We start from the raw sequence: 144,179 nt of genomic DNA on the forward strand, positions 1-144,179 counted from the left end.
TTTTTTTGAAGGGGGGAGGTAACACAGGTTCCTTGCCTGGGGTGACAAAAAGGCTAGTAACAGCCCTGTTTCTTGGGAAGAGGTTTCTGCAGCAGCGGGACATTGTGTTCATACGACTACAGTGATTCCTTCAGCTACTGAGTGGTAATAACAGAAAGGGCATTAGTCATTGCCTTCTGCGCATGCGCAGATCTCCTGCACCAACCGCGGGAGGGCGGCGTGGGAATCAGACAAGCTTATGCTACTGGAGGAAGCCGTGGGTGAGTATAAAATCTTCCTTATTTCACAGCTCTGGTTTCCTTTAAGGGTCCCCCAAACTTCCTTAGTAGTTAGTGTATTGAAATATGCGCAAATATGGATTTTTTCTTCATATCAAAAATATTGGAAAGCATAAGATTTTTGCAGAAATTAGAATATCTGTAAATATATACGAGCATGAGAAAGCACATTTTTTTCAAATGCACTGAGGTCTATCAGCATGAGAAAACAAATTTTGCCAAATGTATTACAGGGAACCTTAAAGAGGAACGTCAGCCTAAACAAACATACTGTCATTAAGTTACATTAGTTATGTTAATTAAAATAGATAGGTAATATAATCTCTTACCCACTATGTTTTAACCTCCTGAGCGGTATGGACAAGCTCAGCTCGTCCATCACCGCCGGAGGCTGCCGCTCAGGCCCTGCTGGGCCGATTTGCTTCAAATAAAAAGCAGCACACGCAGCCGGCACTTTGCCAGCCGCGTGTGCTGCCTGATCGCCGCCGCTCTGCGGCGATCCGCCGCAAGCAGCGGCGAAAGAGGGTCCCCCCAGCCGCCCGAGCCCTGCGCAGCCGGACCAATCAGTTCCGGCCAGCGCTAAGGGCTGGATCGGAGGCGGCTGACGTCAGGACGTCGGCTGACGTCCATGACGTCACTCCGCTCGTCGCCATGGCGACGAAGAAAGCCAAACAAGGAAGGCTGCTCATTGCGGCCTTCCTTGTTTGTTCTGGGCGCCGGAGGCGATCGGAAGAACGCCTCCGGAGCGCCCTCTAGTCGGCTTTCATGCAGCCAACTTTCAGTTGGCTGCATGAAATAGTTTTTTTTTAATTGACAAAAAACCCTCCCGCAGCCTCCCTGGCGATCTCAATAGAACGCCGGGGAGGTTAAAATAACAGGCAAATGTTTGATTTCATGAGGGCAGCCATCTTTTTGGTTGAAAGGAGGTGACAGGGAGCATGAGACACAGTTCCAACTGTCCTGTGTGCTGATCACCCCTCCCAGTTGCTAGGCAACGTGAACAACAACATAGGAAATCCCATTATGCTTTGCACAGCATCAGGGAAAAAAAGCCCGGGAAGTTTTCTTTGATGGGTGGAGCTTAGCTAAAAATGCAGCTAAAAATGATGTTTTGGTAAAAAAAACAAAGTTCTGATGCTGTGAAACTGTTAAAGTGAATGGGAACTGCATTTTAAAGAAAATGAAGCAAATACTTACCTAAGGAGAGGGAAGGCTCTGGGTCGTATAGAGCCTTCCGCCTGCTCTCTTGGTGCTCTCTATCCTGTGTTGGCTCCCCCCCATTTCAATCCCCCACCAAAAGGGTATTTGGAAGTCTTCGGGAGCCGTGTCCTCCCAAAGATGTGCGGCTCCATACTGCACAGGTGTGAGCGTGCGAGAGAGCGTGCGAGAGAGCGTGCTTGCGCAGGCGCATTACAGGGCCTCCCTTCTTCAGGAGCACTCAGGCTCCCTGAAGACTTCTGAAGCCTCCTTCGGCCTGGTAAAGCAGTATTTGACTAATTTAATCAAATACTGCTACAGGGCGAGCCAGCACCGGAACGACGGGACCAGGAGAGGAGCCAGAAGGCTCTATACTATAAACACCAACCACCGGGCCGCGATCCACTGCCCGTCCGTTGGCAGTCTCCTACCGGGCCGCGGCGTGTCTGGCCTCTCGCCCCTCCCCCCGCGCCCACCGCTCCTGTTACCTTATGAGCGGCGGCCGCTTCCTTCCTTATAGTCCCCCAGGTGCCGCTCTCCTCTTATCGGCAGCATCTTACAGCAGCGCGTATTGCGACTGCTGTAAGGAAGGGAAGGAAGCGCATCAGCGGCTTCCTGTAGCGGCGATATGCATCGCCGTTACCATGGGAACCGCTGACGCGCTTCCTTCCCTCCTTACAGCAGTCACAATACGCGCTGCTGTAAGATGCTGCCGATAAGAGGAGAGCGGCGCATGGGGGACTATAAGGAAGGAAGCGGCCGCCGCTCATAAGGTAACAGGCGCGCGGCCATTTGGGGAGAGGGGCACTACCTACACACCCACCCATACTAGGGCGCTACACTGGGCACTCACCTAGCTATACTGGGGCGCCATACTGGGGAACTATACTAGCCATACTGGGGCGCTATACTGGGGCAAAATACTAGCTATACTGGGGCACTATACTGGCTGCACTGGGCACTATACTAGCTATACTGGGGCACTATACTGGCTGTACTGGGCACTGTACTAGCTATACTGGGGCACTATACTGGCTGCACTGGGCACTGTACTAGCTATACTGGGGCACTATACTGGCTGTACTGGGCACTGTACTAGCTATACTGGGGCACTATACTGGCTGTACTGGGCACTATACTGGCTGTACTGGGGCACTATACTGGGCACCATACTCGCTGTACTGGGCACTATACTAGCTATACTGGGGCACTATACTGGCTGTACTGGGCACTATACTAGCTATACTGGCTGTACTGGGCACTATACTAGCTATACTGGGGCACCATACTGGCTGTACTGGGCACTATACTAACTATACTGGGCACTATACTAGCTATACTGGGGCACTATACTAGCTATACTGGGGCACTATACTGGCTACACGGGGCACTATACTGGCTATACTGGGGCACTATACTAGCTATACTGGGGCACTATACTAGCTATACTGGGGCACTATACTGGCTACACGGGGCACTATACTGGCTATACTGGGGCACTATACTGGCTATACTGGGGCACTATACTGGCTATACTGGAGCACTATACTGGCTATACTGGGGCACTATACTGGCTATACTGGGGCATTTATACTAGCCATACTGGGGCAACTAAACTCCCTATCTCCCTATACTGGGGCAACAACCCCCCCCCCCCCAACCCACTGCATATGACACTGTCCACTAGGTCGCGCATCGCCGACGACCCCACCCACCCTCTGAGGCAGCCCCTCTCTGCCAATCCCTCCATTGGCTACCAGTTGCCCAAAGGATCCAGTTTAAACTTCTCACACTTGCATACAAAGCTCTATACAAGCTATCGCCTCCATACATTTCCTCTTTAATCCCCAGATACCTCCCCGCCCGGACCCTCCGTTCCTCACAGGAGACCCTTTTGTCCTCCAGCCTAGTCACCCAGTCTCACTCTCGCATCCAAGACTTCTCACGGGCTGTCCCTCTCCTTTGGAACTCTCTCCCTCAGCCGGTTCGTCATGCCTCAAGTCTGGAAACCTTCAAACGTACTCTGAAAACACACCTGTTCAGACAAGCCTATAATTTGCTATAGGCAGCACTGAAGGCACACTGGCTCACCCACTACTCCTTGTGTTTCCTTCCCTTTTGTTTCCTCCCCACTACCCTCTAGATTGTAAGCCCGCAAGGGCAGGGACCTCCTCCTAGTGTTTCTCATACCGCTGTAATTTTAACATATGTACACGTACCAACCACATATCAACTATGTATGTATCTGTATTTACTCTATTCAATGTCATGACGGTACAGTGTCTTGTATTTCTTATGTATATTTGTTCCCCATTATTTGTTTGTACTATGTACAGCGCTACGGAAGATGTTGGCGCTATATAAATAAAAAATAATAATAATAATAATAATAATATTTATGTTTTATCTTTAAAAAAAAAAAAAAAAACCCAGATACTTACCTTGGTAGGGGGAAGTCTCTGGATCCAAATGAGGCTTCCCTCGTGTCCCTCCCGTAGCTCGATCCAGCACCCCCGAACAACCAATAACAGTGGCCTGCCTGCGCACTAGCACCTTGTGCCTGCGCAGTAGAGCGGACCTAGTCGGGCTCGGCCATTTTCACCTGAACCTGAGCAAAAAACCCCAAGTGTGCCTGTGCAGGCAGGTCACTTATTATTTATGTCCAAGCGTCAAGCTGCTACTTTGCACGCGCGCAGAGCCGACAAGATCTTGTCACTGGACTATCGGGGCTCCCACCGCTGGAACAGGGCTGGCCAAGGGAAGCCCCTTTATGATCCTAAGGCTTCCCCTTCCAAGGCAAGTGGCACCTTTTTTTACTTCAAGGTCACTTTAAAATAATTTTTCATATTTTTATTATTTGTGAAAAATAGACTTCAACAAGCTCCAGAGAAAAAGGTCTGGCCACACTGGTTATCAGCTCAGAGATTTAAAGTGTAACTACTCACAATTATCAGATTGATATCTTCAGTTATCAGTGAATGGAAAGTATGTCTTATTCTTGGAGGCTGTCTGCTTTGTATGTATGTAGATGCTAGTATATTGTGTGAATGTTTATAGAGTCTCTTGTGGAACGTATTCACAGGGTTTAACTCAGAATTCAATTTCATTCCAATCAATAGCCCACACCCTCTTTCCTAAGAGAAATATTTACGTATTCTCAAATAGACTATCAGGGATGTCTGTGTGGCTGATATTGTGGTGAAACCCCTCCCACCGTGTGGTGTCATTGCCATGGACATGACATGTCATGTATAATATAAATAATACTATATTTCTTAAAGTTCCTCTTTGAAGGAGTTTTGTGGGGGTGTGCTGAGGGTAAAAACAGACACTTACCTGGGGCTTCTATCAGCCCCTGTAGCAGTAATGTCCCACGCCGTCCTCCTCCAATCTGCCGTTCTCCGCTGCCGGCTCCAGTCTAGCGCGGCATGGTTTCCAACTGCAGCTGCGCGGCCCTGCTCACTCCCGCTCGCGTCATTGGAAGCAACCTTCGTACTGCCCCTGCGCAGTAAGCTTCGGATGGCGCGATCGGGAGCACACATTATTCAGCTGTGTCAGATGAATAATTGCCCGGTGCCGGCAGCGGGGAACATGACTGCTACAGGGGGCTGATAGAAGCCCCAGATAAGTGTCTGTTTTTACCCTCAGAACACCCTCACAGAACACCTTTAAGTCTTGTACACAAATAGAAGCACTGTTTTTTGGAGGGATCAGGAATCAATCCCTCGGGCCGAGTTTTATACAGACACATTGCAAGCCTGCAGACTAGCAATGCATTCTGCTGCTATGGAGGTGAGAGGAGGGCCAACAGTGTGGCATGTGATGGGGAGCATGGAGCGGGTGGAATGAGTGGGACAACAAAGCCCTCGGCCTGTACTTGCCTGAGACAGTCTGGCAGCCATAGCTCTTGCTGATGCCGCAGTACTCATGCTAGATTCTTCAGGGAGGTGGCTGAGAACCATCTTGCTGTAAATAAGGCTTTAAGATCCGTTTCCACCAGCGTGGTTTCCACGCCAAATTCGCAGAATTTCCCCGCAGGCAAATTGTGCAAATCGAGCAGTGAAACTTTGCCATAGGAAACAACGGTACCGCCGACCGAATCGCATGCTCTAGCGATTCGGCCAACATTTGCCATACCTTTCCATGTGGGTGGCTGCAAATTCCATAGCCATGCATGGCTGATGGGATTCGTCTGCGTTCCCACAGACCAGTGAGGCTGCGTTTCCACTAGCCGCCACACGCGGCTGTGAGACGTGCAGCGGAACTTCCTGGTCTGCGGGTAAAATACGAATCCCAGAAGCCGAGCCATACATGGCTATGGGATTCACTGCCTCCAGCACGGACGGGGATGGCAATGTTGGCACCACCGGCCGAAACGCTTGCCCTAGCGATTCGGCCGGTGGCACCATTATTTCATATGGCAGTTTCCCCATGCGATTTGCCTGTGGGAAAACTCTGCGAATTTGGCCTGGTTTCTGCGCTTGTGGAAATGGGCCTGAAGTGCCGCTGTGCTTTCTCGCAGCCGCGCACGGCACAAAAAGGAAACGGGCCCTCTTCCTCATTGCACAGCACAAATCAAGATGCCTGACCCTGATATGCACTCAATACTACATTAAACTCTGCTGGCCTGCAAGGAATGATGAAAAGCAAACACAAAATGAGGGTTTACTATATGCATATGTGAACGGACGCCCCTCTGCATGCCATTCCACACTCCCTGCTGTGAACTGCAGGCATGTCTAGAGTTGTTACCAACCAGACCATTAGAATCTTGCTATCTCCCTATATGTTAACAATTGGGCTGATATTTTACGTCCTGCGTATTTGCCTTATGGAATGGGCCTTTTGAAATTACTTAACTGTGGTGGTCATTTGTGATCCCTGATGTGAAGTGATCTATGTATTTATGGATGGGTTATACAGAAGTTTACATGGTTAAGATACTGATACCAGACGAAACATGTTAGGGACACCTCGCATGGCTTGGCATGGCAGTGGTGTTGTGATCTGCATGCCCCGTTTGCACGCACGCCTCCTCTGGCCTATCTCTATTTGACCACCATCTCCTTATGATCACCATTGGTTATCACTCCCGACTGGATTAGTACGTCCTTGCTCTGGAATTTATCCAACTGTGGCACACAGGATTAGCCACAGTTATCAGAGCTTCATATCCACACTACAGCTACACAAGCTGTTTGGACATTTGTTGCTTGACTTCCAACAATACATTACTGACTCTTTGACCCTTCTGGCAATCACCAGGGATCTGGTACTGTATGCACTTGTCTGTCATATTGACTGCTTTCTGCTGCTTGCTAAGAATTGTTGGCTGGACTAACTTAAGTAAACAAATCTGCACACAGTGGGATTGATTCATTAAGCTGTGCTGAGGAGTGTGTGCTATGCGCATGCTATGCACAGTAGTGCAGCGCATTGTGCGCTGCTAACTTGCTTGCGCTCCTTGCTTATAACAGCCATTTCACTGAACCCACCCTGAGCCTTGGCGAGTCCTGTGGCTTTACTGTACATGATCCCCGCACTTTGATTGGCCCAATAGGCTACCTGTCACTTGATAGCCTGTCACTGCTAGATAACAGGGGTTTGCCTTCTATTTACTTTTTAGGCTGTATTCCACAAGCTAGTCAACTGCCTCATTTCCATAGATAACAGCTCTAGTTTTTGTTTTTTTTTACACTTACAGTGCCAGAAAGTAGAAATGTACCTCAGACATCTTCATAGTAGGACCAGTACCTTCATTTACCTGACACAAGTCGGGAAGACGATGGGTGGCACCTTTAGACCTTTTTTCATTGTCTGGTTGACCCACACGCCCATTTTGAAACCGGGGTTCCCTATGCATAGGCCCCGTATGTGAGTGTTTGTTTTTAATCTATTTTATCTTACTTTAAATTAGTGATTGTCACATCACTGTTTTGAAGAATAAAGCAGTCTGCACTTAGCTCTGCCTTTGTTGTATTTTATACATTGTTTTTTACCACCTGCTGAATTGAACACTTTCATAATGTGGGTTTTTAGTAACTAGTAAGCCTCATTTCTTATATTGGTGATGATGAACATGTCAGCTTTGGACATCTGACATCATTCTTAATCCTTTTAATGATTGTGGAGACCAGCACTGTTTTACCTTTGACACTATGGCCTTGATTCATAAAGTATTACCGCATGAGGTAATGCAGAAAACAGCTGACTACTGAGCACTTGTCAATTCATAAAGGTTGTTACCGCATGGAAAGCTGAAATTACCAAGCATTGCAGTAAATTACGAACTTGTGCGGAAAATACCTCGACACATGTCAGAAAATGTCAATTCATAAAGACTAGAACATGCGGTAAAGCCCAGAAACATTACCGGCAGCTCTAGTCTGTCAGAAACAGTGTGGAGACTGTGCAAAGCCATGACTCACAGAAGCAGAGAGGGATTACCTATGACTGACAGGAGCAGAGAGCAAATAGAAACAGCCTCCGTTTCCTGCAAGTCCCGCTGATAGGATGTTGATAGGATGTGATGCATTCTCGGGAGGGTCAAGCTTTTCTACCCCTCAGGCAGTGGAGGAGAGAGAACGGAACAAAAGAGGTTTCCCTGTAGCCCTTCAGACGTTTAACCCTTTAGGTTCCTGTTTGAAGATGCTGAGAAGCTAGTGGGGAAATCACCTAATGTGATTTAATTTAATTTATTGTTTCTTAAAGTTCACGTAAGTTGTGGCAATAAAATAAAATGTTCAGAAAGACTAATGGACAGATTCACAGGGAGCAAAGGCAGTATAACAGTATAACAAGCATGTACATTCCAAAGGGATGTCAGGGATGCCTCTTACTATTGTAATACCCTCACTGCATGGAACAGCTTGTAACAAAACAAGACTCCACACTGCTCTGCTGTTACCAGACAGGTTTTTGTCAATTGAAGCCAGTAAATGTCCGACCTTCTACCGCACCCGTGAACATTTTTATGAATTAGCAAGCAAAAGTCTAAATTTTTTTACCGCACAGCCTTTTATGAATCGAGGCTTATATATATTTATATTTACCTTATCATGCCACATGTCAGTTCAGGTGCAATTAAAGCCTAATTCTCTATGATATGTACAAAATAAGATTAAATCCCATTCATAGCTTTCTGCATTCTCCCTGTTTTAGGAAGACAGCTTATTTCAGTATACATTTCTCGGAAGCATGCATTCTAAACAAGACACATGAGAGAAAATATAATTAAAATATATTTGGAAGGATAACCTGTACAACGTATAATTATGATAGATAAGTATGTAAAAATGCATTTGCAAGTTTCGTTGACATTGATCTTTACTGATCTAAAGAAAAATAATCTCAAATTTACTTTTTCATGCCCTAGAAGGCATTTCCTCGCTTGCATTATGAGGTCCTCAAAGGGTCATAAGCACGCCAGTGTTTAGGATGGACTGAGAAATTGGGAAATGTGTTCTACTTGATGAACCACACCTTTCCTCATTTAGTCCCATCAATTAATTTAAGCTGTGCCAAAAATGTGTGAGGACCTTAGCCCCTGCGGACTGGAGTTATAACAAGAATCCACTGCATCCTGAAAGCAATACTTAACTCACATTGTGTAAGGCTCATTCAGATTACTGAACAGGCAGAGCAAAAACCCACATGACTACGGTGAGTAAATGTAGGGTCCTAACAGAGGAACTAAAAGAGTGTAGGTACATTACCACTTTCTGTACTTTTTTTTCATTTTTGAAATTGGTGATAGTCACACTGTTTAATTCATATTGCCAACTGTCCATCCAAGAAGATTGCAATCTAATGATCCTCCCATAGTCTAATATCTCAACGATAGTCTAGGGCAGGCATCGGCAAACTTGTCTCTCCAGCTGTTGAGGAACTACAAGTTCCACAATGCATTGCAGGAGTCTGGCAGCCACAGTCATGACTCATGAAGGCAAATGCATTGTTGGATTTGTAGTTCCTTAACAGCTGGAGGGCCAAGTTTGCCCATGCCTGGTCTAGGGTCAATTTGGGGGGATACCAATTAAACTACCACTATGTTTCAAGGATTTGGGAGGAGAGCCCAGTGGAGTCTATAGAAACATGGGCTGAATTTACAAATGTTGTGCATTTAATCTTATGTCTAGGTATTGAACCTCACACTCTAGTACTGGTAAGAGTGCAAGCTACTTACCGACCTGTTATGTTACCATGTGCATCTGTCTTTTAAAGAATACATTGGTTTCATACATAAATACTAAATGTTAATAGAGAAAAGTGTTACCAGTACCATCATAGTGTGTGTAAGCTTGGGTCTCATATTCAGTTCAGTGTAGTTGCAGTGACAACACTTTATACTAATGCTTTTCTAATTCGATAACCATTGCAATGAATTCTAAGATGCCACCATATACTAACAATATATAATCCCACCATATACAAATGATCTCCCAGGACGTGTTCACCAGTCAACTATAGAGTTTATTGACTTATTATAATATTATGTACCATGTATTATCAAATAATTTTCAATTACCCCAGTGACGTGTGCCTTTTTATTTCAAGCAACTTGTAATATAGAAACATTGGTCTAGTAGACAGTTCAGAGTTTTGTACAAGACTGGGGACACTGCATTTTATTTAAAAATTCTTCTCTGTTTTTCAGCTCGATCCATATGCCAGCCTGTGGGCGAAGAATCAGTTCTCCGACGAGATCCAGCTCTTCACGTTTCTGACTTGTGTGAATCCAGAAATGACGAAGAATGGTCGCTAAAACTACTTTTTCTTCCATTAGTGCAAAACGTTGCCCTAAAATAATCAATAGTAATGTTAGAAATACTTTTACAACATGCAGTTGAAGTACAGTATGAAATTACTGTGAGTACTAAAACAGTTCTTCCACGGTACTCCACACATCACGGGGCTGGGGATCACATGATCCCCAGCATAAATGATGCCACAGTTTTGACCCAGATTTATCTAGTTGGGTGGCTATGGTCAACAGTCCTCATTTGAGTCAAATCAGGTCATAGTTTGAGTTATGAATAAGTTATAGATTTAGCAGTAAATCTATTGCACTCAAATGCACACATTTGGAGATGTTTTAATAGATGCAGCTGTCTTAGCTTTAACTAAAGAAAAGTTCTTGTGTGTATATGCATGTTACTTCAATCACACAACTGCCACATCACTAAACATTTAACGAACCTTTCTATAGTCTGGTATGCCTATAGTTAAAATTGTCAATTCTACCCACCTAAGAGCAGACAATTTGTCATTAAGCCAGAACAGCTGTGAAAGATCTTTTAAGATCTCAGAATTCTAATTAGCTGTATGTTAAATCACAATATAATATATGGCCATTTTGAAAAATTCCTAGAATTAATGGATGCTTAGCTCATCAATTTTCAAAGCGTTCTTCTTTGTGCCCACTCCATTGTCTTGTAAACCTTCCCTGAAGCTACTTAGACAGGTTAGTGAGCAGTGCGCAGGCTCTTCCGGGTGACCCGTGTTCTGATCGAGAGCCTGTGGCCGGGAGCACTCTGCACACATGCACTATGTAGTAGTGATGTAGTGTGCATGTGCAGAGCGCTCTCCGCCACGGGCGTGTTACCAAGGAACCGCATTGCTGGGCAGCGACAGAGTCTACAGTTGATTATGATCCACCTAACTTGTACTTGTGCACCTGTAAAAGGTGCACAAGTACACAAATATTAATTTACACCCTAGAAGGGCTCAAAGCCCAAATGCATAGTATATCCTGGGCATATATGTAATTATTTATTGTGTAGGACACTGTTAATATATATTTTCTTTATTAAGAACATATTAACCACTTCTGTGCCAGGGGGTATTTTTCTGATCGGTGCTGCGTGGGCTCTCCAGCCCGCAGCACCGATCAGATAGCAGCCAGGGCAATCAGACTTCCCCCCTTTTTTCCCCACTAGGGGGATGTCCTGCTGGGGGGGGTCTGATCGCCGCCGGCTGCTTGCGCTTGCGGGGGGCTCTTCAAAGCCCCCCTCCGCAGCGCTTCCTGGCCTCCTTCCCCTTCCCTCCCTCTCCCTCCCCCTGTGAGCGGCGCAGGACGGATTTCCGTCCTGCACCTGATGGGATAGGCTTTAGCCTATCAGATGCCGCCGATCTCCTCTATGGCAGCAGCGCCGTATATATTCAAACACCGGGGAAGATCTTCCCCGTGTGTTTACATTTACCCTGCGAGCCGCGATCGGCGGCTCGCAGGGTGTTCACGGAGACACCCTCCATGAACTGACATGGAATGGCCGATCCCATGGAATCCACTTCAGGATTCAGGGGTGTAATTAAGCGTACGCAGAATCCTGAAGTGGTTAAATATTACAAATTAATTGGAAAGGATATTCCTTATCATCGTTGGATTGATTAAAACGTCCAGCCTTTATTGTAACATTTGTGGACAATCAGCAATAAAAGCTCATGCGTATTGGACCGGACATGACTCCTACCTGCAAAGTCCTTAAGGAACCCTGGGGCTCTAGGAACCCTGGTTGAGAAAGGCTGATCTAGATAAATATTAGCGCTAGGAGTAGACATTCCAGTTCAAAGCAATGAGACAACTGTGAATCATCTGAAAGTTTTCACCCCAAATTGTATAATTCATTTTCCTGTACCACCGGACAGTGGCATAGCAATAGGGGGTGCAGAGGTAGTGACCGATGCGGTCACTACCTCTGCACCCCCTATTGCTATGCATCAGCACTGGACCAGTGGTGTAGCTAAGAGGCCGGTGCAAGTTTAGCATTGGGGCCCCCCAAGCATGCTGTAGATAACAATTGATACAACATACCAAAACCAATCAAGGACAACCACAGTGTCAGAGGTGCAAGAAGGGGATGTAAACTGTGTGTTAATGATCACTGCTATTCAAAGCAACTATAGAAGTGAATATTATCAGCACTGGACCAATAAAAAGGTAATTCTGTGTTTGAGGGGTGAGGCCCTTAGGGCCCTTGAGCGAGAGGGGCCCTAAGGGCCTCACCCCTCAAACACAGAATTACCTTTTTATTGGTCCAGTGCTGATAATATTCACTTCTATAGTTGCTTTGAATAGCAGTGATCATTAACACACAGTTTACATCCCCTTCTTGCACCTCTGACACTGTGGTTGTCCTTGATTGGTTTTGGTATGTTGTATCAATTGTTATCTACAGCATGCTTGGGGGGCCCCAATGCTAAACTTGCACCGGCCTCTTAGCTACACCACTGCCACCAGACTTTTCAGCCATGTAAATCATTCTCTGTGCATGAGATGCAATATCTTCATATGCTTTATTTTTGTACCAGCACGGTGGCATAGTGGTTAGCGCTCTTGCCTTGCAGCGCTGGGCCCCCGGTACAAATCCCAACCAGGTCAACATCTGCAAGGAGTTGGTTGCAAGGACTTTGGTTTCCTCCCACATCCCAAAAAACATACAGATAAGTTAATTGGCTTCCCCCTAAAAATTGGCCCTAGACTACGATACATACACTACACCAGGGGTCCCTAAACGTTTTGGGTTGAGGGCCAGGTCAACATACGTCAGACTGCTGGGGGGCCGGAGTATACATAAAATGATGTAAAAGTGTATGCGGGCCAGACAGTGAAGCATACCCAGGTGACAACTTGCAGTCCAATTGGTCAGCAGTGTCACCTGATGTGGAGTTTGATTGGAAAACAGCGAATGACTGCTTTCTGGCTTCCATGTGGATGGGTGGTGCCGGCACTGCTATTCTATATGCGGACCATCAATATTTAAAGATGTAGCTGACCGCATCTATAAGTAATACATTTTGTGTGTGTGGGGCCGGTAAAAAAGCCTCAGGGGGCCGCATTCGGCCCGCGGGCCTTAGTTTGAGGACCACTGCACTACACAATACATACATAGACATATGACTATGGCAGGGATTAGATTGTGAGGGACAGTTAGTGACTACACTATATGTATATACTTTGTACAGTGCTGCGGAAGATGGCGCTATATACATACTAAATAATAATAATAACAGTCACCCACCTATACAGTTTCGTAGCCCTGCAGAAAAGGGGACATACGCATAAGGATTGCGGCCACTTGTATTTTCTGGAAAAAATCTCTGTGGCCTAAATTCTTCTGGTTCAGGGAAACATGTAGGATCCCGATGTAAAGAATATGGAATAATTAACACATTCACCCCTTTAGGAATGTGGAAACCTCCTAGAAAAAAAAAGCGATACAAAGATAAAAGTATGTTTATAAGAAAACCTAAAGCAAACATGTATTTTACATGACTCCCTTTGGAAAATGCTGTTTGTCTGAAAGTTGTGGTGAACCTCTGTTTTTCTTGCTTTGTAAATTACTGACCCAGAACAAGTATGCAGATATGTTCAGGCTGAACACTTGTTCTGGGTGGCTGACTCAAAAGCTACTAAAGCTGAAGGATCAGCATTTCAGCTAGCCAACTAGTATTTGTTATATGGTAGTACAGATAGTTGCCCCATTTTCCTTTGCGTTCAGTAACTTTTAATACTATTTCAATCATTTTTCTAGGTAAACATTTATACAGTTTTATGCTATGTGTGTGTACTGAGGTTGTTTTTTTTTCTATTTGCCCCATGAGTCGTAAAGTGTACCTGATGTGACGTGATGAAATAGACATATGTATATGCGATGCCAGGCATAGAAATAACTAGCTTGTGTTCCTTTTTTCTTTTTCTGCCTGAAAGAGTTAAGCATTCAGGTATGAAGGTGACAGTTTCTACCCATTCAGGGCCTAGTTGGACTATAACAACAAATTACAGCCTTGAAACAACTTCAGAGTACAGGGGAGAGATTAAAAAAATAAAAGTTCAATAGTTCATTTATTTTAGCTCTGGAACACCGAAAGACTGTAAAAAACTGTAATTTTGCTGAAACATTAATACATTAAACCTACTTTTAGAGCTTTTAAACAGAAACTGAAACCATGGGATTCTAAAAAAAAGTCATTTTTAGAAGAAGAAGGATAGATATAAGTGTTTATCTCATTACTGCATACTCACTAAGCAAAAAGTTGGAAAATCATGCAGGCCCGGGCCGAGGTAGAGGAGAGAGAGGCTCCAGCCTCATAGCGCAGTGTAGGAGGAGGCGCACCACTCACTCAGCTATCATTCCCCTATTGCGTTTGAAGCAAAGAGAAATAAGAAAAGGGGATACATGGCAGTACTGCAAGCCAGATAACTAGAGATTAAGGTGTTGGGGGCCTTGGGGCACCTCTTAGTCTAATGGCAATCATTGTGTGACGGCTGGGGTGGGAGGGATGGAGAGGCACACTTTGGTGTCTCAGCCGAGTGCTGGAGGACCTTGTCCCGCCTCTGAAATCAAACAAGATACTTTGCAAAATATAGGCATTAAACTTTTAGAAACTTACTGATGGATGTGTCTTCACAAATGGTGCGAGCAAAGAATGGGACAGATGGAAAGATGCGAAGGGCTTCTTTTATTACAGCCTCCAAATATCTTAGATGTTTTAAGTCCTCCATTGTGACATAACGGCCAGATTCACCTGAGGACATAAAATATTTAGTAGTGAATTATATACCCTATGCTCAAAGCATCTACTTTCCTGTTCCATATACGTATACCCTTTCTTTGGAAACCGTCTGAACCCCTTAGCATAGTGTGGTCCTCTCTGCTGCAAAACAGCACATTACTTTTATATCTATTGTTTAAAGTGGACTTGAAGATGAAATTAAAAAAAAAGTTTCACCTGCCTGGGGCTTCTGCCAGCCCCCTGAAGCCGTCCTGTGCCCGCGCCGATTCCAAACCATCTGCTGTTCCCCCGCCAAGGCTCACTTTCGTCCACGACGACTTGTAAGTTCACATTCATTGTGCCTGCGCAGCCCTGATCGCGTGCATCCATGTACATGCTTCCGTGGCCAGGAGTGTCCTGTGTGAAAATCTCTACTGCGGCTGTGCAAGACTCTTCTGGCGATGGGAGCGCAAACGAGAACGACGACTTCCCAAAGTGAAAGTGAGCCACGGTGGGGAACGGAGGATCATTTGGTAACTTTGCGGGCACAGGTCGGCTGCAGGGGGCTGGCAGAAGCCCAAAGTAAGTAAACATTTTTTTTATTTCATCTTCAGGTCCGCTTTACAGGAATTCTGTTCTGTGTTTGTATCTGTCTTATTAATCAGTGTAAAAATGGTAAGTAAAGTAAAAACATATATTTTAAGCATTGTCTTTATAATCCGCAACCCATGTTTTCCATACTAGTAGCTGGTTCACAAACAATAGAGCAATAAATAAATCATAGAATTCAAATATGTCATAAAAAGGCCCTCAGTAGATAATTGTGCAGAAGCAATGACATATTTCTGTGCGTATGATAGATTATCCCGTATAGTGCATTAATCAAGGTCCCCCTAAGGACAGTTGGTGATCAGGTTCAGGGCTCAGTTAAGTTAACGTGTACCTCTGCTGTGAATTCCAAAGTGAAAAAAAAAGAGCCAGAATGGCACTTACTATGACTGCCACCCTTCTTTTTTTTACTGACTACTTCAACAAACACTAACACTGGTCCGCATGACAGCTGGGGGCCCCAGTCTCTCTCACTGGCTGGGGCCCCCAAACCACCATGCGATACCTAGAGGGAAGTGCGGGCAGGCCCCGGACCTCTCACCTCCAGGGAACTCACCCCCACTGCCTCTAAACTGAATGCTAACTGCAACAAACACAATTGCTAACTCCCAGCTAGAGTAATTTCCTGCCTTTATCTGGTCAGCAGACGCCAGTCAGCCCTATGCCTGCTGTACCAAATCTAGCAGGAATTGCATAAATTAGCATTCAGGTGGGAGGCTCCAGTTGGACGCAATTGTAGCAATCCCCGCATTCTCAGATCCACAGGTTCTAATAATCTAGTCATACCCAGAGTCCACTTGGAAACTTTTGGTCACAGAGCCTTCTGTCATGCTGCCCCTACGTTTTGGAACTCCTTACCTCAACAGATCAGGACAGCCCCATCCCTGGATGTGTTTAAATCCAGACTGAAAACCCACCTGTTCAGTCTGGCATTTGCAGAAATATAACTTTTGTTGTGTGAATACTTCATCCTACTAATTACTGAATCTGAGAGAGCCTAAGCGCTTTGAGTCCTATGGGAGAAAAGCGCTATAGAAATGTTATTGTATTGTATTGTATTGTATAGTCATTAGAACAATTGTGCAGAGAGTAAAACGCTGTTTTCTCTTCCTGCCCTTAGTTGCCAGTCTATCAGAACGGGGCCTCCTGTTGCTTCTGGGCCCCCTGCGGCTGCATCCCTTGCAGGGTCTATTGTTACGCCCTTGGTGGCAGCTAAGGAATGCAACATACTGTGGCTGGCACTGCACTACTTCTATCTTCATCTGTCCTCTCTGTGATAGGCTAGTTTAATGGCACAGGTACAAGCAGAGTACCTCTCAGGCCACACTATGAGGGGTACTTCCACTCACAGAGGACACAAACTATTAGCAGGCTCTGCAAAAGCGGCCTAAACTAGCCTAAAAAGCACAAACCTCCCCCGTGCCACATTAAATACTCACCGCTCCTCCAGTGACATGGGGTCACGTGACACGCCCGGAGCCATGCACTGACGACAGATAGCTGCAAGGAGCTACAGGACATTGGAGGAGCGGTGAGTATTTTAAGGCTGACAACCCCCCCCCCCCCCCAACCACCCAAAACAGTCCCCATTATCCCCTCATCCCCTCAGTCCTGGATAATGGGGACTTTGCTGTAAATGGTTTCATCCTGATTTAAAACTTCTTGCTTTTATTGATGGCTAACAAGGTACAATACTCTACTGCTACTACTATGTTTTAATATAACAATCAAAAATAGAATGATATGAAAGCCAAAAGCAACTCACATATTTACCATGATATATACTGAATGTAATGTATGCAGAGAAAGAGCAGTGGTAGTAGAAGGAAACCATTCCATTAAGACATACCAAATACATCATCTAACTCCTTATGAACTCTTCTCTGTACTTCTGGATGGGACCCCAGTAAGTATAAGGACCAATTCATAGCGGCAGCAGTTGTGTCATGACCCTGGTAATTAGATGTAATGGTTATTATCTATTGTACAGGCAGAATAAAGATCTAGCCAAATGAGGAAAACACTTAAATGACAGTAAAAAGAGAAAAACCTACAGTATAATGGTGTAGTTTGTCCAGTACTGTAAGGGCAATCAAATCAGTTTAAAGAGAAACCGTAACCAAGAATTGAACTGCATCCCAATCAGTTGCTGATACCCCCTTTCCCATGAGGAATCTATTCCTTTTCTCAAACGGATCATCAGGGGGCTCTGTATGGATGATTTTGTGGTGAGGTACTGACATCACACTGTGAGAGCCTTGTTGCATTGTGGGAAATAACAGCTGTTTACAACTGCCAAAAAAGCAAGCAGCATTACTTGGGATGGCAAAGATTTAAGCTGGATTGGATCTTCTTTGGAATCACACACGGCTGAACACTGCACACCTTCCTTGGAATTGACCTGAGACCTTAAAGACTTTCTGCCTCTTTGTGCCCGCCCTCTCCCATCCTGTGAGTAACTTTCATCGATTATCTACAGCATCTATGCTCAATAGACTATATTTTTCTACATATACTATATATTATATCTTCAAATTCCTAAACAAAGAACTGTGTTTTCAAATCCATGCTGTCCATCCATACATATCTGTGTAAGGACAATTCAGTCTATACAGGCCCTTTGATCTCTGCAGGACACCAGCCACAGCTGAGAAAGTTCACACATTGACTCTAAATAGGGCCTTTCTCAGCAGGAGCCCTGACCTGTCTCTTGTACAGAGGAATCCTATTCATTCAAAGGACCCAAAATACAGAGGAATCCTATTCATCACCTCTCTGGCAAAAACTACAGCTCATCAGAAATTATGGATCACTTTGGATGGCTGAGATTTAAACTGGATTAAAATTGGACTTGGACTGAAAATGCCTAGCCTGCTAGAAGCTGACCTCAAACTTTGAAATTCTTCAACTTTCTTCAACCCTCAGCTCCTGATCCGTCTTACAGCTTGCAAAAGACCCCTTCCCTTTGATCTCAGCAGGATGTCTATCAGCTGTCCAAATGTCACCATTAAAATACTCAGCTGAGATGCTTATCTTTATTACAACCTCTGTTCCCAAGAAACTCAAACCCAAGATTCTACTTTGATTACCCCTCTAAAATCCCTTGGGATTCTTAAGAAAACAAGGATTAGCTTTGTGCTTCAAATCCAGTTTGAATATTAAACCCCTTGCTGTAGCCCCCACCCACTCTTTTGAATGTCTGGCAGCCGAACTCTCAGCTGAGAAAAAAATAAACATACTGCTTTTCTACCGACCCCCTAATGGTGGCTCAGCTTTTCTCAAGGAAATAGCAGAACTTGTATCTTGCATAACACTGAAACACCCTAGGTGGATAATTCTGGGAGACTTTAACGCATGGGTCGATACACACTCTTCCCAATTTAGAACTGAGCTACTTCTCTCCATGAATGAACTGGGCTTCTCTCAAGCCATCAACCTCCCTACCCACAAAAAAGGACACACTCTGGACCTCATTTTCCATTCAGAACTCCTATTATCCAATGTGGAAATTGATCCAGTAGTTTGGTCAGACCACCACACTGTCCACTTCTCCTTTACAGCACCGGCTACAAAACACCAAGTGAAAGAACTAATAAAATATCGTTCCTTGAAAGGTTTGACACCCCAACACCTTCAGAACAGCCTCAATCTAGGCGGACTGACAGATCACAACTTAGGCCTTGAATCCATGGTCCTTAAATATAACCACGATGTTTCAGCCGCTTTTGACGCCATAGCTCCATTAAAGATAAAACGTTCCGCACCATTACATCACGCTCGCTGGTTTGACAACTCTATAAAGGAACTAAAGAAACAGGGACGCAGACTGGAACGAAGGTGGCGCAAACACCAGTCCCCTGATGACAAACTTTCCCTAACTGCTCACCTCAAAAAATATCAAATTAGCAAAAAGAAGTCCTTATTCCTGTCTCACGAAATTGAAAATGCAGCCAACAGACCTGCCAACTATTCCACACGGTTGACAGTCTCTGCAATCCATCTTGCAGGAAATCCAGCATCAGACCTTCACAGGAACTGTGCGAGAAATTTGCCCACTTCTTCTCAGACAAAGTCTCCTCCATACGATCTGCCATTCAATTCACAGCCCAAGAAACCCATGCAGAGCCATATAACAGGTGCAAAAATAGCCTAAGTAATCACTGAAAAAGACATCTTGGACATCCTCTCAAACCTTTGCCAGACTACCTGCGATCTGGACCCTGGCCCCACTAAGTTCATGTTGAAATGCCCTGAACTTTTTACACCGGCATTCCACAAAATAGTCAACGGTTCCTTACAAGAAGGGTGGTTTCCCTCTACTCTGAAAGAAGCAATCGTCAGGCCGCTACTCAAGAAACCATCCTTAGACCCAGATGCTCTAAACAGCTACAGACCTGTTTCTAACCTCCCCTTTCTGGGAAAAGTTATTGAAAAGGCTGTCTACCTCCAACTTGAAGACAGGCTCTCCAGAAACAACATCCTTGACCCTCTTCAATCTGGCTTCAGGAAATATCATAGCTGTGAAACAACCCTCACCCAGATTTGCAATGATCTGCTCATTGCAAGAGACAAGGGTCAATGTTCCATCCTGATTTTGCTCGACCTCTCAGCGGCTTTTGACACAGTCGATCATGGAATCTTGCTTAACAGGCTACAAGAGTACTGTGGCATAGATGGCATTGTTCTCCAGTGGTTCAACTCCTTCCTGGCTGGCAGAACACAAAGGGTAGCCTTAGGGCCCTTCCTCTCCAACCCTGTACCACTAAAATACGGTGTACCTCAGGGCGCAATATTATCCCCTTTACTTTTCACCATATACACGCTGCCACTTGGAAAAATCATACAAAAACATGGCCTGACATATCATTGCTATGCTGATGACACCCAGCTATATTTGTCATTCAAACCTGGCATCGCAGACCCTACTCCACAAATAAACACATGCTTAGCTGAGCTACAGGAGTGGATAAATATGAATTGGCTAAAACTTAATGCTGACAAAACTGAGGTACTTGTTATCGAGGGCCAGGGCTCAACAGCAAAGCAGCCCCAGTCTCAACCAACACCGCTAAGGATAGGGAGCTCAGATCTGAAAAACTCAGACTGTGTGCGCAGCCTGGGAGTACTGATTGATAGGAAATTAAGCTTCAGGAATCAAATCTCAGCTGTTGTGAAACATTCCTTCTTTCATCTAAGGAATATTGCAAAGATTAAACACCTAATTCCTTCAGAGGATCTTCCAACCCTAGTTCATGCCTTCGTCACATCAAGGTTAGACTACTGCAACACCCTCTACACAGGCCTGCATAAGAAAGACTTACGCCGCCTGCAATTAGTACAGAATACCGCTGCAAGACTGTTAACGAGCCAACCCCGCCATTGCCACATAACACCAACCCTGAGCTCACTCCACTGGCTACCGATAAAATGGAGAATTCTGTTTAAGATTGGCTTACTGACATTCAGATCCTTGCACAATCTGGGACCTGGATACCTGAAGGACTTGTTGCAACTGCATCACACCCCCCACAATCTTAGATCGAAAGGACGCAACACCATGGTCACCCCCAGAGTCCACCTCAAAACCTTTGGAGAGAGAGCCTTTTGTCATGCTGCCCCTACACTTTGGAACTCCCCGCCACACCCAATCAGGACATCTCCATCCCTGGAAGCATTTAAAGGGACACTTAAGTCAAACAAAAAAAATGAGTTTTACTCACCTGGGGCATCCAATAGCCCCCTGCAGCTGTCCGGTGCCTTCGCCGTCTCCCTCCGATCCCCCTGGCCCCACCGGCAGCCACTTCCTGTTTCGGTGACAGGAGCTGACAGGATGGGGACGCGAGTGATTCTTCGCGTTCCTGGCCACAATAGCGCCATCTATGCTGCTATAGCATATATCATATACCATATAGCAGCATAGAGGGTGCTAATGTGTCTGGGAACGTGAAGAATCACTCGCGTCCCCAGCCTGTCAGCTCCTGTCACCAAAACAGGAAGTGGCTGCCGGCGGGGCCAGGAGGATTAGAGGGAGACGGCGAGGGCACCGGACAGCTGCAGGGGGCTATTGGAAGCCCCAGGTAAGTAAAACTCATTTTTTTTGTTTGAGTTAAGTGTCCCTTTAAGTCTAAACTGAAAACCTACCTCTTTAGTCTGGCATTCATGAACATCTGACTATCTCCTCTGTAACGCAACCCAGCCTGCAACCCTGTATTAATCTGAGACACAACTATGCGCTTTGAGTCCTATGGGAGAAAAGCGCTTTACAAATGTTATTGTATTGTATTAGTGTATTGTATTATCTCCTTCCAGTGACATCGCCTGCCAGCAGTAACAATGTCACCATGTGATAAATGTCTGAATGTAAATCAGGGAGAGGACAGATTTTACAATGAGCAAACACTGACTAAATCATTAATACATAATTATTGTAAAAATTAAGCACTTTTTTATTACATTATTTTCACTGGAGTTCCTCTTTAAGTGAATACTCACAATGTTGAGCTGTCCGAGACACAACCAACCAGGAGGCGGATGAGGATCATAAATCTATCTACAATCATGTACTGGTGGTCGTCGCACTCCAGGGTAAGAAATCTGTTGGCTCAGCAGAGCACCTCCAGGATAGAGGAGGCATGTAACCACCCCTCCTCCATTTGTAAATATATTTTTTTATTATAACATAGGTGCCTCCTACTTTGCAGTTCTATTTTGAAAAATTATTATTATAAAGAGACAGCCTGCCTCTACCTACCGTATATTTTAAGGTGAGAGGGATATAGAGGCTGACATATTTATTTCCGTTTAAATAATGCACATTGCCTGGCTATCCTACATATCCTCTGCCTCTAATACTATTAGCCATAGCCCCTGAACAAGCCTGCAGATCAGATATCTATGACAAATCAGAAAATTCTGCAGTATTGTTTAAAATGAAATAAATATGGCAGCCTCCGTTGGTCTCACACCTCGGGCTCCTTTTAAGAAAATGTGAACAGTCAAAATGAGCTTAAGACTCAAGTGAAATCAATGAGCAAGACAATTATAATTAATGGACATCGACTATATTAGTGCAATATCCAAACTACCATTTAAACTAACACCGATCATTCCCTTATGTGAGACAATTAAGCATTATCAATTATATTAAAAAAAAATGTATGTGGCCACATTTGGTATAAAAAAGGAGCATGCCTATTTTGAATATATAAAGGGGTTAAACCCAGTGTTTCACACACATATATTTGATGGCTGCAAATGAAAAGCTATATCGTCTACTGAGAAAGAAATCCATATTTGAGTAGTATCAACAGGTGGCAGGAGACAAAGTATGAAGTGTCAGTTTACATGTTGTAGAGAAGATGACCCATGACATTGCATCAATCAAATGTGGCAGCAGAAACCCAGTAAGGGTCCACTAGGTCCCTGACATTGTGGTTGCCCGACTGAGTTCTATAGTGCTGGGGCATAATAATCACATAAACGTTCAATGACCAGCATCCAAGCTGAGAACAATAACCCAGATGGAAATCTCTGGCTGCTTGCAAACCAGTCCAGTATCATCAGTTGTGGTCCAAAATGTCAAATGATGGAATTGTAGCTCTATAAGAGCATATGAAGTGAGGTTAGGTAATAACCATTCCAATAAAAAGTGGCCCAATATGCAGAAGCTGGCATAGATAGCATAATAATGTAAGTAGCATAGAGTCACCAATTGGATCATAAAATCCAACATTGCATATCATACATTTAAAAAAAATCTCCTCTCCCAAATATATAATAATCCAATCTGCTTCCACTCAAGTAATGCTATCTGTGTAAAAAATCTACATTTCTAAAATATAAAAAAAAAAAACAATATTTGAACCTATCACATTGTTTGTGTGTGTGTGTTTATAGATAAAGGCAGTTGTGCTGTATGATTTTTTTTTCACATCTGCCAGTTGTAAAGATGATGACCTGCAGACTGACTGGAGCAAACAACCGGAAAGGAATTAAACAGTGAATATCAATCATTTCTTGATCTATCTTCTAATTTTTAACTTTTCACTTTGCAATGTATTGATTTATTTGTTTGCCCCTACTACTATCTTTTGGTAAATCAAAGCATAGTTCAGCACTTTCACATAATCTGGTGAGCAACCTTTTAACACTTTTGGACTTATTTACACAATGATAGATCACCACTTTATAACTTGCAGCACTTTGCAAAACCAAAAATTTGGCATATAAAAGGACTTACGAGCCCTACAGTAGCGTGAATTGGGGAGGGAGGCCCTAGATCTGCACAGCAGCGGAAACCTTCAGCGGCCATTTTTGTGGAAGCAGGAGAGCCCGACCTAGTATGTGGGGTCGGGAGCCAGCCCGGGGGGGAATTAAGCAGCGGGGCCCCGGCGGAACTGCACGAAAGGTGCGGATAGCGTCCTCTGTGCCTTCAAAAATCATGCAGGTATAGAACTTTTTTTTTTTAAATTTGGGCCCGTAAGTCCTTTAACAAAAGACGTTTTTTCTTTCTTTGGAATATTTAACGTCACGTTTAGTACACTTACCTCAAACATAAAAGTGTCCACTTCTTCTCGTATATCTGTGTAGCTCAGCTTGTTGCCAGCATCATCTGTAGCATTCAGAAGCATGTCCAAAAATGCACTTCTCTTCTTTTTCTTGCTGGCGTCTTCTCTCACTCCATGGACCTCTAGTTCTTTAGCTCTTTCCCTAATGACCTTACAAAAATATTAAGCAAGCTCATTATCATTTGATACTTACATAAAATGTCAAACTCAACTACATTTGCAGAGTTACATACGAAGGGATATTGTAAAGTTTTAATTATCTCCCCTGGAAGATATCATGGTCTATTAATGACATTTTGTCAATGTCATCATTGGTTCCTAAGTGCATAATGTTGAGAAAATCAAAAATCAATCAGCTTATTGTAACCTTTATTTCTTTTACAGATTGTGCCAGAAGTGACTAACGTGTGAGACGGAAAAGATTGAGGCTTGCATATGAAGGATAATAGTGTCCAGCAGATTTATGATGGGATGATGGAAATGATTGCCCATCTTATTACACTGATGTGGAAAAGCAATTTCCAAAGTGGTCACATGTTCCTCACAGATGAGCCAAGACCTGGGAGACCATCAGTGACAAACAATGCAGCCACAGTGAAGAATGTGGAGTGTTTGGAGTGCCTCATTCTTTTCCGTCTCACACTTTAGTCTCTTCTGGTACAATCTGTAAAAGAAGTAAAGGATACAATGAGCTGATTTTCTCAAAATCATTCGCTTAAAGCGGATCCGGGATGAAAAACTAAGTATAACAAGTAACTTGTCTATATATCTTATCTAAAGTTTAGATAGTTTACACAGCAAATCTAACTGCAAACAGCTTCAACAGAATATGATTATTTCTTCCTGTGATACAATGACAGCAGCCATGTTTGTAAACATTACACACAGGTAAAGCAGATAGCATCTCCAGCTCTCTGCCTGTGACAAATTCACTCTTGTCAGAATCCGCTCTGCTGCCCTTGATTCCTTGGATTGTGTTGTTTCCTATGCAGCTTGCATAGTTCAGTCTAAGGAAAAGAGGTCTTTCTGTCAGTTTGCAAGGCTGACTGATTTGCATCCACTTGTCATGCAAATTGCTTGTCTGCTTCCTTTGAAGGTTTCTAGTATAAATGTCATTTCCTCCCAGAATTCCTGGCTCGACATAGTTCCTCAGTAGGGAAACTTTCCTTAGAGCCTCAGCATCTTGTTACTATATTCTAGTGTAGTTAATTCTTGGGGAGTGCTCTTTGCATTCCTATTTAGTGCAGTCAGGTTGTGTATATTTGTACTGCCTATTCTATCTTGTCTTGTTTGTGTGATTGTACTGTCACCAGCGGTGGCTGACAGTGAATCGTTCTGTCCTGTTCTTAGATCGCATTCGCCCTAGTGTTAGAGGCGGTGGATCTTTCTTGTCTGAACCTTGGAGTATAACCTTAGCTGCGGTTGCTACTGGTTACTCCTTCTGTCTGTCTTGTCTGGAACGAACGCTTGCTGTTGTCTCGTGTGAGGCAACCGATTAGCAAGCGTTCACGTTATCTGTTTGTTTTCATTCTCCGTGTTCATATGTTAGTCAGGGTTGGTATGTTTTGCCACTGTTGCGCTTAACGTGCAGTGGCCGTACCGTTAACGTGCTTGTCTCTGTTGCGCATATCGTGCGGGGACCGCGTTTAGCTAGTTCATTTGTTATTTTCCTTGGCGTTCGGGTTGTGGTTATTTGCTGTGCCTTCCTTACTCAGTTCACGCTCTGTCTTTTCTCTATCTTGTGTTGCTGATAGCAATCGCCTCTCTTGCGATTAGCTTTCTTACTCTGGTCTGTTCTGATGTGATATGTCTACCGACGCTGGGTGGCGACTAGCTTGGTAGACATTCACATAGTCTGTCTCTGTTCTTGCTTTCTTCTGAGGTGCTACTTTGTTGCCCAGTCTTGCTTAATCGTACAATTTCAATCTGGCATCTGTGGCTGTACAGAGGACTTATCCCTCTGTACTCCACAGCTCCATCTGCTGGTTGGAATTCTCCTCTACAGATCTATACTGGGTACTTTGCTTCTGTGACTGTGGCGATTTCCTTCTGCTTCAGCGCATGCGGTGTGCGCTGACTGGAAATCGCCCGCAGATCGTTACAACTCTGCTCTCCTTCTTCCTCCTCCCCTCTGCCTCTGAAATCTCTGGCTAGTAACCTCCTCCTTCTTCTTCCCAGACTGATCTCCCATAAGCCCTTGCTACAGTGCCAAGGCTCTCTGAAAAAGCTGTGGGCGAGGCTTGTTTAGTTTATAGGGAGTATTAAAACAAAACAAGCATTTGGCTTGAGGAATGCCCTATAAACTATATGAAAGGAACACCATTATGCAACGAGTAAAAGTTAACTTGTCCAGAGACGCTAGAGGGCACCGCTCAGGCCCGCTGGGCCGATTTTGATAATTTTTTTTTTCAAACACGCAGCTAGCACTTTGCTAGCTGCGTGCTTGCCCCGATCGCCGCCACTCGCCGCTGATTCGCCGCTACCCGACACGAAAGAGGGCCCCCCCCGCACACCCCATGCACAGCCTGGCCAATCGCCGCCAGGCTGCGCTTTGGGGTGCATCGGGAGTCCCAGTGGCGTCACGATGTCGATGACGTCACTCCATTCATCGCCATGGCGAAGGGGGAAGCCCTAGAGGAAATCCCGCTCAGAACGGGATTTCCTTATGGGCGTGATCGCCGGCGGCGATCAGAAGGGTGGGAGGGAGAGAGGAGGAAGGGGAGAATCATGTAGCTAGCGCTAGGCTAGCTAAATGAAAGGGACAAAAAATCGGGGGAATGAAAACCCATGCGGCCGTGGGAATTGAAACGCCCAGCAGGTTAAAGTGTACCTGAGATGGGGCCACAAAATTATACACATACCTTGGGCTTCCTCCAGATCCCTCAGGCCTGATCACTCCCTCAGTAGACTCCTCCTTTGCCTGCAACTGGCCCTAGGAGGGGCTCGTCAGCGCATATGCAGTCTGGCCAGGCGCGCTCCCCCTTCTTGCTCCCATTTGCAGTAGTACTGTGCAGGCGCACAACGCTCCCAACAACGTGAACATGGCAGAAGCACACACTCGGCAGGCTGCGCATGTGCAGTTGGCCCTGAACTGGAGGACATTCAAGAACCAATTGTGAATAAACGGGAAGTCGAAGGAGGACGGCGTGGGAGCGATCAGGCCAAAGGGGTCTGGAGGAAGCCTCAGGTATGTATATTTTGGGGGGGAGGGGGTTGTATTTTTGCCATCTCAGGTTCCCTTTAACCGCTTACGCCCTCAGTCATTTTCACTTTATGCATCCGAGCAATGTTCACCTCCCATTCATTAGCCTATAACTTTATCACTACTTATCACAATGAACTGATCTATATCTTGTTTTTTCCGCCACCAATTAGGCTTTCTTTGGGGGGTACATTTTGCTAAGAGCTACCTTACTGTAAATGCATTTTAACAGTAAGAATAAGAAAAAAACAGAAAAAATTCATTATTTCTCAGTTTTCGGCCATTATAGTTTTAAAATAATACATGCCTCCATAATTAAAACCCACGTATTGTATTTGCCCATTTGTCCCGGTTATTTCACTGTTTAAATTATGGCCCTATCACAATGTATGGCAACAATATTTTATTTGGAAATAAAAGAGCATTTTTTCCGTTTTGCATCCATCACCATTTACAAGCTTATGAAAAAAAATAAATATATATATATATATATATATATATATATATTTATATATATATATATATATATATATATATATAAACATTTTATGTGGTTATTTTTGGGAGGGTGGGATGTAAATAGTGTTTGAGTTGGGGAAATATATGTGTGTTGTAATTTTTTTTTACTTTTAGATGTAGTTTTAGTTTTTGGCCACAAGAGGGCAACCTTGAGTTTGTATACATGACTTCATAGGATGTCGCTTTTTCTGCGGGGGAGAGGAATCAGTGATCGGGCACCATGGCCCAATTCATTGATTCCTGGGCTAACGAATTCACGGGCGGGGGTGCGCGTGCACGCGTGCGATCGGCCGCGGGACCGCGCATGTCCTCCTTGACGTTTTTATACGTCAAGGAGGACAAAGTGGTTAAGGACCAATGATGACACTAACAAAATGTCATCATATACCATAATAACTTCCAAGTGATAATTAAAACTTTACAATACTCCCTTGCCTTTCACCATCTCCAACACTCACAAATAAATCAGCCAATTAGGCCCAAACCGAAATAAAAAATGTTTTTAAATTCCACACAGTATCTTAATTTCCATTCTTTTCTTTATTTTATGTGTGAGTGCATATCATCACCTTTCATAACCTCCATGTGGAAACTGTAACTTGAATAACATAACTACATGCCTGTCACTTTCTCCATGTAGTTTTATTTTTAGACTGTCAGTACATATTTTGTGCTAAAAGCAGAATAACGTTAATTGCATCCATACTATATAACATTTTTAAAATGTAACTAATAGTTGCTATAATTACTGTCTATTACATGCATGTTCAGATAATACTACATTAATTGTCTTCACACCTCTATTCAGTAAAAGCCGGTAGACCCAGCGAAACATGTCAGGGCTCCTGGCGTGTTGCTAGCACGGTCCCTGCCTTGCGACCCCCCGCCTGCATGCCCTCCACCTTTACTCCCTGCCGGCCTGGTTAGTCTCTAGCTCCTGGGTGCCTACCGGATCAACAGCATAACCTGCAGCATCCATGTCAGGTAGATCACTGCAAACAACAGCAAACTGCATGGGTCATCTTCACAGCAATGCTCAGCAGCACATGTGCATGGACATATTGATACTGGATCTCTGGACACTCCCCAAGCTGTGAGCTTTGACCAAGGGGTTAAGAGACCTGAAAACATATCAGCTAGGAGCTTACCGGACTCCATCCAAGCTGCATCTGGATTGGGTACAGTATGTCTTTACTCTGTGCTCATATCATATATGCCTATATGCTTTTGTTGCAAACCCTTTCCTCAAACTGACCTGAGCTTTGCTTGCTAATTGCAATAATTGAACTGCTTTCTTCTGCGTGCTGCTTCATTTGGATTCTCCGTGCTTATTTGGAACACTGACTGTTTGCTATTTGGCATAGCTGTTTGGAGGACACTGTGTATAGGAGCATTCCCAGGCCCACGCTATGGCAGTTTTTGGGATCCCTGATCACATTAGGTGATCCTAGGTAGTGGTATGTTTGTATGGTTGGATGTATGCGGAGTGAGGTCCCTTGGCAGTCTGTATCGGTGCTTTGTTAAACCTGCTTAATTATGATTTTAATAAATTTTGTATTTTTTCACTTCATTTAGTTTGTTTTGATTTATGACTTATGCTCCCCAAACCCCCTTTTTCCGGAAGCGGGAAAAAAGGGCGCAGGCAGCTAGTGGACAAAAAGGGCGCCGCCATTCACTCTCATAATAAATGACGTTTAATGGGCGCCGAGCAGGAAAAAAGGGCGCCGGAGATAAATAACGTTTACAAACGGCGCCCGGAGATTTTTAATGATTTATAACTGTGCTTGTGGTGATTTACGTTTATAAAATGCACCCGTGCCGAATAACGTTTATAAAAATACTAAACATATTTATCTTATTTAACTAATTAAAACATTATTTAAAGTTTTATCCCTTACTGTTTGTAAAACATTATTATTCACAAAATAAAGCGATCAGTACGTAACGTAAATTGCAATATATTTTTTGCAGCCACAATTAGTAAAACATTATTATCCACATAATAAAGTGATCAGTAAGGGGGGTGGTTAGGGTTAGGCACCACCAGGGGGGTCTTAGGGTTAGGCACCACCAGGGGGGTCTTAGGTTTAGGCACCACCAGCGGGATCTTAGGTTTAGGCACCACCAGAGGGGTCTTAGGTTTAGGCACCACCAGGGGGGTCTTAGGTTTAGGCACCACCAGGGGGGTCTTAGGGTTAGGCACCACCTGGGGGGTCTTAGGTTTAGGCACCACCAGGGGGGTCTTAGGTTTAGGCACCACCAGGGGGGTCTTAGGTTTAGGCACCACCAGGGGGGCTTAGGTTTAGGCACCACCAGGGGGGTCTTAGGTTTAGGCACCACCAGGGGGGTCTAGGGGTTAGGAATAGGTACAGGGAGGGTTCTGTGTGAGAGTAGGCTTAGGTATAGTTTTAGTAAAATTTTAGTAATACTTACTAATGTTTTACAACACTTATTGCGAACGTAGTTATATTTATATCATCGTTATAAAGAATATTTTCAGATTTTATTATAAGAACAAACCATAAATGAAGGTTATTCACAATAATATACAATTATAACAATTAAACATATATTATCGTTTTTTTAATAAACGTAATTATAAGTTTCACTTTTGAAACAGGGAAGATTAACGTTTTCACAATTGCCGATTTCATAAACATTATTTAATGATTTATAATTTTGTAAAACATTATTTGTAAACGTAATATAGCACACTATTTTTATAAACGCAATTAATGATTAATTATTAATTAGCGTTTACACCCCGCGCCCTTTTTGTCCCGGCGCCCTTTTTGTACGTACGCCTTTTTCCTTTACCTTTATGTTTTCATCAATGCATTTGTATATTACAATGTATTATATGAACAAATTATAAAATGAGGTCTACATCCAATAATTGTCCTTATCGCAATGTGTAGTGTCACCACCCCCGGTGTCATTGTGCCACTGGTCTATAAGTTAACAAACATATGTACAAAATACGAATCTGCGCAATGTAGGTCAACCAGTGGCGGATAATCTGAGGCCTACTTTTACAAGAGCAGACAACAAGAGGTCCTCCATTATGACAAATATATGGCAAGTTTGTAATATGAAAATAACAAACTTTGTAATTTGTATGTTGCATGTGTCAACTGTTTTTATCCATTAGTATCTCTTATGATCTTTATCGCCAATAGAAATTGTTCAAATTTAGTTTTTTTAAGGTTTTTTTCCCATTAAACGCAGCTAGAGGTGTGTGTGCACGCGTTGCGGCGTGTGGACGTGTACGTGTAGTGGGCGTGCGCATGCACGCAGACCGTGCGGGCGATGTTGCGGGGGGTTGGTGGAGGCGACGGGGTTATGAGGGGCGAAGCGGCCAAGGCCTAGCGCCTGCTATTGTAATGGGCCTAAGGTCTAGTTGCCAGCTAATTTACATGCATCCCAAAGGAAATACAAAAAAAAAGAATTCAGAGAAGTGGTATTAAACTCAGCTAAGGGCAAGAGTCCTGGGACAAATGACTACACTATAGAATTGTATCAAGAATTTATGGATGATCTTGCATTTCTGCATCATGGTAAATGCATCGAATCAACAGGAGGTATTCTCTAAATTTAAACATTTTAAATCAAAGTAGTCATTACAGTAATACCCAAAGAAGGAAAAGCCCATCAGGACCATTCCAGTTACTAGTGCCCAACTTCAAAAATTAATACAGATGTAAAATTGTATTCTAAGGTATTAGCTACAAGACCGGGGAAACTGACAGATCAGGTACTGGGGAAAAAATAAACCTGTTTTCATAAGGACAGACATATTCAGAAGAATATACATTCGGTGGTCACTTTATATATAACTGTAATTTCAGGAAGAGGGTTTATTTGATTCAGTTTAGGAAAACAATTTTTAAACAAGAAAAAGGGAATATATTCTAATCAGCCAGCCTGTGTAAAAATAAACGACCATACAACAAAAGATTTTGGAATGAACAACGGCGTAAAACAGGGCTGCCCACTCTCACCAGTACTATATAAATGTCTGTATAGAATTGCTAATAAAAAGTATCCAAGACAATAAAGATATTGAGGGCCTGAACATAGGAAATATATACATCAAAACTTTGGCCTATGCAGATGACAACATTATCTTTAGATTGTAAGCTCGCAAGGGCAGGGTCATCTTCCTAATGTTTACTGTTTTTGTTGCAATATTTGTGCTGCTTGAGAATCTGCTGTATATTTTTTGGTTGCACCTATGTTCCCTATGTTGTCTTACTTTGTTTTGTAAAGTGCTGCGGAATATGTTGGCGATATATAAATAAATATTATTAATAATAATAATTATCTTATTCTTGGCTGAAGGAGTGGGCTAGGACATGGCGCAGAGTAGCACATAAATTAATTTCCAGGGCTAAAATAGTGTGTGGATTGGTAGTACCGCACGTTACCCGCTACTATGAAAGTATTCACCTTACCAGAATAGTTAAATGGCGTCTCAATGACCACAGCAAAATTTGGCCTGGTATCTTTAGCCTCTTGTTCTGTTTTCATGGCATATGGGCAACATACGAAGGCTCTATCGATCAATCTCTCTCTAATAACCCTCTAATAATGTAATCACTTTCCTATGCAAAAGGGCATCTATGAAGCCTGGTTTTACCAAGTTGGGTACCACTTCCAACTGAGTTTGAAAAAAGAGATATGCTGACAACTGAATAATAATAATTCTCTATAATAAAACCCCTGTGTCTCTACGTCCCATGTGTGTGTGTGTGTCCCTGCGTTTGCGCTACAGCGCATGTGCCGCAGGGACACCCTTTTGACAGAGAGCAGGACTGGCCAGGGGGACACCAGGCAGGCGCGGGCCTGCGCGTGAGCGTGCGTGCGACGGGCGTGCGCGTGGAGTTTACTGTGCACGGTGGCGGTCACAGGGGTGGGAGGGGGGAAGGGTAGAGGAGAGGGGAGGGAGGGGGCATTCCAACACAGACCTAGAGCCTGTTTTGAAAACGGGCTTATGTCTACTAGTAGTAATAATAAAGGGGCAGATATATCAAAACCACTGCAAGGAATATTAACCACTTAAGCCCACAAGGTTGAAATTCTTTTACATCCGAGCAACTTTCACCTCCCATTCATTTGCCAATAACTTTATCACTACTCATCACAATGAATTGATCTATATCTTGTTTTTTCCGTCACCAATTAGGCTTTCTGTGGGTGGTACATTTTGCTAAGAACCACTTTACTGTAAATGCATTTTAACAGGAAGAATAAGAAAAAAACTGAAAAAAATCATTATTTCTCAGTTTTCAGCCATTATAGTTTTAAAATAATACATGCCTCCATAATTAAAACTCACGTATTGTATTTGCCCATATGCCCCGGGTATTACACCGTTAAAATTATGTCCCTATCACAATGTATGGCGACAATATTTTATTTGGAAATAAAGGTGCATTTTTTCAATTTGCGTCCATCACTATTTAGAAGCCCATAATTTATTAAATCATATTGATGTACTCCTTTGACATGCATATTTAAAAAGTTCAGACCCTTAGGTAACTATTTATGTTTTTTTTTTTTATTTTATTATTGTAATTTTTTTTTTTTAATTTAAACTTGTATGTGGGTATTTTTTGGTGTGGGAGGTAAACAGGGTTTTTTTTTTATGTATTTAAATGTGTTTATTTAATACTGTGCGTTTTTGGTGTAATTTGCTATTTGGCCACAAGATGGCCACAATCAAAAAGTCCTGGGAGCGATCGATCTCGCTCCCAGGCAGAAGAAAGGAGACCAGAGCTCAGAAAAGCCGCAGCACCTGAAGAGACGCTGTCAGCTTTTCTCCGGGGGGCTCCGATCAGCGAAAGGGATTTATAATCCCTTTCACTGATCGGTGGGCTAGCGGCCAGCAGTGGGGGCGCGCACGGGGGGGGGGGGGGGCGCGGGAGCGCGCGCGACCAGCGGGAGTGCGCACAGCCTAACTGGATGAAAATTTTCGTCCAGTTAGGCTTAAGTGGTTAATGCAAAACTGAAGCTATAGTCCAATAAGTATTCTGATTGGTTGCTTAGGGTAACTAATGCACTTTTGCATCTTCAGTAAAACCTCCGTAAACCAGAATTCTCAAGCAATCAGAAAAACAATTATGGCATTGCAAGATGCAAAATCTACTTTTACACTTCTTTATACAGTAAAAAAAAAACCTCTGTTACATTAAGTTAAGGCTGGCCTTTGTCCACATTTGTTTTTAATTATTGTATTTCAACATTAATACAGAGTTCATGGTAAGTATACCGTACATTGTGGAGCATAATACTGTTTATTAGCTAGGCTTATACGTATCCAGTGTCAGCCAATCCCCACTAATGCCGGATAATGGGGGGTTTTACTGTATCTTGCACCAGTTCAGCTTCAATTTTCCTTGCACTGGCTTTGAAAAATCAACCTTATTGATCTTAGTTACCACGAAAAATGGCCATATCCTGTAACTTGCTTACAGTTGTATAAAATGTAGAAATATATGAATACTTATTATCACAGTCCATGTAAATATTTCTCCTTTAGCTACATTTCCCCCACAGCACAAAGAAATGACAGACATTCCCAGTGGGAAGAGTGGATACTTTATCATCCTAAATACAGGAAGACCCTGGGTAATACAAACTGCTTTCACTATTTCATTCACAGGGTCCAAAAACGTCCCGATTGCTAGAATGCATTCATATATCTAAATGTCATTCTATCTACAATGTTATTTATGTCTTTTAGGAATACTCCGTGATGTTTAATTGGATTCGCTGGTTCATTGAATAGGAACAATAATGTTGATTTTTATTATTTTTCGACCTGGCACGCTTTTTTTTTCCACTTTAGCGTGGAACTAAACTCAGAACTTCCTCTTTGCTTCCACAGCATGATAACCTTTAAGTGAAAACAAATCTTCATTACAGTTTATGTAAATACTAAGAAAAAAACCCTGAAGGGTTAACTTCCTGCACAATCCTGGGAGCACAGGACAGGTGTATGCAAAGGGCAAAGCATATTAATAATCAGGCTGTTTTACTGGTTTTATTTTGCTGCCTGATGGCTCTTTCACATTGGAGCTCGTTTTGCTGCATTTTAACGCAAAGTCAGTACTTTGCGTTAACCACTGTAAAATGAAAGTCCATTGACTTTCATTTTAGATTTCACATCCGATGCTGCGTTTAGGTGCGTTGCGGTCCAATGCACCCGGGAGCTTTTAATAGTCCGGAGCCAGCATTTTCCCGTCAGGTGAATTATAACTACAGCCGCTAATCAGCGTCGCACCCCAACATCTCGACAACACGCCACAGGCCATTCAACAAGTGCAGGAGATCGGCTCCTGCACGTGTTTCCTGATTTGAAAGAAGCCTGAAATAGTTAATTTTCTGGCATTGAAGTGACAACTTCTGTCTTGTCGATACCTTGTCAGGAAGATAGTAATCCTCACTGATAAGCAGATTACAGCTAAAAAAGTTTTCCTGACAGAATGCAACTTCTGAGTGCAAGGAGAGATAGGAAAAGGTCAACAGTTCATGTATTTTCCCTCAGGGACACGTAATAGGCGGCCACTGAGCATAGACAACAGAGCATTCAATTTACTTTGTAAATGTTAAAATATAAAATAAAACCATGGCATATCTAAAAAAAAAAGGTCATTTTTAGGAGTAGGATAAATACAGTTGTTTATCTCATCAGTTTAATTTCACCTTGGGTTCACTTTAAACAATGTTTGCCATATTCACTTTTTACTACCTGGCTGGCTGAGTTTCCTGTGATAATCTCAGATAGTGCTTGGCTGTACTGAACAGCAGTCTGTGAGATGTCCCAACTTCTCTCTTATCCCAGCATAAACTACATGAGGTAGTCAGGGAGGAGGTATGAGGAGGAGGGGCACCAGGCAGTCTTTTTTCTGTAGACACAAAGCTGCACCTGTCCTCAGTAGAGGCGGACCGAACTGTTCGCCGGCAAACGGTTCCAGGCGAACCTCGGGTGGTTCGCCTTCGCCGGCGAAGGCGAACTTTCCCGGAAGTTCAATTCGCCCCATAATGCTCTATGAGGGTAAACTTTGACCCTCTGCATCACAGTCAGCAGGCACATTGTAGCCAATCCGGCTATACCAAGCCCTGGAGCCCCCCCCCCCCTTATATAAGGCAGGCTCCGGCGGCCATTAGCCTCACTCGTGTGCCTGCTAGAGACAGACTAGGGACAGCTGCTGCAGACTTGTTCTCCTAGGGACAGATTAGTCAGGCTCTTGCCTTCTTAGCTTGCTCCTAGCTGAATCTTATTGCTATAATAGCGCCCCAGAACAGCTCTTTTCAGCGCTAATCCTGCTTGTGTGATCATTTTTTTTCCTGTGTTTGAAACTGACACTTGTGTTGCTTAGACAGCATTGCTAATTCATACTGTGTGTCCCACTGCTAGCAGCCCACCAGCAGCAGCAGCACATTCAGTGACTACCTGTGTGTGTGAGACACTTGTGTTGCTTAGACAGCATTGCTAATTCATAATGTGTGTGTCCCACTGCCAGCAGCCCACCAGCAGCAGCAGCACATTCAGTGACTACCTGTGTGTGTGAGACACTTGTGTTGCTTAGACAGCATTGCTAATGCATACTGTGTGTCCCACTGCCAGCAGCCCACCAGCAGCAGCACATTCAGTGACTACCTGTGTGTGTGAGACACTTGTGTTGCTTAGACAGCATTGCTAATTCATACTGTGTGTGTCCCAATGCCAGCAGCCCAGCAGCAGCCTGTGTGTGTGACAGGGAGCTGCACATTGTACTACCCAGTACTGCATTTACCTACTACTAGTACCTGTTGTGTTTAGTTAACCCAACTCATCACTGCATACACCTACGTTTGTGTTGAGTGAACCCAGCTCGCTGCACATAACTACCTTTTGTGTTCAGTGAACTCACCGCACTGCATATCTACCTTTTGTGTTGAGTGAACTCACCTTACTGCATATATAACTACCTTTTGTGTTCAGTGAACTCACCTCACTGCATATCTACCTTTTGTGTTCAGTGAACTCACCTTACTGCATATATAACTACCTTTTGTGTTCAGTGAACTCACCTCACTGTATATACCTAGCTTCCCCCCGAGATGGACAAAATGGACAAACCAGGTAGAGGAAGAGGTAGAGGCAGACCCAGATGAAGGCCACCTGGCACTGGCAGGTCTGTGCAAGGTGGTGTTGCTGTGATTTCGTGCGGACCTGGCCCAAAGTACAGTGCTCAGAAGAAGGCACATGCCATCACTTCCCAAAATTGTGAGGAGAGCAGACTTGACCTCCATAACAGATTCTCGCCGGAGACCAACCTGGTGAATCGCAGTGAAGGCACCATCAGACTTGCCCTCCATAACGGATTCCCGTTAAAGGACTTAAAGTTGATTCATTACAATTAGGGCCTCAAAAGTCCTCCTGAGTCCTGTATTGTTATTTTTGGTCACTACCTCGGGGCGGCCATGCCTGCCTGCTGCCCTCCTTGGATGTGTAGTGGTAGCAGTTGCTCAGGCTCCACACCGGATTCCATCCCTCATTCCCCGGCCATTACCCGGGGTCTCAAATGGCAGACTTGCCCGCCTCCATATGATTCTCGTGAAAGGAATGTGGTGTCATCTTTGTCCGTCATAACTGGTTCTCGTTAAAGGATTTAAAGTACATTCATTTCAAATACAGCAAGCCCTCGATAGTCCTCCTGTATTGATATTTTTGGTCACTACCTCGGGGCAGCCATGCCTGCTGCCCTCCTTGGATGTGTAGTGGTAGCCGTTGCTCAGGCTCCACACCGGATTCCATCCCTCATTCCCCGGCCATTACCCGGAGTCACAATGGCAGACTTGCCCGCCTCCATATGATTCTCGTGAAATTAGATCTTTTGGACTGCCAACCATATAATAATTGCCTGCCATAACTGGTTCTCGTTAAAGGATTTAAAGTTAATTCATTTCAAATACACAGCAGGGCCTCGAAAGTCCTCCTCCTGTATTGTTATTTTTGGTCACTACCTCGGGGCGGGCGTGCATGCCTGCCTGCTGCCCTCCTTGGATGTGTAGTGGTAGCCGTTTCTCAGGCTCCACACCGGATTCAAACCCTCATTCCCCGGCCATTACCCGCAGTCACAATGGCAGACTTGCCCACCTCCATAGGATTCTCATTGTAGCGGTACTGAACAAGTACACAGCAAGTAGAAAATGTAATTTAAAAACAAAACGTACGCTTTTTAACAATGCCTTGGAAAGTTGATAAGGCAGTCACACATTACCTGACATCACTGAGTGAGGAAGAGCAATCTCGCCATGTTGCGCACAATGCGCAGTAGTCCAGCATGGCCGTCACTACACAAACAGCTGGCTTGCGGTGCGTTACACAGTGAGTTTGGTGTGTCAGTGTGAAGCAGTACTCTAATTACACTACCTGATTGATGTATACACATGCAAGATGTTTTAAAGCATGTTAGTCCTGCAATTTAGCATTCAATGTGATTTCTGCCCTTAAAACGCTGCTTTGCGTTCAATCCAGATTTTTCCCTGGGACTTTTGGCATGTATCCCACTCTGCAATGCCCCCCTCCAGGTGTTAGACCACTTGAAACATCTTTTCCATCACTTTTGTGGCCAGCATAATTTTTTCTAGTTTTAAAGTTCGCCTCCCCATTGAAGTTTATGGCGGTTCGCAAACTTTTTCGCGAACCGAACCTCCTGCGGAACTTTGCGAACCCGTTTCGTAAACCTAAAATCGGAGGTTCGGCCCATCACTAGTCCTCAGGTGGGAGCAGAAAGAAAGAATGGGTGTGGTGAAGTGATGGCTGTGTACTAGTGAAGAAACTACCACTATGTTGACATCTCTAATTGTGCACATGTGTCATGTGACTGACTTTGGAAATGCTGCATCAAATATTAAAACTATATTAGCAATGACATTGATAGCATCTTCAATTCATCTTTACAAACAATGAAGAGTCCGAGAGGATGGCCTAGGAGTTTAAGTTAAAGGGGAACTTCAGCCTAAACAAACATACTGTCATTAAGTTACATTAGTTATGTTAATTAGAATAGATAGGTAATATAATTTTTTACCCACCCTGTTTTAAAAGAACAGGCAAATGTTTGTGATTCATGGGGGCTGCCATCTTTGTCATGGGGCTGCCATCTTTTTGGTTGAAAGGAGGTGACAGGGAGCAGGAGACACAGTTCCAGCTATCCTGTGTCCTGATTACCCCTCCCAGCTGCACATGCTAGGCTTCAAATGTCAAATTCAAAATGTAAAAAAAAAAAAATGCACCAAAACAGCAGAACGAGAGCAACAACATCAGAAATCCCATCATGCTTTGCACAGCATCAGAGGAAAAAAGCCCGGGCAGTTTTCTTCTGTGCAGCTAAAAATGAGGCTTGGATAAGAGAAACAAAGTTCTGATGCTGTGAAACTGTTAAAGAAACACTAGGCCTTTTCAGTGCTGCTGAGTTGATTTTTAGTCCGGAGGTTCACTTTAATAAAGCAATGTTTTCCAGGCAGAACTCAGACATTCTATTGAATTTAAAGGTACAATTTTTTTAATCTATGGCTACTATTAGAGCAAGCCTGATCTCATACTTAGGGCTTGATTCACAAAAGAGTGCTAACTGTTAGCAGGGCCGTTTTCGTGCGAATTTTCGCATTGTGCGCAATCGCGAATTTTCGCGCGAATCAATATAAATTTTCGTGCAAAATCGCGTTTGCGCGCAAAAACGATATTGATTCGCGCGAAAATACGCAAAATGCAAAAATCTGCGCGAAAACGGCCGTGCTAACAGTTAGCACTCTTTTGTGAATCAAGCCCTTACAGTATGCAATGTGCAACCTGGGCCAATAGCTACATCTCTATAAAAAATGGTATACACTGGCTAGGAAACTCTGCATAGCTACACAGTCAGATAAACATATTAAACCAAGTGCAAACAACTTTGGAAGGAGAGCAAAGGCTAAAGTTTCCTCCTCCTCAGTAGTTTTTACTTTGGCTCCTGTTAAAAAGGGCACAAGATAAAGCCAATATTCAATTTATTATCTATTAAAATGGGCGCCAGAATATGTAACCTCTATTTGTACATCATCTAGCAAAATGGACACCAGAAAAAGTGATAAAATATTGGTTAACTTACTGACATTGTACTACCTAATTCATATACAGTAATATTTGCCAATATTTGACTGATATGTAGCCTCTCCCTACTCTCACTTACCGAAGCCTCACAGAGCAGTATTTGAGCGATGGTTCGAATACCTCTAACCGGGGCTGACGACGCTGGAGCGAGGGGACAATGAGAGGAACACGAAGGCTCTATAGGACCCAGAGCCATTTCTCTACATAGGTGAGTATCTGTTTTCTATTTGAAATCCATTTCAGACTTGCTTGAAGAAAAAGTTTGAAAAGGATTTATACACAAATATGGAGTGCGCCTCACAAATATGTATGTCAAGGAGTGTGTAAGAGGATGTTTTTATAAACATGGGTACTTGGGAAAAAACACAATTCATGGAGGAGTATGATGTAGTAATGTTGAGAAACACTGTTGTATACCACCTCTAGTCACTCAATGTGTTAGCATATACACATCAGAATAAGGTAAGAAAATGTGAATTGGTTAAAAGCCTTGCATTGTACAGAGCTAACCTGAACAGGATTGCATCTACCTCACTTTGACTTTACACAAAATAAACAAAAGCTTATGTGAAACTAACTTACAGCATCAGTAAACGAGTGAAGGATATGCAGGTTCTTATTGTGTTCTTTCCCCTCTCTGAGATTGGAGTACAGGAAGTCTGGCCATAGCCACGGCGCCCTCTGTCGGCGATGAATAATATCACTCATTCTGAAATGGGATTGGTATTTTGTTATTACACAAATTAAGTGAATTTCTGAACAGTGTAAACATTTTTGGTTCAGGTTACTAGCACCCAACCAAGAGATAAGTACACATTTAAAACAGATTAAATACTCACAAACAGGGGTGGTAATCTTTGCTATCACTGGTCCTCAACGTACAATGCCATTTTCCATCAGTTTGAAGGGTCAAATCGATTATTTTTAACAGGTCCGATCTGATTTTCGATCGTTTTTCTGATTGATTTTCTGATCACTTCTGTTCAAAGTCGATCAGAAAAACAATTGTAAATCATTTTTCTAAGGGTTTTCTTTGTTTTCAAATGCATTTCCTGAACGGCATTTTAACTGCCAAAATAGTAAGATACCAGCCGGCCGCCCTACTCACTTGTACACTATTTTTTCAGTTAGATTTAACAACTGCCTTTCAGGAAATGCTTTTGAAAACCAAGACACTGGGAAATACCCATGTGGAGATAGACTACTCCAAAACCTGTCAATTCTGTCAAGTTTTAACTGCTTAGTTTTTTTCGCGAGAGTGGTCCTTTAATCATAGAGGAGGATGAGGTTACAGGGAGGTGAAAGCACAATATCAGTTTAATTACCCATATTCTACTATAAGGGATAGTAGTATATCGATACAGTTACCAATATTATACTACCGTCATTTCCTCATACCCATTTTACCAAGCACAGTAACCCCGAATGGTAAGGCCGTATATTATTTCAATGTCAATCGCTACATTACAATAATGGCTATATCCAGCCCCGAAATCAGAGCCGGGACAAGGTCCTCCAGCACCCAAGGCTGAGACACCAAAATGCGCCCCTCCATCCCTCCCACCCCAGCCGTCACACCCGGATTGCTATTAGACTAAGAGGTGCCGCAGCCCAGCCCCCCCACTCCTCCAACATCTTAATCTCTAGTTATCTGGCTTGCAGTCACTGTCGTGTATCCCCTTTTCTTATTCTTTTCCAAACACAATAGGGGAATGAAAGCTGAGTTGTGCGCCCCCTCCTACACTGTGGCTGAGGCTGGAGCCTCTCTTGCCTCTGCCTCGGCTCTGCCCCAAATTACCGTTCAATATTTTTACAAGTACGCATCTAGGGGTCTGCCATTCTCCTTTACCTGCCTGGGGGTGGCTACTTGATCCATCTTTCATGGCCTGATAGTAATAAGTCCCCCTTATGTATTGTATTCTACTTTCCTTTTTGGGCACAGAGATGTGGGTAACACACAGTACAGCAAAGTCTTTAGTATCTGGCACTGACTGATGCCAGTTGCATGTGCTTGCCGGTTGCTTAAAGAAAACCTGAACTGAAAATAAAAAGTCAAAATAACCATACACAAGTCATACTTACCTCCAGTGTAGTCTACTCCTCAATCTTTCTCCTCTCCTGCGTCCTATTTGTCCACTGTGATCAAGGGAATTCTCCGTCCTCCATTTTGAAAATGGCCATCACCCCATAACAGCTTCCTGGTCAGCACACAGTTAAACTGTAACATCGCCCACTTGAGCCATAGGGAAACATGGACACATCAGCTCTCCTCTCAGCTGTAACTGACAGCAACTGATATATAACTGACAGCAACTGATATATTTCAGTTCTGACAAAATATTGTCAGAACTGGAAGGGATCACTGTAAGAAGAAAATGGTGAGCTTCTGAGAGGAACTGATGGCAAGGTAACTATGTACTGTTCATTTGAAGTTACCTCATGTGTTTATTTTAAATAATTTTACTCAGTACAGGTTCTCTTTAAGGTTAAAATAATCACCTCCAGTAACGTCCTGTAGCTCCTAGCAGGCTCCTGGCAGCTTTCTGGTTTCATCTGTATAGAGCTTCTGGCGTGTCACCTGACCCGTTTCGTGTCACCTGACACATTGGGAGACGTGCATGGACGTCGGAAAACCGCTAGGAGCTACAGGACGACACTGGAGGCTTGGTGAGTATTTTGTGGCCAGCAACCCTCTCACACACACACAGTCAACATTATCTCCTCAGGCATGCCGGTTAGTTGAGACTTCCGGTTTCAAGAGTTCTGGATAACGGGTACTTTGCTGTATACGTATAGCTGCAACTCTTAACATGCACAGCCAGCTTCTGGTGTAAGTGCAGAGATTTAATTATGAAGTGGTAGCAGTAGTATTAGTAATCATAATAACAACAACAAACAACAACTATATCAAGCCTTACTTATAGATTGCTTGTATATATTCTGAAGTGCTGTTATTTTGTGCATGGATCTTCCTCCCCATGGCAGTCTCTGTAGAGCAAATAAAACAGGAAACCAGAAACCAGCACTTAAAATTGATATATAATTGTTTGAGTCCAAAAAGGCTTTCTAGAAATAATGGTCATGTAAGATAGTACAATACAGGTAAATTGTACAAAATCACTTATAACAGCTGAGTACTACTAATAAGCACATATTTCAGTTATACAACCCCAAACAAAACCGATTAGGTTTCTATATTAGGGGTATGATCTTCATCTGATGATGTCATCAGCATTAGTATTAGGAAATGAACAGTGAATTTATTCTATTTTTCCATTGTAAGGATGGCCCACATGACAATTGCAAAGCTTTACTTGGATAATTACTTAATAACCAAATGATTTGAATAATTATGCTGGATCATCATATTCATTATGAACTCATTAGGTCTCTTTTGTTAATGAAATACACCACTATCCGTTAGCTTTTCCACATGCATTGTAGTCCTGTTGCGCTTTATATAGGTCACACTGGGAACTGATACAAACCATTTAAAGGTTTGGTGTTTTTGTTCTTTTTTAATAGCATTTCAGAACAAACATTAAATATAATGATGATTGAGAGGGCAGTGTGTTCATCTAATTGACTGGAATGACCTCAGCATAGCCATATTTAGCATTTTACATATGAACATCCATAAAATACAGTTCCTGCTCTAATGGGTCTGGTAGTATAAGATCCACACAAACTATAAATGGTATGCAGCCATAGGCCCATTTGACTATAACTGTCCATGATCTAGTGCAGTGCTTCTCAACATTTTATTGGTATGTACCCCTTTTAAAACCCTGTACTCGCCAAGTACCCCCTAGCATAGTAAACATTATCACACGTGCCCCTTGACAAATCTATATTTAATCCTGGTACATAATTATTGGTTCTAAACAATTTCCAAGCTTTTAATTAGCTAAAACACTAATTTGGTATTGTTTAAATACGATTTATCATTTTCTAAAACTCTAAATTTGTTATTCTTGGTTAAGTATATTAAGCCTGAGTACCCCCTGGAACCATCAGATGTACCCCCTGGGGTACGCGTACCACACGTTGAGAACCTAGGATCTAGTGGACAGCTACAGAATCCGGGAACATCCCGTTGCTTTTTACCTAACAAGTACTAAAGCTACAATCCAGCTTTTTTCCAGTTAGTTTTACAAAGTGTGCTTAAGATCTACCCAAAGTGATGGCCCTGCCTTCAATGTTTGTACCTCCCTTCCAGGGAAACGAGAGGAAAACCTGAAGATACTATAAAGAACTTCAGAGGAATTTTATTGTATATAACTTAATGAATAAAACTGATTATTTTTACAATATGAATTTATATTAGGTGCCTGGAGTCCTGTGCCATCCTCACCTGGCCACTCCGTTCTCTCTGAAATCCTCTTGGTAATTGGGTCTGTTGGTACCAGAGACCAGTGTCTTCAGCACATGTGCAGCTCGGCCACGTGCAAGTCCCCGTCCCGCTCCAGGACCCAGGTGCCCTCTGCACCTGCTCAGGTGCAGAATGCTCCAGGCTGTGGGGATGCAACAGGGGGAGAGCGCGCAGATGGGCCACACATGTGCAAGAGAGCACGGCCGGCCTTATTACCATGAGGTTTTCTGAGAGAATGGAAGTTGCCAGGGAGGACATCAAGGAACTCCAAGCACCTCATGGGGCTGGAGGAAGCCCCAAGTAAGTATAAATTGGCCCACGCAAGCTATTTTAGGTTTCGTTAAAGGTGGCCTTACACTGGTCGTCGATATGGCCAACAGCTAATAGATCCCTCTTCGATCATTATCCCCTCAGAGAGGGGTCTATCTGCTTAAATCCCACTACACATAGATTTTCAATCGATTTCAGCATGAAATCTTTGAAAATCTGTTCCTGCCAACAGGGTCTCCTAGTCATCCGCATCTCATTTGTTCACCGTGGACCCAGTTTCTACTCTACCCAACGGCTGATCCTTCACTTCCTGTGTCCCCCAGGTGCTCCTTTACTCCCAAGATCGGGGCGCGTGTGTGACGAAATGCAGATGGACATGGAAGTAAAGAGAAGAAGACGCAGCCATCGGGGAGAGTAGAGAAGTGAGAGTAGCTTCATTGGCCATCAAATCAAATGCAGCTACCACATATGGGGCCATATGCAATTCACTTTTTCACCTGAGCTTTCTCCTAGGAGATAATTTTTCATTTTCTATTTAAAATAATTTTCCAGCACTTTGCAACTGAAAAAGTACTAAAAGGTTGGTGAAAATGTATTATCAAAATTATTTTGAGCATTTTCTTGCTTGCTGATAGTTTTAAATGTAGTTAATTGACAATTTTGAAAATATCACCTAGAAGAAAAAGCAGGCGAAAAAATAAATTGCATAAGGGCCATGATGTTACTTGGGGGGATAGTCTGGCTAAAAGCTGACCAAACACGCATTATTTTTTTTCTGGCAGATTAGATCACCGTGATCAAATCTACCATTTATCTGTTATGCAATGAGCCACATAGAGTATTATTTCAATTGATTTGTAGCACAAATTGATCAAAATTACAATCGATTGGTACATTTGGGATGATAGGGCGCTGCAGGGGAGCAATGAAAGATCGATGGGCATAGGGGTGCCTTGAAAAACGTTCACAATCGCCAAGGGTGCCTTCATCCGAAAACGTTTTAAAACTACTAGTACAGGACATTCTCCCAGGCTCTGTGGATCTCCTTGCAAGACCTTCTACTACAGTTAGAAGACGCTTATGCCCTTTATGTCAAAATGTAGAACTAGTGTGTCCTCCTAGTGTATAGAAAGAGAGCTGAAAGGACGAGGAGGAGTTTTGGCACCAAGCAGTTAACTAAATGTGAGGTATAGGAATTAATAGCAAAGAAAGGTAAGAGTAGGTTTTTGGAATGTAGGCCACCAGTCCTCTCTTGCCTGGGTAACTCTTTTATCTGTAGTAAGCCTTGTTCTTACGTCACTTTCTTTATTTCTTGTTATGTGAAGTTCTCCTTAGCACTACACTTGTCCTTATTTAATACCACAGACTTACCAGATATTATATCCAGAGCGCACAGTGTAATATCCATAAAGCAGTTAAAAGCTTCTTTATCCAGATACTTGTTCAATTTTTCCACTAAAACTTTTGACTGTTCGTTCATAACTTCTAAGAAATCTGAGAGAATGGTGAAATGGAAGGTGGGAGTGATCATTTTCCTCCTGGAACGCCATTTCTCGCCAGTGCTGTGAATATGAAATAAAATCACTCATTAATAAGGCAACTACTGAAATAACTTTTTGAAGTTACCTTTAGACTATATCGTTTAGGCTTCTGTGATGTTGACATTTTGTGGGAGTAACAAAAGCACAAAGTGTGAACTCCGATTAGCGAGATGTGTCAGCTTGCTGTATGACATATGAATCCTCATTCTTTTCTGTTAATACTTGCAATTAAAGACATTTGCTGCTGCTAATTATACACCACCTTCTTCTGCTTTGTCATTCCTAAAAAATGTATACAGTACACAACAATATTGTGACAATGTATAGATATGGTGATACAATTCATTATTTGCAGTCACTCAGCATTATAAAATCAAATATTACTCCAGAAACATTTTTGAGGGAGGTGGATTGTGTCGTGTGTGACAGTAGAGTCCAGGCAAATTAGAATCTGTGTATGGTTTCAGTGACAAGGCCCAGATACACTAAAATTCTTCACTGCCTTTAATGTTTCTTTTATTTTTTTTATGAATATCTTATGAATCACTGAAATTATACACCCATAAGAAACATTTTGCATTCATTTTGTGCCTTATTAAGTGTATAAATTAGAGCATATGCACAAAATCACACATGAATTGTCTCACTTGGTATTAACACGATTCATGAGTACGCTACGTGTGACTTAAAGGACAACTGAAGTGAGAAGAATATGGAGGCTATCATATTTATTTCCGTTTAAACAAATCTACTTGCCTTGCAGCCCTGCTGATCTATTTGGCTGCAGTAATGTCTGAATAAGACCAGAAACAAAACACCACAAACAAGCATGCAGCTAATCTTGTCAGGTCAGATTGTCAGACAGTAAAGTCAGAAACACCTGATCTGCATGCTTGCACGGGGTCTATGGGTAACTGATAAACATTAGACTTTCATATATTTTAGATTCATTACACACAACTGAAGTAGTTCAAGACTTTAATTGTTTTAATATTGATGATCTTGGCATACAGCTCATGAAAACCCCAAATTCCTATCTCAAAAAATTAGCATATCATGCAAAGGTTCTCTAAATGAGCTATTAACCTAATCATCTGAATCAACTAATTAACTCTAAACACCTGCAAAAGATTCCTGAGGCTTTTAAAAACCCCATCCTGGTTCATTACTCAAAACCGCAATCATGGGTAAGACTGCCGACCTGACTGCTGTCCAGAAGGCCATCACTGACACCCTCAAGCAAGAGGGTAAGACAGAAATTTCTGAACGAATAGGCTGTTCCCAGAGTGCTGTATCAAGGCACCTCAGTGGGAAGTCTGTGGGAAGGAAAAAGTGTGGCAGGAAACGCTGCACAATGAGAAGAGGTGACCGCACCCTGAGGAAGATTGTGGAGAAGGACTGATTCCAGACCTTGGGGGACCTGCGGAAGCAGTGGACTGAGTCTGGAGTAGAAACATCCAGAGCCACCGTGTACAGGCGTGTGCAGGAAATGGGCTACAGGTGCCGCATTCAGCAGGTAAGCCACTTTTGAACCAGAAGCAGCGGCAGAAACGCCTGACCTGGGCTACAGAGAAGCAGCACTAGACTGTTGTTCAGTGGTCCAAAGTACTTTTTTCGGATGAAAGCAACTTTTGCATGTCATTCAGAAATCAAGGTGCCAGAGTCTGGAGGAAGACTGGGGAGAGGGAAATGCCCAAATGCCTGAAGTCCAGTGTCAAGTACCCACAGTCAGTGATGGTCTGGGTGCCATGTCAGCTGCTGGAGGACAGGGACAGGGGTCCGAAACGCGTGAGATTGCACACAGCTTTGGGGCTTCGGTGTTCAGGGTCTCTCCTTGTGGGTAAGTGCATAGGTTGATCATGTACTATGCGTGTATGTGGGCATAATAGTTACTATGTATTATATGTAGCTGATATTATTTGTCTATGCCTGATTCCTTTTAACAGCTTCTGCTGTGTGTTTACCCTCTGTTTGTGATAGGCACTTTTCCATTCAGTATCATTTGGGATTAGTATTACTTATCCTCTGTATTTCAGAAGTGCTGTTTGAGTACCCTACCCGTATTGATCCCTTGCTGACTGATTTTATTTGCTTTTATTGTCATGTTACCATTAATAAAATAATATATATGATTAATGTGGAGTTGGCTATGTATTGATTCATAGTGTTATGGACGCTTTTCTTCGTGTTTGATTAGCTGCTGGTGTTGGTCCACTGTGTTTTATGAAGGGCAGGGTCAATGCAGCTAGCTATCAGGAGATTTTGGAGCACTTCATGCTTCCATCTGCTGAAAAGCTTTATGGAGATGAAGCTTTCCTTTTTCAGCACGACCTGGCACCTGCTCACAGTGCCAAAACCACTGGTAAATGGTTTACTGACCATGGACCTGGCACCTGCTCACAGTGCCAAAACCACTGGTAAATGGTTTACTGACCATGGTATTACTGTGCTCAATTGGCCTGCCAACTCTCCTGACCTGAACCCCATAGAGAATCTGTGGGATATTGTGAAGAGAAAGTTGAGAGACGCAAGACCCAACACTCTGGATGAGCTTAAGGCCGCTATCGAAGCATCCTGGGCCTCCATAATACCTGAGCAGTGCCACAGGCTGATTGCCTCCATGCCACGCCGCATTGAAGCAGTCATTTCTGCAAAAGGATTCCTGACCTAGTATTGGGTGCATAACTGAACATAATTATTTGAAGGTTAACTTTTTTGTTTTAAAACACTTTTCTTTTATTGGTCGGATGAAATATGCTAATTTTTTGAGATAGGAATTTTGGGTTTTCATGAGCTGTATGCCAAAATCATCAATATTAAAACAATAAAAGGCTTGAACTACTTCAGTTGCGTGTAATGAATCTAAAATATATGAAAGTCTAATGTTTATCAGTACATTACAGAAAATAATGAACTTTATCACAATATGCTAATTTTTTTAGAAGGACCTGTATATCTTCCTACTGTTTATGTAAATATAGGTGCAGATAGCAGGAGTACATCAGTTGGGGACCAGAGTGCACAAAGTGCATTGATGCTGGTTTCAACATCTCTTCAATCAAGGTGGCATTGCATTTTGCAAGGGTGAAATCCTGATGCTTTTCTTTTCCCTTTCCTCAGAGATGAACATGTTTAGCACTTAAAATGCTTTTGATCTGCACTAACCGAATGGAGTATGTGAAAAATGCACTTCAGAGGTGAAGAACAGGAATTTTACACTATTCTTGTGGAGGTCACTGGGACAAGTACTACAGTATCAAGGAAATGCCTCAAAAAAATCCAGAACTTAAAACACACATTAACCACAAAACAAAGAAATCATTGCATGAAGCTAAAATGCTAGATTTTTAATTTCAATGTAAGCATGTAAAATGTGTGTATGAGAAAGACAGTTACTCCTCCAGGCTCCTAACAAAGATTGTGGTAGGGAAGTGTTGAAGTTTGCAGCCAGCCTGTCAAGGGATTATTGCAAATATGGAAGATGAATAACAAGCTGGTATGTTTCTAGACAGTGATGGCAGGATCCGTTTGCTGGCTCGCCCATTTGCAAGTATACTTACCCATGGAGCCATTGTTTATCCTTCACCCGGAAGTGGGACAGGATGGCAAATCCAACCTGATCACCACACGAACACTTCACCCGCTGCCCCACTATAAAAGCCCCCCCCCCCCCCCCCCCCCCCGAGACTCCTGTACCTTTAAAAAAAAATCCCTGAAATCGCTGAAGCGTGCAAGCTAGTAAATATACAAACGCTTGCCTCCTGCAGGGTCTGTGGGAAAAACTCAGCTCTCTCACTATTGTAAAGACTGCATGTAGACAGCTACATAAGGTATTTCACAGGTTGAAAAGTTTTTGACAGTCTCTAAACTCCAGGAGGGCTGCCTGCATCTTGTGTGAGAGGCTGACCATCCCTTACATCCTCCATACCCCTATGGATGGTATACCTATATCCTTCCCCTATTCCCACAATCCTCCCCCCACTATGTTGTTAATGTTTTGTTTTTGGCAATGCTAAATGTATTTGGTCCTGCCAATAAAGCTTTTTTGGATTCGGCTGGCAGGGACAGGAGACACATTACAGGCAAGTAGCCTGTGTGTGGTGGGACTGCAATACAGATACTCTCTCCGCATTGTTTCCCCCCTTCCCCTAGTACTGGCTGGAAGGAGGGCAATCTCCTCCCAGGCCCTCTTTCATTCAGTGATTTAGGGCTGGGCTGGTGTCTGGTGTATTCAGGTTTGTTGTTGTAAGGCAATATAAAAAACTAGGCTAGCTGATAAAAGTGCAATTAGAGGGCAGGCAAGCTGGTAAATATCCTCAGCATGATGCAGAGCTTGGCTGGAGGGTCCTTTGGCAAAAATCTGTCTGGTCTCTCCTCATTTTTATGACTGCATGTGTGGATAAACACCCGTGTGACTGACTGTACTGCATGTTATTGGTCATATCAGTGTGTCAACAAAAAATAATTTAATTTGTGACAATTCCCCTTTGCTGCAGTGGTCACTGCCTGCTGTGTGATCAATGTGTAGGGTTACAGTGTTACATCAACATCCTTTTGACCGTACTGTGTTTAGTGATCTCAGTGTGTCACAAAAAATACAAAATAAATTGTCACAGAAATTGGGGACAATACCCCTTTGCTGCAGTGGTCACTGCCTGCTGTGTGATCAACGCACAGTGTTATAGTGTCACATCGACATCCGTTTGACTGTACTGTGTTCGGTGATCTCAGTGTGTCAAAAAAACTTTATTTAAGATTTGTGACAGTACCCCTGTGCTGATGTCACTCACTATAACAAACATGAAAAGCAGAGGCAAGCCAAAGCGCAGAGGTACTAGGGGTCATGGTGGGGCGTCATCCCGTGGTTGTGGCACATGTGATCTTCTGCAGTAGAAATTAGTTGACTGAGTGCAGAAAAGGTGGCTAACTGGCTCATTCAGCATTCCACCTCTTCTACCTCTTCTGCTGCCAATGTTCCCACACCTTCTTCATCCTCCTCCTTCTGTGGTCAACCATAACAGCCCCTCCAATGGAATTGGATTGCTCAGAGGAGCTATCTTCCCAGGCATTGACAGACCAAAGTGACTCAACAGCCTTCAGGATCTACCCTCAGGGAATGCCTCAACCAACAAGTATCTGAGTACTTTAGGTAAACAATCACTGTGGACACTCTGAGGAGCGAGGAACCTCTGGACCTCTGGGTGTGCAGGCTTGACCTGTGGCCAGAACTGGCATGATTTGCCATGGAACCTTTGGCTTGCCCTGACTCAAGTGTCCTGTCAGAAAGAACATTCAGAGCAGCTAGAAGGATCATAAAAGACAAGCAAAGTTGGATTTTTAAGCATTATTACCCTGACGCATGCCAGTTACTTCAGACCTCATTTCTGCCCTGGCCAAAGGCACAGCTATTCTGCATTGTCCACCATCACCAAGGATGTCGTTTAGAGCTCTTTTCCACTACGGCGTTTGCGATGGCTGAATCGCAAAAACGCAAACCGCTAGTGATTTTCAAAATGTTTAACATAGGAATTGCGGTAGGCCATTTCCACTACCGCGATTCGTTTTTTTTACTCAATCACGCCGCGGAACGATTATTGCCGCGATTTTGCTATGCAGTGCATAGCATAGCAAAATCGCAATCGCAAACGTTGGGTAATCGCCGCGAAATTTAGCACTTTTGCTGAATCGCAATCGCTAGCCTTCAGCGCGAAAGCTAGCGATTGCTAGTGGTAAAGGGCCCTTAGTCTGACCTCAATTTGTTTTACTACAAAATAATATATTATTATTACCCTGGTGCATGCCACTTACTTTTGGCCTTTGTCTCACACAAAGGTTGAAATTCAAATATTTATTTGGCAAGTAATTGCCCAATTTTTATAGCTTCCAGAATGGCTGTGTTTTAGGCTGGTAATTGCCCAATTAAAAAAAAAAAAGTAGATCCTAAACCTGATTAAGCTCATTGCAGGAATGATGCAAAAGTGCATTTTAAATATTTGTTTTCTCGTCTCTACTCACGGATATCATTGACAACAAGCAGTACTGAATCCAGGCATTGAAAGACCTGTGGACTCTTTATACTGCCAGACACATTAATTTTTCTCTCATATGATGCAATTTCCCTTATTCCCAGAATACAATTTGTGTACTACTAACTTTTGCAGTTTAGGAATTTACATGAATTTGTAGAATTAAGTTTCTTGTCAGTTTTGTGAACTCCTATGCTAAGCAAATTCAGGAGTTGTTCAACATAACTGTGCAGTAATGAGAAAATATATAGTGGTAGATGCTGCTGGAGAAAGACAATGAAATAACTTTACATTCAAAGAGAACAGTCTGTTTGAAATCAGATCATATAATCAAAGCAGCATGACTGTGTACATAATAAATATATTTAATTGTCTTCTAAAGTGAAACAAACAAGAGTATGCAGCTGTGACATGTAACCTAATTAGACAAGCACAAGCAGAGACGCAAAGTGCAATAAGCACACCAGTCACAATTCTGCATGTGGAAAAGAAAAGAAGAGTACACACAGAGTTATTTATTATATAAAGCAGTCTAGCTGAGTACTTTTCAGGCATGTTATAATTGAAATAATAGCTGCTGGTGTTCCACAGAAGTGGAAACATGCCTGTGAAAACGAGAGCCTGTCTTTGTATAAATTGCAGTATTGCCATATAAAGCACAGCGTTCTCTCCATACGATTCTTCCTGTGATCAGAGTTTTCTAAACTCAAAAGTTGGTCCTTGTTATAAGCTGCCATAATTGTTCAATCAATCAGGACTATTCTAATTTAAAGGATACCAGAGATGAAACTTTTAGTAAAACACAGGCGCTGGCCCGGCTGTCCTTTGCAGGAATCTAAGGACAAAATGCTCATCTGCCAAGTTTTTATATTGCCTTCTGATGAGTTTATACATGTTAAATATGTTAAGAAACCCCTTTTGGGAGCCCCAAAACGTTTACAGTGCATGATGCTACAGTTACAAAAATACAACTTAAAAGTTACATACAAAAAGGGCTCTGAGATGTACATTGCAGATTTTTTGTCCAGAGCAGCATTAACCCAGAAACATGTCACAGGAGATACCCCGCGTTATGAAATATTTTCCAATCAAGCATGAAGTAGAATAGATTGACTTTGCAGAATATTTGAGAGTGTCGAACTCCAGACTACAACAAATTCAATGCCATACTGAGCAAGATGAAGTATTACAGTCGCTGAAAGCAACTGTTCTATCAGGTTTGCCTGATCAGAGTGAACAAACACCAATGTGTATTAGAGACTAGGGTTTTAGAGATGAAATCACCATACAGAACTGAATTTTGTATAAAGGACCCAGAGTCATCATACCCAAAAGTATGCATCCAGAAACGATCAAACAAATCCACTCGAGTCACCTAGGCATAGATGCATGTCTTCGCAAGGCAAAGGATGTGATATTTTGGCCACAAATGGGTCCAGATCTAATTGCTGCAATAAAGGACTGCAATACTTGCAATGAATTTCTATGCAGGCAGACAAAGGAATCTCTTATGACACACAGTTTGCCAACTCTACCCTGGAGTCAGGTGGGAATGGACCTATTCTCTGTGCAGGGACAGGACTATTTGATAATAGTTGATTACTATTCAGACTTCTGGGAAATAGATGCATTAACTGACAGAATGTCAAAGACAATTATTGAATGCTGCAAGATACATTTTCGTCGGCATAGAATACCTAACTCGGTCATTACAGATAATGGACCGCAATTCGTCAGCTCTGAGTTTGAACACTTTGTAAGAAAGTAGGAATTTGAACACACTACATCATTTCCATACCAATGGCAAGTCCGAATCACCTGCAAAATAGCAAAGACACGTATAAAGATAGCCAAGAAAGATGGTGAAGATCTTTGTAAAGAGCTATCTTAGATTGGAGAAACACACCAACAGAAGGGAATAAAAGTAGTCCAGTCCAAAGACGTATGTTCAAAAGAAAATGAACTCTTCTTCCCACAGCTCAAAAGCTTCTGGTTCCCAAAGTGATTGACGGAGTAGTCAAACAACTTGAACTTAAACGCAAAAAAGCAAAATTGCAGTATGATAAAGGAGCCAAGGAACTCGCCGAGTTGGCTATATGACAATCAGTGCACACGCAACCAGCACCTTCCTCAGGTGATGGACTGTGGTGGAAAGGTACATGTGTACAGCAAGTTGCTCCATGCTCATATGTAATGGAAGCAGACGGACATTTGTACTGAAAAAACAGGAGATTTCTTAGAGCAATAGAGGAGATAAGTGATACAGACAATGAGGAACCCCCCTCCGACGGACAGAGACAGTCCAGCTGTGAACATACCAGACAATACATTACTGAATGAATTGGAGTTGGGGACACCTGTAGATGATGGTTCTGCACCCACTCGAACTCGAGTTATCAGTTGGGCTTCTCAGACCAATGGCAAAACTAAAGCAAGCCTATGCCAAGTCTTGGGGTTTCAAAGTTTGAAAAAAAAAACATACCCTTTCTATAGAAGTTAGTTCTAAGTTAGCCAATAAATGGTATCATCCTGATTCAAAACTTCTTGCTTTTTGGCTAACACTGTACAACATTCTAGTGCTTCTATAGGTTAACAATAAAGCATAAGGTGTATTATTACTCAGTACCTTGTAAGTAGCCCTTTTCCCAACCAGGGATGAAGGAATCTGTAGGGATATGCCTTGTCCATGTGTTTTGAGGTACTTAACATTGGCTAAAGAACATAAAAGACAAGTTATTTGTGGTTAGCTAGCTGCAGATGTAAGTATATTAAGATTGCTGTAAAATAAAAAATACGTTCTGCCGTTGTTATTCTAGCATACAATACAATGCTCAAACTTCACAGAATTCCAATTTTGGACTGAATTCTTTCTAACTATAATCAAGCACTCTGTGGCTATTATAGGTATGAAAGAGTCCCTACTGCAGGTATCTGGCTCTGAGACAGATAGTCCACGTAGTAACCTAAACATTTTAGCAAATAGCTATTTTACCTTTGGAATAGGCAGTGTGTTCATCACATGTGGTAGCAAGACAATAAGACTGCACAACACTTCAACCAGCAACGGGATCATCGAATGAAAATCAAATTTCTTTATTCCATGTAAATATAATTTTCTCCCTCACTACTTACAGATAAATGTTCATGGTATAAGGTGCAAACTAGTGACAGTAAACCTCTAACATTGAAGAGTAACTATAGCTCCATATGAGGCCCAATTATGCAATAGCACAGTTCAAATATCAAAAGTAATTACAGCTCCGTCTTCACACCCATAGCTACATACCACTGTTTCAGACCTCAGTATCTCTTTTCTCAAACTTTACAGTGCCTGTATAGGTTACTATTGCTTGATTGCACATTAGACTATGAATATTTGATGAATATTTGTATGTCACTATATACTATACTATGTATACAGGGTGGGTTATTTATATGGATACACCTTAATAAAATTGGAATGGTTGGTGATATTAACTTCCTGTTTCTGGCACATTAGTATATGTGAGGGAGGAAACTTTTCAAGATGGGTGGTGACCATGGCAGCCATTTTGAAGTCAGCCATTTTGAATCCAACTTTTGTTTTTTCAATAGGAAGAGGGTCATGTGACACATCAAACTTATTGGGAATTTCACAAGAAAAACAATGGCATGCTTTGTTTTAACGTAACATTATTCTTTCATGAGTTATTTACAAGTTTCTGACCACTTATAAAATGTGTTCAATGTGCTGCCCATTGTGTTGGATTGTTAATGCAACCCTCTTTTCCCACTCCTCACACACTGATAGCAACACCACAGTAGAAATTCTAGCACAGGCTTCCAGTATCCGTAGTTTCAGGTGCTGCACATCAGGTACTGCCCAAGGCCACTGTCACCAGCTTCCCCCCTTCAGTATAGGTGGTAAGATGACCCCTCCTCCCCTTCCCTTCAGTAAAGGTAGCCTGATGACCCCCCCCCCTCCCCCAGTAAAGGAAGCCTGATGGCCTCTCCCCCCTTTCCCTCCAGTATAGGTAGCCAGATGATTCCCTTAATCACTCCTTTTCTCAACTTCCACCCCCTTCAGTATAGGTAGCCAGCTCACTTTCACACCGCGGCAGCCATTAGTGTCACTGATTTCTCCGCTCGTCTCCAGTGCAGAAGCTCCCTCTTCCTTTCCGTCTCCAATGCTGCCCAAGTTAATAGCCGCTGGCCACAATGCAAATGTGCACAGAGAGCAAGGTGGCATCTGCAGAGGTGGCTAGCAGCAGACTACCAAGGTCAGGCTAGGCTACCTGCAATGCAGAATTTGCAAGCTTGCAAATGCTGCACCAGTTTAGTTTGCTGCTTTGGTGCCCTTGCTCCTGTGGTGCCCTAGGCCATGGCCTTGGTTGGCCTTGGCCTAAATGTGGCCCTGGCTAGCACTACTCAACACGAAGGCACTTTGACTGTTAGTATCCGTCTGCCCTACTGCTAACATTAGTGAGACTCCCTAGTCCCCGAACCGCTCAGACCTTACATGCAGTACTCATCTTATAGCAGCCAGTTTTTCACATTATCTGCAGTAGCTCAGCCACTTCCCATTTTCGCCAGCCAGAACCCAAAGTGGCCAGGCTTCAGGTTCTGGATGGAAAATATATATGGAATAAAGAAATTATGATTTTATCTTGATGACCCTGATGTTGGTATAAAAATTGAGTACCACCTGGAAACTCATAGTATCCAGAGGAGTGTCAAAATCACAGGGCTATTAAAAGTGATAGTGCTTCCTCATCAGGGCCAGATTTACATCTCAGGAGCTTATAGGCACAGACGTTCTAGTGCCCTAATCTCTGCCCTCAAACAAACCTGCAAAGGTTCACAGGTTTTCCTGCCAAACTGCACAACAAGTGTGCTGGCTAACCCTATTTCTGTGTGGCCATCACAACTTCCCCTGCCTGATGCGCCTATGTTCACCATCCTGGAGCCACACTGACATCACCAAAAGAATGGCTGGTCACTGCCAAGGGAGCATAGAGAGCTGGACAGGTAGACCAGATGGGTACTCCCACTTAACCCACCAATCAATCTCTCTATGCTTTAGGGGTGGTGACATAATCGTGGCTTCAGGATGGTGAATACAGGTTCGAAAACCCTTGGCAGACAACATTCAGTACACTGGTGCCTTTAACTTCATGCATAGTATTTTATCCAGACCTGCTCCTCATATAAAGAACTGTTAGGCAGTGGGAGCAGCAGAGTGTTGGGAAGTTTGGTAGCTATTTGCAGGAAGAGATGTCTTACAACCACTTTCATGTGAAAACAGTACACAAAGGGAGAAGGGAGTAATCATCTTTTCACCACAGCATTAATGGAATATGTGGTGCCATCCTCCAACTCTTCTTTAGCATTGAAATGAGTACATCAAGAGGAGGTCAATGAACCCCATAAAACACTAGGATATTGCTGATGACCACTCTAATCCCAAGTAGTAAAACGGGACAAGAGAAGACATTTGGAGATGTTATGGAAGAGCCTATAACTGAATTACCCAGTTACAGCATGTGAAATGGACTATGAGTATGTTCTAAAATTTACAATAAAGTGCCTTATGCAATTAAATTATTTGCTTTTGTCAAAAAAAAGCCTGGGAAATTGAAGACCTTGTAGATTTAATTTCTTTCTGACATAGTTAATTAGCTCTAAATTGTTAATTTAGGAGTAAAATACAGGGGTAATATTGTAGTAAAATAAATGTTTCCATTACTTCATACCCTAATTTCCATACTTCTTTGAAACTGAAGATATGGAAGAGGTTGGTGTTAATCACCTCAGTGCTGATGTTTTTAAAACGAGTTTTTTTTTTCTTTTCTCCCCCCCCAATAAATAATCTGGCAGCGCAGAAGATGATATAGGTTTGTATTGGATCCAGACATTTGCAGGCCTTTACTGTGTTGGCACATAGCCCTCTTGTGTCAGACAGATTTTGTTGGATATTACATGGATGAAGGTCAGTTTATTTTAACATTAATAACTCCAGACATTGGACAGAGAGCAGGACGGGTCAGGGGGCCGCTGGGCGCACATGCCTGCTTACTGTGCGCAGTGGCGGCAGTCACAGGGGAGGGATGGGAGGAGAGTGGAGGGAGGGGGTGTTCCAACACAGACCTAGAGCTCATTTTTAAACAGGCTTAGGTCTACTAGTATATATATATATACTGTATATATATTATATGTATATGTATACAATATATATATAAGGCAATATGAACATTTTTGTTTTATTCAATTATATTTTTTTGCATCATACTCATCTGAAAATATTCTCACCTCTATAGTCTCAGCATGGTACAGTAACAGGAATGGGACTGGTCCAACCCATATCTTCAATAAAGGGAGGTGTCTAGAGGTTTCAGTGCTTTCAATAAGCTCCATGAAGAAATCTAGAATGTTGGATACTAAAGATAAGCAATAGTGATGTAGATACAGTGAAACAATGATCCCCTGTTGTGTTTTTGTAGTCCAATATCATACCAAGGGGAGAAAACTATAAACACTATCCACTGGAAAAGCCCTATCAGTACTAGTCTGGTTCACTAACTGACCAGCACCTTTTGTGAGCACCTTTATCTACTGATCAGTTGGTGAACCAGACTAGTGCACCAAGTCAACGGGATATTTAATGTGGTGCACTAGCCGTATATTAGGGGGTTACTTTTGCAGAAATAAGAAATGTACTTGATACCCCTGTGTCTAGCATTTTAATCTACAGGCCTAGTCTATACTGACACTATTATTACATACATCAATGTAGAGGTTCCAGTTTATTTGTTATGTCGTCCAATACTTGTAATGATCTAATAAAGGTTATGTTTTAGTACTGGTAGGGCTTAAAATGTCTGATGCAAAATTACTGAGGGAGGCGGGGGGGGGGGGGGTTTGGGGCTGTACACTCACATGGAAAGAAATTATATACCGCCACCACACATCAACTTAACAGTACAGGCAGGTCCGGCTTTACCGTACAGGAGCCTATAGGCACAGATGTCCTGGCACCTTAGACTTCACCCTCCATAAACGTACAAACCCCCACTGAACTGCAAGTGTGCTGGCTGGCACAACTGCCACTTCTCTCTTACCTATTGCCCATCATAGGTAGCTACAGGTGTCTCTTAGCAATAGGTAGCCAGAGGTACACCCAGTATTAAGTTGCTAGTGGTGCCCCCAAGTATTAGGTAGCTAGAAGAACCTCAGTATTTAGTAGCTAGTGGTGCCCTTGACTGAAGGGAGGTATCGTCAGTGGAATGCCGAGAGCAGGGTGAGTAACCTCTCATTTACGCTCTGCTCAGGACTCTGCATAGGGAAGGTGGGAAGGAGGTGCTCAGGGGGAAGGAGGAGCACCTGCAACGCGTACAAAGATACGTGTTTACTTTCACAATAGCGCCCTGTACCTGCGGGAATGCGTTCAACGATACGCGTGGCGGCCCACAAAAACGAAACTAGCTGACAGCGGGGGACCAGAGGATCCATGAGTAACTTCAAAGGCACAGGATGGCTGCAGAGGGCAGGTAGAAGCCCCAGGTAAGTGAAACTAATTTGTTTTACAATGGTTTAGGTTCCCTTTAATAAAACCCAGCGTGTCCATAGTGTAAGCCGTGAGAAAAAAAAAGTGAACATGATGAAGACCATAAAAAAATCAAGATTACACTAATCCACATTGATCTAAAAAAAAGAAGGGGAATAACAGTAATAACAGATATCCCCAAGAAAAAAAAGGGGGGGGGGTGTGAAGGCCCGAGCCATCGTCATTAAACATCCATTTGGTGCAAAACAAGGTTAATTGCAAAATGCAATATATTATGGCATCAAGCAGACTTCAGGAAATGAAAGATATATATATATATATATATATATATATATATATATATATATATCCCCAAGGTTGCTCACCCCACCACCTCAATGGGCATAAAATTATACACAGTCCATAGGAGATATACGTGGCAAACCGTGAAATGATAAAAAATGTATTATTAATAAAGTTTTAATCACAAAATTGCCCTATTTATGGAGGCCCAGTGTCACTCTGATGTGCCATTCCATAACTAAACTGTTATAAAGTGTACAGAAGGGGTGTTGCTGATGTCCGGGTCATGGAGTGGAACAAAGATGCCCACATGAAGAGTTAATAAAACAGGATATATGAAATATGAAATATATGCAAGTAGAGACATTACTGGTAAGAAGTAACCGATAGTGACTCGGAACTGAGTGATGAATTAAAGTGTTGCCACTGATGGGGTCATATAGTGGCTAAGGGTTCAAAAAAGATGCCAGGTCTTCCCATTCATTCAGCCCCAATGCACCTAGGCATTTGTTCTGATGATCCATCTGTCTGGCTTCTCATTTTAATAATAAATTCTTATAATAGCCTCCTCTACTGGGGACTGGGGAGGGGAACTTTCTCCAAGCCTGCAAATGTAAGACAGGTAGTGTGTCACTTGCATGCACCTCCCATACATGGGCTTTTCTGTGACCTAGTTGCTGACTGACTGGCTCCACTTCAGTTCATCATGAACACTGCTGTACAATCATCCAAACTTATTCACCTCTCCTCTCACTTCTCTAATGCTATCCCCTCAGTCAGTCCACTCATTGGCTGCCTCTTATACAAATACAATGAAATATCCATCTCATGTACAAAGCCTTTTTCAATTTACCGTACATAACTGAACTTTTCTCTAGATAATATTCTACATGCAATCTCTGATCTTCTAATTGTATTCTCTCATCTTCTCCAGTTGCCCTTCCTCTTTCTTGCATGCAAGAGTTTTCTCAAATTTCTCCCCTCCACTGGAACACCCTTCCTCAACCTGTTTTGCACTCACCAACTCTTCCCAAAGACACCCTAAAAAACTAGGACAGTGTAAGCTGCAACACTATTGCTTTGAACACAGCTTCCTTCACCTATTGCTTCTATCTCTTAACCCCTCCAAGGGCTTTGTAATACAGTATAAATAGGCAGAGGGCCAGAAAACACAAATTTTTAAATCTTTTTACATTGGTTTGACAAATTGTGCAGTTTTGACTATTTTAGAAGTTGAACATTTCTAAAATAATAGTAGTTGTTGTAATAATAATAATAAAAACAATTGTAATGATAGTTTATCTACCTCTACCACTTGGTTTAAACTGCAGGGCATTTCCGATCAAAGGAAAACAAGGGCTAAATCCTGGGACTGGCTTCAATCCATTCCATTTGCGGATATAATCACTCAGGAAAGGGAGGATGGTGATAACCAGCAAAGTCAAAAGGGCAACGGCCGCAGAAACCCAGGCCAACAGATGGACTTCTCCAGCGAAAGCCATTTACAACTGTACGTACTTCAGCATTACAGTAAAAGCTTTTTTCTCTGAAGAATAATCTCTAGTTCTAGTAGTATGATGTGATTTTCTTGGGGTTAAGGACGTGAAGTGTACAATCATGCAAGGAGGTTCCGGTTCACTATAGAATCTACTTATCATCAGTAAGATATTGCATGTCTTTAGTGCTGCATGATGTTTCTGCTTTGAGGTTTGTGAAATATTAACTATACTTACATTATCTGTTAAGTCCAACAGTGCTATTTTGTGTATGTATAATGCCTTCATGTCAAGGCTGTCTGATAGTTTCGAGCTGTCCCATTATCATGCATTTTATCTTAGCAGCTGAGGGAGAATCAAACAGAAAGATATGGATAAGGGAGGTAAAAGGTTACTGAGACACACTAGTAATGGACAGTATACTGTAGATCTGGGGCAAAGGACATGGCCAATAATAAACTATATGTTTTTACAGATGAGATTTTCTTAACAGGGTTTTCAGCTTTACTTGTCACAATAAGGTTAAGTACAGTATGTGTTGCTTTTTTATTTGCATGTAACATATATTTTACAATATTCCAAAAAGCTAATAAAGCTATAAAAAATTACTGTAAGTGAAACAAACAGAAAAAGAGTATCACTTACTGGTGCCACAGATGCACTAACAGCTAAACTCAGCTGGCTTAAAGGAACACTATCAATTAACATGTTTTTTCCGTTGAGATAGGAAATGTTTGGGAAGTGCTGCTAAGTACTGGTGTATACATTTGAATTCTTATCTCTTTGTTTACTGTTATCTAATTCCGTTCACACTTTTCTGGTGGCAATTCTGACGTCAGACTGAGCTATGAGGGAAGGGGGGATTCCCTCACAGTGCATCTGTTAACTCTGTGTGTGTGTGAGAGAAAGCTCTGCCTGTATCTCTGACTGAGTTCTCTGCAGAGAGCAGAGGAAATGGATCTTATGTGCAACACAATCATTTGAATCGTATGTGTGAAACATGACACCTGACAGGCTTTTAATATAACTCTGCTTCAATATTACACTGTTCTTAGCATATCAGACTGCAGAGATTCACCTATGCAAATGAGACATTCCAAATGTAGTTAAAATCTACACACAATGAATTACAGATTATACCTCTAAAATTTAACATGAAAAGTAGGAAAATGTTTACACAGCTACTTTTTTTTTACATTATTTGTACATTAACATTTTAGAACACTTGGTTTAATAGTGTTCCTTTAAGCTATGTTCACACGCTGGTCTGAACTCAGCCACGGCAGGCAATAACGACCGGTGTGGCCGAGAATTGGGAGTTGGGCCAGAGCATGTACAGTGGCCACATGACGTCTGCTAAGATCTGGCATGATAGATCTTTTTTGATCTCCGACACCCATGATCGCAATTGCAGTCTCCCTCCTGCGGGAATTTGCTCTGTCACACTTTCTCCCTCGCCCTCTGCCCCACCCACAGAGCAACAGACGTGTCGCTATCCAGGAGGCTGACAATGATGCCTCTCTACAGCATCGGCTCTGATTTGCCACCCAAATGACCATATACTAATTCCTGCTGGGTGACAGAGAACTCCTAGAGATTCCCCCCACCCTGGTTTGTTCAGGGCTTTATAGTGTTCATTTAACCTCTTGCGGACCGCGGTGTTAAACCCCCCTAGTGTCCAGGCCCTTTTTAACAAAATAAGCCACTGCAGCTTTAAGGCCTCGCTGCAGGGCCACACAACTCAACACACAAGTGATTCCCCTAGCCCTCTTTTCTCCACACCATATATATTTATTGTATTTATTTTTTACCTCCCCCCCCCCCCAGCCAATCAGCACGATCAGCTGTCAAAGGCTGTCCCCAGTACAGCACTGCCTTAGATTGTAGCTAATGGCTGTGAGACTATGAGATTATGACAGGGTGGAGCTCCATTATCCATGCGGAGATGCATGCGGATCGGCGCGCGTAATCTCCTGCAAACTCCATTCATGCCAATTGGCGTGGAGTTGTCCTGGGGCTGCCGCCACGTTCATGCTAATTGGAGCGTGGAGCAGTCGGCAAGTAGTTAAGTCACTTTTTCTCTGATATCCTCTCTGGCCAAAAGATAGAATCCTTCAGCTATCTGTACTGTGTATATAATGTAAAACAGACATATGCTAATCTTAGAATTCCAGCAGCAATAATACAATTCAGCTCAACTCTATGTAATTATTCATCAGGCTGCTGATTATGCTGGCAATGCAAATGAGGGAGAAGGAAAGCTCAATGTAATGTCCGTCTGATGGAGGTGCCTGAACATGAACTGATGCTTTTAGACTCAATTATACTGCCCTGCATTGATTACATGCACTATACTGGCTTGTGATATGAGAATTAGAGGTGTTTGCAGTGGCGTAGCAATAAGGGATGCAGAGGTTGCAATGGCAATGTGGCCCCTGGACCAGTGGGGCCCACCTTCTTCAATCTTGTTAGCTTTTCATAGGTGTTATGTTGGTAATGAAAACCTCTATACAGATGTATGTGCATTGCATAGTGGTAATCCTTAAACAGGAGCTGTCAGCCATACTATCTCAGAAAAAAAAACACATATATAAGTAGATAAATACTTGCTCTACTTACATAACATGTATTGCACTGTCCACGTTTTGATTTTAGTGATTTTTCTACAGTAAATAAAGAGAGAATCCTTCTTAGCATTTCCCATTTTAACTGTGGCTATTTTGAAGCTAATCCTAATGTCATTTCCTTCCTTACTCTCCTCTGCCTGATTGTGTATTCATTGCCTGCCCTCCACAATAGAAAGTGCATTGTCTCAGCATGGGAAATATCGGCCAATCATAGAGGAACAGAGGTGTGGGAGGGGAAAACAGGAGGGAAAGAGGCTTCAGCCAATCAGACTACATTAGTTAAGTCTGAGGGGAAAGTAGAGAAGCAAAAAGTGTACAACGCAGCATGCCCTGCAACTTCCTTTGTGCGTACCAAATTTTGTGTGTACCAAATAAGAGTCAGGTAAACTGGGAAATGATCATTTATCAACAAGAAAAGTAATAGTGATTTTAACTTTTGGATTGCCTGGTTAGCATCCTCATTTGTTTACCAAATAAAAATAAAGAATTGATTTTTTATTTTAGCCCGACAGTTACTGTTAAACTGTTTTCTTACTCTAAATACACCTCTCTGACACTGCAGATGTCTTTGTAGGGTTTTGGGGCTCCATATCAATAGAGTGCTTCGGGCCCCATGTAAAACTTGCACTGGGGCCCCAAGCACCATAGTTACACCACTGAGTGTGTGTGTAATTAACTGACATTTCTCCACCTAAAACTTACACATGATACCAGTCAAGGCAAAAAATCAGCATGTAAGAAATTCACATTTAAATACTGAATCCGTGAACTAATAAGACAGGAAATTAGTATTCTGTTTTGAAAATATCAGATATAAACTTCTTGCTGTAGTAATTCTTTAGTTTCTTAGTAGTGTAACAGCACCTGGGGATATTTTAAGTGTGATGTTCAAAGTGATTTAAAAATAGAAATGCACTTAAATGACACATAAATGACAAGCAATATACTTTGTCCTTTGCTTTTGCTCTGGGCCAACTACATTTATTTTTAACAACCACTTTGCATCTAGAGCTGTTCTTTCTTATGGACCAGAGAAGATTTGACATTTAGCTATGTCCCTGTTAATATCAACATTAACTTTATCACTACTTGTGACTAGAGATGGCCCGAACCTCAGATTTTCGGTTCGCGAACCACACTCACGAACCTCCGCAAACGTTTGCAAACATGCGAACTTTCGCGAACCACAATATACTTCAATGGGGAGGTGAACTTTGAAAACTAGAAACATTTATGCTGGCCACAAAAGTGATGGAAAAGATGTTTCAAGGGGTTTAACATCTGAGTTTTTGCATGGCGGAGTGGGATACACGCCAAAAGTCCCGGGAAAAAATCTGGATTTGACACAAAGCACAGTTTTAAGGGCAGAAATCACAATGCATGTTAAATTGGAGGAGTAAAGTGCTTTAAAGCATCTTGCATGTGTATACATCAATCAGGGAGTGTAATTAGAGTACTGCTTCACACTGACAGACCAAACTCACTGTGTAACGCACCGAACACAGCTGTTTGTGTAGTGACGGCCGTGCTGGACTACTGCGCACCATGACGAGAGTGCAGGTGATGGCGGCTTTCCAGCCCATCTGGTCCCGCCGGGCTGAGGTAGCTGAATGACAGAGAAGTGACTGTCCAGCTGATCAAATTTGGTCTGACCACAATGAAGCAACGACCTTATTATCTTTGGTGTGCCAACCCCCGAGACACTCATATAGCCGGCGGTCATTGCTTCATTGTGATATGCAAGCCCCTTCACCACGGCAAGGTAATGATCACGAAGGGGAATTTGGCACATGTACATGCCTTTTGTTTTGTTGTTGCAGCTGCAGTGCGGCCAGAAAAATTAGGCAGGCATGTACACACACCAGAAAAATTATTATAGCGCCGCTGCTAGCAGCGGCCTTAAAAATTCAGGAATCCACCTGGAGTCCTGGACCCTGTTGGTGGTGGCGGAGAAGGCAGTGAAGTGGCCTGCGGGCAGAGATGCTGTGTGGGGAGCGACTTAGTCTTGTGGCAGGCAGTCAGTCACATGGCGTGCAGGCAGAGATGCTGTGTGTGGGGACTGACTTAGTCTTGGGGTGGGCAGTAGCCATCCGGGATCCATGACTCATTCATTTTGATAAAGGTGAGGTACTGAACACTTTTGTGATTTAGGCGACTTCTCTTCTCAGTGACAATGCCTCCAGCTGCGCTGAAGGTCCTTTCTGACAGGACGCTGAGGCAGGGCAAGACAGAAGTTGGATGGCAAATTGGGACAGCTCTGGCCACAGGTCAAGCCTGCGCACCCAGTAGTCCAAGTGTTCATTATCGCTGCTCACAGTGTCTACATCCACACTCAAGGCCAGGTAGTCGGCTACCTGCCGGTCCAGGCCTTTTTTGGAGGGTGGATCCGGAATGGCTAAGGCGAGGCGTTGTACTAAAGAATGTCTGCATGTCCGACATCACCATGAGATCACTGGAGCATCCTGTCCTTGCCTGCGTGGACATGGGAGAAGGATTACTGGCAGTAGTACCTTTGCATTGTGGTGTGACATCACCCTTAAATGCATTGTAAAGCATAGTTGCCAGCTTGTTCTGCATGTGCTGCATCCTTTCTGCCTTCTGGTGAGTTGGTAACATGTCCGCCACTTTGTGCCTATACAGTCTAGCAGCTTGGCCATCCAGTACAGCTCATTCCCCTTGATTTTTTTTATACGGGAGTCCCTCAACAGGCTGGACAGCATGAAAGATGCCATCTGCACAAAGTTGGATCCATACGTACTCTCCATCTCCTCATGCTCTTCCTCAGTGACGTCATGTAAGTCCTCTTCCTCCCCCAGCCACAAACAATACCACAAGATTTAATAGCACAAGCCCCCTGCGACGCCTGCTGCGGTTGTTCTTCTGCCGCCGCCTCTTCCTCCTCCACAGAACACCTTCCTCATCATCTGAGTCTGACTCCTCTTCTTCCCCACACGACTCTTCTTCCTCCTCCTCCCCCCTCTGTGCTGCCGCAGGTGTTGAGGAAACATCTGGTTCTGATGTGAATTGATCACACATCGCTTCCTGCCATAACTGTTCCTCTTCACGCTCCTCCACAGCTTGATCCACCACTCTACACATGGCACGCTCCAGGAAGTAAACGTAGGGTATCAAGTCGCTGATGGTGCCTTCACTGCGACTCACCAGGTTGTTCACCTCCTCAAACGGCTGCATGAGCCTGCATGCATTTCGCATCAGTGTCCAGTTCGGTAGCCAGAACATCCCCATCTCCCCAGATTGTGTCCTTCTACTGTAATTGTACAGGTACTGGGTGACGACTTTCTCCTGTTCTAGCAGGCGAGAGAACATGAGCAGGGTTGAATTCCAGCGAGTCAGGCTATCACATATCAAGCGTCTCACCGGCAAGTTGTTTCTCCGCTAAATGTCCGCAAAGCGTGCCATGGCCGTGTAAGACCGCCTGAAATGCCCACACAACTTCCTGGCCTGCTTCAGGACGTCCGCTAAGCCAGGGTACTTTGGCACAAATCTTTGAACGACTAGATTCAGCACATGTGCCATGTAGGGTATATGTGTCAGCTTTCCCAAATTCAAAGTGGAAATGAGATTGCTGCCGTTGTCACACACCTCGTTGCCGATCTCCAGCTGGTGCGGGGTCAGCCAATGATCCACCTGTTTGTTAAGAGCAGCCAGGAGAGCTGCTCCAGTGTGACTCTTCGCTTTGAGGAAAGACATGTCTAAGATGGCGTGACACCGTCGTACCTGGCATGCAACATAGGCTCTGGGGAGATGGAGCTATGTATCTGGAGAGGAGATAGCAGCACCAGTAGAGTTGAAGTGCCACTCAGCCAAGGAGGAGGAGGAGGAGGAGGATGACGACAGCGAAGAGGATGTAGCAGAAGGAGAGGAGGTGGCAGGAGGCCTGCCTGCAAGCCGTGGAGGTGTCACAAGTTGGTCCGCTGCACAGCCACGTACTCCCTGCTTGCCATCGTTCACCAGGTTGACCCAATGGGCTGTGTAAGTAATGTAGCGGCCCTGACCGTGCTTGGCAGACCAGGCATCCATGGTCAGGTGGACCCTTGACCCAACGCTGTGTGCCAGAGATGACCCCACTTGCCTCTCTACTTCATGGTACAGTTTGGGTATCGTCTTTTTTGAGAAATAATTGCGGCCTGGTATCTTTCACTGTGGTGCCCCAATGGCCACAAATTTACGGAAAGCCTCAGAGTCCACCAGCTTGTATGGTAACAGCTGGCAAGCTAACAGTTCCGCCACGCCAGCTGTCAGACGCCGGGCAAGGGGGTGACTGGCAGAAATTGGCTTCTTCCACTCAAAGATTTCCTTCACGGACACCTGGCTGCTGTGGGCAGAGGAGCAGGAACTGCTCAAGGGCAGAGGCGGAGTGGAGGAGGGTGGCCGTGAAGGTGCAAGGGAGAAAGGGGCTGAAGATGCTGCACCTGAAGGAGGAAGAGGAGAAGGAGGGTGGCTTTTCTTTTGTGTGCTGCTTTTGCTCAGGTGCTCCTCCCATTGCAGTTTGTGCCTTTTCTCCAGGTGCCTTCGTAAGGCAAATGTCCCTACGTGAGTGTTGGCCTTTCCACGGCTCAATTTTTGGAGACAGGCAGAACAGATGGCTTTACTCCAATCTGAGGCAGACACGTAAAAAAAATTCCCCCCGCTGAGCCACCCTGGGGTGTGGGCACTATGGTGGCCTCAGCAGCTGACGTTGAAGGGCATGTTGGCTGGCTGCCCATAGGTGGCGATACATGGTGCCGGACACTGCCACCAGCTGTTTCTGACAATGAGCTCCCCCTGCTTCTTTCAGCAACTCATCTCCTCCTACTCCTCTCTGACTCCCCCTCTGAACTGTCCCCTTGGTCATCTTCTCTCTTAGGAACCCATGTGGGATCCGTATCATCCTAATCATCCTGCCCAGCTTTGCTTGCCTCAGACAACTCCAAAACTGCACCAACAGCAGGTACTTCAACATCCTCCTCCTCACGCGTTACGTCCATAGTGTCGCCACCTAACTCAGACATATGAGGTGGTGTAACTTGCTTAGTGCATTCATCTTGTTGTAGCAGTAGTGGCTGTGAATCTGTGATTTCACCACCAAATAACTCCAGCGAATTGTCAAATGCAGCGGATGTGGTGCTTGTAGTAGCGTTGGTGGCTGCGGAAGATGAGGTGTTCTGTGTTAAATAGTCAACCACGTCCTGATAATCTTGGGAGGTGATGGGACGTGCCTTCTTCTGAGCACTGTACTTTGGACCAGGGCCACACGAAATCACATCAACACGACCTTGCACAGACCTGCCGGTGCCGGGTGGCCTTCCTCTGGGTCTGCCTCTACCTCTTCCGCTACTTGTTTTGTCCATTTTGTCCATTTCGGGGGGATGAAGTGAAAGGTATGCACTGATTTGACTAATACAAAGTGCAGTCACAAAGGTGCAGCAGTTATGCACAGAGTTGTATATCACACTGCATGCACTCACGTAGGTAGGTGGGTTCACTGAACACAGCAGCTAGGTATATGCAGTGATGAGGTGGGTTCACTCAACAAAACAGCTAGGTATATGTAGTGATGAGGTGGGTTCACTGAACACAAAAGGTAGGTAAGTATATGCAGTGATGAGATGGGTTCACTGAACCCAACAGTTAGGTATATACAGTGATGAGGTGGGTTCACTGAACACAACAGTTAGGTATATACAGTGATGTGGTGGGTTCACTGAACACAACAGTTAGGTATATGCTGTGATGAGGTGGGTTCACTGAACACAACAGTTAGGTATACACAGTGATGAGGTGGGTTCACTGAACACAACAGTTAGGTATATACAGTGATGAGGTGTGTTCACTGAACACAACAGTTAGGTATATGCTGTGATGAGGTGGGTTCACTGAACACAACAGTTAGGTATATGCTGTGATGAGGTGGGTTCACTGAACACAACAGTTAGGTATATACAGTGATGAGGTGGGTTCACTGAACACAACAGCTAGGTAGATATATGCAGTAATGGGTATTACAATGTGCAGCTGCCTATCACACACACAGGTACAGTAGTCACTGAATGTGCTGGGCCTGGGCTGGCAGTGGCACAAACACAGTATGAATTACAAAAGCTGTCTATGCAACACAAGTGCAGTAATGGGTATTACACAATGTGCAGCTGACTGACACAGGTAGTCACTGTCTGATTGTGCTGGGCCTGGGCTGGCACAAACACAGTATGAATTACAAAAGCTGTCTAAGCAACACTAGTGTCAGTGGGACACACAGAAAAAATAGCACGTTTAGCTCTCAAAAGAGCTGTTGTTGGGTGCTATTTTAGCAATAAGAATCAGCCAAGAGCAAGCTACCAAGCCTACAAGAGCCTAACTAATCTTTCCCTATGAGAGTCTGCCAGCAGCTTGCCCTTCTCTCACTTTTGCAAGCACACGAGTGAGTGTAATGGCCGGCGCTCCCTGCCTTATATACGGGGGAGTGTCTCCAGGACTGCGTGTAGCCTGATTGGCTACAATGTGCCTGCTGACTGTGATGTAGAGGGTCAAAGTTGATCCTAATGGAGCATTATGGGGGCGAACCGAACTTCCGGGAAAGTTCACCTTCGCCGGCGAAGGCGAACCACCCAAAGTTCACATGGAACCGTTCGGGCCATCTTTATCTCTAATTACTGCAGGCACATGAGTAAGTCCAATGCCTGATGCTGCCTGCCTTTTATAAGGGGGGGGGGGGGGGGGGCTCCAGGAGGGAGTGTAGCCTAATTGGCTACAATGTGCCTGCTGACTGTGATGTAGAAGGTCAAAGTTGGCCCTAATGATGCACTATTGGGGGGGGGAGAGGGTGAATCGAACTTCCGGAAAAGTTTGCGGTTCTCCGCGATCGCGAACCACTGAAGTTCGCCGGTTTCCTTTTGCCGGCAAACCTTTCAGGCCATCTCTACTTGTGACACCTGGACCTTCTTGTGGGGGCTATTTTGTCCACAAACGATTTTGTGTTCTATGCATTTTAAAAGAGAAAATTACAAAATGGAAAAAGTATACAAATTCAGTTTTTACCCATACTTTAAAAAGTGGTACTATAGATAAAAACCATAAATTGTATGAAGCCATCTATCCTCTATAATAAAAACCATGTGTCCCTGCGTCACGCTGTCCCTGTGTAGCTGAGTCCGTGCTTTTTGCTACTGCGCATGTCCGCAGCACGGACCTGGACAGCAGTGGAGACTGGAGGACGGGGCCATTGAGCCAGGCGGGCGTGTGTAAAAACGGGCTTGGGTCTACTAGGTTTATTATAAAATTATTTTTTTTCTGATACAATGTATGTGAAGATGTTGGATTATGAAATAAAGGTATATTTTCTGTACTATGCACTTTTTTTCCTGCAATGTACTGTAACAATAATAACAAAACAAAAAAAACAAAAAAAAAAACAAAAATTTAAATTAGAAATAAAAATGGGGAATAAGAGGTTAATGGAGAGAGTAATTGGTTAATTTATTATGTAGGGGGTGTGGCCTCAAAAGTGGGTGTGGTAAAAGGAAGTAGCTAAACAGGTTTTTTGTTGTTTTTAAATGTTTTGTACCCCTAATGGCTGTGCCTATAATGTTAACCCTTATGCTCTGCCCCCTCTCCCTTATAGTTTTCCTGGGTGGTCTAATGATCATCTTCTCCCATTTTGTTTCCTTAGTAGTACACCTTTTCCTCTTGTATGGTTTCCCTTTGTGGTCTCACGGTCCCCATTCCCCTTATATAGTTGTCCCTGGTGGTCTGTTCAAAAGAGAGACAAGTGCCAGTTTATGCTGCACACTCCTATAGGGAACTAATTTATTCAGAAAACTAAATCGCATATAGACAAATTTGCAATTTATTTTTCTGAATCTGAATAAATTAGCTCACTAACTGTGTTCGGCATAGAGTGGTACTCGTCTCTTTTTTGTATGCATCACATTTTTTTCAGTGCAAGCACTTGTGGCTATATATGACTAGGCATAACTTAGGGCTAGTGCACACCGAGCGGCTTTTTGAGCGTTTCTGCAGCCGCTTGCAGCTGCGGATACGCTTGGTCAATGTATCTCAATGGGGTGGTTCACACCAGAGCGGGAGGCGTTTTGCTGAAACGCATACTCCCGGGGTGAGGCATTTTTTGGATTGCGGAGGCGTTTCTGCCTCCAATGTAAAGTATAGGAAAAACGCAAACCACTCTGATAGTTCAGAGCGGTTTTGCAGGCGTTTTTGTTACAGTAGCTGTTCAGTAACAGCTTTACTGTAACAATATATGAAATCTACTACACCATAAACGCTTCACAAAACCGCAAAATGCTAGCTGAAACGCTACAGAAAAATAAGAAAAAGCGTTTCAAAATCTGCTAGCATTTTGCGGATCTGCTAGCGGGTTTTGGTGTGCACCAGGCCTAAGTGTTCAGTTTATGCTCCCAGTGGTATATATTTTTTTATTTTATGATCTAGTGGTCACCCTTCTCTACCGTCATTACCCCTTTCATGCAGAATTAACCAACAGGAAGCATGTGATGATTTATAACAACATCAAACACACTTTCAGGAATGCTTAATAAACATTTTTCCAGATGTTAAGATAAACATCACTGCATGCATTAAAGCGGGATTGTCACCATAAAAATCAGATTTCAAAAGCAACTGGTCTGACTGTATTAAGTGATAAAGATTCTAATCCTGCATTCAAAACTTTTTCTGCTGTTATGGTTTTGATTTATCACATACCTTAGGAGCACTGGCCCTTTAATTGCCATTGCCATCGGCTGGCAAAAAAGTTGTAGACTGGGGGGGTCTTTTTATCTGTAATATATTCCTCCTCTTCCCTTTATTTCCTCCTCCTTCAAATGACATAAAGCAGTGCACATCCTAGTATAGACCTCAGCGAGAGTGTCTGAAGACTCTGGGACAAAGTAATGAATACACAATTAGCAAGAGGAGAAAAAAGAGTGAGGGAGGAAATGATGTCAGGATTAGCTTTATTCAAAGCATTCAAAGGTAACCAAGATGTAAACTGGATAGAATATGATTCTCTGCTTTTCCTTTATAAAATTCACAGGTATCATAACTTGGACAGTGCAATACATCTTTTTTTTTCTTTCCAACTCAGCTCTTGTATCATATGCCCAACCATTTAATACAAGCTTCACTGCAGCCCTCTTGGGCCGGGTAATTGTTTTGCATCATTGTTGGTTTATCGCTTAATCAATTAAATCTTTATTTTTCTTCTTCCTTCCATCCCTCCCTCCAACTTTAAAAAAGAAAGTTGTAGTAAGGCAAAAAAGCAAAATAACAATAAAAAAAAACAAAAACAAAAAACACAAAGGAAAAAAAACAAAAACAAAGGCAAATGATCACCAAAGTTATAAACCCATTCCACCTATATAATATTCCCAAGCCTAGTGATTACACAAGTCTTAGGCTATTCCCTAACTCCTACAAATACGCTTCATATTATACAAAATTTAAGTTAGAACCATCTATACTCCGCCTCTCCTACTTCACATACATATTTGACTTAAAAACACTACTGAATATACATACTCGCTCTTCCATTCGTTATATGCCATTCCATAAGTGTATTTTCATTCTCCCCTATCAATCTCTCCCCGAATCACATAATCGTGCTTATTGTCCCAAGAGGGTCTAATTACATTTAGTTTATTAGATAATGACCCCTCTTCCATAAGTCCAGTGCAGTCCTCAAGGGTACAGGATAACCCACCAATCCAGTCGTTCAAGGTTGGAGTAATAACTTCTCTCCATCTCAATCTTTTGGCCACCAAAACCCCTATTTCTCTTAAAGAGAACCCGAGGTGGGTTTGAAGAATATTATCTGCATACAGAGGCTGGATCTGCCTATACAGCCCAGCCTCTGTTGCTATCCCAAACCCCCCTAACGTCCCCCTGCACTCTGCAATCCCTCATAAATCACAGCCACGCTGCTGACAAACAGCTTGTCAGAGCTGGCTGTGTTTATCTCTATAGTGTTAGTCTGCTGCTCTCTCCGCCTCCTGCAGAACTCCAGTCCCCGCCTGCATCCCTTCCCTCCCTGCTGATTGGAGGGAAGGGACGGGGGCAGGGACCGGAGCTATGCAGGAGGCGGGGGAGCAGCTGAGACTGACACTACAGATGTAAACACAGCATCACAGCATGGCTGTGATTTATGAGGGATTGCAGAGTGCAGGGGGACCTTAGTGGGGTTTGGGATAGCAACAGAGGCTGGGCTGTATAGGCAGATCCAGCCTCTGTATGCAGATAACATTCTTTAAACACACCTCGGGTTCTCTTTAATGAGGGGCTACCGTTTTCATCCCCAACCCAAGAATCATCGCTACTGTACAGGTCTTTAAAAGGTTTATTATCATCCCTGCCGAAAGATATTATGGCAGTCCACAGCTTTTTTTATTTCGGAGCATGCCCAGAATATATGAGTTAGAGTACCACCATCTGCCCCACATCTCCAACATTCGTTAGACTGGCGTCCCTTTATTCTAGCCACCCGGTCGGGGGAGAGGTACCATCTATTCAGTAGCTTGTATTAAATTAACTGGAGTTGATAGGTATTTGCCAGATGTTGTTAAAAGCTCTGGCTCAAAGAGTGTTGTCAATTGATAAGCTAAGTTCCACTTCCCATTTTTCAGAGCTTCTTAGTTTTTTACCCTTACCAAACTCTCCCAATAAGTTGTAAAGGCATGAAAGGACTTTATTGGGTCTTTGGCGTAGTAGTATAAATTGTTCATATTTATTTAGCGTTACCCTTAAACCCTCCATACTATCTATATTATTCAGATAACGTTGCATTTGTATAACTGCATAGCTTCTGGGATTCCTTGGATCCTTTAATAAACTTTCAATATATAAATCTTTATTTCCCAGCAAATGTATAATACGTATGTCCGGGTCAATATTATTTTTCCTAAACCAAGACTCTGACTGTGCTGGTGGGAAGTCTGGATTATGGCCCAGTGAGGTCAGAGCAGAGAGCCCCCCCTGCTTATACCATTCTTTTATTGTTTGAACCATTATGAATATAGAGGGTTTAATCAGCGGATGGTCTACAGAGGCCAAGACCTTTGCTACATTGGCTGGGATCCAGGAAAACAGGAGTTCGACATTAAATTGCGAAGTTTCCATTCTTACCCAGGGCTTTCTTTTCTCATTAATCCTCCATTCTAAAATCCTAGCTAGGTGAATACCCTTATGGTATCTTCGTAAGTCTGGGGCAGTAAGTCCCCTTGCTTTTTTACTCCAGGAGATAATGTTAAAGACTATTCTCCTTTTAGATCTTGCCCAGATAAAACTTTGGAACATCCTATCACATTCAGTGAACCATGTACTGGGAAGGGTCAATGGCACACACTGCATCAAAAACAGAAGCTAAGGTAGTATCATCATTTTTAATATAGACACTCTGCCCAAAACATTAAAGCAGTTTCGATCCCATTCTTATAATGATTTTCTACTATCAGCTATGATACTATTATAATTCTGAGAGAATACGTCTCTAATATGTGGGGGCAATTTAACTCCCAAATATTTTATTGCCGAGAAGCACCACTGGAAGCGACAGTGTTGCTTAATTGATGAAATAGTCTCGGAGGAGCATCCTATATCTTGAATTATTGATTTGGTTATATTGATTTTATAGTTAGCCATGACACCATAAAGGTTGAGCCAGGAGAGACAATTTTTGACCAATTCAACAGGGTTAGGTAGGGTAAGTATAAGATCATCAGCGTATGCTAATCCCGTTATTTCCTCTCTTCCATTTCTAAGCCCTCTTATTTTGGGGTCACCTTGTATCACTTGAATCAAAGGTTCAAGATATATATTAAAGAGTATTGGGGAGAGGGGACACCCCTGTCTCACTCCATTTTCAATATGGAATTTATTTGAGTTATAGCCATCCGTTATCACCCGAGTAGATTGATTGGAGTATAGACTAATAATTAGATTAATCAAAAAAGGGTCTATACCTATTTTTTTCAGAATTTCAATCAAAAGTGGTCTGTGAACCAGATCAAACACTTTTTCTGCGTCTATCGTGATCACAACACCCTCTTGCCCTGTAGATCTACACTTATGAATAAAGTTGATGGCAGTATAAATGTTATCTTTAATATGTCTATTTTTCCTAAACCCAATCTGTTGCTTCCCCAATACTGATTCTGAGATAGTTTCAAGTCGGGATGCCAAGATCTTTGCATAAATTTTACCATCATGGTTTATGATTGAAATGGGACGGAAGTCTGAGCAGTTATTAAGAGTTTTCCCTTCTTTCCGAATCACTGTATTTAACCCCTGATTGGAGGTATCTGAGAAGATCTTTCCACCTTTCTCTCTATTAACCATTTCACAAAAATGTGGAGCTAATTATTCTTTGAGCGAATAAAAAAATTCTGCAGGGAAACCTTCCAGCCCCTGGACTCTTTCCAGTTTTCATATTTTCAACTGACGACTTGAACTCACTCTCAGCAATTGATTTTTCTAAATAGGATTTATTTTTCTTCACTAATTTTGGGCAGGTTCACCTTTTTCAAATAATTGGTTATTATTTCTTCATTGGGGGGAGATTCCAAATTATATAGTCTACTATAATATGAAGCAAAGGTGTCCCCTATATTTTGAGTCGCATGATAGACATACCCCTCTTCATCACTGATTTTTGAGATGTATCTAGTACACTTCTCTTTCTTCAGTAGGGATGCTAAAACTTTACCCGATCGATTTTTACCTAATATGTATCATCTTTTCAGACATTTGAAGGCTTTGTTACTTGATTCGTTTAGCAATTCATTCAGTTCTATTCGAGTCTTACACAGCTGTTTCTAAATGTTCATATCCATACTTTCTTTGTGTAGTGACTCAAGGTCCTTTAACTCCTCCAACAAGGCATCCATTCTCACATTTGTAATCTTTTTTATTCTTGATTTGATTTTAATAAAGATACCCCACAAGACACATTTAAGTGTGTCCTAAAGAGTTTGTTCTGCTATACCAGGGGTTCTGTTAACTTCATAGAATTCTTTAATAGTGGAAGATATCACTTCCTTTATTTTTGGGTCTCTTAATAAGTCTGTGTCAAGTCTCCAAAGCCTGCTTTGAGGATCAGTCATGGATATTTTTACTGAAAGACGAATCGGGCATGATCTGATAGGCTGATGCTCCCTATATTTGTATCAATAACCTCCAAGATCTGAGTTTGTGGTATTAAGAAGTAGTAGATTCTGGAGTACATTTTATGTGCCACTAAATTCTAGGAATAATCCCTTACTCCTTGGTTAAATACTCTCCAGATATCTACAAGTTTATGATACTTGATTGTATTATTATAACGTGTCATACTAGTCTGCGCCCTGCTGGTGGAGTCAACATGTGGTTCAGGGACGAGATTGAAGTCACCACCAATTATGTACTGACCAACACTCTTTGACATCACCTAATCGAGGAAATTCTGAATGAACTTTACCTGACCCCTATTTGGTGCGTATATATTTGAAAATGTAAAAGTTCTGCCGTTGATCCTTCCCAGCACAATTAAAGTCCTACCCTCCCAGTCTCTAAAGATTTTATCCAACTCAAACGCATGTTTACTACTAATAAGGATAGCCACCCCACAAGTCTTCCTAATAGGATTTGCATTATTTATCCAAAGTTGATATCTCTTATCCAGAAGAGTGGGTATTTTCCCCCTTTTAAAGAGACACTGAAGCGAGACTAAATCTCGCTTCAGGTCTTATATATGGCAGGGGCACGTGTGCCCCTGCTAAAACGCCGCTATCCCGCGGCTTAACGGGGGTCCCTTCACCCCCAACCCACCCCCCGCAAAAGTTGGTCGTAAAATGGTCGCTGGTAATCTTCTTCCTGGAGGCAGGGCTAACGGCTGCAGCCCTGCCTCCCAGCGCGTCTATCAGACGCGAATCGCCGCCTCTCCCCCGCCCCTCTCAGTGAAGGAAGACTGAGAGGGGCGGGGGAGAGGCGGAGATACGCGTCTGACAGACGCGCATGGGGCAGGGCTGCGGCGGTTAGCCCTGCCCCAACCAGGAAGCGCTCCCCCGCTGCACGGAGGGGGTTTGGGGGGACAGGGACCCCCATTAAGCCGCGCTATAGCGGCGTTTTAGCAGGGGCACGCATGCCCCTGCTAGCTATGAGGTCTGAAGCGAGATCTATTCTCGCTTCAGACTCTCTTTAAAATGTGTTTCCTGTATAAAAAAAAAACAACGTCAATTTTTGTTTTTAGTCAACTCTTCTGCAATTCTATTTCTCTTAATTCCAGAATTTGCCCCGTTTACATTTAATGTTTCAATCCTAAAAATATCTATTTTTTATTTCTTACCTATTAAAATCAGATGTGATGTGGATAGAGGTACCCAATCTTCCAGGCACAACAGTTTCTCTTGGGGGGTGTCTACCAGTGGGGTCTTGCCAGTACATCATCCACACTTCATTCATATTACTATCCAAGAAGCATATTTTTTTATGCACCTGTGATCCACCATTCATACCATTCACATCGCCGTTGGGATAAGGGCCCCGAGGGCCGCTTCCCATTGTGATCCTACAATCTTTAGCCACCTTTCCCGTCACACGACGGGTTACAGGAGACATTTGTCTCATAGACAATTAGCATGGTTGGATTTTGTGCTAAAAAAAGTTCCTATCTCCTGCCCTTGCCGGTGGCACGATTGCTGAGATCTACACCTGTTTCAAGTTCTTCCCAGCCTGGTATGTTAATTTGAGGCATGCCGAACATCTCAATCAAGGGCTCAATCGGTTCTCCATCTCTTAATGTGTATGATTTTTTGCCAATTGAGACCGTAAGCGATAGGGGGAATCCCCATCTGTAGGTGCCTCCTTTCTCCCTAATAGCCTCCAGAAGAGGTTTCAGGAGTCTCCTTCTATAAACAGTCTGGGAAGACAAATCATTAAACAGTTCAATTTTCCCATCATTGTATGTTACTTATTTCATTTCCCTTGCTCTAGCAAGAATTTTCTCTTTTTCTCTAAAAAAAATGCACTCTGCAAAGCACGTCTGTGCTGTTTCCCTGACTCATCGTTCTCTCCCTTCCAATTTTGTGGGCTCTGTCAATTTTTATTTCTTCTGGCTGATCATGCCCCAGCACGTTGTTAAAGATGGATTGGATAACAGTAGGGAGTACGGTTTGATTGAGTTTTGCTGGTAGGCCCCTTATTTTTATATTATTCCTTTGTGATCTATTTTTCTAAGTCAGCAACTTTACTTATTAAGGAGCGTAGTTGTTTATTTTGTGTTTTACAGTTATTTGTTGGTTTTTCTCAGAGCCTGTTTCTACCCTTTCTATCCTTGCTGTTAAGTGATCTATTGCTTCCTTTATCGGTTTAATCTCCTCTGCCACTGCCGTTGTTATTGTTGTTTGAATAGTTTCAATCATAACTGTCGGCCATTTGCCTGCAATGTCAGTGAACCAATCGTTTAATTTGTCATCCAATTCTTCCTTAGCCACGTATTTTTCCTGTCCTGCTGTCTTTCCACTCTTTATATGCTTGCTTCTTTGCAATACTTAGCTATTTTTTTGTAGTGCGTGGAGATATCAGATAGGTGTTAGTGACCCAGCTGCCTGAGATTTATTTATTTATTTATTTATTGTATTTATAAAGCGCCAACATATTACGCAGCGCTGAACATTAATTTAGGTTACAGACAATATTTAGGGGTGACATACAGCAATATGACAATACAGGAATACAAGAAAACCAGATCACACAGCACAGTATTAGTACAAGGTAATGCTTAGTCAGTCACTGGATGAAGCATGGAGATTAGGCAAGTTATGTTCACTCAGATGCAAAGCATGGGTTTACAGTAATGGAGGTGCCAGATCAGGTAGGACACAAAAGGAGGAGGACCCTGCCCAAAGGCTTACAATCTAGAGGGAGAGGTAAGGACACGAATGGTAGGGGACCAGAGTTCAGCTGTAGGTTTAGAGCACTTGTGAGGGGTAGTAGGCCAGAGTGAAAAGGTGAGTTTTGAGGGCTTTCTTGAAGATGTTGAAGGAGGGGGCTGCCCTAATGGGTGGAGGTAGGGAGTTCCATAGTGTTGGAGCAGCTCTTGAGAAGTCCTGGAGGCGTGCATGGGACTGGGTGATGCGGGGGGGCGGTTAGGCGAAGTTCATTGGAAGAGCGGAGTGAGCGGCTAGGTGTGTACCTCTGAGTAAGATCGGAAATGTAGGTTGGACAGGTTTTGTGGACAGATTTGTAGGTCAGACACAGTATCTTGAATCTGATTCTGGACTGGATAGGAAGCCAGTGGAGGGATTCTAGGAGGGGATCTGCCGTGATGGAGCGATGGGAGCAGTGGATAATTCTGGCTGCCGCATTCATGATGGACTGCAGTGGGGCTGTTCGGGTCATAGGGAGACCAGACAGCAGGGCATTGCAGTAGTCAAGGCGGGAAATTATGAGGGCATGGATGAGGAGTTTGAGATGTTAATGAACCCCTCCTTGTGGGTGTGGCTGGAATATTGGTGTCCCTAACAAAGTCTGTGCCCTTTTTCTTATTGGATGCCATGCTTGTATCCTTTATTTGGGTAAAGCCAAAGCCTTCTGACCCTTTTGGATTAAATCCTGGAGTCAATTCAGATCTGTTTCGAGTGGCATTTGCCATCAGCTAAATCACTTAAGTAATAAACGCCGGGCAATGAAGTAAATATTTTACCACTTGTGTTCTTATTCTTAATACTTGTTGTTTGATGCGTGCGGGGTATACTCAGCACTCCTGTTCTTATTCAGTGTAAAAGGTAAAGCATCAAGCAGTCAATCAAGTGGATCACTAGAGATAGATTATTAAGGTCTCCAGATAAATGATATACAGCAAGTCAGAATCACTGCAAATTAAAATGCATTTAAGAAGAAAACATCTGCAAATCCTTCAGTGCAATACATCTGTTATGTAAGTAGAAATAGTATTTATCTACTTATATATGTGTTTTTTATTTCCAGGTTAGCATGGTTGTTAATTTAAATGTAGCAATGCTGCAGCCATGCCTGCCTTTAGCAGGTCAGCAGTGCAACTATCACTTCACTAGCAACATTGTAAGGCTTGGAATCAATGAATTTCCAAAAAGCCACATTTAGATATTGATTTGATAGTAAATCACCCACTTTAGCTTCAGTTCATGGACAGACACCACATTTGCCTGCAGAATTAATTTGAAGGTAGAATTTATAGTTCTATCAATAGTAGCAAGTTGTCCTGGTCCACGGGCAGCAAAGTATACTCACGTCACAAAATTGTCATCACCATGTCTTGGGCTCATTTGTTTAGCTGAATACAGTACTTATCAAATTTTAAGACCTGTGTAAAAAACTTTAGATTTCAGGTCGAAGTTGTGCAGAATTGTTAAACATTCAAATCTTCAAAGACTGTAAACCACCCTTTTTAATATGATGACAAGCCATCCTGGTCCTGGAGCAGCAGTCAGAAGCCACCAACCGGCCACCATGTTTCACAGATGGAATAAGATTAATCTGGAATACAGTCTTTTTTAAACATAATCTTTTAAATTTATTTCATAAATCATGTTTTAATAAATATCCTTCTGGCTTATCCATGTAATCTTATGAAAACTCAGACAGGTAGGAATGTTCTTTCTGGACAGATTTGGCCTTCTCCTTGCAACCCTGACATTAGAACACCATGAACACTGACATATGTAAATGTAAGAGAGACCTGTATTTCTTTAGATGTTATCCTGAGATTATGTGAGATGCTCCAGAGTATTATACACTTTGCACATGGTGTGATTAGTGGACCGGTCCTAGGCAGGGTAACAATGGATTTGTGAACAATCTGCCTGATTGTAGATTGTTAGAGTTCCTTAAGGTGGCCATATATCTATCGACAATGGCGTAGCAATAGGGGGTGCAGAGGTAGCCACCGCATCGGGGTCCTTGGGCTAGAGGGGCCCAAAGGGACTCACCCCTCAAACACAGTATTAGCTTATTATTGGTCCTGTGCTGATAATATTCACTTCTGTAGTTGATTTGAATAGTAGTGATCATTAACACACAGTTTCCAATCCCCTTCTGGCACCTCTGACACTGTCCTTGATTGGTTTTGGTGCGCCGTATTAATTGTTATGTATAGAGTGCTTGGGGGGCCCTAATGCTAAACTTGCAGCGGGGCCCACAGCTTCTTAGCTATGCTATTGTCTATCGACTTGGTGGCTGATCGACAATCTGATTCGATAATTATTATCGAATAAAAAACAGTGCCACCAAGTGCACGCCCGATCGACTATGCAATCAATTTCAGACTGAGCATGTTGATTGGACATGCTGCAAGATGTCGGGTCGTCATAGTCGATCGAGTGCCCGATGGTAACAATGAGTAATCCTGGGACAATCAATGAACACGATGAAGCCCCGAGTGCTGTCCCCCCCTAATGCCAGATGTGCCCCCCAGTGCATTATACTTCATCTTTCCATGTCTGCCGCTGGCTCAGGGCTCCATCCATGCACACGCCCTATGTGGTCATCAGTGTACACGTGGGAGCGTGTGACGTCACACACACCCACGTTACTATGGCAACCACGTGTGGCGCGTGTATTGTCGGAGCCAGGAGCCAGCGGTGGACACGAACATGTAAAGTATAATGCATCTATTTTAGCATGAAATCGATCATGAATTGGCCTGCGGTGTATGTAATCAGATGGCTACCTTCAGGTTGGTGAACATCAATACTTTCTTTGGAAGTCCATAGAAATCTCCTCATAAAGACATGACACACTTCCACCAACCTGATCTAAATCTCTGCATTTTAGATAGGGAACGACCTCCCACAAACACATCTGATTCTCTTGCCTTTGACTTAAAAATGAAACTCTTACTTATTTTTCAAATTAACTGTCATGCTGGTTTCACACTATGGACTTTACATGAACTTCCGCTGTCCACCAGCAGAGGTCTCACCTCATCTCTGGAACTCTGTGAACAGTCACCTGACCATTGTGCAGTATTTAAGTCTGCCTCTACCAGAAAAACTTCGCTAGATCATTTTGTGCTGTAGACCTTGTGCTCTGGCCACCTATCCTTGTTTCTAGCTCCTTACTTCCTGTATTTTGTATTGTTCTCCCGGTATCGACCTCTTGCCTTGTCTGACTACTCTCTTGCTCACTGTCTGTATACTTCTGATATTCTGGTCATTGATCCTGGCTTGTACGACAATTCTCCTGTGTGCTGATTCTGCAGATACGTGTCTGTATATATTGCATTATTATTGCTATTGTATATATGGTGGAATCTGTGTTCCTGTGTGCGACTATTGTATAAATTGTGTGACCCGTGTCTTTGCATATTTGTTGTAAATATTAGCTAGTTAGTCAGGGTGACATCGGGGCCCTGCTGTACGATTGCATGCATATTGTTTGTATGTGTATATATGTTAATTTGCACTTCTGTAAATAAACACATTCATTCATCCTTAAATCCAATCTGTGCAGACCTCAGTATTTCCTTACAAGTGATCTCTATTTCTTGTTTTGCCTTGATAAGGATCTGCATGCGCAGATCCTAACATTAACTGATCAATTTAGAGATGTACATATGTTTGACACACGCATTTGGAACTTTCGGACATCACTAAATAAAAGAACTAATTTCTTTCATTTAGGTAATAATTATCAAAAGTTAGGATGTTTGTGAAAAACAAAAACTATTTAGGTCATATGTAAGCAGAAATACAGAATATTGAAAATTCAAAAGGGTTCACAAACTTCAAAGCACAAACTGCAAACTTCAAAGCCCACCCCATGCTCTCAAATGTTTTGCGAGCTTTTGATGATCACGGCATTCTCATTAGCAAGAAGAAACCTCTGTTTGCGATCAGTTTTTACCTAGCGTTGTTAACTAAGTTAGTTTTGAAAATAAATATTAGGGGACATAACAGGGATACACATGATATTAGCTAAATGGTTAAAAAGCTGTACACTTATTCAGTCCTAGCACCTGCACCTTCACTACAGAGCAGAGAGTGAGAAGTTCAACCTCACAAAAGTCTCAGCATTTCAGATTTAGCAGTTATATTGTGGTTACTAAGTAAAAAGTCATGGGCCTTATTCAATTCATGTTTTTCTCCTAAGTTTTCTCCTTGGTGACATTTTTACACATTATCAATAAAATGCCATTTAAGCCACCTGTAAGCAAAAAAATATTCAGAACAATTTTTACGCTACTTTTTCACCTACTTATTGGTACTTTTGCAGTTGCAAAGTGCTAAAAGGTTATTTTAAACAGAAATTAAAAAGTAATCTCTTAGGAGAAAACGTAGGATAAAATAAATAAATGGAGGGTGATAGAAATGTATAATACCAAATATTTATATGGCTATTCAGGACAAAAATAAAATCAAAATTGTATAAAAAGAATCTATGCAGAAAAGTCAGTAGGGTTGGTATTCGAATTTGGCATATTGAATTCAGAAGACCCGAATACTGCTGAACGCCATACTTCAGCACCATAGCAGTACCAAACAAGTGGACAGGGGGAGTTCACTTGTGCTGCACATGACTCTTCCTCCTTCCAAAGTTGGAAGTAGGAGTATGTAATCATGTGATACACCCGTAAGTGAACCCCCCTGGCCCTGTCCATGTGTACCGGTACTATTATAGTGATGAAGTTGTGTTCAAGAGTGTTCTGAATTCAATATACTGAATATGATCACTAACACTTAAAATCCAAGAGTAGATATCTGAGTAAGTACATTTTTCCCCAACTCTGTACCCTCTCTGCGTTTCATGCAGTCATTGTTTTCCCATGAAGTTTTTCTCCGGCAACTATTCTAAGGTTCCTCAGATAAGAACCACATCTATTAATTATAATTAGGTTTTACAGTGTAAGTAAAACTATTTTGTACATGTTTTCACACTAAATGCAAGCTGGTTGGAAAACAAGTCAATGATTTGACAACACTTTAAGAGAACCCGAGGTGGTTTTTTGGGGGGCAGATGGTACACAGAGGCATTTTCTCTGCCTCATGTCATGCCTCTGTGTCCCCACACCCCCGCTCTCTGTTCCCTCACTGCACCGCTATAGCCCCCTGAGATAAGCAACAATATTTTTCGCTATCTCAGAGGCACACATGTGGGAGAGGGATCTTAACATTATGATGTGGAGGTGGCTAATGCACCCTTGTGTATAGTACGACAATAGAATCATCTTCACAATAGAATCACCTTGCTCATACTGGTACTTGCATTTACAAACTGTGGCTTGGATATGAATTGTAGTTAAAGCCATTGGGTATCATAAATACATTTTTTTTTTAAATGACACGTGCGTGTAGATAAATGTAGATACTTTTACCTGTGCTGATTTTCGCCCGAACCACCGCCCCCCGTTTGCACAATATAGCCCCAAATCCTCTCGGTTCTAATCCAAGATGGCTCTTACTTCCCAATATCTCCAAGTTTCAAGCGCCGATAAAATAGCGCGAGACAGTGTAGACTGGGTTGCGCGTCCCTGAGACAGTGCGCGCGCGCTCACGTATGACGAACAGCGCGCGCAGTACGTCGCTATGGAATTACATAGATTTCTAACATACCTATCGGTATGTTCCTTCTTGTCTCCCCGCAGCGCTTCCTGTCTGTGTTCACACACCTTCCCCCAGTGCTGCGCACTTTTGTAATGAGCAGGGGAGCCGCGCATCACCGGGAGCGCGACTGACAGGGCGGAGCAAAGGGGCGGAGATGACGGAGGAGTGACAGAGCAGGGCAAAGAAGCTCTGCCTCCTCTCTCTAGCCTCAATATTTGACCAAAGTGGTCAAAGAGTATAAACGCTGATTTTAGCTGCCAGCATGCAGCAAAACTGACGAATTAGGGACTCAACTGTACAGTGCAATGAGGTTAGTGGTCCCCTACACAAAAATTCAACGTACAAAACGGTACACATTCACTTTAAATCCTAGTTTAGGAGTATGCAAATTCAGGGTAATATCAAGACTAAATGAAGTTCTTCTATGCTCTGCTCTCGCCAGAATACTGGCAATTATGTTTGAAACAGAAGAAAATGACAACATGAAAAAGCGGGTGCTTCCAGCGATACACAAAATGACTCTAGCATGTACTGATTGTCGGGCTTCTTCTTGTCTCTGTAACTGTCTGCTGAAGAATGACAGCCTCTGCTTTCTCATTTCACTCATTGAAAGATCCTTTATTGTCTTTGCTTTGGAACATGAAAAAAGTCATTAACTTTTTTACTATGGAAAAAAAAATATCAAAACTTGTTCCCATCAACTCAGACTGCGCCGGCCTATTTTCACTGCTCTGTAGAAACAAAATACAGCAAGACCCCCCCAATATCCGACACAGGCAGGTATTACCGGATGCCGAATATGTGTGTGAGCTGGTTGGTTGAAAAGTCAAGCTACCAGCCCTTAAAGAAGAACTGTAACCAAGGATTGAACTTCATACCCCCTTCCCCACAAGAAATCTTTACCTTTTCTCAAACTGATCATCAGGGGGCTCTGTATGGCTGATATTGTGGTGAAACCCCTCCCACATTGTGATGTCAGCACCTAGGTACTGAAATCATACTGTGGGAGCCTTGTTGCATTGTGGGAAATAACTGCTGTTTGCAACTGCTCAAGAAGCAACATCTCCTTCCACAGAAATCACCTGCCAGCAGTAAAGATGTCGCCATGTGATACATTTCAGCATGTAAATCAGGGAGAGGAAAGATTTTACAATGTGCAAACACTGACTAAATCCTTTATACATAGTTATTGTAAAAACTAAGAACTTTTTTTCATTATACAAGTAGTCCCCAACTTATGAATGCCCCACCGATTTAAACTTGTATAAGCAGGTGCAGAGGTGATACAGAAGGGGACACTGGAGACACAGGTGGGCACAGAGGAGGTACAGGGGACAGAGATGGCACAATGTTCCGACTTGAGAACAGATTCAGGTTAATAACTAACCTACAGTCCCTATCTCGTTCGTTAACCGGGGACTACCTCTTTTATTTTCACAGCAGTTCCTCTTTAAACTGGTATGAAACTCAGCATTTCTTCTTTGCTCTAAAAGATTATTTACAGCTTTAAAGGAGTACTGTAGTGAGAGGTATATGGAGGCTGCCATATTGATTTCCTTTTAAGCAATACCAGTTACCTGGCTGTCCTGCTGATCCTCTGCCTCTAATAGTTTTAGCCATAGCTCCTGAACAAGCATGCAGCAGATCAGGTGTTTCTGACATTAATGTCAGATCTGACAAGACTAGCTGCATGCTTGTTTATGGTGTTATTCAGGCACTACCGCAGCCAAATAGATCAGCAGGGCAGCCAGGCAACTGGTATTGCTTAAAAGCAAATGAATATGGCAGCCTCCATCTACATCTCACTTCAGTTGTCCTTCAACCTCCCTGGCGGTATTCCCAAGTCTGTTAGAATATAGTTGGGAATGCCCCTTTCAAAGGGAAGGGCCAAAACACACAAAGTCCTTTAACGGGTGGTCCACCACACCCACCAATGAATACTTGTTTTTTTTTTTATAAAGGACAGCCGTTTTCCATTAAAGCACCATAGCACAGTCTTGCAATACAAAACTTGATACAACTTTATTAGCACAAATACTAAAATTACATTTTCATAAAAAACTTTTATTTATAATAAAGTTGTATCAAGATTTGTACTGCAAGACTGTGCTATGGTACTTTAATGGAAAACTGCTGTCCTTTATAAAAAAAAAACAAAAAAAAAAACGCATTCCCGAGTCAGGCTCAGGGTGGAAAAAAGCAGCCAGGAGTGGTAATCCCAAGTCTGACTCGTGGTAGCCGCCGGGAGGCTTGTGCAGAGTATAGTGCGCAGCAGGCATTTTAACTCATCTCCCCCGGAATCCAGACATCGGCAGCAATTCTCCTTCCTGTCTTCAGAGGCTCTGCATCTCTCTGGTGAGATCGCCGTCTCGTCTGTCGTCATGATGACACTATAGTCTTACAGCGCCACCTGGAGAATGGAGGAATATTTGCAGCGCTGCCATGGAGGTGAGTAAATGCTGGGCTTCCGCAGAACTTCCGCAAAAAAAAAAAAAAAAAGTTAGGCCCCATTCACACTGGGAATCTCAAAATGCTAGCAAAGGTTTTACAAAGCGATTTTCATGTGATTTTTCACTGTACATGAAAGCGGTTTTAGAGTGATTGCGCTTTGTGATTCTTTGAGGGCTAGTGCTCATTGGAGGCTGAACCACGATCACATTCGTGATTTGGCGGGCAATATCTTGTGTTTTACCCCCATTTGCACTTGTGATTCCCATTCAATCGTCCTCCAAAGCGTTGCATGCGCGGAACCCCTTTTGGGACTGATCGCAAACGGTGAGAATGTATCCATAGAGATACAGGTCCTTCTCAAAAAATTAGCATATTGTGATAAAGTTCATTATTTTCTGTAATGTACTGATAAACATTAGACTTTCATATATTTTAGATTCATTACACACAACTGAAGTAGTTCAAGCCTTTTATTGTTTTAATATTGATGATTTTGGCACACAGCTCATGAAAACCCAAAATTCCTATCTCAAAAAATTAGCATACAGTATTTCATCCGACTAATAAAAGAAAAAAGTGTTTTTAAAACAAAAAAAGTCAACTTTCAAATAATTATGTTCAGTTATGCACCCAATACTTGGTCGGGAATCCTTTTGCAGAAATGACTGCTTCAATGCCTCGTGGCATGGAGGCAATCAGCCTGTGGCACTGCTCAGGTGTTATGGAGGCCCAAGATGCTTCAATAGCGGCCTTAAGCTCATCCAGAGTGTTGGGTCTTGCGTCTCTCAACTTTCTCTTCACAATATCCCACAGATTCTCTATGGGGTTCAGGTCAGGAGAGTTGGCAGGCCAATTGAGCACAGTAATACCATGGTCAGTAAACCACTTACCAGTGGTTTTGGCACTGTGAGCAGGTGCCAGGTCATGCTGAAAAATGAAATCTTCATCTCCATAAAGCTTTTCAGCAGATGGAAGCATGAAGTGCTCCAAAATCTCCTGATAGCTACCTGCATTGACCCTGCCCTTGATAAAACACAGTGGACCAACACCATGGCACCCCAGACCATCACTGACTGTGGGTACTTGACACTGGACTTCAGGCATTTTGGCATTTCCATCCCCCCAGTCTTCCTCCAGACTCTGGCACCTTGATTTCCGAATGACATGCAAAAGTTGCTTTCATCCGAAAAAAAAGTACTTTGGACCACTGAGCAACAGTCCAGTGCTGCTTCTCTGTAGCCCAGGTCAGGCGCTTCTGCCGCTGTTTTTGGTTCAAAAGTGGCTTGACCTGGGGAATGCGGCACCTGTAGCCCATTTCCTGCACACGCCTGTACACGGTGGCTCTGGATGTTTCTACTCCAGACTCAGTCCACTGCTTCCGCAGGTCCCCCAAGGTCTGGAATCGGTCCTTCTCCACAATCTTCCTCAGGGTCCGGTCACCTCTTCTTGTTGTGCAGTATTTTCTGCCACACTTTTTCCTTCCCACTGAGGTGCCTTGATACAGCACTCTGGGAACAGCCTATTCGTTCAGAAATTTCTTTCTGTGTCTTACCCTCTTGCTTGAGGGTGTCAATGATGGCCTTCTGGACAGCAGTCAGGTCGGCAGTCTTACCCATGATTGCGGTTTTGAGTAATGAACCAGGCTAAGAGTTTTTAAAAGCCTCAGTAATCTTTTGCAGGTGTTTAGAGGTAGTTGAATCAGATAAATAGGTTAATAGCTCGTTTAGAGAACCTTTTCATGATATGCTAATTTTTTGAGATAGGAATTTGGGGTTTTCATGAGCTGTATGCCAAAATCATCAATATTAAAACAAATTAAAGGCTTGAACTACTTCAGTTGTGTGTAATGAATCTAAAATATATGAAAGTCTAATGTTTATCAGTACATTACAGAAAATAATAAACTTTATCACAATATGCTAATTTTTTGAGAAGGACCTGTACATTAGTAGCAGCGCTGTGCTGTTCGCCTACGATCAGCAAAGCAATATAAAAGCACCAATTGTGAACCAGCCCTAACATTTAAATGCAATCGCTACAAAAATGATGTGTGCACCAAGTATGAGATTTCAGCAAATCATTAATCACTGGGGATTGCTACAGTGTGAATGCTACCATTGATTTGTATTGCCACAGAGCTTTTTCAAGACAGAGCTTTTTACAGACAAGCTGAAATTACTAGTAAAGCGCTCCAGTGTGAATGAGGCCTTAAACACAGGTCTTTTACTTCAGTGGAAAGCTCCTGAGAGCTTCTGACCACATCCGAAGAGTTGATAACATTATCTTTGATTACATTCATCTGTTGCTACAATCGGTTTACATCCAGCAGATGCTGAAACAGAACTGCACTGGGCTGAGAAGCAGACATCTGAGAAATGATCACTAGATATATATTAATATATAAATACAGCAGCTATAAATAAAACACAATGGCTGCTTTTAGAGCAGAGAAACTGCACTTTGGGAACTAATAAAAAGTGGGAAAACACATTTTATTGAATGCTCTGTCCTATTTTAAATAACTCTAATCTTCCCCCATGCAGAGCAGTATACAGCAGAAGCAACTTACAAAATATCTGAGCGCTGGTTTTTACACTTCCTGCAGCTCGCAGTTGCATTGCTGCTTCCTCTGAGTACGACTCCTGAAGCTTGCATGTGACCCAAGGCAGCAAAGTAGCAGTAGAAGTGTAGTGCGCCTGGAGGTTTTGTAAGTCATTTCTGGTGCACAACACTTTTCAAAATTGCATAAGTTATATTTCCTTCCTTCAGCCTCATGAGCACCTTGGGCTTTATCTCCATCCTTCCCAGCTGCTCCATTCTCCCATTCTTAGCTCTGTTACTTTGGACAGTTGCAGCCAGTCATGCTCTTCTTTGCATGCACCCCCCGTGAAGCTCCCATGGCTGGAAGTGTTCTGCACCTCTGCAGTGGTACTGGGAAGGTGCAGAACGCTCCCGCCTGCGGGAGAGCAAATGAGAGGGGGCGCACTCTCGAGTTGTGCATGGGCAGAACAGCGCAACTAAGCAATCTAAAAGAGCTCAGAACAGAAGAATGAAGCGGCCAGGAAGGACGGCGACAGGGCCGGCGGTCTTCGTGGGGCTGGAGGAAGCCCCAGGGAAGTAAAATTCATGTAATTACACTAGTCTCAGTTTTTTAACCACTTCCCAACCACAGTTTTTTCCCCTTAAAGAGGAACTCCAGTGAAAATAATGTAGTAAAAAAAGTGCTTCCTTTTTTACCATAATTATGTATAAATGTTTTAGTCAGTGTTTGCTCATTGTAAAATCTTTTCACATTCTGAAATGTATTACATGGTGACATTTTTACTGTGGGCAGGATATGTAGCTGCTGCTAGCTGTTTTGGCTGTTAGAGACAGCTGTAAACAGCTATTTCCTGTCTCTGAACATTATTACATTGTGGCAGTTTTCCCAGAGTACCGCGGTCCCAGAGCTTCTTGTGGGAGGGTTTTCAGCACAAAATCAGTCATACAGCGCCCCCTGATGGTCTGTTTGTGAAAAGCATTATATTTCTCATGTAAAAGGGGGTATCAGCTACTGATTGGGATAAAGTTCAATTCTAGGTTGGAGTTTCTCTTTAAAAACTAAAGCAATTTTCACATCACATTCTTTCCATTCATCAGCCACAAATTGTTTTTTTTTTCGCCACAAATTAGGCTTTCTTTGGGTGGTACTTTTTTAAGAATTATTTTATTTTGTATGCATTTTAAAAAGAATAATAAGAAAAAAATGCAAAAAAATAAATTCTTCATTTTCAGCCATCATAGTTTTCAAATGAAATGTCTATTGTAGATAAAACCCACACTTTTTATATGCCCATTTGTCCTGGTTATTACAGCATTTAAATTATGTCCCTGGTACAATGCATCTTATTTGGAAATAAAGGTGTATTTTTTTCCATTTAGAGGTTTTTTTTAAACAATATCAATAATTACAAGCCTTTATTTGCAAAATAAGTGCAGTAATATATTCTCATGACACATTATTATTATTATTTACACATTTAAAAAGTCCCTAAGGTAACTTTTTTTTAAATTATGTCTTTTTTTTTTTTTTTACAATTGTTTTATTTTGGTAACTATGGGGTAGGGTAAAAGTGGTTAAAAACTAATAAAAATATATTTATTTGTATACATAATAGTGTGTATGTTGGTGTATTTTTAGCTTTTGGCCACTAGATGCCGCATCGTGTACGTGTTCTTTTACTTTCATTTTGTGAATGAATACCGGCATCTCTCTGGTGCCGTCTTCCATTCATTACAGGCACTGTGATCGGCTTTGGGAACATCTGTTCCCATTCACCGATCATGGACCGGCGAGATGCAGTGGAAACAAATGGAAGCGCACCAGCGATTGCCAGCGGACAGGTAAATAAACAAATAGGCATATCTACTCCCTTGGTGCACAAGTAGCGTAGATATGCGTAGCAGCAGCGGTTTCAACCCCATTTTCCCCTTAGGCATGTCTGTTGGTTGAGACTGTTGGATGCCTGAGTTCTAGAAAGCAGGGGCTTTACTGTACATGTTTAAAATGGGAACCAGTTAATTTCAGCACAATGTATTCCAGTGCATCATTGTAAATATAGTTTATTGCATTAAAGTACTTAAATCTGGAACTGGCCTTCGACTATTGTACAGCCGGAACTTGAGATGACATAAGTTGACTGTTAGTTCAGTAACTGCCCGGGTGAAAGAGAACCCGAGGCGGGGTTCTGAGAATAAAATCCCCATACAGAGGCTGGGTCTGTCTATAGAGCCCAGCCTCTGTTGCTATATAGATCGCCCCTAAGCCCCCCCTGCGCTCTGTAATCCCCCCATAAAACACAGTCGCGCTGCTGACACGCAGCTTGTCCGAGCACGCTGTGTTTACCTCTCCTCTGTCAGTCTCGCCGCTCCCTGCCTCCTGCATCGCTCCGGTCCCCGCCCACGTCCCTTCCCTCGCCGCTGATTGGAGGGAAGGGACGCTGCAGGACAGTGACAGAGGAGATGTAAACACAGCCGCACAGCGCGGCTGTGAGTTATGGGGGGATTACAGAGCGCAGGGGAGGCTTAGGAGTGATCTATATAGCAACAGAGGCTGGGCTCTATAGACAGACCCAGCCTCTGTATGGGGATTTCATTCCCAGAACCCCGCCTCGGGTTCTCTTTAACAGTAAGAGCCTGGGATAGATTAAAGGTACCCATTAATGATACAATCTTGATTGTACAATCTTACCACGCTGATGTAATTTGAAGGACTACCTACAGTATCCATTCAAAGTATATTCACTCAGTTGACCTTTTCTACTACAAAGATTTGGTATACTTAAGATTGTATCATTAATAAGCATTTTTAGACGGCTAGGGTAAGTGGGTAAAGTGAAGAAGAGGTTCATTCGGAATGATAATTTATTATTCTTTTTATTATGTAAGTGTGTGGTCATTTCAGAATCAACTTGCAATGGCTAACTTGGGAGGTGATAAGGTATTAGTAAACTGAACCTGTCAGTAAAATATATACCATTAACAAAATATTAAGTGTCTGTTCTTTTTTTATTTGTAGGTATTATTAAGCACACAGAATAATTTATATACAATTAAAAACAATTAAACACTTTGGAGGTATAAAGTTCACACAGTGAAACAGTTTCATGAGGCTTGGACTTCAGTGTTGGGGGTCCTGTGCTGCAGCTCAACCCAAATGCCAGACTCTGGCCGTAGAATCAGTTCTCCCACCAGGCGGAGCTCTTCTCGCTTTTGGTTTGCTTTTACTGTAAAATTCCTCAGGATAGTCGACAGGACAACTTTTTCTTCCATAAGTGCAAATCGTTGGCCTGGAATTAAAATGCATTTCAATTAACCAGCATAGCCCAATCGTGCATTTTAACTGGAAATTGTTCTTGAAGAACAGAGAGAGAGAGAACATTGTTGCACATGCATGAAGCTGTGTTGAATGCAGCTATTAGGGTGCCTTGTAGGTGATGGAGAGAGCTAAAGATGAGGCATAAATAATATACAAAAAAACATTTTCAGCATGGCTACACAACCATCCAGCCTTTAACCCATTTTCTGCCTCCACTTCCCACACTGCACATAGCCATTTAACTTCCTCAATTGAGCAGCCTAAGCAAAACGGGATAGGCATGTGACATACCAAACCAACTTGAATCGCTAAAGGTGGCCATTAACAATACAATTATCCAGACAATTGATCGCCAGATTCGATCACATTGGAAATGACCATTCAGACCCACTAATGGAAGGAAATCTGGCATGTGGTGGATGGCATTGACGATAGTTGATGGGTGGGGCTGGAGAGGACCCAGCTGTCATGGTACATGTTGTCAATGACAAATTTAGTGGAAGTTCCTAATGAATGATTTCAGGAAACTAGACAAGAAACTCAAGGCAAGGATCTCCAAGGTGGTATTTTCTGAAAAACTGCCAGTGCCACATGCTTTACCAGAAAGGCAGCAGGAGCTGAGGTAGTTGAATAAGTGGCTGAGAAGTTGGTTCAAAAAGTAAGGTTTTGGGTTCATGGAGTACTGGGAAGGCTTCTCATTCGGCTACAGACTCTACAGTAGGGGCGGTCTGCACCTATATGGGGAGAGTGCAATACAATGCAGTTCTGCTGGGGGGAGAAGATGGTTAGAAGATTGGAGGATATTTTAAACTAGGGCCTGGGGGAGGAGGGAGGGTCTAGAAAGTATACGGGAACTAGCCAGAGTAGATAGACAATGGAAACCTGGGATTACAGGGGCTGGAGTGGGTGGTATGGGAGCTCAAAGAGTAAGGAGGTTACTAACCATAAAGAGATGATTGAACCTTCTACTGCTTCAGCAAGAGTTACAAAAAAGTGACGTGTGATGGTAATAACATCAAATGTATGGTAACCAATGCTAGAAGCATTTCAAATAAAATGGATGAACTTGAGTTGCTGATGAGAGATAAAGACTATGATATTGTAGATATAACAGAAATGTGAATGGATGCTAGCTATGATACGATGGTAAATTTGGAGGGTTACAGTGTCTTTAGGAAAGACAGACCAAATAAAAAAGGAGGAGGGTTTCTATATGTTTGTTAAATCCTCCTTGTCTCCAGTTATGAAGGAAGGCAAGGCAGAAGACTGCGACGGTGTGGAATCTGTATAGGCAAGTGTTCATGCCAGAAGCAAGGATTGTCAATTGCCAACTTCTGCAAATAAATTACATGAAAGATATACAATTACTGCAGCAGATTAAAAAAGCTGCAAGCAAACTTGAAACATCAACTGGGATATTGAAAAAACTTCCTCTAGTAAAAGTGCAGAATTTTATCAATATTACAAGACCATTGCCTGTCATAGATGGTAACTAAACCAAGCAGGGGAGATGCTGTTTGATTTGGTCATTTCAAACAGAACAGAGAATATATGCAATGTGCAAGTCCGAGAACAGTTGAGAAACAGTGACCATAATATGATAACATTTGACCTGCGACTTAAAGAGACTCTGTAACTTTAAAAAGATCCCCTGGGGGGTACTCACCTCGGGTGGGGGAAGCCTCCGGATCCTAATGAGGCTTCCCACGCCATCCTGCGTCCCACGGGGGTCTCGCTGCAGCCCTCTGAACAGCCGGCGACAGGCCCGACTGTAATTCCAATATTTACCTTTGCTGGCTCCAGCGGGGGCGCTGTGGCTGCATTCGGCTCGGAAATAGACGGAAATACCCGATCTCCGTCGGGTCCGCTCTACTGCGCAGGCGCCGGAGACTTGCGCCTGCGCAGTAGAGCGGGCCCGACGGCGATCGGGTATTTCCGCCTACTTCGGAGCCGACAGCCGTCAGAGCGCCTGCGCAGGAGCCAGGAAGGTAAATATTACGTCACGGCTGTACGGAGGGCTGCAGCGAGACCCCCGAGAGACGCAGGACAGCGTGGGAAGCCTCATTAGGATCCTGAGGCTTCCCCCACCCGAGGTGAGTACCCCCCAGGGGACGTTTTGTCGTTACAGTTCCTCTTTAACAGACATGTACGCAGGAGGACAACTACCGTAAAACTATTTTAGAAAAGCCAGTTTAAAGAAGCTCAGAGACTTACTAAGTCTGGAAGACTGGGATAGTAAATTACAGGGAAAGGACACGGAAAGTAAATGTATACCTTTCACTCAGATTCTTAATGACTTTTGCAAAATGTATATACCTTATGGAAATAAAAATTATAGAAAAAGGCTGGTGTGGATAAATAATACCAGTATATGGCATCCATGATCCACCCCTGAGTATTAAGGGAGCTGAGTTCAGTTATTGATAGGCCATTTTAACTTATTTTCTATGATTCTTTTTCAAGTGGGTCAGTTCCCTGTGACTGGCATAAAGCCAATCAGGTTATGGGTTTGTCTGCAGAAATGGGCCCATCCAATTTTTCCCCGCATGCAAATCGGTTGAATGCATTTCTCCGTCTTAATTCGCACATGGATAAATGCAGTGATTTGCTGGCGGTGGAAATGGACCCTAACTTGATTTCAGGTCTGTGTGTATGGCTAACCTTATAAAACTGCTAGTAATATGTTGTCCTTGGCTTACCTATGCAATTCCTGAGACCAGCAGAGAAAGGTATGTAGGCATAAGGGTTTCGTCCACTTGAATTCTCTGGGAGAAAGCGCTCTGGTCTAAATTCCTCTGGCTCTGGGAAATGCTCAGGATCCCGATGCAGGGCAAAAGGCACAATCACTACATTCACTCCTTTAGGCACATGGAAACCTCCTGCAGGGAAAAAACACATACATACATACTTAGAAAACTGGACAATAACTTTATTGGGCTCCGTGGACATTACAAAAACGTGTCAAGTATGAAATGATCAGATTCTCTGCCTTATGTCTGTATTATGACTCGGGTAAGTCAATGCCCCAATCTCATTGACTTGAAAGTTCATTTATTCTGTCTGAAGAGAGAGATATTTAATTAACCCTTTGTCTGCCATGCTATCACTCTTAATCTGCACCTCAGGGGACCAGCTCAGTTTTAACTATTTCTCATGCACCAAAACAAAAACAAAAAACACACATTACATAATGAGTCTATTAAATAACCCCCTGAACTAAATGTTTTCTGAAAGCAGACTATATAATTTAAGCACTGCATCCATAAATGTTCTATTTCTGCACCATTAGTGCAAATGGGATGTTTATAAAAGTACAATTATTCTGCTAAAGCACATCTTTTTTAGCTTTGTTTTTCCTTTTTTTACCACCAGAGGGTGGCATAGCCCCTGTGTGACAGTGTATACTAGTGACAGGCCTCCAGTATCTCCTCTGCCTGCCATGGACATCAGCAGAATAGAGTTCCTCACCTCCATAACAGAGCTACAACAATCAGCTAACTTCCAATAATCACAAAGTGCCCAGGAAAATGAATTGTTAAATGTATGTAACTGAATGGCTGCATTTAATCATGTAACCTGTTGGAGACTGTTTTATAACTACATGAAAAGATATGTCTAAGAAGTGAGTGATGAGTCATGAGTCCAGCTGACTGTTTAAAGCAGATCTGAGCTGAGAATTTCTGCTGTGCGTAAGCAACAGCATAATAACCTTTAAAGAAAAACATTTCTTTGTTATAGCCAATACAAATCCTGCAATAAATCTGCAGTGTGTCTACTTTCTGCTTTCATGGAAGCAGACATATTGTTAACATCATGTGCTTTCAAATAAGCTTATCTGCTGTGACAGTCAGCTGACCCAGGGGAGAGATCAAATTACAACTTGTGATTAGATACAGATGAAGGAGAAATAGACAGGCTAAATACATACAGTGTGCATTTCCCTATGTTTTCCTTCTGTTCTGTGCAAGAGTTCAGGTCCAAAGTGGCCCTGTAGTGTATCCATGCATATGAATCCACTTTTACATCCTGAAACAGAAATATCCTAAAAGTATAGATACTGTGATTATGAAAATCCTGCAGGTCACTCAAGCCTGATGATGCTTGAGAGCTCAGTTCTCACCCCCTCTGATGACTCATGCTGTCTTATTTTCAACTTCAGCTTTGATTCAACTATTAAAGGTGACCATACATATACCAATTTTGCGGCCAATTCTTTCCATGTCCTAACAACAAAATCGACTGATTTTGACCCAAAATCGATTGAATTATCGATCTGGCATGCTTGGTGTGGCACCAATTTTTATCCATTTTGATGAAATTGAAAAGATCTTGGTCGCAATTGCTCAATTGAGTGTGTGGCGGTAACAACATATGATATCGCAATAACCAATAAACACATGTAAATGTCTCCCCAGTGCTCATGCGGTGTGAAATCTCACCTTTCCCACTCCTGCAACTCCCGGCCTCCTGTCTGCCGTTGCACCGAGCGCCACCACATGGTGTGGCATCACACGTGGTGCTTGTGTGACATCACAGGCGCACCACGTGGTACATGCACCACCACATGGTGTGGCATCACACGTGGTGCATGTGTGGCATCAAACGAGCACCACATGGGACATGCACCACCACCTTGTGGCGCTCGGTGCGACGGCAGACAAGGCGGGGAGATGGGGCAGCGGGCGAGATGAGATTTCACACCGAACAAGCACTGGGGGGTACATCTACATTTGGGGGGTGGCTAGGCACGCAGCGTCGCAAGGCCGATATATCTGAGAGATTTTATGTTGAGATTGATCAGGAATCGGTCTGTGGTGTATGGGCAGCCAACAGATCTCTCTCGGATTAGATTTTCCTGGTCAATCTGCCCATACATCGCTAGATGTATGGGCACCTTAAGTTGCTGAGTTAAACTGCAGGATTGACATGTGGCTGATGAAAACAGAAGACAAGCTGTTCAGGGTAAGAAACAGTATTTATGCTTTTATTAAATATTTCTGTTTAATATAACCCTGTATTTTAGGTTCATTCAATTTTATCCAAAATTGACTGAAAACCTTTAAACAACATGAAGGGTTGAACTAGTCGAAAGGTAAACAGTGACAGCAGGAAATCTCTATTGCATAACGTTGCAATTAGACTGTGATCAATCATTAGTCAGAGCAGGCCAGTGTTTGCTGGTGGGTGGTCAGTTTTACCGAATTACTAAATGGGTGCCATCAAGCACTGCATGACCCACCAGCAAAAACAAGCTGCATTATAAGTGTTGTCACTTTCAGCAGTTCCCTTTTTTAAAGGACAACCGAGGTGACATTATGAGATAGACGTGTGTATGTACAGTGCCAAGCACACAAATAACTAGTCTGTGTTCCTCTTTTTCTTTCTCTGCCTGAAAAAGTTAATCAAGTTTGCAAGTGACACTTTCTGTCCGGGTCAGGACCGGGTTAGACTATAGCATAACCCTCACTGATAAGGAATTGCAGCCATAAAACACTTTCCTGGCAGTAAATGGCTTCAGAGAGCAGGAAAGAGATAAAACGGATCAATAATAGATTTGAGCTCTAGCATACTTCAATGAAGGTGTCATTGAGCAGACACAATGAAACAGTATAAACTTTAAAACTAGATTTAAATATAAAAAAAAAACTGTGAGAAATCTAAAAAAAAAAAAAAATTTAGGAGGAGGATAGATACAATTGTTTTTCTCATCAGTTTATTTTCACCTCGGATGTCCTTTATGGATCCTTCTTGTTATTGCTTTGTAAGTCAACACACAGATTATTTTTTAACAAATGACAAGTATGATTGATATAAGATCAGGAAGTCTTACGGATCATGCAGTCTTCAGTAATGGTTCTGGCAAAGAAAGGAACAGAAGGGTAAATGCGGAGTGCTTCCTTCACAACTGCTTCTAAGTAGCGCAACGTCTTCAGATCTTCCATTGTCACTGGTCGGTCAGACTGGCCTGCAAAAGCAACATAACAAATCAGTAAATATGCCTCAAGTATTCATACTGCATACTTCTAAAATCCTGACATGCACGTAAATAGTGTTCTGCTACCATAATATACCGGTAGTTCTTTCTTATTACCATTCTTTATAAACTGGTATACAAAACCGTGCGTCACAAATTCTTAGCAATAGGGGATGCAGAGGTTGGGACCACACCGGGGCCCTTGGACCAGAGGGGCCCACTAAGGGTCCTCCCTAAACTGCAGTATTAGCTCTTTAATGGTGCTATGCTGGTACTGGGCACTTTTATATATGCTTTACATAGTGGTAATCATTAACAAACTGCCCCCATCCTCTGCTTACACCCCGTATACTGTGAATGTCCTTGGCAGGTTTTGTGAAGCCATATGAATTATTATGTATAAAATGCACTGGGGCCCAAAGTTCCTAAGCTACACCCCTGCATATCACACAATTTAAAGTAATATTCAATTATCTGTAAAATCTGTAGCGGTTTGGAGGAGAACTTTGGAGAGATGGACATGAGAAGAGTTACCCAGCCTTGACCTATGCCAGGCACTCTGCATCCCTGACAGTTGTCAGAGCAAGTAATGTACAATCTGACATTTAGCACAGAGTCTCTGATTTTCATACTCTACATAGATCAGCCCTGTGGTCTATTTTCACTACGCCAAAATCTGCTGCATTTCCCATATATGAGTGTGGTGGGGAAACACTGCCCATCTATCCTGTGGCTTTCCATGCAGATCCCCCCGCGACAATATGCTGCAGATTTATGCAGCACGCAGCCGAATCGGGAACAGCCGCGGCTCCTAGTGAAAATGAGCCCTTAGATCTCCCCTGTATAATCTGATCTACAATGTGATTTGTGTTAGGCAAACATAAATCATTTTCTTGCATATACAATGCAATCATACAAACTGATCTAAACAGAGGCCTCCCTGTACTGTTACCTGTGCAGAAAGATTTCTGGTTTTGTTTTCACTGCCTCTAATACTTCCAGCCTGTGACGCCGAAGCTGAGCGCTGTCATAGCCCTACTGCTATGCTGTAAGGCCCTGCGCAACAGTAATTCGGGGTTCCAGCGATCGCTAGACCCTGAATTACACCTCCCTCTGAGGGGTAATAGTATTTAGCGCCACCGGGGATTTGAGTGGAAGCAGGGTGAGCTGTCATTCGGCTCACCCTGCACCCAGCTTACCGGCGGTGCCATAACACCTACACAGGTGGGGGTGTTGTCTAGGCTTAGGCATGGGTGGGTGAGGGGGTGGGGGTTGGTTAGGGTTAAGCATCCTTAAGGGGGGGGGGGGGGCGGTTAGGGTTAGACATTGGTACAGGGAAGGCTCGTGTGGGTAAAGGGTTAGCATTAGAAACATATCAGTACATTTACTAATATTTTACTATAGGAACTACCACTGTCTAATAGTAGAATATTGGTAATTTTACCAATTTTCTACTAAGGGCTATTTCCGGCACACAAATGATTAGCTAAATATTAGTGTAATGCATTATATTATTCTAGAGTATATTCTGCTATACTCATCGAGTGGTAAGACTTTATTCACATTATTCTGCTTGCTGCAGTTTAGTGCATACACTGCTCTGTGTTGTACAAGGCAGAGACAAGGTAACATATAGTATTTAAACTTTTAACTAAAAACACACAGTACAGGAAAGTCTGTAGGAAAAATGGGTCAAAGTAAAAAAAAAAAAATTACGATTGCTCTATTAAAAAAAAAAATATGTTCCCATGAACGACTTTGCAAACTTATTAAAAAATATGTTTGGCTATAAAGCTTCTGTTAAAATAATAATGTCTTTAAAATTGCCAGTAGTACCTTTAGTAGAACAAGACTTACCGAAAACTTCATCCAGCTCTTGATGCACCTTTGCTTGGACTTCTGGGTGAGATCCCAGCAAAAACATTGACCAGTTAAGGGCAGCAGCAGTCGTATCATGACCCTGAAATATATACATACTTTTATTGTTATTATTATTATTGCTTTATAAAGCGCTAACATATTCTGTGGCGCTGTAAAAAGTAAGAAACTAACATGGAGTACAAGATAATGCGGACAATGATATACAACAATATACAAAATACAAAGTTGGTACAAAATACAGAATCGGTACAAAGTACACAACTGATAATAACAGTGACAGGATTCATATGAATAAATATGTTACAAAATTAAAAACCCAAAAGGGTGAGAGAACCTTTATAGATAAATATATTAAATGAAAACATTAAAGAGAATCTGTATTGTTAAAATCGCACAAAAGTAAACATACCAGTGTGTTAGGGGACATCTCCTATTCCCCTCTGTCACAATTTCACCGCTCCCCGCCGCATTAAAAGTGGTTAAAAACAGTTTTAAAAAGTTTGTTTATAAACAAACAAAATGGCCACCAAAACAGGAAGTAGGTTGATGTACAGCATGTCCACACATAGAAAATACATCCATACACAAGCAGGCTGTATACAGCCTTCCTTTTGAATCTCAAGAGATCATTTGTGTGTTTTTTTCCCCCCTGAGGGGGGAGTTCATAGCAGAACCACAACACTGAAGAACTTGGCAGCCTTCCAGACACAGGCTGACAAGTCTGACAGGGGAAAGATACATTGATTTATTACAGAGACTGTGATAGTACAAAGTGCTGCAGTAAGCCAGAACACATTAGAATAGCTTTTGGAACTTGTAGGATGATAAAAAACAGGATGCAATTTTTGTTACGGAGTCTCTTTAAAGCAGTACTCCAGGAAAAAATATAATGCCGCAACATGGCCGCTCAATCAATCTTTGGATCGATATCCAGTCAAAATCAGTCTAAAGGATCGATCAGAAATGCTGGAATAATCTCAGTTGAAAGTTCTCAATCGGGGGTGCAGTGGCAATGGTGTTCGATATCGACCGACTTACATTACGGATCCCCGGACAGTGTCTGCCCAAGTGTACAGTACAGCTTCATTAGTAAGAGCGGCATGCACTACAGATGTAGTAAAGCTGTATACTACATAGCCTTTAGCCCGGTTCACATTAGAGTAAAAAAACGGTCCGTTCTCGGATCGAAAGGGAACGGATCGTAACGGATGGAAATGGATTGAATGTTAACCTATGGATCCGTTCACATCCGTCCATTCAAACTGATCCGTTCCGCGTGATCTGTACGGACCGCAACTTTGGTTCTGCAGCAATTTTTCCAGATCGCTGAGCCCAGCGGAACGGAAGCTGAAGCACTGCATTGGGGGCAATGAGAAAATGGAAAGTTTTTTCACACTAGTGAAAAAAACAGACCGTTCTAAAGAGAAAAATACACTTTGGGGGTGGGGTCTGGGGGGGGGGGGGGGAGAAATGTAACGGAAGCAGCGGAACGGAAACTGAGTGAAGACAGATCCGATCAACTGGTGATCAGATCTGTTTTCACGGATCCATTTGCCACTTCAACGCAAGTGTGAACTGGGCCTAACTACCAAATATGGAGACAGTTACCTACCACTTTAACACTGAGGTAACTAACATACCTCGAACATAAATGTATCCACTTCTTCACGGATGTCCATGTAGCTCAAAGCGTTTCCAGCTTCATCCCTTGCTTTTAGAAGCATATCTAAGAAGGCACTGCGTTTTTTGGTTTTATTTGACTCCTCTTGTCTGTCGGAATCAGCTGCTTCTTTTTTCAGTTCTTCAGCTCTTTCTAAAATAGTCTGAGAATAAAAAACACAAACAGAAGATTCTCAGTAAACCCAGATCTTGAAACAGGTGGAAAACCACTTCACTGGCTTTTCCTGGCATTTTGCTAAAGCCCAAACTCAGGCACAACTTAGTCATTTAATGGGATATTACTTAAAATTACTTCTACCTGTACATAAAAAGTTTTGGCTTTGATTGTGTGTAAAAAAATATAATTTTTTGCCAAATGAAAAAGAAAGCTATCTGCAATGCTAATTCAGGCTAGTTTCAGACTACCGGCTGCCCGAGGGTCGCATCCCAGTCAGGGAACTATCTGCAAGGAGTTTGTATGTTCTCCCTGTGTCTGTGAGGGTTTTCTCTTAACATTCAGGTAAGTTAATTGGCTTCCCCCTAAATTGGCCCTAGACTACAATACATACACTACACGATACATACATGGACATAAGACTATGGTAGGGGTTAGATTGTGAGCCCTCTGAGGGACAGTTAAGTGACAAGACAATTATTTATATTCTGTACAGCTCTGCGGAAGATGTTGGCGCTATATAAATAATAAATAATAATAATAATGAAAGTGTATAAAAAAATGCTTAGGGGAAAAAATTTACATTTTTTCTGTAAGGGCTCCTGCGCCCTTTTTTCCTGCCTTGGCCTTGGGGTACCCAAGAAAACCCCATCCCAATGACTGCTTACAAACATCAAAGAGATCACTTACTTTGTCAGTGAATGCGTGGAGGATTTTCAAGTTCTTATCATGAGTCTTTCCAACTTGTAGACGTGAGTAGACAAAATCTGGCCATAACCAGGGCATCTTCTGACGACGGTGTATTATGTCACTCATCCTGATAAAAATAGAATTACATCAGGGTAAGTCACACAGGTCATGTTATCGTTCTGTTATTTTTAAACGTAAATACAAACTCTCCATCGTGAGAAACATGCTTTGGGACACCTTACCAGGGCACCCATTCATGTTCTTACAGCATATATGATTTATCATCCTGTATTATTTATTTAAAAAAAAAAAAGGAGAGACTCTGTGGGCCTGATTTACTAAGACATCTCCAGAGATCTCCAGGCATTTTCAGTAGAAAAACCATGAGCGATTCAGCTAGACAGCTGCTAATAGAATTACAAGTTACTACTAAATTCCGATAGTAAAATATTGGTAATCCCCTGATGGGTGTACAGAGAAAAACAGCACCGGAAAATTTGGACACAGGGTGAAGGCGAAAATTGACTCACCCTGCTCCTGCAAAAGTCCAGGCGGCATTAATTACTATTCCCCCTCCAGGCTGCCATGAACTTAGGGGAAAGTAGCTGGCAGACGAATTATGCTGTTTTTAACCTCCCTGGCGTTAAGATTATTTCCAGATTTAGGGTCTAAAAGCCGAGCAATTTTTTCAAAAGCTTTTAGACCCTAAAAACAAGAAGAAAAACATACCTCAGAGAGATCTGCAGCAGCTCCTGCATGAAACTCACTCAGGCACAGGATTACTACCCTGTTCTGTGGTCCCTTGACGGCATCCAAATTACTGTCTGAGCGTAGCTATAGCCTTAATTCAAATTATGGCCTATGGTGGCATTCACATTTTTGTGCTGTTACGTCCTGGAGGTGCCTAACCTTAACCCCCGTATTGGTACTTAACCTTAATTTCTCCCCGCCCCAGTGCCCAACCTTAACCTTCTGTGGTGCCTAACCTTAACCTCTAAGGACTACCACCCCCCCCCCCCCCCCACACACACACACACACACACACACACACACACACTCACTCTCCTAACACTTAAAAACCTCACTATAAACTGCAATGTTAAAAGACGCGATTAGCATCTATAAACAGTACGTTGCAGCTATAAATAGCGGTAATAAGTGGCTATAAATGGTAAGTAGCAGCTATAAGTGGCTACCTGAGCACCCAGTTTATAGCCGTTTATTGCTGCTAATCACACCTTTGAATATTGCTGCCCATGGAAGCTCTGTTTTTAACAGGGCGCCTCTGCCACCCTTAATAACTTCTTTGAGCCTAGCCTCCTATTGGTTATTAGATGTCTGCTGTTATGTGCTTACAGTTTTCCAATCCCACCAGGATTATATTGAAACCTACTCAGGGCTGCTGAGATATTTATAATGCAGTGGTGGCATAAGAGCATCTGCATGCATCATCCACAGCAAGAGTCTTTTTTGCATAAATCCAGGACAGCCTGAGTTTATTAGAAGGTAAATCTCACTGTGGATGCTGGTATGGGACTGAAATGACACAACCGTCATTTTACAAACCTGTCAGCAATCCTACTGTATCAATAAAACAAATATGAGGGCTGCAATCTTTTACCAGGGATTGCAAATGGATAGCAAACCCTCTTGCCTTGTGCAGGTAATTACTGGTTTCTGACCATATACAAAGTATCCACATTGTAAGTGTGCATATACAAATTGCTAACGTTGCACAGTAAATACTGTCTGTAACAAAAAAAAAAGCTTTCCTGTAGACTCCTTCAAAGTATGCAGCCTAGGCAAAACTATCAATGTCTGCCTTGCAGCAGCACTGTGGGTGAGAAAAGCCATCTGTAACTTATGGAGATGTATAATGAGGACCCGAGCTCAAGAGCAAGCTGGACCGGTCTAACCAGTGTATAGTAATGCTGTATGTTGCAGGGAGATATGAAAAGCCTGCTGCTGTGTATTGAATTCTCTGGAAGTCCTTCAGCCAGGAAATCACAGCAGTCTGATATACAATTGGGGTTTGCCAGAAAGCTAGAGAATGTTACCGGCATGCTTGCAAAATGTTAAAGTTTGGGGCGAAGGAATAAATATCTTTGCCTATTTTTCACAGTGCGAGCTCTTTAATCCCAGTAGAGCAAATTTTGAATGTTATAATAGTAGTATTAGCATACAATAGAATTCTAAAGAACTGTGTGGAAACAGTTTTAGATGGAAAACAGCCTAGCTGTGCTCCAGTGCACTAACAATGCTCCTAAATATCTGACTGTTGTATGGAGGTTGGCAGAGCTGCAGAGTTCATGCCTGAAGCCACATGCATTAGATGTCTGAATGCCATATACAAGTCAAGTTCACTGGCCAAGATCAGTATAGTGCAGTTCAAGGGGATGGAAATCTGCACAGGCATAATCCGGAGTCTAGTCCAGTGACAGCCAACCTTGGCACTCCAGCTGTGGTGGAACTACAAGTCCCATGAGGCACTGCAATAGTCTGACAGCTCTAAGCATAACTTGGGGAGGATGAGGCATGATGGGATTTGTAGTTTTGTCACAGCAGAAGTGCCACAGTTAGCCATCACTGGTCTAATCCAAAGCCTTGTCAGAAGACTGAGGGCTCGTTCACATTAGGTATCGCGTGCATGAACCCGATTTTGTGCATGCGTTATGTGACATCGGGAAGTTGCGGTGCAATGCTGATTAGCGCTGGTAGTTCTAATTCAACCGATGGGAAAATACCGGCGCTGGACGATTAAAAGCTTCTGAGTGTGTCGAACCACAACACACCAAAAAGCAGAGTTAGATGTGAAAGGTAAAATGAAAGTCTTTGGACTTTCTTTTTACCTTAGAAAACGCAAGCTATTGGCTTTGCGTCAAAACGCCCGAAATCAGCTCTGGTGTGAAAGAGCCCCGAAAGCTGTTACAAGTGCATAAGGGAAAAGGAGAGACCAACTCCATACAATTGCTGATCAAGGGATCTGAAATTGTATTTTCTCTAAGGACTGATGGCTTGTGGCTTTGGTGTTTATGTCCATGTGCATTTGGCCATGTAATACACATTCAGGTTATTTCAGTGTCACCCAACATTATTACAGCATGTACCCCTGTATGAAAGATGCTGTTTACCAAGGATCACTTTCCGTGGGTAGGATCAGCTCTAGTAAGCCTAGCAGTGGCGTAACTACAATTCATGGGTCGCCCACCCAATTTCCACACCCCTTCCTTTTGCCTTCCCTTGATGCCCTTCACAGCCTAGGGGCCCATCGTGCAAGTGTGGCCATCATGATCTTCATATGCATAACAAGTGTAGCCACAAACACACCTGATCTACAGGCTAGTCCCCTGTATAGAAGGAAGGTAGCCACAAAAACACCTGATCTACAGGATAGTCCCCTGTATAGAAGAAAGGTAGCCACAAAAACACCTGATCTACAGGCTAGTCCCCTGTATAGAAGGAAGGTCGCCACAAAAACACCTGATCTACAGGCTAGTCCCCTGTATAGAAGGAAGGTAGGCACAAAAACACCTGATCTACAGGCTAGTCCCCTGTATAGAAGGAAGGTCGCCACAAAAACACCTGATCTACAGGCTAGTCCCCTGTATAGAAGAAAGGTAGCCACAAAAACACCTGATCTACAGGCTAGTCCCCTGTATAGAAGTAAGGTAGCCACAAAAACACCTGATCTACAGGCTAGTACCCTGTATAGAAGAAAGGTAGCCACAAAAACACCTGATCTACAGGCTAGTCCCCTGTATAGAAGGAAGGTAGCCACAAACACACCTGATCTACAGGATAGTCCCCTGTATAGAAGGAAGGTAGCCACAAACACACCTGATCTAACGTATAGTCTCTTGTATTAGAGGAAAGTAAGGTTTGTAGTTTGTGGCCCCCCACAGCTCTGGGCCCCTCTGCGATCGTAGGGGCTGCTCCCCTATAGTTACGCCCCTGACCCCTTGGTGTCTGCAAATTTCTTAAGAGCGCACCATAGTTCTTGTTAAATGCTTTTAAAAATTTCTATATGATTTTACTTCACTGCAAATAGTTAGGCAGGTTTGTCTATACTTGATTTATGTGTGCATTTTGCTAATATCAAAACAGACCATTTGGTTTTAAGTCTTTAAGATAATCCTATCTCATCTGCGTGAATGCAGTCATTTACAGGCTTATACATACTCATAGATGGCCTTGATGTAGTCAGAATCACTGTTGTCCTGTGCTTGAATCTTCGTTCCCATCGCGGTCTCTAAAGAACACATTTTTAATAAAGGTTAAAAGGTGGACAGATTACTTATCTTCAGATATCACAGCATTGACTGCTGATATAGACTACCTTTTTAAAATCTCATTCTCACACCTTTCTCCTGTTCAATGCCTCTAGAAAGTTTCACCATCCTTACAGGAAGGATGCTTCACGGTGGCCCACTGTCCGTCTCCAAAGTGATTGCTGCTCTTAAAGTGCTTTGACTCCAATAGACGATAGGAGAATAGCGCTATGCAAGTGTTATATATATATATATATATATATATATATATATATATATAAATAAATACACACTTATATACTTACCTAAGAAGAGGGAAGTCTCTGGATCCACCAGTCTTTCCACATCCTCCTCGGGACCACCACCGCTGCCCAGGACCCTCTGAAAACTTGCGACCTTGCTCCCCTCTGTGCACGAGCATGGTCATACGGCATCTGCAGGAGTATAGCCATGCCTGCGCAGGAGCACCAAGCAGCTTCAGCTTACTTACTGCACAAGTGCGATCATACTAGCTAAAATGCAGTATGGCCGTGCTTATACACGGCGGGGAGCGCAAAGATGATAGCATATCCAACAAGGGGCTCGATTCACAAAAGGGTGCTAACTCAGTTAGCACGTCTAAAAGCTTTGTGCATGCTAACTACAGTACTAAGCAGTTAGCACGCCCAAAGCTTTTATTGATCGCACGCAAAGTTTAGCGCTTGAAACGTTGCACCGGGTGCGATTAAAACTGCGACGGTTTAGGCGCACCCGGTGCGACGTTTTGATCGCACCCAGTGCGACATTTCGCGCCCAACTGCCAAAAACCATGCAGCAGCTTCATCACCTGCCAACAGTAAAATGTTCACTGGAGTTCCTCTTTAACTGAACTGAACAAAAAAATGTTTAACTTACCCGATGCTTCTACCAGACAGGACAAACCGATCCTCTGGTCCCCCACAGCGAGCCAGGTTAGTTTCTGGCGACTGGTCAGTGCACCTGTGTAGCCCTGGCCGCGTGCGTCTTCAATCATGCTCCTGTCACAGTACGAGATAATCTCGTACTGCACATTCAAAGGACGGTGACGGAGGATGCACGCGGCCAGGGCCACACAGGCACAGTGGCCACTGACTGGCCAGAAACAAAACTGGCTTGTTGCGGGAGACTGGAGGATTGTTTTGGCACAGCGAAGGCACAGGAGGTCTGCAGGGGGCCGGTAGAAGCCACATGTAATTCTTTTTTTTTTTAGTTCTATTAAGGCTCACTTTAATGTTTACATTTATAACCAGATGCTAACACTCATACAAAGAGATTTAAACATGATGCTCAATTTCACACCAGTCCTACAAATTGCAATGCTCAACGTGCATAAATTTGCTAGTACTTAAAGAGAAACTCCAACCAAGAATTGAACTTTATCCCAATCAGTAGCTGATACCCCCTTTTACATGAGAAATAGAATGATTTTCACAAACAGACCATCAGGGGGCGCTGTGTGACTAATTTTGTGCTGAAACCCCTCCCACAAGAAGCTCTGAATACCGTGGTACTCTGGGCAAACTGCCACAATGTAACAATGTTCACAGACAGGAAATGGCTGTTTAAAGCTGTCTGTAACAGCCAGAGCAGCTAGAAACAGCTACATAACTTGCCCACAGTAACAATGTCACCATGTAATACATGTCAGAATGTGAATCTGGGAGAGGAAAGATTTTACAATGAGCAAACACTGACTAAATCATTTATACATAATTATTGTAAAAATGAAGCACTTTTTTTTATTAAATTATTTTCACTGGAGTTCTTCTTTAAATAAGAAGCAAAATGTATAGTATGCAGCAAGCACACTCATTGTCATGTACAGCTTCCTTTATATTGGTACAGGAACTGCCAAGTATACTTTAACACTGCTTAGTAAATATTGCAGGAATACGACTAGTTAAAGTCATTTACAATAGACGTCTACCAAGTTCCCAATAGCTGTAGAAAATATTCCATGGTTCCTACTTACCACATATTATGTCCAAAGCACAAAGGGTTATATCCATGAAGCAATTGAAAGATCCTTTACCAGCACGAGTTTTAAGTTTATCCACCAGTATTTTTGATTGCTCATTCATAACTTCTAGGAATTCAGCAAGGATGGCGAAGTGGAAAGTCGGTGTTATCATTTTCCTCCTGGATCTCCACTTTTCTCCAGTGCTAGAAGTTTAAAACAGTTAATTTCTACCAATAATTGGAACTCAATGATACACTTAGCAATGTGAAGCAAAACTATTCAGAATTAAATCAGAAAGCTTTATTCGCCGAGTATAGTATTTGTCCCCAGAATTGATTGCGGTACACGTGGCATTGGCAACAGATCTAGCAGAACAATTGGCACACATAAACAGGACAGCGATACGATAGCAGTAGAATGTGTGTGAAATGCTGCATAGTTTTGGGATTATGGAGGTGTTCGCTATCCTGATGGCCAGTTTCTTGTCTAGGAAAGCCATGGCAGGCTAATGTGTTAGGAAAGGCCAGCGTGACAATTCTTGGTTAACGTTAGGGTGTGACTATTGTTAACTATTCTTTAGAGTTTGGCAAACTCGCGCCCTTTTGACCCGCTTCTACTCCGCCACAATTGAGTCGATCCTATGCTTCTCAATCATCGTAAGGTACACGGAGCGCCTCAGTGAGCGACAAGCACAAGATACAGAGTCATCAAAGCTGCAGAGATTATTAGGACGCGCCTCCCATCTCTAGACCTCCTTTGCTCTGCCAGACTGTGATCCAGGGCCGTCAGGATTGCAAACGTTTCAGCGTTTCCTTGTACGATACTCTTTACTTGGCGAATAAAATCTAATTCTGGCTTGTCTTCCTGATTTTAGGCTATACATTCTACCAACTGTATTTCTATTGCATCATGTTTTTCAATAGCATAAGAGTATATATTTACCTTGTTAAGAGTCCTAGCCCGAGCCAAGGATGAAGGAATTTATATGCAAAAGATTTGTCCATGTGTTTTGATGAGCTAAGTATGGGCTACAGAAGAAAAAATAAAGGAAGGTAATTAGTAGTGCTTTTTCTCCATGTCTTTCTTCACTACTTGGTAATGAATACACAAAACATTTATATTGTGCTTTTCTCCTAGCGGACTAAAAGTGTCAGAGCTGCAGGAACTAGGGTGTGCTGTATAGACAGTATCAGTGTTAGCGAGTCTTGCCCAAGGTGTCCTAACTGAATAGGTGCCGTCTTACTGAACAGGAAGGAATTTGAACCCAGATCTCTCAGAGAACCATTAACCAGTACACTATCCAGCCAATAAATATCTATTTACTTGAGAACAAAATGTAAGTACATATTGTTATGTAATTTTTTTAAACCTGTTGTGGACACAAGTGATTGAAATCTATGCCCTGCTTTGAGCCTCTTATACTGCCAGGGCATAGATGTCAATGTCCTGTCTCCATGAATTTTCATTGCTATCACCCCTGCACGGCTGCACCACAGCATTTAGTTGTCCGATGACAGCTGAGCTCAGTGTGGTAGTCAGGCGCGACCTTGTGATCACTGTGAACCAATCACAGTGATCACAGCCAAAAAAGGGGAAAACAAAAGTATGAAAAAGGTTAATTATGCCAATTTCTATACACAACAAAAAGCAGGTAAATAAATAAAAAGAATGTTAAAGAGAATAAAATAAAATAAAATAGAGGGGATCTAATGAACATGTATAAATACATCAGAGGGCAATATAATAGCTTGGCGGATGAGCTTTTTGTCCCTAGGCCTTCTCAAAGGACTAGAGGACATGATCTGCGCAAGGAGGAAAAACGTTTTAGCCATTTATTTAGGAGTTCTTTACAGTAAGAGTGATTATGGAATGCATTGCCACAGGAAGTCGTTATGGCAAACTCTATACCTGCATTTAAAGGGGGCTTAGATGCTTTCCTTGGGTTGAAAGACATCCATGGCTACAATTACTAGGTATTGCCCAATGATGTTGATCCAGGGATTTTATCTGATTGCCATCTGGAGTCGGGAAGGATTTTTTTCCCTTTTGGGGCTAATTGGACCATGCCTTGTAAGGGTTTTTCGCCTTCCTCTGGATCAACAGGGATATGTGAGGGAGCGGGCTGGTGTTGTACTTTGTTCTCTTATTGAACTCGATGGACGTATGTCTTTTTTCAACCAAAATAACTATGTAACTATATGATGGCAGCCAATACTGTTTTCAATTTGAGAGAAAAAATAAAAGCTTTTCTAGCTATTTCAGCAGATTTCATGGATGCAGGAACATCTGAGAGTACGTAGACAGCACTGACTGATGGAGAAACTTACTGTGCTGTGCAGCAGTGCGTTCTAACAGTGCAGTGCTGCAAGCATTTTGAGCGCAATAAACAGCAACACAGGTGCCAAGCATTTGTGTACAATGCATGGCCACCTGCACTGCAGAGCAAAGTGTTAGTTAAAGGAAACCTGAGACAAAAGGCAAGGAAAGATTTGTACATACCTGAGGCTCCCTCCAGCCCCCTGTTGTCCTTCTGCTCTCATGATGTCCTTCCATACCCCAGTTGTGGAGCTGTGAGGCCCTCAATCCAGCCTGCACATGCATTGTCCTGGCTATGCACACCATCCAATCGTGCTCCCCTGACCAAGAGCTTTCTGTACAAGCCCAATATCAGCTTTAATAAACTGTGTACGCACCGAACTCTCCTGGCTATAGGAGCACGATCGGGTGGTGCGGGCCCAGAGCCGTGAATGCACAGTAGATAGTAGTAGGCTGAGTCGAGTTGTGGACTTTACAGGGCTTACAGCGGCACAACTGAGGGGACCAGGAGGATGGCGACAGAGCAGACAGACCACAGGGGGCTGGAAGAAGCCCTAGGTAATGTTTTTGTCTCAGGCACACTTTAGATGATGTTACACACCATGAAAGGTACTTGGAATGCCATTAGCAAAGGGTCACAGTATTTAATAATGCTGAGAAACATATTTATTAAATAATCAATCTTTTTATGATAACTTTTAAAGGTGGCCATACATCAGGCGACTTGGCGGCTGATCAACCATCCCATTCCGGTTTATATGCTCGGATTGGATGAAAATCTGTGCTGTCAAGTGCATGCTCGACAATGTGACCAATTTCGGGCCAAAATGGGTTGCATTCATCAGTCGGAAATTGTGCAAGATGTCAGGCCATGTTCTGCAAGATGTCGGAAATTCTGCAAGATGTTGCGGTCGGTCGGGTGCCTGGCGGTAACGGCGAGTGATATCGGGAAGAGCGACAAAGCTCCCGGCGCTGTTCTTGTAATGTATAATGTGTATGTATGTGCATTTATGCATTACCTGTCCTGCGTCGTTGTGCCCGTCCTCTTCCAAATCCACTGCTGCCCATGACACTTCCCATACACGCTGCCTGCACATAGCACACACATACGCGCCATGTGTATAGGGAAGAGCAGCAGATGTGACGATAGACGGGCACCGAAGAAGGACGCAGGACAGGTAATGTATAAATGCACATACAAAGAAGGGAACAGCGCCGAAAGCAGCAGACTCGGACGACTGCAGAGAGATTTCATGCTGAAATGGATTAGGAATCGGCCTGCATTGTATAAGCAGCTAACCGACAGATCTCTCTCTAATCAGATTCGATCAGAGAGAGATTTGTCTCCTGGTGGAATCTGCCAATCATCACTAGATATATAGCCACCTTTAGGGCTGGAACCCACAAGGTCGATTTTTTGAGCGTTTAGGGAGCATTTGAAAACGCTAGCGTTTTGTAAAAACGCTCAGCTAATGTAAATGGATGGGGCAACTTCCACTGGAGCGATTGTGATTAGAAAAATCACAACCGCAGGACATGCAGCATTCTGGGAGCGTTAGCGCTTCAATGTTAAGTGTGTGGCGTAATCGCTCATCAAAATCTGCACTGAGCGATTTTGCTAGCGTTTTGAAGTTACTGCACACTGTAACAAAATTAAAATTAATTGAAAGGACCAATCAGACTTTAAAACGCTAATCGCTACACAACCGCTGACAAATTGATACACTTTTTAAAAGCGCTCCCTAAAACGCTCATGAAATCGCTTACAAACTGCTCATACAAAACGCTAGCGATTGCGATTAGCGGTAGCGTTTTGTAGTGGGTTCCAGGCCTCCGTGTGTAACATGAAGATTTAAATAGCAAATGCTATTGCCATCCATAGCTCCATCAAACTCAACTTTATAAAGATCTTTAATTTACTGTACAGCTCAGCACATGTGATAAATGAAGCAGTAGCGATAGACATACTACGTGCAGCAAAATGCGTATGAATAGATGATCAAATCTTGATAATGCGGCAAAATTAAAAAATGAAATTGCTAAGTTCTAGGTAAATGACATATCATGTACTTTAATAAATGAGATTACTTTCATTAGTCACTCATTAATGGATATAAAGTCCACTAAACTTTGTATATTGTGATGACTATTCTAAGAACGTCACCTCTTGAACCCCCGACCCTGGCACAGTGTTGAAATTCAAAAATAACTTTTATTATCAAACACAATAAAATGCCAATGAAACTATGCCAGTTAGTGAGCAAGCTAAAATCAACTTTTAACCGAAACCCTTCTCCATACAATAAATGGTATAATAACGTAGAGGTATAAAGATGCTACATTACAGTTTTGATACTGTTTATACAAGGTGTTATTTTTTACAAAACGTTGTTTTTTTCTACCTATACAAGGTGTTAGAGGATTACCGGTACTACTAAAGCATACTGTTTTGAAAAGTACCAGTAACACTTGTAATGAAATTTAGAAGTCAGGGTGGCCATACATACATCTAGCGATTTGGCTGTGCGATCGACCATTCGATTCGATCGTTTTATCGAATCCAGTGTGTTCCAGTATGACTGATTGATGAAAAGCGGCCGATATCATGTTGAATCCAACTTAGTCAATCAAACAGGATGATCGATATCGGTCAATGGCAGAGGAATCGGATACTGTTTACAAATCAATCGATCAACACTGAATCGATTTTCGGATTCAGAGCTTGGAGGCGCATCGGTCAGATCGATTTGTGAAGGTGAATCGCATAGGATATCGCTTGTAGTGTGTGGGCCACTAGTCAATCGCTTAGTCGACTGTATCCGAATTGCTAGATGTATAGCAACTGTAGCAAGTGGGTTATGGAGGCTGCCATGTGTATTTTCTTTTAACTACCTAAAGACCGCCCCGCGCCAATGGGCGTGGACACGGCGGCAGCCCCAGGTCCGCCTAACGCCAATTGGCGTCAAGTCCTGGGGCTCTGATTTGCAAGGGATCGCACGCAGGCTGCGTGCGCATCTCCTGCTCGGGGGCGGAGCTCCGCCCCCTCTTCAGTCTCCGAGCGGTGATTGCCATCTATTTACATAGTACAGCGCTGCGATCAGCAGCAGCGCTGCACTGGGGATAGCCATGTGACACAATTGTCTTGTTTTTAATATAAAATAGCAACATAAATATTTATTTACAAAAAAAATAAACAACTGGGGGCGATCAGACCCCACCAATGGAGAGCTCAGTTGGTGGGGGGAAAAGGGGGGGGAATCACTTGTGTGCTGTGTTGTGCGGCCCTGCAGCTTGGCCTTAAAGCTGCAGTGGCCATTTTAGCTAAAATTGGCCTAGTCTTTAGGGGAGTTTACCACTTTGGTCCTTAAGTGGTTAAGCAATACCAGTTGCCTGGCTGTCCTGCTGATCCTCTGCCTGTAATACAGTTAGACATAGCCCCTGAACAAACATGCAGCAGATCAGGTGTTTCTGACATTTATATCAGATCTGACAAGATTATCTGCATGCTTGTTTCTGGAGCCAAATAGATCAGCAGGGCTGCCAGGCAACTGGTATTGTTTACTCTCCCTGGCGGTAAGCCCGACCGCAGGAGGATTTCTCAGGCCCTGCTGGGCTGATTTGCATATTTTTTTTTTTGTACACGCAGCTAGCACTTTGCTAGCTGCTTGTACTTCCCGATCGCCGCCGCTCCGCACCGATTCCCCGCTATCCGCGTTTTTTAAGCAATTTCATGAGCATTTTCCGTCGATTTTGGGAGCGATTTTAAAAAGTGTAAGCTTATTGCCAGCGATTGTGATAGTGATTTGCGATTAGCGAATTTTAATTCTGATTGGTCCTTTCAAATTATAATTTTTTTACAGTTTGCAGTAATTTAAAATCACACACAAATCGCTAAGCCTAGCGGTTCATGAGCGATTTGCAAGCGCTTATATACTTTATATTGAAGCGCAAACGCTCCCAAAATGCGGCATGTCCTGCGATTGCAGGAAGGGAATCTGCAAGGGTAAGTACAGTGCCATGGGCTCATTTGTTAATCATTGTTAAGCAATTCACCATGGTGAATCACTAAACAATATTATAGGCCAACTTTACACACACAAGATTCTCAGCCAAAATGACCCCGATCAACTTTCTGAACCTAAGATCATCAAGCATATAGACAAGGCTTAAAGGAAAAAAAAAAGTCCCCCAGGGGGTACTTACTTCGGGAGGGGGAAGCTTCTGAATCCTAACGAGGCTTCCCCCGTCCTCATCCGTTGCCCTGCCGGGACCCCCCAAAGGTAAATATTTACTTACCCCGATCCTACACAGGTGCCCTAGCCGCCCTTCCTTCAGGTTAAGACGGAAATAGCTGAACCCGATCGATCGACTCTACTGCACAGGCCCAAGTCCTCTGCACCGACCTGAGCAGTAGAGCGGATACGATCTGGCTCGGCTATTTCCGCCTAGCCTCAATGAAGAGCTGCTACTGCGCCGGTGCTGGATCCTGGATAGGTAAATATATCAAGCCTTGTCAAGCTTTTCGGGGGAGGATTGGGGAGAGCCAACGCTGGATTCCTGCAGGCTCCAGAGGTCGGGAAGCCTCATTGGGACCCTGAGGCTTTCCCCTCCCAAGGTAAGTATCCCCCAGAGGGAGTCTCTTTAAAGTACACCTGAAGTGAGAGGAATATGGAATCTGCCATATTTATTTCCTTTTAAACAATGCACATAGCCTGGCTATCCAAGCATGGAGATCAGGTGTTTGACATAAGTTTGACTGCATTTGCCATACACTTGTTTCAGGTGTGTGATTCAGACACTACTGACCAGAAACATCAGCAAGACTTTCAGGCAACTGGTATTGTTTAAAGTGAAATATATATGACAGCCTCTATATCCTCACGTCAGTTGTCCTTTTTTAAGACATCTTCAAATATCCACAACCATCTCCACTGGGAACACCATAAGATCTTCATCAAACTTGTACTGGATTAAAAATTGTGTGCTGTTATTTGAATGGGAATTACCACCAATTCCTTGCTCAGACCATGGTCAGGGCTGCTGAGAGATATGTGAATTAGTACTTGTTTGTATCATCCACAGCAGGATGGTTTCTGGAGATGCTCACTGTGTGTTTAGATGGTCACAGTATTACTGCCTTTTTCTATTCTTTTTGGTAACTTTTGTTTGAATTTTTTAGATTTTCAGTAAATGCTTATAAAACAGAATACATATCCAGTATATACCTCTATGGCTTCAGCGTTATAAACCACCAGAAATGGCAGAGGACCAATCCAGAGCTTGAACATAGGAAGGGTTCTCAGTATGTCGGTGTATTCAACGATTTGGTCAAAAAAATCTGTGAAGATAATAAATATTAAATCATTATTTACTTACAATGACATGCTGTAGCCTGTGGTGCCAAGCACAGCCATACATAAGAAGAATGATCAGTTATGAATTATTAGAAATATCTGTAAGAGCATCAATAGATAATTTTCTCACGTTTAAAAGGACAACTGAAGTAAGAAGAATATGGAGGCTGACATATGTATTTCTTTTTAAACAGTACTACTGGTAGTTGCCTGGCAGCCATGCTGATCTATTTGGCTGCAGCAGTATTTGAATAACACCAGAAACAAGCATGTGACTAATCTTGTCAGATCTGAAAAGAATGTCAGAAACACCTGATCTGCTGCATGCTTGTTCAGGGTCTATGGCAAAAAATATTAGAGGTAAGAGATCAGCAGGATAACCAGGCAACTGCTATTGTTTGAACGGAAATACCGGTAAATATGGCAGCCTCCATATGCCTCTCGTAACAGTTGTCCTTTAAGGGAGTAACCATAAGGGAACAGCGTCTGCAACCAAAGAGGGGCCCAGACCTGTGGTGGGCCTCCAACTACTAACCTTACCTCCCTTGCCTAATAGCAAGACCCCTCTTCCAGATTAGGTGTGTTGTAGCCACAGTCAGGTATACTGGTATAGGTGGGGAGGTCATGATGGCCACACTTGTTCTGTGAATTTTGGGATATGAGCCCCCAGGCTATGGGTGTAATCAAGAGGAGACGGGGAAAGAGGTGTGGAGGAGGCCCCAAGCTTTGAAGTTACAACACTGCTCTCATTATCTTCAAATCAAAATTAAGTATTTTGAATTTAAGTTAAAACAATAACATATAAATAGATTCTCTTTTAAGAGGAACCTGAAGACAAATTCCACGTTTTACAAAATGCTTTGAAATTGTCCCATCATCAATAATGGAGATATATCTCATTACCGCTTTTGTCATTAATTAGAGATGTGTAAAGGTGGCCACACACCATACAATTAAAAGATCCAATTTTTTTCCAATTTGATCATTTCGATCGGTTGTCCCGAAAAATCTAGAGCTTTTCTTTGTTTTCGATCGATAAATCCGATTGAATTCCCCGTTTTTTTCGATGTTTGGAGATTGGACACGTTGGAAATTTCAGACCAACTTTATCAAGAATTGTATGGTGTGTGATGGATTGTCAATTACTTGATGTACAGTTCCAATCAATTTTTTCTGAGCTTTTCATTATTTTATTCATGATTGGGGAAAAATTTAACATAGGTGTGTGGTACATTGGTCAAATGTTTGAATTCATACAATCAGTCAAAAAAAATGATTGCTATTCTTGTATTGAACATATATTTAAAAATTGTATGATGTGTGGCCACCTTAAGAGTTTTAAGTGGGACCTGTTTATACACATTATGGGTTCAACTGAACAAATGCCAGTATCTACCATAAAGGACACATCCGAGGAAAAGTGAAAAAACAACTTCTACTTACCCGGGCTTCCTCCAGCCCCTGGCCGTTGATATGTCCTTCGCAGCAGCTCCGGTATCCCCTCCATTGCAGATGCCGACCTCGCCATTTGCACAACCATGCCAGTGGCCGGGAACGCTCCAGGCCATGTGAGCGCAATGGTGCAGGCGCAGAAGATGCCAACTTGGCGAGGTCAGCATCTGCAGCGGAGGAGACCCCAGGACACCAGAGCTGCGGTGAGGGACATATCAGCTGCCAGGAGCTGGAGAAAGCCCCGGGTAAGTAGAACTTTTTTTTTTCTCGGACATTCCCCTCAAAGATAACCTGAAGTGAGAGTGAGAAGGAGGCTGACATATTTATTCAATTTTAAACAATACAAATTGCCTGGCCCTGTGCTGATCCTCTGCCTCTAATACTTTTAGCCATAGACCCTGAACAAGTATGAAGATTAGATATTTCTGGCAAAAATCTCCATGTACCCCTTATTTCAGGTTCCCTTTACGTAAGTACTCATACACAATAGATGGGTATCTATTTCTCCCACTATCTCCAATTGTTTAACCGGTGGCATAAATACGTCATGTCAATCCGGTGATCATCCTTACTTTTTGTCTGTCACAAACCACAAAGATCCATTAAACATATTTATGATACTTGTCCTCATATTCAACCATTCATGTGCGTGTGACGATTCTAACATAACACTGTATGACAAAACATTCCAAGAAGATGGGTGGAACACGTGTAGGCCTTGCGTCATACACAAACAGTGGACCAAATTTTGGGATGATCTACAGCTCTTGGTTCAGCCACTAGTCCGGCTATGTAATTATTTCCTTATTATTCGCCTATAGTCAAAATACAACTCCAATTAGCAAAGTATTCGTTGCTACACGTGCGTCCACTGTGTATAGCCACTGCCAATTTTAAAACCAACAGCTTTCAATGCCCATCCAGCTGTCCTGTATGTGTCATCTTAACACCCAGCCAGAATACATCTCCAAAGATTTTTAGGTGGTGGTGGCACCCAAATAAAGTGGTTTGAGGGCCAAATAACAGGATGTCAAAGGAAAGCAGCAGTACAATTAGATGGTTACTGAAACCAGTCAGTAAACTTGATATCCACCTGTAAGTTCTAAATTGGCCACAAGAGAAATAAAGGGCAGACCATGGGAGGCGAAAAATGCAGTGGTTGGAGAATGAACAAGACTCTATGCAATGCCACCCTTAACACATGTAAACTGAACTCAGATGCTGCATTACCAGGTCTGTTGACAGATGATGAAACCAATAAAACAAAAAACATGCATGATGAAGCATTTAGTAAAAACACTTTTATTTGAAGGAACCATTTAAAAAAGCAACCCTATCCTTTTAATAATTCAGTGGAAGGATCTCCCCTTAGTATTCACAGACTCTGTGTTTTACTTGACAGTTATTTTTTTTATGCTGGGAACTGGTTAAAAACTTCTTAAATGGTTCATCTAAACATAATTTCATGCTATTCTGATACAGATCGGTAAATAATGGATTGTTTATTCTCCTGGCACAACCCACTAGAGCTCAGCAGACCAAAGCAGTGACAGCTGCCAGAGCCAAGGTGTTATAAAATATTTTCAAAGATGTCCAAAAGATGTCCGAAAGAGAAAGTGAAGCTTAGGTGGTGGAGGGGCTGCAGGGAAAGGCTACATCTACTTGTGACGCTTCCAAGCATCTAAATTTCTGCCTCATGTTTCCCAAAATATTGAAGATAAGCAAACGAGCGGTAGAGTGTTTAGGGAATTTTGAAGATTATTCTGCAAGGTATGGCTAACTGCTGACTATACAGCAGGGGGAGGACCAAGACTGGCTGCATCTGATTGACAAGCAGCATGGATGTGCAGAGCCTAAATATAGGCAGGTTACACAACTTGCATTCAAAACAGATGGAACAAAATGGAGGATATTGGATTCCAAAACAGTTTGACAGCAGTGTGTTCCATACTAGACTCTCCCACGACGCTGAGGTAGACTTCATGGAAAGGACCCTAAGCTCTAATTAACAAAAAACATGGTGTGAATCTGGGGGCAGCTTGCCATAAAATGGTTTACACATTTTTTAGAGAACAGGGGAAAATTGGCAGCTCTCCGGATCAGGCCACATCTGAAATGACTACCAACAGAGGCGTGCAGAGCCCCCTAGAGGCAAATACACACCTTGTATTTAAAACAGATGCAAACTATGAACTAAACTCTAAACTCAGATTAAATCGGAATGCAAAACTGCTGATTGAAACAAAGGTCTTGTACCCTCCTCCAGCCACATTACAAAACCATTTTTGTAGCTGCACTGCATTACAAAAGCTGGGTGACATTGCCTGTAGTCCAAGCGTTACCAACACTGGAGCCCCACAGGGCTGCGTCCTGTCACCAATCCTGTTCTCCCTCTACACAAATGGTACATCCATGGAAAACTCAAGACCATCAAAATTTGCTGACGACACCACCATTGTTGGCCTTGTACGTAAGAACTATGAGCAGGCGTACCATCAGGAGGGTGACAGAATGTGCCACTGCTGTAGAGAGAACAAGCTGCTCATAAACACAAGCAAAACGGTTGAGATGGTCATTGGAGGAGGGTTAGTGGCATGCTCTCTGAAGTCAATCTACATCGATGGCACTGAAGTTGTAAGGGTATCCAGCACCCACCTTCTTGGCACAACCATCTCTGAACTAACGAAGTTCGTCATGGCACAGAACCTTCTCAGGTCTCTCTAATACATCCACCATAGAACATGTCCTCTGTTCATCCATCCTGGACTGGTACGCAGGCTCCTCTGCCAGCGACAGATACAAAATACAGATGGTCATCAGATCAGCGGAGGAGATAACTGGGAAACCACTTCCTCCACTAGACCTAATTCACAACACCCGACTGTACTCCAGAGCAAGGTGGATTGCCAAAGATCCCTCACACCCAGGCCATCGTTTCTTTAGTCGGCTACCATCAGGCCAGAGGATCCAAGCAATCCCCAGCAGGACTTCAAGACATAGGAGCACTTTTTTACCCTCCGCTTGTAAAACTCTTGTACTCCCTCCATGCCCCCATCCCTCTGCAGTCACCCCACCTCCTTTTCTCCCTTAGGATGCAGCTACTGCTGATGTACTCTGCACTGCTCTTACTTATAATGTTTTTCTCTTCTCATTACCACTGTTTCTGTTATCTGCTTATTTGTCAGTCTGCTACTGCTGTATCCTGCTGTTGTTGTCACTAACAATCAATGTCTACCTTAAACTCCTACTTGCCCTGCTGTTACCAAAACCAATTCTGGGCCCGAAATAGTCGTGCTTGGCAAAATAAACCAATTCTGATTCTAAACTCTGAGTATTAGACCTTTTGTTCCCCAAAAATCTTTGAGAAGAAGCAGACAGAGGCTAGTTTCACACGGCCAGCAAAATCAGATGTACAGAGGCAGTTAGTGCCAGTTAGAAGTCAATTAATACATTTTTTTATTAACTCTTTAAACTGGCATTTACCCCAGGTGGCATGCAAGTCATACAACGTCCAATTGCCACCTACTCTGCTTGAAGGCCATTGAACGACATAACTGACTTGCATAGCAGTGCCAAGAAAACGATGAATAAATGTAAAGTGATAGTGGTTGTAGCAAGGTCTATGGGTGTTTGCCATTTCCATAGTATAGCCCAACCCCCAAAGCAGGCATTTGACAAATATTTGACAAATGCCCACTAACTGCAGTACAACTGCACTGCACAACTTGTTTCTTAGTCATCTCTCATCAAACTTTGTCAGCCTCAACTGGAACCAAGACACTCACTGTAAAATGTGGCTTAAATATATATCACTGTATCACCACAGAAAAACAGTTATGGAATAAAATTCCCCCAGTCGCCAATTGCTCTGACATAGTCTGACGGATGGTAGCATGCTCCTGTCTACTCCACACAATGCCAAACTTTTCATAATAGAAGGAAAATGGATTGCCACGTGTACCTGTTCATTTCCAGATTATCTACAACACTGTGAACAGGCTTGATGTGCTCACTATGTCTGAATACATGAACGTTATCTTATCTTTCCTCTAACAATGCACTTTGCCTTTTCTGTGCCTCGCTGTTAGAAAAAAGTTTTGCCATGTGTAATACTGATTTACTGTTAGTTTACTATTATTTTAAGGTGCTTTTTCTGCCTATTTGCATGCATTGCTACAGTGAAGGAGCACAATAACCTGGGTACTGCAGCATCTGCTAAACCTGACATCAGAGTAACATAATCTAATGGAATGCCACTGTTAATTTCATAATAATTGCTCTCTTCTTAAGTCTTCAAGCACACTCTACACCTTGGCTGAAATCCCTTGTCCTACTTCTTAATGTTTCTCAGTAAATACAGTAACATCATAATATTAACCCCGCTGCTGACATTGGTTGCCAATATGCATCAACCAAACTCCGTCCCCCCCTCTTCCCACCATTATATTATTAGTATGACTCCCGCCTTGTTCACTCTAGGGGGTAAATTCACAAAACAATGGTAATCTTAACATACAAAGACAGGGTAGTACACCACTGTATAAATGCACCTGTAAGCAGCAACACTCCCCCCCCCCTCCCCCCCTAAGGCTGCTTACAGATCCAGAAGGCCGGATGTTTAAGTGGCAGAAACAGAAGCAGCCAACCCTGACCGCCAGAAGGCGATCTATCATGCCTCCCCATCCTCCCATCTCCGTAGAGACTACATGCGGCTCGGCGAGCAATGAATCTGGAAAACACTCACCTGCACTGTCTCCCACTGGACTGAGCTTGATCCTGATGGGAAGCACTTATTAAAAATGTGTACACACCTTTACACTGCTTACATTGCCTAACTCTACTGCTCCTTATCAATGCCTAACTCTAACAAACCTTATCAAGGCCTAATCCTAATACTTCTTACCACTGCCTAACCCCAACATCCATGCCTAACCCTAACACTCCTTATCAAGGCCTAATCCTAATACTTCCTACCAGTGCCTAACCCTAACATCCATACCTAACCCTAACATTCCTTATCAAGGCCTAATCCTAATACTTCTTACCAGTGCCTAACCCGAACATCCATGCCTAACCCTACCACTCCTTATCAAGGCCTAATCCTAATACTTCTTACCAGTGCCTAACCCTAAAATCCATGCCTAACTGTTACGATCGCTTCTGCAGCATTTACTGCTGGCTGCAGTGGTATTGCAACCCAAGCAGTTCTGATGTCATTACATGCATTTGCTTGCATAGTTTGGTTTGCACTTAAACTAGTTGCTGATTCCATCTGCAGTCGCTCTGAAGTTAATGACAGTTTAATATGCTTTTGTGAAAACAAACATTGTCTGCTGCAATGGAGTGGCAATCCCTTTCCTGCAGGCTGCATATCATTGTCTGCCTTTTCCTGCTGTCAGCCTGTGATTAATTACCATTCACTTGTGTGGGAATCTGCATGTCTGCTCCCATTGGATGACCTCAGTATACAGAACTGCTTCCTGCAATGCTCCAAGGGCTGCCATAGTCTCAGATTCTGTCTGTTACTCTGTGCGGCTCCCACCTCGTTCCTAGTCCGTGTAGACTGCGCTGACTCCTGCGAAGGGGTCAGCGAGTCCTCCTAGTTCTGCTCTTGTTTCTAGAAGTTGTTACTTTGCTTGTCTTGTGTCATATATTGGTTCATCGCCAATATATACGCATACTTGCACGTTTTGTTATTTTCCTTGTATTCATGTTACGTTGATACATCAGTGTCGCTGATGTATACGTACACGAACTGTTTATATCCTGTGTTCAGTTAGTCAGCTTTCCAGCACGTTTTGGTAGTTTGCGCGTATCGTGATCACCCGTGCTGAGTTAGTATCCTGCTCCTGGTTCTGTTTGTGGATTGCGTTCATCTCTGCGAAGAGATAGCGAATCCTTCTGAGTCCTGTTCCCTGTATTGCTCCAGTCCTAGTCAGTGTTCCTGCTTATGTCATATATCGGTTCATTGCCGATATATACATATGTTAGTCAGACGTTACAAATAGTTTCATTGATAGCTGTAATTGTAATACGCTAGGAAAACATACTTATTGTATATTTGTCTGTGTTACGTTCATCTATCTTGATCCTCCTATTTCCTGACTATCCTGTCCTGTCTTTGTGAGGCACGCCATCATTGCAACGCATTGGCTGCCTCATTCCAGTCTGTCTTGTTGTGGACGCTTGCTGTCACTAAGTAGTGGCTAGTTTAGCAAGCGTTCATTCTGTCTACCTGTGCTGATCTCCTCAGTCCTGGTTTATGCGCTCAGCGCTACTTTGCGCTGAGACGTTATCACGAAAGTATTGTTTGTGGCTGTTCGGATCTGCACCGGCTCTGTGCACCACAATCTCCTATTGGAGTCAGTCCTCTCCTCCACTAAACTGGGGATATCCTGATTCCTTGTGCTGGTGTGTGTACCTCCTTCACGTCAGCTTATGTGTTGCATGCTGACTGTGGAGAATACACCTCCAAGCCTAACACTAACCCTAACAAACCTTATCAAGGCCTAAACCTAATACTTCCTCCCAGTGCCTAACATCCATGCCTAACCCTAACAAACCTTATCAAGGCCTAGTCCTAATACTTCTTACCACTGCCTAACCCCAACATCCATGCCTAACCCTAACACTCCTTATCAAGGTCTAGACCTACCACTTCTTACCAGAGCCTACACTAACACTCTGGATCCATGGGTCAAACTAATACTCCTTATCAATGTCTTATCTTAACGCACCTTTTCAATGCCTAAGTCTAAAGCCTCGTAGTTACCAGAGAATCTAGTACATACCAGATCTTTGAAAGACAGCTACAAATTACTGTATTGTCCCTGCCCTTACTCCAACCACTGGGAAGCTGAGCAATCGTGTGCTCTGCCGGCAACCCTCATACTCCATCCAGAGCAATAGTATGCATCACTCACTATAGTCTAGTGACGCATCTGTACAGCACTCAGTCATGTAGTGGCAGGCAGCATGAGTAAAGAACAGTGCTCTCAGGCAGAAATCGGCTAACCCAACTTTCCTGGACGGATTGCAGTGCAAGGCATCGGGTGCTGCTGTACACCCACGCTGTGGTCGGGTTTCATCTTCTATGTGTAAAAAGATTTATTGTCACCAATCCCTAAACCTTCCAATACATGCAATCCTACCCTTTCCAGCAAATGTAACCTTATCATGCCCCATCACTAAAGCTTGAATAGAAAGTAAGGCAAAGTCTACAAACAGAAGGTTATACTATACACAATTTATACAACAACAAAGAATACAACCGAAGTAAAAAAAGAAAATGCCCATATTGCTGTACACCAGAAAAGTGGCTCCATAGAAGCGCAATATAGTGTGAAATGGCAGTCAGGCGAGTAGTGCCCAGCACCCACCTCCACCATCACACCTTTGAGCACCGGTATGTTAATTTATACTGCACGAATGTCCTGTATTCACTGCATTTGGACTGTGCCTCACTGTTGAAGATTAAACGTTGTTGCAGTGCTGATCATTTCTTCTTCATTGTTCATAAAAATAAATTCTAAAGCTTCACCACAATCACAAATCAAATGTCGGTTAGATAAACCCTAAGGACCCTTTTCCACTGCTGCCTGTGCGTCCACCTGCGGTTATGCTGTGGTGCGTAAGCGAAGCAGCAATTTCCATCACCTGTTGCGCCGGTTACCGTGATCGCAGCAAGATTAACACAGTCCAACATTTGAGTGTGGGGAAAAAGCGGCGCGCAGGAGTGGGAAATGAGGACCATGATTTACAAGTAAATCATGGTGCTCTAGTGATTGGTAAAACGGCCGCGATCCGCTTTTTGAAGTGGATCGCAGCCAGTGGAAAAGAGCCGTAATTTGTGATGGATTTACGTAAATAGTGCTGGGAATTTTGGCATTAGGAGGGAGAAAGTGTTTAGTGATGGTCATGTCTAGGAGAACTCATGGAGAAGCATGTGATCAGTTTGGTCAGGTGATAGATATGCAAGCCTCTGATTTGTGATAAAGCAGCATGTGATCACAGCCAATCAGAGCTTTGCAAATCTATCAGCAGATAAAACAAATCGTATGCATCTCCACGAGTTCTCCTACACATGACCATCACTAATAGTGTTACAGTATGTGTAGTGGTAGTAGGAAGGTAGGCCGCTTTACACTATACACTGAAAAACTGACGTGTTTTAACTTTCCATAGCAGTGCAGTGTAAAAAAAGCTTTCAGTTAAAATGTGTATGAGGCTGGGAACACACTTACCGGAAACTAGCGCTGCGGGAAAAAAGCAGCGTTTTTGCCACTAATGCAAGTCAATGGGCCGCATAAAAAAAGTATATAAAAAACGCATACGCATTTTTAAAAACGCTGGTTTTGTTGCATGGATTTTAAAAACGCATCAAAAACGCACATAATGCAAGTCATGCGTATTTATAGGCATTTTTTTTATTGTTTTGTGATGTATTTCTGCTTCCTGTTGTCTTCCTAGTGATTTGCATAAAACGCAATTGAAAACCGCATGGAAAACGCATACAAAACACATATTCATTTTGTATATGTAAAAACGCATAAAAATGCACACAAAACGCTTGAAAATCGCATATGCGGAAAAAAAACGCAAACACACTAAAAACACACATACAAAAAAAACGCACAGGACCTAAACCTCAACCTTTCACGCACAGCCATGTGTGCACCCAGCCTAATGCAAACTGAGCCATAGGGAGAAATTAACATTACCTTCACCTGGGCTACACATCAGTTGTCCATTCAGTTATAACTGACAACTGAAGGACCACCATCACGAAAAAAGTAAGCAGTTAAAACTGACAGAAGCGACAGGTTTTAGACCAGTCCATCTCATCATGGGGGATTCTCAAGCTTTTCCTTTATTTCAAAAGCATTTCCTTAACGGCAGTTGCTAAGTCTAGGGTCCTTTTACACTTAATGCGTTGGTATGCGTTAGTGTGCGTTTTATCCATAGACGAGCATTGTGAAAAAAATTTCAGTTAAAACGCGTTAAGTGTGAAAGGTGCCATAAGAAAACATGGGCATTACTTTGAAAATCTGTTTCTTTCTGTTTTAACTGAGAGCAACTGATTAAGGGCCCGTTTCCACTACACGCGGATTCTGGATGCAGAAAAACCTGACTCCAATGAATGCCTATGGGCCTGTTTCCACTAAATGCGATTTTTCTGATGCAGATTTTATATAGGCATTCATTGGAGTCAGTTTTCTGCATCCAGAATTCACGTGTAGTGGAATCAGGCCCTAAGTGTAAAAGGGGCCTGACCAGCCAAAATAGTGTGTAAGAGAGTAGGGAGGCTGGCTGGTATCTTACGGTTTTGGCAATTAAACTGCTGTTCAGGAAATGCTTCTGAAAACAAAGAAACCCTGAGAATCCCCATGAAGAGATGGACTAGTCCAACACCTGTTGGTTCTGTTAGCTTTTAAATCCCTACTTTTTTCGCAATAGTGGTCCTTTAATGTAAAGGACACTAGGCTCCTTTTACACTGCATCCGTTGCCTTCAGTTGTAACTGAAAGGACAACTGATATGCAAGGAACTGATATCCATATTTCCCTATGGTCTTTTATACTGTGCGACAAAGCTTTTCCACAATGTACTGCTATGGAACAACTGAACAGCTAAAGGGGTTCTGTGGACAAAAACTGACACTTACCTGAGGCTTCTACCTGCCCCTGCAGCTGTCCTGTCCCATGCTGTCCTCTACGATCCTCTATTCCCCGCCTCCAGTCATGGTCCAATTATTTGTCTAACTAGACGAAACAATTGCACCTGTGCGGTCGCGCACATCCTAGCTCCCGCTCGCGTCTCCGGGACCTTCCTGCTTTTTTTTGCGTACTGCGTTTGCGCATAGGATTAGTAGTAAAGAAAAGTCTCACGTTTTTATTTTCAGTCATATAGTTTTGATAACATCATTCTATCATATTTTCAGTTTACATAGCACACTCTGTACTTTAAACTATAAAACAGAGCAGAGCTAACGACCATTTGAAGTTTCCTGCAGTCAGGGCTGGTGCACACCGAGCGGCTTTTTGGGAGTTTTCAGATCCACTTGCGGCTGCGGATCTGCTTGGTCAATGTATCTCAATGGGGTGGTGCACACCAGAGCGGCAGGCGTTTTGCAGAAACGAAAAATGCCTGGGTGAGGCATTTTTTGGATTTCGGATGCGTTTCTGCCTCAATGTTAAGTATAGGAAAAACGCAAACCGCTCTGAAAAACGGCACTTCAGAGCGGTTTTGCAGGCGTTTTTGTTACAGAAGCTGTTCAGTAACAGCTTTACTGTAACAATATATGAAATCTACTATACTGAAAACCGCAGCAGCAATCCGCAAAACGCTAGCAAAACGCCTCATAAAAATAAAAAAAAGCGTTTAAAAATCTGCTAGCATTTTGCGGATCTGCTAGCGGGTTTTGGCGTGCACCAGCCCTGAATCTGTCTCTCACTGTTTCTTTGATGTATAAGTGCTCCATAAAACAGGACTGTTGTTGAGTCAAAGAGGTCAGAGACCCTGACGAAGCATATGCAGATCAGATACTCTGACTCAGCTGACTCAGGTTTTTCTGGATTAGCCATAAGCTTGTTCCAAGCTTTTGACTCAGACACTACTTATGCCAGAAGATCAACAAAGGCTGCCAGGCTGGCATTGTGTACCAGGAAATCAATATGGCAGCCTCCATATCCCTCTCACCTTGGGTTCCCTTTAACTCATCCTGTACTGGACTAGAGATGGCCCAGCCTTGGAGAACTCGTGGAGAAGCACATGATCAGTTTGATCAGCTGATAGATTTGTAAGCCTCTGATTTGCTGGTCATGATCATGTGTTAAACCAGGAAGTCATCTCAGCAAATCAGAGGCTTACAAATCTATCAGCTGATCAAACTGATCATGTGCTTCTCCATGAGTTCTCCAAGGCTGGGCCATCTCTATACTGGACAGGAATATGAGACTATTTCCTATGCTACTAATGTTCTAACTTATAAGTTTATTTTCGCTTCAGTTTTGCTGTAATACACATTTTTCAACTTACAGCATATAACAGGGGTATGGAACCTATGGCTCGGGAGCCAGATGTGGCTCTTTTGATGGCTACATCTGGCTCACCTACAAATCAGTAGGAGTTGATTCACTAAGCTACACTGCTCAAGCAGCGCAGCTTAGTGTGGCAGAGCAAGTAAAATGTTCAAAGTAGGCACGCTACTGCTGTAGCATGCACTACTAACTTACTTGCGCTACCTCAAAACGAACGGCTGCTCTAATTGTCCCACTCTGGACCCTGTCAGGTCCAGTGACTTTGTAGGACGAGATCCCTGCACTTTGATTGGCCCAATAGGCTGCCTGTCACTTGACACCGAAAAAGCCCTGCTTTGTAAACCAGGCCTTTAGTGTTAGGAATATTGGGAGTAGGAAGAATAGTGTAGGTTTAGCGGGACTAGGAGGGTTAGTGTTCTGTTTAGTGGGAGTAGGAGGATCAGTGTTAAGAGAATTAGGATGAGTTTGATCTGAGAAGTAACTTAATAGCATTATAGTGGTAATATAAAATTACCAATATTAATTCTACTGGCTACCCGCACCAAACTCAGTGTCTATTGTAAATGTAGACAGGTCTTCCTTTGTTTACATCAAGTGCCACCACTCTGGCTCCACTGAAATAAACTGTTAAGCCCCATCTACACAATACAATTCTTTGTGCGATTCGATTAAGATTCTATTTACGATCCAATTAAATCCGACATGTCCGATCGGGATTCAATTCGATTCAATTTGATTTGCCATTGCAAAGCAATGGCAAATCAAATTGAATCGCATCGAATCTTGATCGGACATGTCGGATTTATTGGATCGTAAATAGAATCGTAATTGAATCATACAAAGAATCGTATCGTGTAGATGGGGTTTTAGGCTGTCATCTCTTTAGCCACCTAGCAGCTAGAGGATGCAGTGGTGATAGAGTTATACAAACAAAAAGCCCTAACTTTTCTGATCACTTAAAGTGAAGTCGAGGTAATAGCGATATGGAGCCTGCCATATTTGTTTCATTTTAAACAATACTGGTCTATTGGGCTGCAGTGGTGTCTGAGGTACACCAGAAACAAGCATGCAGCAAATCTTGTCACTTCTGACAATATTGTCAGAAACACCTGATCTGCTGCATGCTTGTTCAGGGTCTATGGCTAAAAGTATTAGAGGCAAGGGATCAGCTGAACAGTTAGCCAACTGGTATTGGTTAAAAGGAAATAAATATGGCAGCCTCCATATCCCTCTCACCTCGGGTTCCCTTTAAACCTCAGATACCGACAAGTGAGGATGAGGTGAGAGCAAATGCCTATTGTCTGGTACCTTAGCACACTGCTCCCCCATTCTCCTAGGTCCCCCTACTGCCTACCGACCCCCCCCGAACTTACTTCCTGGTCAGGGTGGTCACAGCTGACTGCGTAGGCGCTGCCCGTGGCAGGGAGTGCTCTGCGCAGGCACACTACATAGTTGTGACGTCATAACTACGTAGCTGGCATGCGCAGAGCACTTCCGGCAGCATGAACAAGGATCCTGCGCAGTCAGCCGCGACCACCCTATGCAGGAAGTAAGTTCGGGGGTCGGTAGGCAGTATCGGAGGGGGACAGAGGAGAACGTTTTTCATTTCATTGTACACTAAAGAGGCCTAGGAGAGTTCACTATATTGAGAGGAAGTCTAAAGTGAAAAAATGTGCACAGTTTAACTTATCTAGGGCTTCTTCTAGCCTCCAATCCCTGCAACTGTGCTCCTCAGAAGACCGCATGTACGGCCCCTGGCCACTCAACTCCTCAATCATGCTCCTTTGGCTGGAAGAGCTCTGCGCTTGCACAGTTTATAAAAATTGCAAACACACATGCACCGAATGCTTGCGCGATCTAGGAGGCACGCACCTTGCCGCTACTGGCTGAATCCGCCAGCTTTCAGAGGAGTGCAGCTACCGCATGGATGAGAGAGGAAGGATGGCCAGGGACCAGAACAACTATAAGGGGTGCACCTAAGATACCCTTTAAAGCAGGCTAATTGAAAAAAATATTACAATTTCAGGAATCTAGTATGGTGTAGTAAAAACAGGCAAAGACAAAAAAATCCTTTCTTTTTAACTGGCTGAAAGTGTCTCCCACACAAGAAGATCAGACACCAAATGGAAAGGAATGCGTGTCCTTGTCACCAGTGCAGTGCTAAGATAATGACTTTGGTAGCCCTTCCAGTGCTCAGGAGCACCAGTGGCCATGGACTGATAGAACACATGGTTACCTGCGTTTATAAATACAAACAAGCCCAAACGTAGGTTAAAAAACAGGTGCGAGTAAAAAAAAATAAAAAAAATAAATAAACCTGGGGCTTCCTCCAGCCCCTGACAGCCTATCTGTCCCTATGCGCAGAAAGAACACTCCAGGCCACGTGAGCGCGATTGCGAGCGATGCAGGCGCAGAAGTTGCTGACCTGGCGAGGTCGGCATCTGCAATGGAGGGGACCCCGGAGCTGCGACAAGTGACAGATGGGCTGCCAGGGGCTAGAGGATCACGGTAGGTAAATAAAACTCAGGTCCGCTGTACTGCGCAGGCCCGATTGGGATTGGCTATTTCCCCCTAAGCCCATCTGCGAGCCGCTACTACGCCTGCGCTGGAGCCAGGAAAGGTAAATATTGAAGGCGTTGCTGCGCCACAGCCAGCATCCTTGTCAGCTGTGGTTTCGGAAGCTTCCAGTGCTTGGATTTATATAACGCCAACATATTACGCAGCGCTGTACAATACATAAGATTACAGACAATGATAACAGGGGTGACCGACAACACAATACATTTTATTCTGAGGCGTGTGGCTTATATTATTTACTGAGAAACAAGCATGGCTGGTGTCATTTATGGTGCTACTTTATGGATCTCGCTAAATGCCCACTGTAGAGAGTTCCATAAAGGAGATCAGTTATGCTTGTGTCTCAATAAATAATATAAACTACACCTTACAATAAACAACAAAAGTGCTGTGTATAACACCAGACAACTGTCTTCAGAGGAGCTCACAATCTAATTCTACCATAGTCATAGTCTAATATCCTACCATATTATTACTGTATTATGTATTTATAAAGTAGTGACATCATCTGCAGCACTTTACAGAGTACATAGTCATGTCACTGACTGACCTCAGAGGAACTCACAATCTAACCCCATCATAGGCTAATGTCCTACCATGCTATTATTATTATGTATTTATATAGCACTGAAATCTTCTGCAGCACTTTACAGAGTACATAGTCATGTCACTGACTGACCACAGAGGAACTCACAATCTAACCCCATCATAGGCTAATGTCCTACCATACTATTATTATTATGTATTTATATAGCACTGACATCTTCTGCAGCACTTTACAAGAGTACATAGTCATGTCACTGACTAACCTCAGAGGAACTTACAGTCTAACCCCATCATAAGCTAATGTCCTACCATACTACTATTATTATTATTATGTATTTATATAGCACTGACATCTTCTGCAGCACTTTACAAGAGCACATAGTCATGTCATTGACTGACCTAAGAGGAACTCATAATCTAATCCTACCTTAGTCATACTCCAGTATCCTACCCTATTATTATGTTTTTATATAGCACTGACATCTTCTGCAGCAGGAAAGGAATGTTGTCTAATTGCCTTTAGGGTCACTAGGTCACTACCTGTGTTTTGGGAGGAAACTCGGGCCCACTGCCTTTGATTTACACTATTACATAAGCTATGCCAACATCCTGTCATGGCCTTGCCCATTTTTTTTGCCACGGTGCTCTTACCGCTCTGTACTCCCTTTTCCCAAATGTTGCCGCAACACACTTAGTGCGCCAAAAAAAGTTTTCTTGATGGTACCATGTGTGCCCCCAAGATAAGCAGCCAGTGTCACCATAAAACCATGTTGGGCAACAACAAAAGCTTTCTTTAAAAAAGCGATCGTAAGTAGAAGTAAAGTGATCGTAAATAGAAGTCAATTGTTAAAATGATTGATTTTAGCCATTAATACACATGAGTTATTCATTTCCCTAATATTTATGGTCGCTTTACTACTATTTACAATTGTTTTGTCTAATCACTTGCACAAGTTTCACAAAACGACTGCGACAGTTTCTCACACCCCTAATCACCAACGCTAAAAAGTAGAGAAATTCCAAAGACAAAAGCTTCGACCACACTCATCAAAACTTTTTCCCACATGTGAAATCGCATTAAACTGAAAACCAACCTTTCTCAATTGCGTAGTGCAGAGGTGAATGCGACTTCACATGTGGGAAAAAGAAAATATTGCTTTTTGTTTCAAAACAAATTTCTATTGAGAATCATCAACTGCTGTTATGCTGGATACACACGGTGCGTTCCCGCACTCGACTTCCCGCTCGATTATTTCCGAGCATTTCCTATCACGTTTCGATGATTGATAGGTCGATTCTCATGTAACGTATGCCAAATTGACCTAACAATCCATCGAAACGCGAATCGGTCATGTCGGAAATAATCGAGCGGCCGGGAATCGAGCGGGAAATCGAGTGCGGGAACGCAAGGTTAAAGACACAAAAGCGTGCAGTGTGCAGAAAATGCTGCGTTTTTCACATGGACAAGTGCGGTCCCAGCCTGACATTGGCCAGGGTACACTTTAACTCAAATCCAGAGACTTTCTTGAAATGACATGAAGTTTGCAGTTAAAAAGTTTTCTCTAAAAATCTGCTATAGCTGGTGCATTGAGTCTGCTTTAGAAGAGACTGGAAAATAAGGACACCTAATATAGAGTTGAGAGCGGGTTGAATATTACAGAGCAGCAGGAGCAGGGTCCTCTTGCTATACTTTACCTCCACCATTAGGTTTCAGCATCAGAGCATCTCCGACCAGAGGAAGATTGGGGCCCGGTCCGGGGATCGGCCTCATCATTTTCCATTTCCGAAAATAGTCCGTGAAAAAGGGGACGGTAGAGAAGAGTAGTAAGGACAGCAGGACTACAGCTGCGGTTATCCAGACCAGCGTATGTACTTCTCCCTGCAGTAGCTCCATCTCGTGCTTCGTGCTGCTCTGCACTGATCGCTGTGTGCTGTGTGTGCTGAGAGTGTATACTGTCTGTGCTTCCTCCCAGCTTCTCACGAGTAGCCAGTCAGCTGCATCCTCTGCCTCTGTGTTATGTATTGCTGAAGGCGTGTGTCAGAGCTACAAGCCAAGCCTCCATCTACTATCAATTCATTAGGGCTCTTTCACATCAGAGCTTGCGTTGGAGAACGCTCAAAGCATACGTTTTGTTGTATGCCTTTTACTGCGTTTTGATATGCGTTGCACTGCAGTGAGTGTGCGTTTTTAATCCGTTTTCAATGCGTTACTGCACATAGAAAAACGCAGGTAATTTTTTTTTCTTTAAGTTGTCAACTTTCTACATTGTTCCTCTGTTGCATTCTGGGACTGATTGCCTGCGTTAACGGATTAAAAACGCGCATAGTGTGCGTTTTACATTGACTAACATTGTAACGCATAAAGCTAGCGTTGGCCAAAAAACTGCGCCTGGGTGCAGTGGAACGCAACGCACAAAAAGGCTGCGTTATATGTGAAAGCTAAAATGAAAGTCTATGGACTTTCATTTCACCTTGGGTAACGCAAACTTTATCCTTTGCGTTGAAACGCAGAAAATCTGCCCTAATGTGAAAGAGCCCTTAGGAATGTTGTTCAAGTGGACGCTACACTGGTGTCTTGTGACTGCTGTTTTTTTGTTTTTTCCTTTACAGCAATTAGTTATTATGTCATATTTATATTTATTAGTGCCACTGCTTGCATGATACATTGATAATTGAGGGGAAAAATGATCTCCTCACACCTTATAACAATCACTAATGGCAAAATATTATAATTATTTCTTATTTACACAGCACTGACATCTTTTTCAGCACTCGAAGCAGACCTGAAGATACCATAAAAAAAGTTTCACTTCCCTGGGGCTTCTACCAGGCGTACGTTAAAAAGGGGCGCTGGGAAAAAAGGGCGCAGGGTTTTAAACGATAAGCATGGATAACGTTTAAAAATGTATTGTACTGTATTTCGTTTAAAATTAATGTTTTATAAAGTTATAAATCATTAAATAATGTGCATTAAATCGGCAACTGTAAAAACGTTAATCTTCCGTTTAAATAGTGAAACGTATAATAACGTTTAAAAAAAATTACTAAGTAACCCTCCCTGTACCTACCCCTAACCCCTAGACCCCCCTGTTGATGCCTAAACCTAAGACCCCCCCTGTTGGTGCCTAAGTAACCCTCCCTGTACCTACCCCTAACCCCTAGACCCCCCTGTTGGTGCCTAAACCTAAGACCCCCCTGTTGGTGCCTAAACCTAAGACCCCCCTGTTGGTGCCTAAACCTAAGACCCCCCTGTTGGTGCCTAAACCTAAGACACCCCTGTTGGTGCCTAAACCTAAGACACCCCTGTTGGTGCCTAAACCTAAGATCCTCCTTAGTGATCACTGTATTGTGTGTTGAATAATGTTTTAAAAACAGTAAGGGATAAAATATATTACAATTTACATTACGTACTGATCGCTTTGTTTCGTGAATAATAATGTTTTACAAACAGTAAGGGATAACATTTAAAATAATGTTTTATTGAAATAAGAAACGTAAATCATCACAAGCAGTTATAAAACATGAAAAATCTTCGGGCGCCGTTGGAAAACGTTATTGTTCTCGGGCGCCCTTTTTTCCTGTTCGGCGCCCAGTAAACGATAATTATTATAGGAGTGAATGGCGGCGCCCGATTTGTCCACTAGCCTCCTGCGCCCTTTTTTACTGTTACCTTCTACCAGCCCCCTGCAGCCGTCCTGTGCCCGCGCCATCTTGGAATGATCCTCCGGTCCCCTGCAGCGGCTCACTTTCTCTTTCGCCGACTTAGAAGTCGACGTCCACACCGCCTGGCCGTGTGCATCCTCAATCACACTCCTGTCGCCAATCTCTACTACGCTTGCGCAAGACGCTCCCGTGAAAGAGAAAGTGAGCCGCGACGGATAGGTATGCGTGGCCACAGGATGGCTGCAAGGGGCTAGCAGAAGCCTCAGGTAAGTGAAACTCTTTTTTACGTTATCTTCAGGTCCACTTTAACACAGTATATAAATGATCTACATTGAAAAAATCTTTGGTATATTGTTATATTTGAAAATGTTTGAAATAAAAAAGTAAATAACATATACATTTGCCCCTGTTTAACTCTCTAGAAAGGCCACATCTGGAATATGGAATTCAGTTCTGGGCACCACATTACAAAAAAGATATTGCCGTTTTAGAGCAGGTGCAGAGACGAGCAACAAAATTGATACGTGGGATGGAAGGTCTCGCTTACCAAAAGAGGTTAGATAAACTGGGTTTATTTAGTCTAGAGAAAAGACGCCTTAGAGGAGATCTAATTAACATGTATAAATACATCAGAGGGCAATATAATAGCTTGGCGGATGAGCTTTTTGTTCCTAGGCCTTCTCAAAGGACTAGAGGACATGATCTGCGCATGCAGGAAAAACGTTTTAGCCATTTATTTAGGAAAGGGTTCTTTACAGTAAGAGTGATTAAGATGTGGAATGCATTGCCACAGGAAGTCGTTATGGCAAACTCTATACCTGCATTTAAAGGGGGCTTAGATGCTTTCCTTGCGTTGAAAGACATCCATGGCTACAATTACTAGGTAATGCCTAATGATGTTGATCCAGGGATTTTATCTGGTTGCCATCTGGAGTCGGGAAGGAATTTTTCCCTTTTGGGGCTAATTGGACCATGCCTTGTAAGGGTTTTTTCACCTTCCTCTGGATCAACAGAGATATGTGAGGGAGCAGGCTGGAGTTGTACTTTATACTGGTTGAACTCGATGGACGTATGTCTTTTTTCAACCAAAATAACTATGTAACTATATGTTATTTCATATTCGACAGAATCTCCCAGTCCAATAACCGCCACATTTACAGATATACTACCATTAAAGTGTAAAAAACTATCGTAAAATATTGGTGTTAAATACCAATATTTTACTACAGCTAAACCTATTCTCACACTGCACCCTCCCACTTCAGATGCCTAACCTTCACCAACCCCCCCCCCCCCTCTCCCCCCAAGGCTTACTTTAAAGGGGTTCTGTGGGGGGGGTGGGGGTGCTGCAGATAAAAAAGACTCTTACCTGGGGCTTCTACCAGCCCCCTGTAGCAGTAATGTCCCTCCTCTGATACGCCGTTCTCCGCCGCCGGCCCCGGTCTAGCGCGGCATGCCATCCAACTGCAGCTGTGTGCCGTGGCCACGCACCTACTCACTCCCACGCATGTCAAAAGAAGCTTACTGCGCAGGCGCAGTAGAAAAAAACTTCGTACTGCGCCTGCGCAGTAAGCTTCCGATGATGCGAGCGGGAGCGTGCCTTATTCGTCTTGTTAGACGAATAATTGCCCGGTGCCGGCGGCAGGAAACGGCGGATCGGAGGAGGATGGCGTGGGACATGACTGCTACAGGGGGCTGATAGAAGCCCCAGGTAAGTGTCTGTTTTTATCTGCAACACCCCCCTCCACCCCCCCTCACCCCACATAACCCCTTTAACCACCCTGCCACCACAAAACCCCCATTCAATTGATAAGTAAGGATAAACTTCCTCCATTTGCGTGCGCTAACATTTCCTGCTTCCGCCTGCCTCGGCATAGATTTCAACTTCCGCTTTTCACACACACAACGTTCCCGTCGTCTGCACCCATACCTCGATGCTGCAGCTCATTCGTTCCGCTGACCTTGTGATAACTGTCAGCCAATCACTCTAATCTTTGTTTATAAAGGGAAAGGACGGCTCTGGTCCTTAAAGGGAACCTGATCCAAGTCAAATTACTTAAAATAAACACATGCTATACCTGCAAATGAATATTACCTCACTGTCAGTTCCTCTTAGAAGCTCAACATTTTCTTCTAACAATGATTCCTTTCAGTTCTGACAAGATTGTGTCAGAACAGAAATATATCAGTTGCTGTCGGTTATAAATCAATTGCTATCAGTTATAACTGAAAGGACAACTGATGTGCAAGGTAATGTCCATGTTTCCCTATGGCTCAAGTGGGTGATGTTACAGTTCAACAGTCTGCTGACTCCGAAGCTGTTATGGGTTCATTGCCATTTTCAAAATGGAGGATGGAGAATACCATTGATCACAGTGGACAAACAGGACGCAGGAGAGGAGAAAGAGATTGATGAGAAGACTACATGGGAGGTAAGTATGATGTGTGTATGTTTTTTTTTACCTTTAATTTTCAGTTCAGGTTTTTTAAGGGGCCAGAGTCCTCCTGTCCAAAGTGGTTAAAAAGATTAAAAAAAAACAAAAACTAGAGAGTTGACAAACCATCTATACGTGATCATCTATTTAATCTATCATGTGCAACTGATCATTCTTTTGTTATACTATTTGATCTAATTAGTCAGATAAAAGTATAATCTAGTAATGTATGCATACCTCCCAACTTTTTGAGATGAGAAAGAGGGACACTTAAGCCACTCCAGAGCCACACCCCTGACCACGCCCCCATCATACCCCTAGTCATGCATACCATAAACATTTCATAAGTAAAATATATTGTTTTATAATTCAAACCACAATGGTCCTTTCTATCCTGGTTCATTTTCCTTCATATTAACATTTTAAAATTAGTAGTATATCAATTTAAAGGATGGGAATAAAGTTTAGAGTCAATCAAATACATTTTTATTAGAGAAATATACTGTATGTATTTACATAGAAAGAGGGACAAAGTCCTGAAAGAGGGACAAATGAGGAGGAAAGAGGGACAGGGCTCCCAAAGAGGGACAGTTGGGAGCTATGATGTATGGTCAGAGTTACCAAGAAACCGATCTCTCTCTCTCTGATTGAATCTGATTGGAGAGAGATCTGTCCCACTGCCACGAATTCCAGCCTTCTCCTCTATAACCCCCCGCCAACAACGTGGCGCGTGTATCACATGGCGTGTGTGTGTGACATCACACATGCGCCACGTTGTGATGTACGGGGGTGATGGTGGAGGAGGTCAGAATTTGTGGAAGAGGTGAGATTTTAAACTGCATGGGCACCAGAGGGGACATTTACACTTGGGGACAGCCAGTCAGGTGGCGTGCGTCGCATTCGTTGATCATTGCGATATCGTGCATCCAAGCACTTTTGACAGAGATCTTTCCACCGTGTCTGATCAACGCACTCCACCGATTTCAGGCCCAAAATCGGGCGAATCATTGTTTGGGCATGCTTGTTGCGGCACTGATTTTCTTCCAATGCAATAAAATTATCGAAACGGATGGTCGATCGGGCTGCAACTTCAATAGATGGATAGGCACCTTTAGTGAAAAAACATAACAACTAATGCAGCATCGTAGACAACTGAGTACCCTCCCAGTCAGAAACTTGGTTGAGAGAGGGGGGAAAAAACAGCGCGCAAAATGCTTGCGTTTTCGTTTTTAGGTGTGAGTGGGGCCTTACAGTATGTATATCCATGGTACAGAGGGGAGCAAAGTAACTGAAAACTGGCTCTTTCTATTAATACACAAAGGAACAATATTTTGTGACAGAGCTAGTTCACAGTGTTCTGTTGCGTTGCAGAATAATTCTTTTTTTTCAGCCTTGGTTCACAGTAGGACGTTGCGGTGCTGCATTATAAAGTCTTACAACGCAGCGTTACCATAACGGCTACACGTTACAATGCAGCGCTAAAGTCACACTGTGGTAACTCACTACTTGCAGTGTGTTACCTCTAAACGCACACGTTACTAGGTACAGGAAAGCATACATTTCATTGACTCTATTCTTTACTGTACCTACTTTATGCAATGGTAACGCAGCGTTAATCTGCGTTGCCACTTTTTTGTTGCATTGTTGTGTTGGGTTGTAATGTCGCATTGCAACTTTACAACGCAACATCCTACTGTGAACCTGGCCTCAAACTCAGCGACTACGTGAGCCAAATCATATGACTTCATTGATGCACTGCCCATTACATTACTTAGCAAATACATTACATAGCAAGTGTGACGAGGATGACTATGCATATGTTAATGAGTTAGGTGTGTACGATTTTGGAGTTTCTACGACAGACTATAACTTGCAGAATAATTTTGCATGTCAACTCACTTCCCATACAATTCTATGGTGCTGTTGACAGTACTGCATTGTGACGGATCGTGTTATTCTAACACGCTGCATGCAGGGTTTGTATTAGTCTATGTCCAGTCTCCATTGCCGTTCACACTCATTATAGCGTGTGTCTTATGCAGCTGATTACTATGAATCCAGCCAAAGATTACAATACTTTGTTATTGACTTATTTTAAATACAGGATTTTGATATAACTAGACTATAAATTTAAAGTAATCCCGAGCCAAAGCTCCGGTTCAAAATAAGATAGTAACCTGAAAAGAGGGAAGCCTCAGGATCCTATTGAGGCTTCCCTTGGTGGTCCGATATACCCCGTCACTGAGCGCAACCCCTTCCACATCGGGGCTCCTCCTCAGTTACGAGCGTGGCCACGCAGTAGCCACGCGAGCACGACTGGTCATGCGCAGAAGCACAGAGCCCGCAGCTCCAGCTTACTGCGCATGGGCGGGCATTCTCGCATGGCTACTGCATGACCACGCTGAAGGAAGAGAAGGTGTGCAGCCCCAATATTAGCGACAGGGGTCATCAGAGCACCGAGGGAAGGCTCAGTAGGATACTAAGGCCCCTTTCACACCAGCACATTTTTATTGCGTTGCGTTACCCTTTCTTGGCGCAGGATAACGTCAAAGTAATGAAAGTCTATGGGACATTTCATACCTGTTGCGATGTGCCGGAAGTGGCCGATTTGATGCAAAAACATCAATGCGTAATGGGTCAACATCCACGGCGACGTGCGGTGACCAGAAGTCATGTAAGTCAATGGCGCCACAGATATTTTAAAAGGTTTTGCGGTGCGCATGCGCAGTAGCAGGTTTTGTCAAAAAACTTGCTTGCAATGCGGATTTCAGCCACAGGAAGTGAGCGTTAGAGAACCTCACTTAAAGGGACACTGGCGAAAAATTGTAAAATTTAAAATAGGTGCAAACATATACAAATAAGAAGTACATTTTTTCCAGAGTAAAATGAGCCATAAATTACTTTTCTCCTATGTTGCTGTCACTTTCAGTAGGTAGTAGAAACAGGCCCATAGAATTGTATGGGCAGTGAGTTGACATGTAGATCTAGTCTGCAATGCAACTGAGCACTGTGAACCTAGCCTAAAGCTGTGTACTAGATGAAATGCAGCTGAAACGGACAATAATCGCCACCTCTGCGAATCCTGCATGTGTACAGCAACTGCTAATGCCCACCGATGCCTCGGCCAATGGTCAGCCTGGGGGATTGACTTAGCTGAGCGCTGACCAAGAGCATCGTTCTCTCTACTCGCTCCACTCACCATATTAAGCAATTCGATCACCACTCCCTCGGCGCTCCTCCCCCCTCATAGCAACAGAACATGTCACTAGCCTGCAGGCTAGTGATGTGTCTGTACAGAGGGCGACATGCCTTAACCATGTGTACAATACTTTAATACAAGTTTACCTGTGGTAGGAAAAAGTGGCTAGCGTCGGCTTCGTACTACTGCGTAGGTGTGGCTCACACATTTCTAGAAAACTGTCTCAGGTACCATACTTACCTGGGGCTTCCTTAAAGGTCAACTGAAGTGAGAGGTATATGGAGGCTGCCATATTTATTTCCTTTTAAACAATACCAGTTGCCTGGCTGTCCCGCTGATCCTCTGCCTATAATACTTTTAGCCATTGATCCTGAACAAGCATGCAGCAGATCAGGTGCTTCTGACATTATTGTCAGATATGACAAGATTAGCCACATGCTTGTTTCTGGTGTTTTTCAAACACTACTGCCAAATAGATCAGCAGGGCTTCCAGGCAACTGGTATTATTTAAAAAGAAATAAATATGGCAGCATCCATATACAGTACCTCTCACTTTAGTTGTCCTTTAAAGAGACTCTGAAGCGAGAATAAATCTCGCTTCAGAGCTCATAGTTAGCAGGGGCACGTGTGCCCCTGCTAAACCGCCGCTATCGCGCCGCTAAACGGGGGTCCCTTCACCCCCAACCCCCCCCCCCCAAGTTCACTTGGTCGTGAATTTTTTTCTTCCTGGAGGCAGGGCTAACGGCTGAAGCCCTGCCTCCAGTCGTGTCTATCAGACGCGCATCACTGCCTCTCCCCCGCCCCTCTCAGTGAAGGAAGACTGAGAGGGGCGGGGGAGAGGCGGAGATACGCGTCTGACAGACGCGCGTGGGGCAGGGCTGCGGCGGTTAGCCCTGCCCCAACCAGGAAACGCTCCCCCGCTGTACGGAGGG

General features: G+C 43.0%; 2 protein-coding genes across 4 annotated transcripts; both read right to left on the reverse strand.

The window, feature by feature from the left end:
* Window positions 1-10,008: 10,008 nt before the first annotated feature.
* LOC137546366 (cytochrome P450 4V2-like) lies at window positions 10,009-73,058 on the reverse strand. Of its 3 annotated transcripts, none has more exons than XM_068268726.1 (11): window positions 72,890-73,058; window positions 58,509-58,621; window positions 54,847-54,932; window positions 46,025-46,215; window positions 42,930-42,999; window positions 40,594-40,720; window positions 24,125-24,295; window positions 17,428-17,530; window positions 14,868-15,002; window positions 13,496-13,675; window positions 10,009-10,274 (listed from the first exon to the last, which is right to left on the reverse strand). In XM_068268726.1, exons 2-11 carry the CDS (start codon window positions 58,611-58,613, stop codon window positions 10,069-10,071), a joined length of 1,374 nt encoding a protein of 457 aa, XP_068124827.1. In that variant the 5' UTR covers window positions 58,614-58,621; window positions 72,890-73,058; the 3' UTR covers window positions 10,009-10,068. The 3 variants fall into 3 exon arrangements, with proteins under 3 accessions (XP_068124827.1, XP_068124836.1, XP_068124846.1); XM_068268735.1 differs by lacking the exon at window positions 72,890-73,058 and adding an exon at window positions 61,779-61,861; XM_068268745.1 differs by lacking the exon at window positions 72,890-73,058 and adding an exon at window positions 61,352-61,547.
* Window positions 73,059-93,713: 20,655 nt separating this feature from the next.
* Window positions 93,714-135,902, reverse strand: LOC137567350 (cytochrome P450 4V2-like). The gene is made up of 11 exons (XM_068278665.1): window positions 135,646-135,902; window positions 118,209-118,321; window positions 111,610-111,695; window positions 110,680-110,870; window positions 108,601-108,670; window positions 104,422-104,548; window positions 103,538-103,720; window positions 101,874-101,976; window positions 99,873-100,007; window positions 96,742-96,921; window positions 93,714-94,013 (listed from the first exon to the last, which is right to left on the reverse strand). Exons 1-11 carry the CDS (start codon window positions 135,842-135,844, stop codon window positions 93,829-93,831), a joined length of 1,572 nt encoding a protein of 523 aa, XP_068134766.1. The 5' UTR covers window positions 135,845-135,902; the 3' UTR covers window positions 93,714-93,828.
* Between the last annotated feature and the right edge of the window lie 8,277 nt (window positions 135,903-144,179).

This window comes from Hyperolius riggenbachi, chromosome 1 (assembly GCF_040937935.1).
Source record: "Hyperolius riggenbachi isolate aHypRig1 chromosome 1, aHypRig1.pri, whole genome shotgun sequence".
NCBI classification, from domain to species: domain Eukaryota; kingdom Metazoa; phylum Chordata; class Amphibia; order Anura; family Hyperoliidae; genus Hyperolius; species Hyperolius riggenbachi.

What these genes read in the sequence shown, in the direction of transcription:
- LOC137546366 (XM_068268745.1), bottom strand. Translation starts at nt 61,547, where the DNA reads ATGGCTTTCGCTGGAGAAGTCCATCTGTTGGCCTGGGTTTCTGCGGCC. An exon ending in ACCATGCTGAGACTATAGAG is followed by an intron (nt 54,933 to 58,508) that starts GTGAGAATATTT and finishes TATGTTCTTTAG; the next exon opens with CCAATGTTAAGTACCTCAAA. An exon ending in TTGTGAAGACACATCCATCA is followed by an intron (nt 13,676 to 14,867) that starts GTAAGTTTCTAA and finishes TTTTTTTTCTAG; the next exon opens with GAGGTTTCCACATTCCTAAA.
- LOC137567350 (XM_068278665.1), bottom strand. Translation starts at nt 135,844, where the DNA reads ATGGAGCTACTGCAGGGAGAAGTACATACGCTGGTCTGGATAACCGCA. An exon ending in TGCTTTGGACATAATATGTG is followed by an intron (nt 108,671 to 110,679) that starts GTAAGTAGGAAC and finishes TGTGTTCTTTAG; the next exon opens with AGACCGCGATGGGAACGAAG. An exon ending in TGGTCTCAGGAATTGCATAG is followed by an intron (nt 94,014 to 96,741) that starts GTAAGCCAAGGA and finishes TTTTAATTCCAG; the next exon opens with GCCAACGATTTGCACTTATG.